This window comes from Xenopus tropicalis, chromosome 3, assembly GCF_000004195.4.
Source record: "Xenopus tropicalis strain Nigerian chromosome 3, UCB_Xtro_10.0, whole genome shotgun sequence".
Taxonomy (NCBI): Eukaryota; Metazoa; Chordata; class Amphibia; order Anura; family Pipidae; genus Xenopus; species Xenopus tropicalis.
The window spans coordinates 80580076-80724254 of NC_030679.2; the positions used below are offsets into that span (position 1 = coordinate 80580076).

Below are 144179 nucleotides of genomic sequence, written 5' to 3' on the forward strand. Positions count from 1 at the left end.
TCGGCGCGAAGGCTACGAAAAAGTCGCGACAATTCGCGCAAGTCTTGGCGCTACGAAAAAGTCACGACATTTTGCGAAACAGTCGTAATGGCTACGAAAAAGTCGCGTCAATTTCCGAAAAAATCGCAAAATACCGATCATTACGAAAAAAACGCATTCGGACGCCTTCGGAGCGTTCGTGGATTAGTAAATGTGCCCCCATATCTTACCTTCTTATTTGTATGGTTTTGATAAAGGAGTTTAAGTCACTTATCATGAAGAACATAATGGAAATAAAATTTTCCACGTGCTACAGTGCAAACAAAAGATGCCTTATACAAAATGTGGATTTAATGTATACATGTTGTGTTGGGCACTAGATGCTTTTAGTAAGTTTGCTCTGGATCTATAGCACAGGAGGTATTTTTAACTGTTCTACTTTGCCTCCTAAGAGAAGCAGGAACAAGATGCTACATAAGGCTTAGGCTATAGGTTACTGTGCTAACATTAATCACGCTGATAGTATGACACCAATAAATTACTAGACATATACATAAAAAACAACACAACACCAAAAAGTAAAAAGAAAGATTTTATTACTTATTATAAAAGAAACTTGAGGGATGAGAAGTATCCTTTAGTCCAGGTATCTGTCAAGCTAACTTTGCTCCAAATGTACTATATTGGTATCACAATATGTTTTCATGAACAGCATCAGCACCTGACATCCCCATTGCATTCATGATGGCACAGATACTGTACATTACTTTCAAATGAATAATATGTTGGATGCTTCTATAAATATTGCCTAACTACTCTTAAAAAATGCTGAAACGGTTGCTAAACTAACATTATTGACTAAATTGTTTTGTATATATAATCCCAATACAGCTAGTAATCAATAGTTGGTATGTTTAATTACATGCTTGCAATGGGTTCTACAATCACAATTATATAATCCAAGTGGTATTCATTCCAGTTATGTGGAACGTGCCACTGGAACAGAGGGATCATTTACAAACATTGGTGCTACACTGCACAAGTACACATGTCCATAGCAACCAACCAGTAATTCGTTTTAATCTACCACTTTAAAAAGAAAAGCAAAAATCTGATTGACTGCTATTGGAAACTGCACTCTAGCATTGGTGCAATTTAGCCCTAAGGTTTTTAGTCTATATTGCATCTAAAATACATACTAAAGGTTCATGAGTAGACAACCCTGGCTTTGTTTACACCAAATCTAAATCTGTGCTGAAGCTGCTTAACATGAGTTCTTATGGATTTATTTGTAAGGGCAACATGTATTTGCTGTTAAAGCATGATATACTATTACCACAAAAATAACATTATTAAGCGGGTTTAAAAATTGCTACTCCATACAAAAAAAGGAAGAGTTACTTTTAAACTTCTAAACATTAATTTATAATTTACAAAAAGAGCAACAGAAAACAACACCTAAATAACATAGTTCAATAAATAAAATCCAGAATACCCCATTTTAACTTAACCCACGTTTTGAGAAAAAAAATAAAAATATAAAAAATAATACATTAATACCACACAGAAATCCTTATCTAAAAGGGAACATTGTTCTTGCAAACATTTCCACCTGCTTAATATGACTGATATATAATGCTAGGCATCCTGACACTCTATAGTGCCTACTTCCCTTAAATAGGCAGTTCAGGCCAGAATTGTAGTTCTTATTCCCATGTTCCCTTGTTTATATCAAGATATGAGAAATTAATAAGGGTTGGTGGGGTGACAGGATCTTCCTACATCAATTACATCTTCTAAGCTTTTAAAAGTTCATAGGAATATAGTTATAAGGTATTTAATTCCATTCTGTTTTATTCAGTGCTATGATGCAACGCAGGATGTTAATTATCTTCCCTTCCTGTGGTAACCAAAATACCAGGTCATCTTGCACAAGTCCCATCATCCCAATGTAAAGGAACATCATTGTAACATATATACACAAAGAAGGAATAAATGCAGATGTCATTGTCAATAAAAAGATCAGTCTATGCTGATAAAATTCGAGCCCACTGATTCCTCTGCTCATGGTGTCTCCTGTTTCTGTTTTTTTTAATCTCCTGGACGTGTTTCCATTTGGCGCCACCTTTATTGCGTTGCCTCTTCTTCTCTTTGTGCCACATCTGCTCACAGTACTCATCCAGACTGAAGCTGGGACTACTGAGGAGCTGTAAATAATCTTTGTACCTCAGTCTTGACTCTGTTATTAAATCACGGCTCCGTCCCTCATCATCCTCCAACTTCTGTGTGTTTTCCATCTGTTCATTCTCTATTATTTTTACGTTGAGCTTTGTGATGGTGTGTATAAACGTGTGCTCTTGAGCCTTGCAGTAGTACATTCCTGAGTCTTTTTTCTGCAAACTGCGAATCAAAAGGCCGTAGTCTGTTTTAATGATTCTTTCATCAGATGTTATCTGTAGGCAATAAAAACAATTGAACATGAATTTAAATAAATAATGAAAACAGTTTATTGTTATATAAAGTTCAATTTATTTCAGCTTCTGAATGTACCTTGCATTTTTTCATTTTCATATGTACTTTAGCGATTTATTTGAAGGTCTTCCAAGAAAACCTACATTTGTATTTCATTAAACATAATACAGTAGTACCGCTTGTTCCAATAACTATATCATATATTAAATTTGAATCTGTCAATCACAGATGGGCTCCTAGGTTTTATACAGAATACTTGTTAGAGATTTTTATACATAGACTTTACATTATGTTTTCAGAGTTCAAATCTATGTTTGCTTTAGTTATTATTACAAAGAAAAGATTAGCAGCTACTGGAAGAAAATGTAGAAGACAAATTTAATTCATTTAGCTAACAATGAATGCTTACAAAGAGGTACGGCTGTAAACAATAAAGGGTGAAAACTGACAAAATGATAAAAGCCCAAAATTTTAGAAGCTGCTAAGCCATAAACCCCATTTATCAGTTAAAAAAACTACTAGTATATCTTTAAAACAGAAAAATAGTGTGAACTGCAAGACTTCTCAGAAGAGCAGCCCCTTTAAGATGCAAAAATGCTTATGGACTTATGAACTCTCTACATTTGCCAATAGCACACCAAAATGAAGTTGCTCTTTTTTTTTAATATGATACTGATAAAAAAGGCTCATTCTATATAACACAGTAAGAAGAAAATCAATAACAAAAACAGAGAACAAAGGAGTTGAACTTCATCACTCCAATAGCTGGAAGTCATTATATAAATTATAAAAAATTGTATAACCTTTCATTTTAGAGACCATCCTGGATAATATTTGCAAACCTGATGCCAAACATATTAGAAAAAAGATGAAATATGAATCCTGTACTGCCAAGTGAGGTTTAACCTGATGATAAATGAAGTGGAAAATTAATCCCTGATTACACAGAAAGTTGCCCTGCATCTTAACAATGTCCTGAAGACATGGAACTGCTTTATAGATTGCCTTTTTGCGTTGCATTGTCTCTGACACCTATGAGATGTCAGGGCCTCTTGCAGGAGAGCAGGAATCAATATGATGCATTCATCTTTGACTGAACTTCTGTTCACAGGCAAGATTTTCATCACTGTCAGAATGCAGTTGGCACATGCATCTGTCTCTGTACTGTTAGGAATATTGCTTATCTGATGGCATCCCAAGATTCACTTTTGATCCTTTTAGCATCAGATGATACATGGGCTACTAAAATGTAGAAAACATGTGCTTGTAATTTGTAGGTTAAGATCCCAACAGATGAAAAGCTAAGAGTTATTTTCTATATTTGGTTGCAGTATGAACCCTAAAGCTATTTGCTGTAGTCATTCATCATACTGCAGCTTCATAAATAATGTATGGCCAAATAATGAGATCAACGTTCTGTTTTCAATATCACTTGCTTTTAAGTAAACGTTAAAACAATAATCTATACAAACAAGTTAAAGATAGTGTTTATAGAGTTGGAGGAATAATTGGCATATTGTTTATTACAATGTTGATATGTCTATGATATATGTAAATAAACTTGGCAAATAACAGAACAACAACAGAGATCTGAAATAAGAAATAGTAAATATTAATACAAAGCACCAATAAAATTATTACGGTATTCACAATTTTTTTTTTATGATACTATTTATTTAGGATGCATTCGCCAAATTATTGTGTTGTTATTGTATCTTTAATTCTTGTGATCAGGTATATTAGTATTTACTTTATCATTCTGCCTCTATTTGCCTAAAGATCAAGATTCTTTTCTGATACATGATTTTTTTGCATGATCACGTGATTATGTTCTTGCACATATTCAAAATCTTGCCAACTAAAACCTCATGAGATTTTTATTTTTAAGGAAAATAGATTGTGTGACGCATTTACTGCAAAAAAGAAAGGACAATTGTTTTGTATGTTTTTTACTCCATTTGCAAACTGTGAACCCCATCAAAATACCAATAAATACCAATAAAAAAAAATTCAAATATTGAATAATGAAAGAAACAACTATTTTAAGTTTATTTGCTAACTTAATTTCTATTAAAAGCAGTCTATTATAATTCCAGTCTATTATCTGGAATGTGTGGGACCTAGGGTTTTTTAGATAAGGGATTAAATTGTTTTCGATGTATGCATTTTAGTAAGTATCAAGTACCAAACTACTGTTTATATTTCAAAGAAAAAGGAAATAATGAAATCTTCTCATAATAACATATTTCTGGATAAGGGATCCCATACCTGTATCTGTCTGTTTCTATTCTCTACCCTGCTGGAGTTTTGACTGACCCCTGCTACATACATGCTGTGTTATATATAGGCTCTACATGAGCAGATGGAGAGAGTAGCAAGGAACAGATACTTTTACAAATATCTTTTAAAAATCACTGAATATTTTGAATTAATGTATTTTAGAATGACATATTCATTCATTTTGAGGTTTTTTTTATTATTCTACTACAGTGTAATACAGTGTAAAAATAGTATACCCCTTTGTTCAGCATGAGTTCAATATTTGGGATTTACGCTGAAAGAAATTGTCGTTGTTATAAAATTAAAAATGTGGATTTTGTTTAAATTACAGAAATAATCAAAATTTATTTTAGCAAAAATTCTAATAAGTTATAATTATAAAACTAATAAGTTATTATTATAAAACTCTATAACAATCCTTGTCTCCCACATCCCCTTTTCAATGAACTTAACATATTTTATCTCTAGCTAGTGCTGGTTATTCAGTGATTTCTATTATACTACTGTGTTCAATGAGAGGAACCATTCTATTAGGAATTACTTGTCATTGCCTACCTTTTGTAGAAGTTTACCACATTATTTCTACTTTTCCTTTATAAACTTTTAAGCATTCTTTCTCGAAAGTGTCCCCCATGCTTAACATATGTTAAAGGACAATGAAAGGTTATTATAAATTAAAAGTTAGTCTAAAGGCATTCTTTTTAAGTACAGCAGTGTGAAGACTCCAGTGACATCACTGAAATCTCTCTGTCCTTCCTGTAGGTGCCAGTGGCAGCCTTCCTATTCTCTGAGCATGTGTGTAACTTGATCCTGTCTCCTGTTCTGAGCTACACATGCCCACCAGCCAATCAGAAGCAGATCTGCCAGGGGGGAGGGGGGGAGGGAATGAAACACATGTGCAGTATGAAGCAAGGAGGGAAAGGAAGGGAGAATACCTTTTTAGAGATGGCTGCCTGTTCTAGAAAATATGAAGTAAGTGTGACTGAGTAAATATTTGATTAGGTGAGCCAAAAGTGTGGCGTTTTTACTAAACAATAGGAGGACTATTGGGCAGTATGCTTTTTAAATTTTGACTTGCATTCTCCTTTAAGCCATCATTTTATTTCTCCCTCCCATGAATGGATCTCTCCCATATCTCTTGCCATATCCATCAAGTTTTAGGTTTATGCCACTAAGCTCCATATCTCATACTTTAAAAGGCATGGCCTACTAAAGGTTTTTTAACTAATATTTTTTCCAGTTAAACTCTAACATAAAGAAGGTTGTTGATGGGATATTGGATGTACTTAAAGCACTGGAAATTGTAACCAAAAATCACCTTTTATGATAGCTGTTATGAAGTTAAGTGCTAAATTAACATATATATTTATTTAATTTAAGATAATTGGTTACTCTCCTATCACAGGAACTTTGGTTCCTGCTAAGTTATTCTAAATTCATGCTCAGTAATATAAGTTGCTATCACTTGCACACATCTGTTTGCGTTTAATCTCATGGGATAGTTATGTGCAATTACTGTATGAATATAAGATAAACTTAGACTACATGTTATGTGTCATATGCCAGAAAATATATAAACACTTCATGTGAGATTAAACATTCGGATCATAAATCATGCTCTGTGTACCTTTGAATGACATCCCTTCTATAAATTAATAAATAACTTATTGATAAAAACATAGAGTCTTAATGTATATATATACATTAACAATCGTAGACATAAAAGTAACAGTTAATATATACATTATAAACGTATGTGATGCAAGCTATCATTTTAGACAAGACCTCACTAGTTCTGGATATTTATTTTTTTGTTCAAATATTGATAACATCTTGGCAAGGACCTTAGAGCAAAGGCAATCACACAGTTTAAGGCTCCATATTTTATTTAACATTTTTTAATTTAATATATGGGTCAAGATGACGAACTGCAACTTACAACGTATCTTGCAATCAAGATCCTCATACCCCCCATGTGGGTCTCACTCAGGCCGGCAGTATGCTAAGGGCAGATACACCCCTACCATAATCCATTATACCCCCCTTCCAGAGACAGGCAGATGGCAATGCTCTCCCTTCCCCCAGCTGCAGACAGTTAGACTTTGAGATAGAAACAGCTTATTACAGAAGTATAGGATCTATTAACCGAGATGCTTGGTTTCCCGGAAAGGGATCTTTCCATAATTTGGATCACCAAACCTTAAGTCTGCTAAATATGATTTAAACATTATATAAACCCAGCAGGATTGTTTTGCCACCAATATGGATTCATGCAGCTTAGTTTCCACACTTAGGCACTATTTTATTATTTTAGGGAAAGGGAAAAATCACTAGAATAGAGTTATTTGCTTAAAATTGACTCTATGGGATATGGCTTTCCTGTAATTCTATGATTTCTGTATAACAGGTTTCCTAATAAGGGATCCTACAGAGGTTTTTCAGCAAACTGCTAATTAGTTTTGACTCTTATCAGAGGAACAGGAAGTAGATTGTCACTTTACTTTCAATTTCTAAGGGTAATCATGTTCTCGTGGCTTCTTTCCTAGGGTGGCCAAAGAGAAAGAAAGACTTCCAGTAGTAATCATTATGAAAACAAAAAACTAAATTTACTGTTCTACCTGCAGCTAAAATATAATCACTAACTGGTTGCTTGTGTTACATCCCAGGTGCAAATGTGCCCAGTGTTGATAAATGACACCCATTAGGAGAAAGCTAACATTGTTATGCAGCACAGGCTGTCCATGTGTTATGCATTATAGTTTGCCTAATGATACAGACTAAGTAGTGCCACACATATAGGGACATATTGTCAGCAGAATGTGCATGTTGTAGATTTATTGTTTCTTTATCTGATTGCTTTACAGTGTAAAGCACAGAAACCTGTATGAGTGGAGTAAATGTTATCACACAAGAACATATCAGCTCAAAGCAAAAAATAAGGTAAGGGCAAGCTCACTGGAATTCTCCATTAAAATGTGCATAACTACGGACAATGTTCCCCCATCATTTATTAATAACTTGAGCCTGCAGGGGTATAGTAATAAAATATTTTTTTGTGACAGGTCTCAGACTGGTGACCAATTCGAGACCTGTCAAACCCTTGTTGATTTTGCTGTGGGTTATGAAAACATTTTTTCCCCTGTTATTGCTTAACTCCTTGTTTTGGCCTTGTTTGGAGAATTTGGTCTGTATAGAAGAAAACAAAAATAACAACACAATTGTCTCTCTTTTCATACACCTAGTTTGCAGAATATTTTCATAAGAAGAGTTTTTTTTTTTTTTTTAAATATATGCAATAAAATGCTATCGGAACCACAATTTGATGGGATGGGTTTTGATAACTCATTAAAATGAGTAAATCTTCATCTCTAAAATATCACCGCTCTCTTTGGGAGGGCAATATGCAATCTTCAAAGCATACCTTTCATTGTAATTCAGCATTCAGAGGAACAAATTCCAGAATGACTGATTATCTTTCCAGGAACTGAAGGCCTTGTGGAATGACAATAAGAAACTTTTCTATACTAAAACCTTTTAGCTTTCTCCAAGAATTATGCTGCACATTACATGTTTCTTTTGCAACTGGCATTGTTCATATCGGCTGGTTTTTTATTTAGTCATTATTCCCTACAGTGCTTCCAAGTATTCTGGTAATCATATTATAAATAAGTAATAAAAATGATCTCATTTTTCATTTTCACTGTAACTATTGCTATGAAAATTAGAAATAAAAGTTTAAGAACTGGATGATTTGCTTGCCAATAAATAAGCAAAGCATTGTAAATGCATTGACAAAATTTATTGCCAGAATTTAAGAATAATTTTGATTTCTGGCACCTAGAGGAAGGCTACTGGTTTGTGTGTTAGCATGCATTAGTTTGTGCCATAGAAGAAGCACAGTCATAAAATCTTAATAATATATTTTTAGGATGAAAACATTTAGTCATACAGTACAGTCATACATGATAACACTCTTTCTTTTATTAACTAACCATCAGGGTTACATATAAAGATCACGCTTAACTGATGCAGCTGTCACACAAAAGCATACCCTTTTCCAGCTGAAATGTTAAACTAAATTGTGTCCACTATCTATAGCAATATAGTCTGCTTCATCTGTCTTTTACCAATGGCTGTAAATATAGGCTATAACTCAAAGTATAGATAGGTAGCTTTATGGAAAAAACTGCAGACACTGGAATGTAGCATGTTACTGTAGTGTTTATGCTGATGTATCTACACAGACATTTCTAAAAATATGGATTCCTATGCTATTCCTGCAAAGCAAGCATTTTCTTTAATCCAGCAATGTCAAATATTAGTTATGCCTTGTGTTTCTGTATGTAATCTGTTCAATATGTACACTCATTTATTGTTAAGCACTGTGGAATATGTGGACACTTTATGAATACATAATTACAATTATCACTAGTATCAAACAAGTCCTCCACTAGGTGGTGTTGGATAGCAGGATAAATGAGCACATAAACACATTGAATGGGAGCATTTGAACAGTAATTTTTTAAGGTGACAGAACTGGCAAAAGTCCTATGATATGACACACACAATCTTTATATATGGTAGATTGAGATCGGACTCTCTTATGGGAAAATGCTTACACCCAGTCTGACAAATGACCCTGTGACAAATCCAATAAAAAAATTATCCTGGCAGCCCATCTAACTGTCATGTGGAAACCACCGTATAAACTTTTGCCATCAAGGTGAGGAAAGGGGACATCCTGCAAATGGAAAAATTATCTATCTTTCCTATTAAAGCCACGTATCATTTCTGCAGGAAGTCCTTTTGAGTTTTATGCACATTTTGCCAATTTGTTTCTTTTTTTGTTATTATTATAGGTAAAATATTTCTGGGGAACATCATTGGCCATTAAGTTACAAATTCTCAGTTTTAATAGATGACAAAACAAAGTTTCTTCCTAATTTACAGTTCATATTCATAACTGAATTCTTAACACATGAACTGGAATTATTGCAAAGTTGATTGTAAATACAATACACGAACCATCATAAGTAAAAAAAAAGGCTCCTATCTTGCCCATGTGCAGTAATCCATAGCAACCAATAAGATGTTTGCTTTTTAACATGACTAGTGATGAGCGAAACTTTTTGGTAAGTATGAACTCATTGCATTTTGCCATCAACAAATATTAAAAGCAGCAACAAAATCCCTATAAACCAAAATGTATTTTTCAAAAGAATAATTGGTGTAACCCCACCATAGATTCCAGTGATTAAGCTCCTGACACTTTGCAGTAACTCCCCAACTGCGAGAATAATAATATAATATAACAATAATATCTCTTAAATTTATACAAAAAATTTAAATATCTGTCAGCTATACCAGGATGTATTTAACGTGGCTATATTCATAGTAGTATTACAATAATTGCCCAAATTTCTTTGCACATGCTCAATGTTATCAAAGTTAAAGAATTTATTCAATGAAAAGATGTAAAGCACAACAATATATTTCCAAAACAATAAAACAGGGGTTGAGTGTTCTTTCCTGCTGAAATGATAAGAGAATTACATGTTTTATTACAAACAGTGCTTACCTCTTCCTGGTGCTCCTCCCCAGTGTGTTGAATGAACCACCTGATTGATGCTTGTTGGGACTTAGGCATACATTCTAGGAAAGTCGAGTTGTTTTCAATGCCAAATATTACTTTTTCCTCTGCAGGTTCTTGATTTGTGTCTAAAAGACACAACAAAACACAATGAGGAAAGTGACTATCATTGCTTGATCTTAAAATACTGGAATCTAATTAATTATTATTCCCAAGAACAGCAATGTCTATATCTTTTATGCAGAGGGCCAATCGACCTATATATTACATATCAGTGGTCAGATTATATAAAAATGATGATGTAATACTCTGCAGTGCAAATTTTCTCTTAAGGTTTTTATTTATCCATGAGGTACATGAGATGAGAGATGAAATATTTTATATGATATTGTCATGATTTTCATGCTATACTTTCAATTTCACTGTTAACATAGCAAATAATTCACTCTACTATTTAAAATGTTATTCTTGAACCAACAAATGTATTTTTTAGCTGTAATATTGGTGTGTAGGCGCCATCTCAGTGCATTGTATCTGAGCCTGAGCTTTCAGAAGGAGCCAGTGCTACACATTAGAACTGCTTTCAGATAACCTATTGTTTCTCCTACTCCCATGTAACTGGAGGAGTCCAAAGCCAGACTTGGATTTCTTACTATTGAATGCTGTTCTGATATCTACTGGGAGCTGCTATCTTGCTACCTTCCCATTGTTCTGCTGATCGGCTGCTGGGGGGGGGGGTGATATCACTCCAACTTGCAGCTCAGCAGTAAAATGTGACTGAAGTTTATCAGAGTGCAGGTCACATGGTTGTGACACCCTGGGAAATGAAGTATATGGGTAGCCCCATGTGAAGTTTCAAAATTAAATATAAAAAAAATCTATTTGTGTTTTTAAAAAACGGATTTCAATGCAGGATTCTGCTGGTGAAGCTCTATTACTGATACATTTTGAAAAAAAAAAAAAACATTTTTCCCATTACAGTATTCCATTAAGGGAAGATATAAGCAGCTATCATTTGCTGTACACTTACTATCTTCAACATCCCAGCACTGAGTTAGGGGATCTCCATTTTTCACATCTTGTCTTCTTGCACGTCTGTGGAAAACAAAACAAACCATTAAGCATAATGTACTTACATATACAGTAACAAAATTTCCAAGTTTCTAGTATTCTTCGAGAGGCTAAAACCCTTTTTTAAAGCATTTGTTTAGCTTGAAATTAACTTTTTGTATAATGTAGAGAGTGATATTCTGAGACAATTTGCAATTGGTCTTTTGTGGTTTTTAAATTATTTATCTTTTTGTTCAGCAGCTCTCCAGTTTGAAATTTTAGCATCTATCTGGTTGCTAGTGTAAAATTTAACCTAGTAACCAGGCACTAGTTTGAAAAAGAAAACATGAATAGGAGGGTCCCTAAATATAATGTAAGTATTAAAAAGTAACAATAACAACAAAATTGCAGCCTCACAGATCATTAGTTTTTTTTTTTTATAAATAAATAAGACCAATTAATAAGTTGCTAAGGATTAACCATTCTGTAACATACCAAATGTTAATTTAAAATTGAACCAACCCTTTCACTGTAAAATGGCAAGGGATAATTTCCCATTAAATTAACCTTTTCTTCTCTCCATAACATTGACCAAAACCTGAATGAATATTCCTGATGAAACTTCTAAGTATTATTTTGTACAGCTACAGATGATTTAGTAGAACATTCTTGACTGTTACAGTTTCTTAGGATCCTAGGGTAAATTAAGTTCAGATGTCAATAGGTAATATTAACCCATTTAGGATACTTATACCAAAAGATTTCAACACATTTTACCCATTTTATTAGAAGTTAAGTATTTGGTATCCCCAGAGAAATAAATAAGGCTAGCTCCACTATATTGCTCTGTTATGTACAAATACTCAAAGCCGGTTATGTAATATAAGGAACAACCTTTGCTACAGTTCTTATTACTTGGGAACCAATCAACATGTAATATTTACTGGTCACCTGATCAAAATCAAGCATCCCATTGGTTGCTAGTGGTTACTGCACCTGGGCAAACTTTTTCCTTTTCTACATATGGGGCTAGAGTGATAAAAGTTGCCTCTTTATCATTTAAATCGGGGTTAAGTCCTAGCCAATGGCAACTGTGCAAAGTAAGGATTGTTGCTGGAGAAGTGGGGTACAGAAAGGAAGGAAATATGGTAGACGGGACACAGAGGGAAAAAAAGAGGGAATAATGGAGAGAAGAATTGCTATGTCAGACCACTAAGAATAGATTTTTCAAACATCTCATTTCAATTTGGCACATAAATCTAACAAAAACAGGGATATCCTGATTCTGGCAGCCCCACCAAATAAAAACATGATTTTAGTGGTTTGATAATATTTCCATATGTCTTAACCCATACCTTGCCAAACAATCTGTGCTGAAAGATAAAGAAAGATTTGACACCCACAAGGGACACTGGGTTACCTTTTCGATGTTGGCACATATCGAGAACAAGAGTTTCCATCCCAGGCACAGTAGGGGTCCCTTGCTAGGCAGCAGTCCGTACAAGCCTTGCCATAAGTATCACACCTGTGCAGTGACAGTTGAACTAACCCAACTTCTGATGTAATGTATAATTGTTGCTGAAACAAAAAAAAAGAGCATTTGTAAATTAGGGCTAGCAGGCAGATACAAGATATATTTATTACCATCAAACTTATAAAATGCTACATTGTTATTCTTATTTGTTCATATAACAATATAGTAAAGTATTTCAAATCCAATATTAGAAGCAAATTTGGTTTTCAAATATAATTATAGTATGTTATAGATGGGCCTATTCATAGCAACTTTTCTTATTCATTCCCATCCTGCCAATGCATTTCCTGCATCTTATAATGCAGTTGGTTATTGGGACACTGAGTAACCAAAAACAAAAAACTTCATATTTTTGTTATCCTAATTTTTACTGTTTTTCTTATTCTTACTTTGAAACTGCCAGCTGCTTTGGGTAGAGCAAGAGGCAACATTAATATTCGGTTTAAAAGTTTCTAAAAGTTATAAATATGTTCTGAGGATGACTCAGGTAAAAGCTGATTTATATTAAAGATGTGCTAATAAGATTGTATATATTTTCACAGGTATAAATAGTTGCTTTTTTAATTAACACATTTTCTGCTTTTACATCACCTCTTACCTGTTTGAGTGATAGTTCTATGTTTGTGATAGCGGCAGGTTGCTGAAAAGAAAAGACAAATTCTGTTGCGTTACAAACTTCTTTAAATGTTACCCTAAATAAATAAGTGATTCAGGTAGAGTAGCAAGTTAATTTGCCCTTTGCTTCAGCATAAGAGGGCCCCTTAGGGCAACTGTGGGACTGACTCCTCTAAGGGGACAAGAACAGCAACTTGGAGAGTAGTCTAAACGTTATTTGAATTAGAGTTGAGGTAATTGCTTAATTATGTCAAAGATTTGTATTAACTGTTTTTTGTGATTAAAAAAGGATTAAGTATTAAGTTACTAACTTTTTATATATACAAATAAAGCATGGTTTGTTTAGAAACATTTACACAACATGGTATAAAAACAGGACTTAATTAGGGGGAATGCAGGAGAGGAAGAAAGTCACACTCATCTGGAATGTATCAGGTTATAATATGTAGATTGAGAGGGTAAACTATGTTCAGTCCAGGTATCTAACTTGGGTTACTTTATCATTGTTACACCTTGGTATGTAAGCTATTTACTGGAGTCAAGTATATTTATTGAAGGCTTCTTCAGTCTGCTTTAATCTAAAGTTAGAATAAATATACATGGGGGATTAGAGGGAACACTGGTAGAGGGTAATAAAATAAAAACATATAGACCACCTGTGACATGTCTCCCTGCAGAGAGGATCAGGGGACGAAACCTGGAGAGGATTATACTATTAAACCTGGTCACTGGGCCAACCACATGGGCTAAAATATATTATTTCCTTTGGACCCACCTCTTCAGACTGCCAATAACTGGGGATGGGTCAAAAGGCCAAGGTATCATATTCTTATTTTTGTATAATGTTATTATATATATATATATATAATATATATGTGGTGATCGAAACGCATAGATGGTATGCTGAAATAAATCACTGACTTGATTGATGCTATAGCTGTGAGTGCTTTCTACTGTTGAGTTTGATGCATTATTTTTGTCAGCACCCAGCCGTTGCCCCGATATTGGTGAGTGACGATTCTTTACAAGACTATATTATATATATATATATACACACACACACACACACATATATATACACATACATATATTAATTTATATATTTTGTCATTTATTATTGTGCAGATATGGGATTCTTGGGAACTATCTTTTTTGGAATGAGGGTTCATTCCCAACTTTGGTGCACCGTGTATTAAGGCCTCTAGAAAATATTTATAAATAAATAAACTGAAAATTTTGTTTTGCATCAACTTAGATTAATGCTAGCTTGGTTACCATCAAGTAAAAATTGATATTAATGAGTTAATGAAAAGTTAATGAGAACTGTTTGTTAATAAGACTCTATGATAAATGGCATGCCTGCATTTCCAAGCTGGATAATGGACTTGTGGATAATAGATCCCAAACCTCAACCATCATGGGGATAGGGTAAGGAAAAGCTTCCAGATGTTAGCTCTATGAAGGCTACAAATCTCTGCATTAAAACTAAAATTAAATAGGATTGGTGTTACTCACTATAAATATCAATTTGTTGTTAATTAGTTTTTTTGTACAGTACCTTAAATATCTGCATCTCCTCCAGCAGAACTTCCTCCATGTTCCATATATCCTTTGTCACAGTGATAACCTTGAGAACTGTTCCAATATCTGAAATCGGAAAAAAAACCACATTGTTGACAATTTCAGAGCACATTTAGCTGATCTACAGCACCAAACTGCTGCATTTTTATTGCCTTCAACATTAATGCTCAGTTTGGGCACTTTATATAGAATGTATAGGAAACATGCTAATACCATAGCAAAAAGGCAATTTTAATAAATGGTGTTTCAATGAGGTGTGAATAATACAACGCTTTAAGCATTACAATTCATCTAAAGCATTACAATTGAACATGTAACTAAATATCTTGTAGCATTTTACTTAACGTTATTTAAAACCTGCTTTAATTGCATATTTTAGTGGAATACCAACCAACAGATGCTCATACAAATATGAGGTACAAAATGAAATATTTATAACACCAGTTTGATTTAAATGTGGTTTAAATGTATTTGCAATAAATGTAATTGTAAGAAATGTTTCTGCAATGGTTGAAACCTATAATAAAGCATATGTCTCCCTCTGCTGTTTGAAGTACATATTGATAATACTGAATAAAAAAACTGGGCAAACACACAACTTTTTTTAACTAGACAAAATTAGCCTTGAAGTCAAGCACATATAATAAGACTATGCATACAAATGTATGTTACTTTCTTTGGTAATAAATACTTTGAAAATTTACAGACCCACATTATATTTTCTTTATCTCTATACAGGAGTTAATAAAAGAGCATAATAGCAGTTAAAAGAAAACAACCGTACCTGTGCCAAGAAACATGACATCATATTGGCCGTCCTCTGCTACAACGTGATCCACAGCAATCTGTGTCAGTTTATAGTCCACATTTAGTCTGGTGAACACGGGCTTGCCATGAAGTGGATATACAGCCTTGTACATGAGTGGGTGATTTTTTACAAAATTTATAACATCGTCAGGGAAATCTTTTGTAGATCTGATGGTAGGGTCATAAGTTTTGCTTGGACACTAAAAAGTTAAATAAAAAAGAAATTAATTTCTATTCCCAAGTCATTTGCCAAAAATGAAAAATAAAAGGAAGCTGTTGGGGGACTTTGGGAGTTGCAGGTAAACAACATTTTGATTGTCATAATTTGGCCATCACTGATTTATTTTGCCCTCAAATTGCCCCCCCCCCCTCCCTTGTATCACTATTTCTCTTTATCTGGAAAGATACTAAGATAGAATACATTTAGGTAGATAACAATAGAAACAAAAGAACAAAATGCTTTATGGCCGAGATGTACAAGATGTCTGAGTCTAGCCTGATGCACAGTTTAAATATAATGCATGTAATAAAATTCCCAATTTTCCTGGATATTTCTTTTTTTAGTTGTATTTTCTATTAACTTAGACATGCACCACACCATAGAACCACCACTAAATAGCATCATTTAAAAATAAAATATTTATTATAGCCAGTCCTTTCCTTGCACATTTTCTATTTCATTTTTATTTAATGCAGATAATAATAAAATGCTATTATTTCACATGTGCAATGTATTATTTTACTTGAGTTAAATCCTAACAATGTCATAGGCTAAGCTAAGAGTGTATAGTAATAGTGCATAATTTCAATCAATGGGACTGTGCTGCCATCTAGTGGCCAAAATCCATGTTACAATCAAATTATAATTGTATCTTAGAAAATGTAAGTAAAAGCCACTTTACCACTTTACATTTGTTTGCATCAGTTATAGACAGGTAACATATAGAACATAAGGAGTCATGTATAATCACAACCACAAAAATGGTGGTTGTGCAAATACCCTTGCATCAAATCACTCTTATATCTTATCATATCCAGAGAGTTGAGCTCAGCCCCAGTGCGTTCATCTGGCCTCCTGTTGTGAATCTCCTGCAAGTACACCTACTGATACAGAGGAACCCTAGAGTTATTACTGGTCAGGTGGTGGTAGCTTCAGCTTACTTGCTCCTAAAAAATAATTTTGACACCAAGTACCCAAAATAACAACCAACTTCCTTCTCACACCCACATTTTTACCAGAATTATTGGAAAAAAAATGCATTTTGGATAAAAATGGTAAATAGCATCAGAAATGATGCTGCGCTTGCCACTAAAAATGACCCCTACAATAAACAACTTTGTTTGACAAACCTACTACTACTTTATGTCTATTGTCTCAATAAACTTAAATGTTTTCTTGTGTTTCTTGTGGGAATAAATATGTACTGGTGTATAATAAATACAGGAAGAAGTAAAAGTACAACAATAAAACGTCAATGATCCTGAAACAACAGACTCCATACCATTTGTAAATGCCTTACTCATGGAACTGGAGTAAAGCTTTTGTTAATATGATGTTCTTTTTAAGTCAGTTTTACTTAATTAATCTTAGTTACTCCAGTTTTACTTTACTTCCCCTTTGTGAATAACGATCTGGTATACTAAGTACAATGTTGTAAGTCTAGGTGCAGCATTTATACTAACAAGTACAAGTGCTCTTTAAGCCTGCCAAGGCAAATCTTGATCCTAGCACACCAAGGCACAACACAGGATTAGAACCACAATCCTTAGCTTTATGAAGCCTGATAGCTGATGAAGCCTGATTGGTGAAACACGTCAGGCGTGACATTATCATTAAGCACCAGGAAAGGGACTGGTAGAGGAGGGGAAAATCTGTTTCCATCAATACCCTCAGGGAGTCTGAACCATGGAACTTGAGTGATTTTACTGAGTAGTGAGTGCCTATATGATATGGAAATCTTGTAAGTGCAATTTATTTTACTTGCTCACAAATAAAAAAGTTTTTATACTGGGTGCTCCCCCCTACTTCTATTTAATAGAGTGAATCATCTTGGAGAAGAAAGCATCAACACTATATGCTGATAATTATATGATGGGTTTGTAAGTACCCAACTTAATCATTTTGGTAGAGCCTGCTTGCTTGTATCTCCCAGGGATACGGACTCTAACTCCTTGTGAGGTTGAGGGAAGGGGGAAATGTTTCCTAGACTGTTTCTTTTAACTTCAGACATGAGCATAAAGCTATTAATACTGCACAATACATGTGCATTCTGGAAAAGAGACAAAAGGCATTTTTCTACTTTTTACCCTTTGTGGTGTCAATCAGACTTCTAAATGATAAACTATTTAAATAGTATAAAACAGATTTGTTCTTTATAATTGTGCCTTATAAAACAATATTTGTAAATACAAAGAGACAGTCTGCAGTGAATATGTTTGTTTGATTAATTACAACACAGCAAACATTTATAAAACAACTTAACTTTTGGCAAACTTTTTCATCAATAGCAAATACAAATCCAGAAAAGTATTCGGCATTCCAAAGTGTTTATCATGGAAGAACTTTATTGGCTATCTTCTCTGTAACAAACACATCACTGTCCTTAGTTTACTCCTCCTAAATCATTTGTTGTTGTTAAGTTTTATTATTAATGCATTATCCTTTCCACAAGGACAAAGTAATTGCTCCTTGTCCCTATAACATTTAAATAGAGAGAGATAACATTGATATCAAAGAAGTTTGTCTCTCAGATATTTAATTGACTTTTTGTTTGTTGTTTTATGGAACATCTGTTTATATTTAAGTGAATAGTATGTGTAGCTTATCATTTCTTTTAGTAACTGAATGCCTAATATATCTCCCTCTAGCCAATGTCTAGATTCATCTTATGTGCAAAGCATAGCCAATCAGGAAAATGATGATTGCTTCTCTGAATGAAGGTTTCCAGGTGCCCACATGATGTATAATTACAAAGATAATCAAATCTCAGCCAATGGGGCATATTTATGACAAGGAAAGTTCACCCTGCACACCCTTACCTCCTCCAACAATTCTTACTCGGTGCACAGCCCAGAGAGTCGGCACTCCCAGCACAGTTCAGCTAATGAAGTGTGAGAATATTTTGCTGCTATTTTTGAATAAACACGCAGGGGCTAAGCCCCGCTTGCATCACACTCGCTGCGCTGGTCAATTGTTTTTTGCATATTTATGACAACCTATCATCACACCACAGTCCACCATAGTAAAAATTCTGCAGCTCTCTATTCACTTGCATGTTTAAACTTTTCATAAGCATGTCCCTAAAACATTTATACATGTGAACAGAGATCAGTAGAACTCTAGCCTGTAGTATGAGAATGTGAAGGGGTGCACAGAAAGACACAATATTGGAATAAATGCAGTCTTATTTGAAAGACAATAGGCAGTCGCGCTTTTCTGGCACTTTTTTTTCTTAATTTTACCAGGTTGTGCCAAGAAGAGAAGCTTTCCTCTCACATATTAAGATCATTATGATCATTCTTTCATCACTATAATTCTCATATATTATTGTTCATTAATGTTTCAGGAATATTTATATGAACTTTTAATTTGATGTGTAACTTGGAACTGTATTCTTGTTATAATATTTATGAAACTTGGAAAGAAATAAACATAATAGTTTCTTCCTTTACTATTTATTTAAATAATGGGGAAAAACAGCATTTCTTACTATTTTGTATGCAAACATTGATTTGTATATTCCCTGTATAGTTTTTGCTCCTTTCCAAAAACACAAATGATTATAATGTCAGGAAAGTGCTTCTTTATTTAAGATTTTAGTGTCTTTAGGAATATTCCTCCATTTTATTAAAATTAACTTGCAATTACTCTTTCCTTTGTGAACTCTAACATTTATACTGACATGAACTGAATACACTGATTGTACTCACAAAATGTAAAATATAATCAATTAAAATTTGACATTATCTAAAATAATTTTGTATAATTCCCTCTAAACAATTTGTCTCTCTATATGCAGCTCTGAGTCAGAGTTCGTTATTGTGAAAGACAGTTAACTCCTCATACACTGTCTAAGCAAGGAGAATACACACCAATGTATGTGACATAACTGCCATAATCTGCATGAAGAGAGACAGTTTGTTGAGAGAGGGATAGCGAAGAGTAACAGTGGCCATGCAGCTTACGTGTAGGGACCCCCCAATGGGCCTACACGACAAATATCCATATTGGTTATGAGGAGAGAGGATCTGTAGTGGTTATGAGGAGGTGACATGCTTCCTAATGATACTAAACAGGGCCAGCTTAAAACAACCAATAGAAGGGATAGTTTCTGGGGGGATGGAACATTAGACACCCCTCATGTTTGGTATCATTCTGATCAACCATGTATGGATCACAACAAGCCCATATTTTCATTTTAATATTGGGTAGTGCCAAGTCCCAATATTACAGAAAATGGGCCTAAAACCAACAACCGCCTAAGTGGGGCAAAAATGAAACTTCACTGGACACTCCCTCATCATGCATAAGGTGATATGGGTAAAGGAAGAATGTCCCAACAGGCCATAAAAAGGGGGTAACACCATAGCTTATGCCTGAGGACCCAATTCTGTTGGGGGTGCGTGCCCAGGTTTCCAAACTCTTGCCTCAGGAGGACACAAAGGAAATTTCTAACTTGGTAATGTACATAGGGTTTCTCTGAGTTTTAATCCTTCTTATTTTATTTACTGTTTTGCATGTGTATGTCTTTTCTTTGTTATATCTTTTTTTTGTATATGCACTGTTTATTGTATTGAAACAGTGTAATATTAAATATAAAATTAATAACATAAAAAATGTAAAATATAAAATGTAAGTGTTGTCCTTTTGCTCATCCTTATTAAAGTTTGTGCCTAAGTGTATAAACTCCTTGTGTCTGTGGAAAGGAAGAGTTATCTGTTTATCTGCTAACTACTAGTTGACTGCTAGCAAGAAAAAGTGTTTGACTGTAAATTAACCCTTTGGCTGCTGGAGTACCTGTTAAATTAGTAGAAACTAACCATGACTACAGAGAGAGTGTGTGATTCATTTGTGTACTGTGGAATATTACTTGCCATAGTCATATTAGGTTTCTGTCGACTGTTAATGATAGATGGTGGCAGCAAGTCAATTTCCTGGGTGCTGGTATGTTATGGGGTGTCTGACGTTAGTCCAAATGATGTGGTCCTTGCTCTGACTTTTCATATCCCCTACAAATGTGATAATTAGCATGATCTTATTGTACAGCGCTGCGGAATATGTTGGCGCTTTATAAATAAATGTTAATGTAATGTAATGTAATATTGCCCACCAACGGTAAAAAAGATTTGTTCATCTGGTGACCTTGCCAAATGAATGAATCTTACTGTGTATGGCCACCTTAACTTATTTTTATTCAATAATATCAAGTATGATGTAATACCATGTAAATAAGTAAACTTCTAAATTTACTTGTCCTCTAGAACAAGAGTTTATATTTTGTGGATTTAAGCAGTTAAGGCATTAGTTCTTAAGACGTAAGGAGCAAAAATCCATCATTTCCTGGTTTGGAAAAAAGTAACTGATAACAAAAAAAAGGTAGAACATGTTTTGAGAAATAGTTTCCTGTTTTTGATATTAATGATCCTTTTTAGTTGTCCTGTTTCATGATGACGTATCACTCCTTTTATCTTTAACATGAACCAGCACATCCTCTCATGAGTGAAGTTGTCATACTGTATCTCTAAAAATATCTCTTAGGAACAGCTGTGTTCATTGTTAGCATGTGTTCATAGAAGGTTACTTTGGAAATTCTATTATGTAATCACATTTATATATTTCTATTTAATGATTAAGTCTTTTGCATAATTGTATAAGCAAATCTATTTATGTCAGAAGCAAAATAATATGGGTGCAATGTAAGCACTTTTCCCCTTTAGCTTCTATGTGACCCTTAACTAGAATCATTTTGTATGACAGCCTCTTCTCAGAATTTTCCTGAAGAGCATTGTAATTCACGTGCTTTATCTGTTAGTGGTATTTAACAGAAATCCACTGGACTATAAAATCACTTCACATTTTTCATCTTCATGGCATGTCACTTTCCCCATTGACGTACATACAAATAGATTATGTGTGGAGCAAATCCATTAATACCTTGCTGACTTTACCTTACTATTTAAATTATGTTTTTCTTTTTTTGAAAAAACTCAAGTATTAAGGTACATGTGTCAATACATGCACATTTACAGTATACATGCACTGTTTGCCATAACACAGGATAATTGTGTATGTCTGAATAAGGGCAAAGTGCAATGTGCAGGGCACATGTATAAAGGGAGCTCCGGCATTGGTATGTGTATTGTGGAAGTGTTACTTCAGGTCACACATAGTTTGTGTTGGTCATCACCATTCTAGAAATGATGCAATTTGCACATAAAACTGATGCCAAAAAAACACAAATATTGTAACATGGATGCTTATTGGATGTTGCATTAGTGAATTGTGCACAAACGATTTTGAAATTCACACTACATTGTGGGTAAACAACATGTCATTTTGTATATTTTTTTTTCCTCTGGACCAATAATTAGCCCTCAAGCCTAAATCTAAATTCCTGAGTTATTGTGTGAATCAACAATAAAGACAATGTATTATCACCATGATTTTTTTTTTCCAAACAGGTTCACGTGAAAGGGCTAAATATACAGCAGAGATCCCCAACCTTTTATACCCGTGAGACATTAGATTTAGCATGTCAACCGATATGTTTCTTCCGTAGCCACTAAATCTGGAACAATAAAAATGTAATAGCAGTGTAACCCCCCCCATCTGGCCAGTTAACCACCAGCCCACCCAGTTATGCCTCTATCCAGTCCAATCCTTGCCTCACTGCAGAACCATTCTGTCCCCTTGCATCACCACTAGTATCTTCCTTTGGAAAAAGAGACTGCCCTAAAACAACATCTGCCATATAGTTCATCCCTAAGGTGTTTTTTTTTTCAGAATTGCTACTTCAGATCAATCTGTGATGCTTTTAAGTTACCATTACTGCAATTCTATACTGTAATTAGGTGACAACTGCCAAACATGACATATTTTGAATGTAATAATTTTCCTGATTTTTTTTCATTTCAATTGTAAGTTTGCAGACAGATGTGTAAAACCAGACTTGGCATAGCTGTAGAAAAAGTCTATTACCATTATGCATAACAGAAGTCTGTGCAGCACACTTTAGTTCTTTACTGTGCCAGTGCTTACACTGTATAAAATCCTCTTATATTTGGTCTGCTTTACATAATTTCCGCAGACAGGTTTAAGTGCATTTGCAAATAATCATACAATTCATATTTCTTTCATGGTTTCTGTGTTCTCCATCGGTGATGTATATTTTTATGGTTAGGTTAAACTTCACTTGCTACATTATCCTAGAACCACAATATAAACCATTAAACTACTATTACTTTAGGAGCTAAATAAGGGAAATTTGATATCTGGAAAATGTCCCGTGTAAAGTAACTGTGAAAAACTGAAATACGCTTGAGCATTTCACAAGACGTTTGCAGTATTTAAGGAAAAACAGACTTTTTTTTTGTCACTCCACAAACTCAGCTCTCTTTAAGCTAAGCATCCGACACTGTCATCTCCTCAAAAGACTGCAATTTTAACCTAACTCCACACATGCCCACTTCATTTTAACAAAAAAAAAGCTTCAAAAGTTATCTTATTTTGTCACTTTGCTTCTCATATCTTGTATGTTACTGTAATCATTACTAAATCATTGCTAAAATGTACAGTACCCTGATGCTGAAAAAAGATATTGCATCTGTCAGTTTATGACCCCTCTTCTTAAACCAACATCCCAATGCTGAAAAACTCAATTTAGCAATTAGAATGTAAAGGCTAAACATAGTAGTAAAGGCACACAATTATCTTCTTTCTTCACAGGATCCATTTTTCTATGAATGCCTGCAGTTCCATGTCACTACTTCTGTCTATCTTGTGGGAAGGCACAGGCATACCTTTTAAAACTCCAGTTATGCTATGAGCAGTAGATGGCAACCTCATCCTCAAGGATTATATTGACACCAGACAAACATTTCTCTTTCAGCTTCTTTTGTAGCTTTATATTCTGGGCCAACCTTACATTTATAAGCAAAACCTTTCCACAAACCTTATTTGGAATTTAGCATCTCTACCACATTGGCACGCTCTTAATTGAAATCACTTCAGTGAAAAGGAAAATGAAGCTGCCAGTGTTTGTGGATAACAATAACCTCAGTTTTAATTAATTTGGATATATTTACATTTTCATACACCTTAGAATTTAATGGAATCTTTGAGAGGAAGGTCACATTTAATATAACTGAATTTAATATGTAGATACATGGACATTGCATGCACATATACATTTTGATGGTCAAGTAGCACCTTATGTACTGGTATTTTCCAGACATTATTCCTTACATAATCATACAGACACATTTAATGATCTGCATAAATGGTTGGGGAAGCGCTCACCTTCATCTTGGGTAATGGAATGGGTTACTGGTGTTAAAGTGGACCTACATCTTGGGTATTGGAATGGGATACTGGTGTTAAAGTGGACTCTGAGAAGCCATGATAAACTACCCTCAGAATAAAGCTACCCAGCAATGCCTTGATTATGCAGACTTTTACAAGGCAATTAAAGCTTAGCAAAACAATCAATTATCCCAGGGGACCAATTCCACCATCAAGGCTGGTTAACATATAAAATATAATATAATAACATATCATTTTAATGGTTTGAAGGTAAATAAAGAATTTAAAACAACAACAATATAGTGTGCAAGCCTTCTACAAGGAAAAGTGACTAACTAATTATCACAAAATATATTTTTTGCATTTGCAAGCTGGCCAGAGATAGGTTTAATGGAACCTGATTCTCTCACATTTTAACAGCTGTGTGACCTTTAGAAAGAGCAGAAGTACTTTCTACCACTTTTTTCACTGCTTTCACTTTCTACCACTTTCTACCACTTTTTTTACTAGCATCATGGACTAGTATTTGTTAACATCAAATCTTTTAAAACAGGAGCTACCAAACATCAGTTGCTTCCTGTTAAAATGTTATCTCTGAGACAAATTATATACATAATCACTCCTAAAAGGCATCTGTCCACTAGACAATAGAAACTATTTCCTGATTTGTACCCCAGCTTCATAAATAACACAGTCATGTCTGTATACTATAAACTACAAAACAGATACATACTGTTCCAGGTCGAGGATAGGGGATTCTTCCATCGTACTGTACCCATCTGTGGTCTGGACTTTCCTTGTGTGCATATGGGCCATTAAATACAGCTCTTATATCAGCCATACTATATACACACACAGCAGATGCTTTGAATATAGAACTGCAATAAGAAACAAAATATTACATGTGTTGAGACGTTTAACTATAACGTATGAAAATAAATGAGATTTTTGGTCACTAAACAATTATAGAAGTTCAACTTATATCTAATGCTTATTAAGAAAATTATTGTTAAATGAAACCTTATAAATAAGTTAACACCTATAGCTACTGAATTGGATTGCAGGTAGTCTTCTATTCATTTAGAACTATTTTTAACAGTTAAACCTAAACATTATATTAACAAATACTGCTCTAATATCTTCCCTGTTAAATTATATTATATGTTGTCTAAAGATTATTTGATCTGTTGCCTAAAGAAAGCCCCACTTGGTTATTCAGTAGGGCCTTTGGTGATATATAGCTGTCCTGAAAACTAAAACTTTTTATGTATCTAAATAAAAATATTATCTTATCTAGATATACAGGCATGGGACCTATTATGGGACCTATTATCCAGAATGCCCAGGGCCTGGGGTTTTCTGGTTATGTTACCATAACTTGGATCTTCATAATTAAAGTCTACTAAAAATTCACTTAAACGTTAAATAAACCCAATAGGATTGTTTTGCCTCCAATAAGAATTAATGATATTGGGAGGAGGTACAAGGTACTGTTTTATTATTACAGAAAAGAAGCAAATATGCTTTAAAATTTTAAATTATTTTATTGAAATGGAGACTACAGGAAATTACCTTTCCACAATTTTGAACTTTCCAGAATGGGTTTCCAGATAACTGTTGCCATACCTGTGTGTTTATACATTTAAAGGCCCCGTAAAATGATATAGTAAATGCTGTTTGTCCAGCACCTGCATATAAAATATTTCTTGGCAGAAACATTCCTATTTAATAAAGAAGAATTTTATTTTATTGTCTAGAGAGCCATGGCAAATAGTCCCTGCTTTTTTTCATTTTAAATACTAAGCCACTGTATCCTACACAGCTCATCTGCTATTCAAATTTAGTCTGCACAGCCATTCTGAAGCTTTGATAGCAGTCCACGTACTACATAGCAGATTTTTTTTTTTTTTTTAAATATTCTTTATTTTTCATTTTTCAAACTGGGGGGGGTACAGAAGGAGACATAGCAGCTTTTTAACATAAAATATATCATCAGGCTGTCTGCACACACACACAGTGGATTCCCACACAAAAATGAAAAGGTATGCACTGTTACATAACAACATATACATTCTATTGCAGTAATGCATTTAGTAGCAACAGCTGTATATTTCCATACTAACCTACAAATTGATTTTATTTAAGGTATATTTCATGTCATATTTTTTAACTGCAAAACAAGAAAGTGTAAAAATTGCAGCCAATTTAATGCACATTAAAACCCATCTTGTGCTTGGATTAATTTGCCCACTTTGTCTTGCTAAATCTAGCTTTCATTCTTTTGAATGGCATCAGACCAAGATTGTTCTAACATTAGGGAATGCACAACAGGTTATTTTCAAGGTAAGCAGAAAGATTAGAAAAAAAACAACTTTAGACATCGTGTTAGACATACAGATATGTTGTCATGATCAAGTGCCTAGCAGACGTAGTTTACCCTAAATAACTTTTTCTTTGTTATGTTTGTATTTTGTATTTCATTTAACAGGAAATGTACCTTGTAGTAGTGAATATTCCATACACAACTGGGTTCCTTTCATCTTTTGTTGGAAGCAAGAAAATATCTTCTAAAAAGAGGAGAAGAGGGTGATATAAAAGAATTGAAGCAATAGATATCAGTTGTACATTAAATCAGTTACTTATGTTGATAAGTGGTTTTCAGTCTGTAGTAAAAATCACACTGAAATAGATGAATATAGCTCCTATGTGTTTCTATAATAAAATCCCATTGGAATGAATAGACAGTGGAGGAATTTTAGTGTGGTATACTGTGTGTATAAACTGTTCAATGCGTTTATAGTAAAGACAAGTAAAAAACTAAATCTGCAGCATAACTGTTATACATTCTTGCATACAATACCTTTATTTTGCAAGTGCTTCTTAATTCTTGTCATTTATGCCAATCCAATACATATTTCCTTTACCCTCACTTTCTGAACTCCATCAGTTCCATGCATTTTATCACGTCTAACTTTTACTGATGAGCTCACAGCAAAATAAATGTATTTCTAATGCAATTAATACATGTTTGCGTGACAGGGAATCACTGAGGTCAGCTGAAAGGATTTTTCCTCCAGCGTTAAGCAATGTTTTATCACCTACAGCTGAAACAGCAGTCTGATGGAATCCAGTATGTTTTACATATCTTTCAAAAACATGATTGCTACAGAAAAAAAAAAGATTTAAATCAGCTTACGCAATTCATCAAAATATGTATCCCCACCATCTTGAGCAGGAATTGAGCAAACCAATCGAGCTTTCAGAAATGTCGTCCATTTATTTATCAGACTGCGCTGACCTCCGATGTCATTCTAAAAAGTACAAATATTGAGGTTGGCTAAAGTTCATTTCATATTTCATATAGTAGAATTATTTAACACATATTTATTATTCAAAATGAATATACAGGTCCTTTTCAAAAAATTAGCATATTGTGATAAAGTTCATTATTTTCTGTAATGTACTGATAAACATTAGACTTTCATATATTTTAGATTCATTACACACAACTGAAGTAGTTCAAGCCTTTTCTTGTTTTAATATTGATGATTGTGGCATACAGCTCATGAAAACCCAAAATTCCTATCTCAAAAAATTAGCATATCATGAAAAGGTTCTCTAAACGAGCTATTAACCTAATCATCTGAATCAACAAATTAACTCTAAAAACCTGCAAAAGATTCCTGAGGCTTTTAAAAACTCCCAGCCTGGTTCATTACTCAAAACCGCAATCATGGGTAAGACTGCCGACCTGACTGCTGCCCAGAAGGCCATCATTGACACCCTCAAGCAAGAGGGTAAGACACAGAAAGAAATTTCTGAACGAATAGGCTGTTCCCAGAGTGCTGTATCAAGGCACCTCAGTGGGAAGTCTGTGGGAAGGAAAAAGTGTGGCAGAAAACGCTGCACAACGAGAAGAGGTGACTGGGCCCTGAGGAAGATTGTGGAGAAGGACCGATTCCTGACCTTGGGGAACCTGCGGAAGCAGTGGACTGAGTCTGGAGTAGAAACATCCAGAGCCACCGTGTACAGGCGCGTGCAGGAAATGGGCTACAGGTGCTGCATTCCCCAGGTCAAGCCACTTTTGAACCAGAAACAGCGGCAGAAGCGCCTGACCTGGGCTACAGAGAAGCAGCACTGGACTGTTGCTCAGTGGTCCAAAGTATGTCATTCGGAAATCAAGGTGCCAGAGTCTGGAGGAAGACTGGGGAGAGGGAAATGCCAAAATGCCTGAAGTCCAGTGTCAAGTACCCACAGTCAGTGATGGTCTGGGGTGCCATGTCAGCTGCTGGTGTTGGGCCACTGTGTTTTATCAAGGGCAGGGTCAATGCAGCTAGCTATCAGGAGATTTTGGAGCACTTCATGCTTCCATCTGCTGAAAAGCTTTATGGAGATGAAGATTTCATTTTTCAGCACGACCTGGCACCTGCTCACAGTGCCAAAACCACTGGTAAATGGTTTACTGACCATGGTATTACTGTGCTCAATTGGCCTGCCAACTCTCCTGACCTGAACCCCATAGAGAATCTGTGGGATATTGTGAAGAGAAAGTTGAGAGACACAAGACCCAACACTCTGGATGAGCTTAAGGCCGCTATTGAAGCATCCTGGGCCTCCATAACACCTGAGCAGTGCCACAGGCTGATTGCCTCCATGCCACGCCACATTGAAGCAGTCATTTCTGCAAAAGGATTCCCGACCAAGTATTGAGTGCATAACTGAACATAATTATTTGAAGGTTGACTTTTTTTGTATTAAAAACACTTTTCTTTTATTGGTCGGATGAAATATGCTAATTTTTTGAGATAGGAATTTTGGGTTTTCATGAGCTGTATGCCACAATCATCAATATTAAAACAAGAAAAGGCTTGAACTACTTCAGTTGTGTGTAATGAATCTAAAATATATGAAAGTCTAATGTTTATCAGTACATTACAGAAAATAATGAACTTTATCACAATATGCTAATTTTTTGAAAAGGACCTGTACATGTTTACATTTTATAGTGTCCAATACTGTGCATTATGGCAAATTATGGCAAATGCATTTAGAAATACAATAATAATGTATATTGTAACAACCAGCAAGTCTTAACTCAAGCTTTAAAATACAAGAGAGTTTTCAGGTTAATACAAATATTTAAAGCTGATGCTAAAACAAGATTATACGATTATACACATAGTTGTTCTTAAATAATGTGTTGGAATATAAACACTTTAATATAAAGATGGTAGCAATAGCTGCCATTTCAGAATAGTAGGGAATGGATTAAGGCAAGTAAAATCAGACCAATATATCCTCTGCAAAAAGCGAGTTGCAGCTTTATATTACGCTGTCTCAATATATAACAAGTTATCTGCCTTCAATGTGTTGTTTAGTGTAAGTCACTTCATTCTGAGCTATGCCTATGGGCTATTTCCTTTGCCCTTTTTCCTATGCACTGTCAAATGCCTAATATTCCGTCTTCACTGAACAGCAAATAAAAGCATTCATTTTTATTGAAATATGCCCTATAAACTCAGTCATTGGCACTTTTAGCCAGGATAAAATGTTGGACAGGCTCCTGTTTATACAGACATGGTGACTGCTGAAAGAGCATACAGTTGTTTTTATAACCCATAAGAATTAACTGCACTCAAATAATTAGAAATTAGAAAAATAATATTAAGTCATTTTTGCTAAAATTTGACATATCATTAGCTAAAAACACAGTTATTCAGGAGCAGAAAATCAAAACCTTTGCTAACAATTTCCAGAAGACTGTATTTAAGGTTTGAGAAACTACTGCAATTTATTTCTTAGACACACAAGTGCCATTGTTGATCTGTGGAAAATGTAGCTCCCTGGGTGTATGCATTTCTCCCCAAAGCAACATGGGCACAGTGAAATAGAAAACTTGGCAATCTCCTAAGCTTAGCTGAGCTATGCATGCATTTAAGCTTCACGTTACACAGACATTAATTCAGATTCTAACTAACAAAATAAGCTACTATACTAAAGACAACACATTCCATTTTAAGACTTGGACCATAAAGTGCAACCAAGGGCAATATGTTTCTCTGTGGTATATACCTGGCAAGAAGTAAAAGGTTCTATTACATATATTTTAAATAATTAAAACTTGGCCATTGGAATATTTTGACTATTTAGCCGGTGGCAGTAACCTCTGGAGATAACCAAACTTTAAAACAATGAACTGTATAACTGAGTACAACCAGACAACTTTTTTTCTAACCATCAGACCATTCTAGGGAAACCACTAAATGTGCAAGTGATAAAGGAATAAGTGTTAATGTTCTACAGTTATGAGGATATGGAGTTTATCTGCCATTTTAAGTTTCAAATTTTGTATTGCAGATATATATTTATTGTTTTCATTATAGTAAACTACCAGCTTTAGGAATAAAACAAGATCATCATATATTACATTCAGTACATTAATACTGTATTTATTCTTAGAAGGCTAAATATTACGGGCCAATTTTTGAAAATATGAGCTTAATACATAAAAACTCATCCATGTTCTATCCATTTCTAAGGGATTTTTAGAATCGTATTTATCAAATGGTGAGCTCTAACTTTCACCCATTGATAAATACACTTCTAAAAATCCTATAGGAATGAATACAATGTGGGTATTAAGTGCTAAGCTCAGTTTTTATTAAATCTGCCCCTTAATATCAGGGTAATGTCACTGGTTTATCCTAATTTAAAAAAAAGGGAGGGAGGGATTTACTAAAACCATGAATAAACTCATTTCTATAAATGGCAGTCTTTTATCAAAAGATCCAAACTGCAAAACAACGAACAGGAAAAAGTCACTGAAAGAAATGCGAAAACGCAACTTTTTCAACTTGTATCATGACGCAACTTGTCGCACAAAAGTCAGCATCGAAACACCAAAAAACATAGAACAAAGATCATCCAGTTGTAAAAGGGGCATCTGCCTTTGACTTCTACATGATTTCCACAGGTTTTACATTCTTTTTTATTTTTCGCATAATAAATCTCTTTTTCTGTGACTTTTGGGTTCTTGGCGACATAAAGACCGACCAAAAAAAGTCACATTTTAGTAAATGCCCCCTCATGTCTCCTTCTTATATTACTTCTGCCATAAACAGAACATACCTCAGTTCTTTGCCCAATGTGACCACACAAGTTGTGGGCCAAAATGATCATTCAGCTCATGAGAATAACAAAACGAGCATTTTGCTAATGAGAATCAAGTTCAACCTTTTTCTATATGAAACCTACCTAACTGCTAGTTGATCCAGAAGAAGGCAAAAAAAACATCTAAAACCTTTCTAATTTGCCTCAGAGGAGGGAATAATTTCTTCCTGGCTCCATGGCAATCGGACTAGTCCCTGGAATGACTTGTACTAACAGTTATTTTCAATAACCCTGTATTTTCTCACTTGTTGAAAAGCCATCCAACCCCTTTTTTTAAGCTATCTAGTGTATCAGCCAGTATGACTGATTCCAGGAGAGAATTCAACAGTTTCACATCTCTCACTTTAAAAAACCCCTTTACGAATATTTAGATGGAACCTCCTTTCTTCCATTTGGAGTGGATGGCATTGCATCTGTTGGAAAGACTTACTGATAAATAAGGCATTAGAAAGAATATTATATGATCCCCTTATATATTTCTACATAGTTTTCATATCGCCTCTTAAGCAGCTCTTCTCCAGCGCAAGCAACCCCCAACTTGGCCAGTCTTTCTTTATAATGGAGACTTTTCATGCCCTTTACCAGCTTATTTACCCTTCTTTGGACCCTCTAATTAAACAATAACCATTTGAGCACTGAAGACCAAAACTACACAGCATATTCTAGATGGGGCCTCACTAGCGCTGTGTAAAGTGGAATAATTAACCTTTCCTCCTGTGAATCTATGCCCCTTTTAATACAGTTTAAAAACTTGTTTGCCTCTGCAGCTGCTGCCTGGCATTGCTTGCTACTATACAGCTAATTTTTATAATCTACAAGGACTCAAAGGTCCTTCTCCATAATGGATTTGCCAAGTGCAGTCCCACTAAGGGTATAAGTGTCTTCTGTATTTTTACATCCCAAGTGCATAACCTTATATTTATCCACACTGAATCTCATCTGCAACTTATCCGTCCAGATTGTCAGTATGTCAAGATCCTGCTGCAAGGATGTCACATTCTGGATGGAATTAATTGGGCTGCAAAGTTTTGTGTCATTCTCTAACACCAATGCCTTACTTCCATTACCCTCCCCTAAGTAATTAGTGAACAAGTTAAATAAAAGAGAACATCATACAGAATCCTGAGAACCTTACTCCAAGAAGAAAATGTACCATTAACAACCACCTCTGTACCCAATCCTGTAGCCAGTTTCCTATCCATGTGCAAATGACTTCACTAAGACCAACAGACCTTAGTTTAGAGAGCAGTTTGTGGGGCAGGGTATCAAATATTTTGACAAAATCCAAATAGATCAATAGATCTACCGCAACTCCACTGTCAAGCTTCTTGCTAACCTTATCATAGCTAGCAAATTTGACTGAAATGACCTGTCCTTCATAAAGCCATGCTGATTCCGGCTCATAATGGCATTTTCCAGAACATCATTTTAAATGTGATCCCATAACAATCTTGTGACCACAGATTTCAAACTGGTCCAGATAAAAGCAAGTCTGAGAAAATCAGAAACAGCGGCTTGGCTAAAAAAGAACCAAGGGTGTATTCCATCTGGCCCCTGTACCTTTTTCACATTAATTTTTATAAACTTTTATGCATTATATCCTGCATCAACCACTGACAAGTATGAGCTGATCCATCAGTGCCCCTATCAGGTGGGTCTGGAAACTCTGGCTCCTCTGTCATGTCAGGAACTCCCTGATTTAGAACCAGGGACCTGCTATGTACTTCCCGCTGCTCCTCATGCTTGAGCCACAGGAGGGAGTGTGGTTTGATCCTGTTGGATATTATAAATGATGTTTGCCCTTGTCTGTATTTCCTGCCCCGATGTCTATAGCCAGCTGTAGGCAGCCTGATTAAGGGGCTTTTAAAGTCTGCCTCCTTCCTGCGCTGGATCCCTGGCCCATCTGCCTTGAGTGACCTGTCCTAAGTTCCTACTCCATCCTTTTTTCTCTGGTTTGGGCTGCCTGGTCTTGACCCTTGGCCTATTATATGAATTTTGATTCTTTTCTGCCTGCCCTGACTTTTGACCTGTCTCAAGGATTTGCTTTTTGTTTGCCACCCGCCCAGATCTTTGCCTGACCTTGAACTTGTCTATTATTCTACTCCATATGCTTGCTGCACTGTTTGTTTTTCCAGTTTATTTAATCTTGTCCCTAAAATACACTTTGTTGTTAGTGGTTATTCAGCAAGTAGCTCTTATAAATCAGCACTTCCTGAAACATTATAAGAGTTAGGTATTGCTCCTCGATGTTTTCTAAGGTTGAACATGAATGAACCTAATAGCAATTATAGGCTGCTACATATACTAAAGGAAAAAAAAACAAGTATGGGACAAAACCTTTTCTAAGAACCGCTGTAGCCATTTGTTCAATTTACAGATTATACTGAAGCATAAACACCATATATTCTAGAACTAAACCCTCAGTGTTACAGTGTAACAATAAACATAAATCTGAGAGTCTCAGTTTAAATAAGAGTGTTTAGATTTTTGTGACATGCTGCTATAATTCCCAGAGCTCATGACTGCACAATTTTAAACAAAAAATAAAAGAGCAAGAGTGATAGGTTTCTAGCAGAGACTTAGACGGCTATTGAATAATACAATCAACTAGAAAACAGTGACTTGCTTATCTGACTTTATCTGACTTTAAAACACACTGAAAAATATTGTTAACTGATCTGAAAAAAATGTTGTTAACACTGCCATTTGGCAACACACTGCGTTTCTCTTATCAGTAATCACAAGTGTACAAAAGTATTAGCTTTCCCTGCTTTGCACAGTAAAACATTTTAGGTTTACAGAACGCTTTGACATATGCAGAATCATACACTTCTGATAACATCTATGCTTTTAGTTTGCCACATACATAAATGTGAGGTTTGTTTCTCCCAACTTCTGTCTAAAATCTGACAGATACTATAAAAAATACTGACTGTCAGATATATAACTGAAACTGACAGGCAGCTATAGCTACTGACCAGGCTTCACGTTCAGAAAATTGATGATCTTTTTGAAATTATGAAAAAAAAAAATAGAAGCATTTGAAAATGTTTCTTTTCTCTGTGCAATTCTTGGAAGTGATGAACCTTTTCTAAAAGCTAGCTCTGCCATGAGCGCAGACAGGGCTTCTAATCATGGGAGCTTGTAAAGGATTGCACAAGAGAAAGATTATCAGTATTTCCCAGCAGATGTGGAAGACGTATTTTTCTGACAGATTACAAAGTAGGGAGCCCCTGCACGGGTGGGAAAACCAACACCAGCATGGAAACAGGGCAGTATTAAAATATGAAAAATGATCATTGGTAACTCAAAACTACATTCCATGCAAGTCTACAAATTATTTGTTTTAATTATAAACTCAGCATTCATTTAAATGCTTTAAACGTTAACATTCCTAGACAGAAAGCCATTTCTATTTGATGGAATACTAAACATTTCCAAAAAAATAGTGTGCTTGTTTTCAAACAGGGACTTAAGCTCAGTTTTTCACAAGGGCTATTGTCCATCTTTCTTATTTAGCAACCCAATGACACTTTATATAAAGCTTACCTTCTGTCTTCCACTACTGCATTTCTAATTGTTTTGGAGGAATGCGCATGAACTTTAAGATGCCCCAGAACAAAAAGTACAGTATATACTCGAGTAGAAGCCAAGTTTTCGAGCACTCAAAATGTGCTAAAAAAGGAACCCTCGGCTTATACTTGAGTCGATTAGTAAGGGCAGTGCCGGATTACTTGTCCGACCGGCTCATCCATCGCACACCCCCTCCTCGCCCCCCCCCATGCATGCGCGAGACAGATGGGCTGGTCGGAAAAGTAACTGGCACTGCCCTTACTACTCTGCCCTTTTTACTCGGGCACAAGCTAGTGTGTTAAAAGAAATGGATGCCATTATTTTTATTGTTCTCCCTTCGCTTGAAAGGGGGCTGTAAATTCTGAATTCATTTAGTGTTCATGCACCATTGATGTGTATATAAAGACATAGAGAAATAATCATATTGGATTTTTTTGCGCTTTGCTCAATTGTGAAGCATTAACATCCTCCAACATGGATGAAAGTTTAAAAATATATACAATTACAACAAGGAAAACTTTAGGCAAACTTTTCTCACCCCCATCCACTGGACAATCTTTACCTAGAGCTTCTGACAAGCAGCAGTTGAGAACACTGCTCTGCTTGGTGGGGGATTCAGTGCTTATAAAGGTTAGAGCTCACTGCCTTCTCATTTTCATGTAACATTGATAGAAATATATTTGTTAATACATAAGTGTTCTGGAGATATATTAATTGACTATAATACATATTATTGCTCTTAATTTGCAGCTGCCAACATTATATATTTATGTAGAATTCACAGGGGGTCACGCTGAGTGTCCTTTTATTAAATATTTGATCATTGAAACTTAGCAGTAGCTGCTACATTTCCTACCCTAGGCTTATACCCGAGTCAATAAGTTTTTCCAGTCTTCTTAGGTAAAATTAGGTACCTTGGCTTATACTCGAGTATACACGGTAATAGTAATTTTTTTCCACTTTATATATAAGTGGAGGGCAGTCAACAACTGTACAATTTTTCTATTTTGACTGGTAAAAACATGATATGGCAGCAAAATCCAAACATACAATTTGCTTGAAATAAGCCATAATGTATTTTAACACCTAATTTGTCAGTTACTTTAACTAAAGAATAAGCATCAGGAGATACAGTTTTTCAACACAGGAAGCAACAGATGTTTGACTCTGGGCAAATTATTTCAGTTTACATTTCCCTAGGCCTAAAACCTAAAAGAAAACAAACTACTCTTTGCAGCAACTGTCCCCCAAGGGGAAATATCACAGAGACCTATAATCTGCCTAGTAAACACTGGTAGAGGATCATTCATAAATACGCCTAAGATCATTTCTTTACAGCAGTCAAAAGTGCAAGTTGGTCTCTGGCATATTTTATTGTCATACAGCCAAACCTTGATGAGAGATGAGTTAAAAAATAATAATAGGGGATTAATGGAGACAGGCTGAATTTAAACATTGAAAACTGGGAAAAATGTGAAGTTAATGCTCGAGGGGAAGTGAAAAATGTGTGTGAGAGCATCCTTATAGAGAATATGGTAAGGTGAAAAATCTGTCTATGTTTTTCTTAAAAAAAAAAATTAGGACAGATTTACTGAAACTCTAACTCTTCTTATTTTTTTTTTATTTTAAAATTCGAATAAATGTGCAGGAAAAAGTTGCACAGAAGTCACAAAACTGAAAGTTTTTCAAATTTTCACACCAAAAATCAAGAATGCTCTAAAGTTTAGAAGCACAGAAAGATCCTTCAGGGAAGGAAGGGACATCTGCCATTGACTTCTACATAATCTCAACAGGTTTTAGCTATTTTGACGCATAGTAATTTTTTTTCTTGACCTTTTTGAGTTTTGGAGCTAAAACATCTGAATCATAAATGCTCCCCTTTATGTCATGATTTTATTTAACAGTGGGCATGGATCACTTCCAACACAAGAATCCCTTTGGGAGCAGATAGGAATAACCTAGTTTCCATATCTTTCATATATATATTTTTATAATCCCCATCTGATTTACAGTGTGGTTTATCAGTTTTTGTATGGTCGAAACAAGTGTTCTGCAATTTCTGGGGATGTTTTATTTAACAAATGGTAACTTTCAAATCTCATTGTCATATCAGCAGAACAAAAAAGTTAATTCTTTTTTTTTTTTTTTGCAACATAAAGGGCAATACATGCTATGTTCAATGGCAAAGATCTTCTGCTGTACAAATGTTAAAGCACTAGGTTTAACAATCCAGAAAAAAAAACATTCTGCATTACTACGAATTGGCAGTAATGAAGATAATGATCAGTAATTCAGAACCACTCATTAACAGATCATTTTTATGAGAGCTAACTGTACATAAAGAATGTGCCAATGTCTTAAAAATCATTTTGTTGTTAATATCATTTGTAATCATACATGCCATGCACTCTTTTTGTGTTTTTCTTGCATGCATGTCAAAGAAAGCAAACTATACAAACAACTGATGTTAAGACAAACATTGAAGTGATAGAATGTATTCTTCATACTAAGGGTGATCCAGCCTGTCTATTGTACAAATGTATTGTAGAGAAAGAAGTTTATTTTTTTTTTCATTTTTGAAAATAATATAGCTCATCAGTTTATAAGTCATTTTTATCTAGTTTTTACCTTGCAAACTCTTCCTACACGAGAAAATACAGATTTTTCTGAAAAGCTGCCTTCTGGAGATGATTCTCGAAAGAAAAAGTATATCTTGTCATCATCTGGGTTATATGTATCTGGTATTGCGTATGCACCAAAAAACTTTGCTCCTGAAAAGGAAAATATATATACAACGTCACCTTCAGTAAATTATGTTTTAACTGTAGCTCATCCCATCTTTTTAAATGGGATAATACTGCAAGAGTGGAAAATAATTTGTTGTGGATCTATTTCATACTTCTTTTATGAGGGCTAATTTATTGCATTTGGCAAGGGTTGGTCAAGTCTAAGTGCAAGAGACAGCAATTTTTCACCCACAAATCACCTTGCCCTCTGGACAGGCACAATAACTTGCACAAAGAGTTCCATCTATCTCTGTGTGCAGCTCTGACTTTGCCTGCAAGAATTAAAGAAGTCCCATGGTCCAATGGATATCTAGTTAACTACAATTATCTGTTCGTTGTAAAACCGCCAACCAGCATATACTTTAAAGGTGGCCATACCACCACACCCTGAAGTTTCATACCATTAAGCCAATAATGATCATCAGTATCAGTTTTGATAAAATGGTGGTCAGGAGGAGGTCCCATGGAACGTGTAAATGTTGTTTCTTTTCCTAAAAAATCTGATGCTGTACCAGCAAAGAGGTATTCATCTGGAAAAAAGAAAAAAAATTAAAAACTGTTCTTCTATTATTCTCTACAGTACTCTTAAAGCTAAATATCCCTGACAAAACTATCAATATTAGTTGGGATGTTTTATTACTTGTGTGTATTCGCTTTCTGTTTGGGTGAAAAAATACCTGGAAATACCTTTGCATGGCAGGTTATTGAGTCAGTCAAATTGTGTTTTTGCACAAAAATGTAGGAGGCAATTCCATGCAATAACAAGAGAACCAGTCAAAAGCATTATCATTTTATTAACACAAAAATGTCAGCTTAAACAAATCACACAATACCCACTTTACATTAGTTATTCCTTATCTTCCTTAATCATCATATATTATTTGAAACATCCCTCCTTTAGACAGTATGACTCCATCCAAGCAGTATCAATTACTCTACTACAAAAGTAAATGTCACCATGAAGAATTGGCAATGTTTGTGGCAACTGAGAACTAAGCCCTTATGGCCAGAGATCTATCATTGTATAACAGTTGTTGACATGGGTTTTCAGTGCAACAATGTACAAATGTGACACAATGATGCATCTGTGTCTGTTCTCAGAAGATTGTTTTAAAGGCACTATTATCTGCAATTTCTTTTATCTGCATGATTTCTAAGCCTCCAGTTATATCATATCCTACAAGCCACATCCATTAACATCTATAAAAGTACACTAAGAAGAAATCCATGGAAAAAATTGTTCTCCACCCAGTCACCTTTCCACTGAAATGTGAAATAAAATGTATGCCTATGGATATTTTTTTTTAGCTTCTGTATAGTAGCATTTAAAAACCATGCACAGTTATAGAGCAATTGAGTTGCAACTGTAATTTAAAGAGGATAATTGAGGACACTTACAGAAACATGCCTCAGGAAGAGAGGCAGGACAATTAAAGTATGTAAGCAGTTTCCATTACTAATCAGTGGTGTGTGTAACAGACACTCTAAAGATAAAATATTTTGTAGTGAGTCTGAAAGAACAATTTTCTCCATCAACCAAGGTAAATAACTAAAAGCAGTTTTAAAAACTGAGCAAGAAAAGTTAATGCAAAATCATACTAATGTAAATAAGTAAAATTCATTCTTTTGGCATAGTTTCTTTTCATAGTTAATTGCATCTCTGAAAAAAAAAGTTCTGCCATAGCACTGCACGCATATATTTAAATGTTAGTCTTTGACTTTCAGTCTATCTGTCTATCTATGAAAACTATCTAAATCATAATATCTAACACAGGGCTATGGATTCCTGCTGTGACCTACACCTCCCAGTAAGAGTTAGCAAAGGGATACCAGGAGTTGAATTTTTACAAGATTAGGATGGAGGCGGGTAGGGTTTCCCTGGTGTACTGTGTGTTGCGAAATAAGGATTAGTAGAAAACATGTTCATTCAAAGTACAATGATACTGTTACTGTATTGCCTGACCTTGAAAACATATTGTGCTTGGACTATGTTTGATTATTATTTGATGGGAATTCAGAGACCACTCGTTTTTAACCAACATGAAAGACAAGCTACACATCCTGCTTCTTTTTCCTAGTTAAAGTCATGCACTGTAACATCCTCTACGGGACAAGATGCAAGCAATTACATTTTGATGTCGAAAAAAAAAATACAATTATAATACAGGAACGGTATCCCATATCTGAAACCTGTTCTCCATAAGTTCTAAATTACAGGAAGGCCATCTCCTATAGATAATAGTTAATAAACTGGATATTTATTTCTCTTCTAGTTCTCTAGTTGTTAATTTATTACAAATATTTTTATACAGGCCTAGTCATCTTTAAATCTATCTTTCAACTACTAAGGCCGGAATTGATAATAATCATACTGTATATGCAGATACAGCTGTTTCAATATACTTACTCTTTAAGGCATGTATTAGAAACCATAAGATTTCTTATAAGAAGCCAGGAAAAAGTCAGATGTAGTAAGGCACACCCATAAGATAAACACAAAGTGGTGGATCTCAGATGTGTGCCCTGAGGCTTGATTCTAAATCAACCTTAGGTGGAGACTTGGGCTGAATATTCCTAAAAGGCAATTACCAGTGGATTTATAATCTAACACTATGATCTAATGGTCTAATGTCACTAATCGCATCCTGCTTTCCTAAGGCCTGTTAGGATTGATTTTGTCTGATCATGGATGTAAATGTGAATGCCACAAATCTACTTTTAACTTTTAATGCTTAGGTTTGTATATGTATATATTCCTATTTATACCTGTCACTGGGTACCCAGTGCTGTACATTATTTATATGAATGCTGGACTGCCATACATACTATATTTATTATTGATTTCTATTACCACTTACACTGATGGAATCCACCCTACTTAGTGTGCATGAATATTAACGCAAGACCCTCATCAGAATTTAAAATGTGTTTTTGTCATTTTGCATTTTGAGGGAGCTGTGTTAAAGAGTGGCATTAGTATGCATTACACATTGCTAATTTAACACAATGCAACACCATGTTCAATCATGTGTATTTTTAAAGCTGTGTAATCGACATGTAGCTGAAATATTCTGATGTAAAAAGGTGTTAGCAATTGCACAGTAACTGTGAAAATTAGTAAAATTGTGCCACTTTTTCAGCAACTGTTTATGCAGTTCCTACACTTCCTACACTTCCTACTTGTCAAACTTATTCAATGGGTTACACAAACTGGAGGTAGTGTAAAATAATAGTGTTAATTTCTGGAGTAAATCAAAATATACAACTTTACAAATTACACCACTTAAAACTTTGTAATGGATTCATTCTGCCGATTTCGGAAATAGTGACGTACAGAGTAAAATCAGGAGTTGGCCATACATTTAAAGATCCATTCATTTGGCTTGGGCTTGAAGTTTAAAGAGGTAATTTGTAAAGATGTGTATTTTGATTTACTCGAGAAAATTTACGCCATTATTTTATACTACCTCCAGTTTGTGTAACCCATTGAAAATTAGGATGTGAAAAAATCCTTGCCTAAACAGTTGCTGTAAAACTGGTACAACTTTACTAATTACACCAATAAATGCAACAAGCTAATATGGTCTTCGTCCTACCAGATTTTTAAACCTGCTTAATCAATAACTGGCTGATTTTCGGTTGTATAAGCCTGTCGGAGGGCCTTCTACACGGAACATTAAGTTGCTAATTGGGTCCTTCATGATTGAATCAGGCACCTTTTATGGGCCTATGTATAGCCACCTTAAAGGAGAAAAAAAAGGTCTAATCACTGGGGGTGTCAAATGTTTGCACCAGGCCCAGGCCTAGGGTGGCAGGGCTTAAGGGGTGGCATTCTGCCCAGCTTCTGCTTTTAATTTGGGTCCGAAGCACTGGGTAAGCGTGGGAGACCTAATAGTTTTTAAAGCCCCACACACTGATCCCCAGTGCTTCGGACCAGACTACAGACATTTGCGCATGTGCACACCTGCGCATGGGTGAACAGAAGGGGGCGAGGGTGATGAGGAGACAGGGGCCTAGGGGCGGCGGCATTGATTTGCACAGTAGAGTGAAAAGCCAAACTTTCCTTTATAACTTTCCTTTTACTTTAAGAAGATTTGCACAATTTTAGAAATATCACTTAATTGTACACAATTAGAAAACATTTCATACACACCTTTGTAAATATGGCCCTATATGTGCCAGCATTCATTTGTGGTCATATGAGAAGGGATTTATTTATAAGGTTGCTTGAAAGGGACTGTGTTAATCATTCCAGTAATTAATGTTATCTTGATTGTATGTAGGCAAGACATAGGCATTTACTAGCTAGTTAATTGTTAAAGCATACATAATTGATTTTTACAGTATTATGGATTTCTTTTTATATATTACAGCTGAAACAAAAATATACAAAATGTAGACATTGATTAAGCATATGCTTCTAGTTAAAACATAGCTATGTTTAGTCTATTTATCTGTCTAGTTCTTTTGTGTTTGGTCTTTTTTCCTGAACGTAATAAGCTGAGCATTTCTACAGGAGCCACACATAAATTGCTATATAAACAAATGGAAAATCATATTTAACTGAAATAACTCCACTATAAGACACCACAAATCCTTATTTTACAATGAGGTTTTTCTTGGAGTTTAGTAGCATATACAGGTTTATTTGAAATGTACTTTTGCCATATTATAAAACACTTTGTGACATATATGTAGAATAAAATGTTGGTTTATTAAAAACTTCCATGTATGAGACCTAAAAAAACATTGATGGGAGCCTACTTGGAAGATATGACTGCTGCAAAGGTAATATTTTTGGCAAATTATTTTTGATAGGGCAGTTTCTTAAGTTATTACATGAAATTGAAAATAAAGTAAGCTAAATAAATGTCTTAGCATGCCAATAAAGATGAGTGAATCTGCCAAATTCTTTAGCCTGATTTTGGTTGGCTTTAATATTATAACAAAATTATACAAAAATCCAACAGAGAAACAGGTTTTTGAAAAGGTTGATGTTTTTTTAATGTACCTTGTCCAAGTGTCAATTTCCATTTTTTAAATATTGTGACAAGAAGCCTACCACTAATGAAACACTGTTCCCTGTCCGACATAACTAGCAGGCTGCTATTTTTAGGGGAAAATTTGAATGCCAAAGGTGTATCACAGTGCCATGCATAGCTTTAACCGGGAAGAAAATCACAGTGATCCTTGATATTTAGACTTACAATGCACAGAAACATTTATTAGCATGCATAGAAATAGTCATATCTAATTGTTTCCGCAAGTAAGTCGCCCATATCATATTAAATTCACTTTAGTATCTAAGATTTTGTGATTGAAAGACTTCCTTTGGCTTCAAAAAGTTATTCAGCTGTCGGGATATCTGATCATATATTTTCCACATCCTACCCGATTTTGTATCCATTATGCTAGAATTTAAATTTTTATTCAACAGCCTTGCTAGCGTGCTACTATATTATCAGGGTCAGAGTGGGCTGCCGGGGCACTGGGAAAAAACACTGTGGGCCCCAGCGGCCCAGACCCGATCCCTATTGGCGTTCCCCCGGCCGCCGGTGTCCCTCCCCTGCCGTGTTTCATTTACGCACGCTCAGGGGAAGATGTCAGGTGGGTGGCGGGGCCCCTGTGGAAGGTTAGGCGGGCGCGGCGGGGGCCCCTGTAGGGGGTTAGGGGGACATGGCTGGCGGGGGCACCTTGGGGAGGGTGCAGGGCCCCTGGGGCGGCAACCCGGGTGGGACCTGCACCCCCCAGTCCGACCCTGCATACTGCATTCTGTAATACATTATGACCTCTGTTCACTATCCCATTTTTTTTGTACAATTTTTATTTGTAATATGACATTATTTAAAATGACATTAAACAATTATGTTGTACAGTGACGTACATACCTGCAAGTTACATTTAATTACTAATTGAAAAGACATGCAAAATTGTATTAACACAATTCATCAGAATTTAAAATAAGTCTTTGTATTTGTAAATAATAATATTTAAAGAATTGCCCCTAAGTTGTTTTGATTAACAGTTTGGAATGATGTACGATGTTGATATTGCAATACAGAATTACTGTATATCAGTATGCTGAGTATTATATTAAGGTTAGCAACACAGAGTTGTTATTTAAGAGAAGTTAAATGAGAATGTACAAGTGATAAAAAATATTTTGCAAAAAGGGTTTTCCTATAGTGATGAGCAAATTTTTTCGCCAGACATGGATTTGCTGCAAATTTCCGCATTTTGCCAGTGGCGAATTGCTTCAAGAAAATTTGTAACAAAAAAATTTGTTGTATGCCAAAAAAAGTTTCAGTCTTGTCAAAATATGCGCGTCAAATTGGGCGTGGTCGCGCCAAATGGGCACGGTTGTGTAAACAAGAGTCGTCCACATCAAAAAACTCACTCAACAAATGTGTTTTGCAAATTTTTTGCAGTCTCACAAATTATTCTGTTGTTTCGCAAAATGGGATAGATTCACTCATTACTATTTTTCTATAGTAAGAAGAAAGATATACATAATATTTAACCCTCTCATTAAGTAATATTATAGCATGTCAATTTATGAATTCTAAAGAAAAAGAGCAAGAGATTTTCCAGTTTCTTAAGGAATGGTTATTCAATAGTCTGTAACTCAAAAGTATAATCCCCATTTATAGCAAAGGTTATAGGTTTTCTGTCATGCGCAACAACATAATAAGCTAAGGGAAAATGTAATTACAAAGAGAAATTATACCCCGGAAGGTTGTAAAATGTAATACACTTAAATCTCATTAATCATTTTTCTGCTTTCCCCACCTCCCACATAGATCTCTATTGTATTTAATCCAACCACTTTTCTAAATCCTTAAAGCACATTCTATATGGTTAATGTGTGCTTACTCTAGCAAATGCAATACAATGCAATACAAAACTATACAAATGTCGCAGATGCAGATGTAAATTGGCACTTTTAAACATTTCATAGTTTGATTGATAAAACTATTGATAGTTGCTTATTTTCTGTGAGTATATGATGTGCTGCATAGCTGAGGTGTAGCTGTATGGATGTATTACAGAGTGCATTTATATGTGAGTTCATGAAATAGGCATTGTGCTGAACGTACTTTTTTTGTTATTGTTTTAATCACAAATCTATGATTTTTGTTATTTCTTTAGCTAGATAGGGCAAACAGGAAATTTGGAGCTACTCCATGTTTTGCCCTTTCAGTGTGGATAATTAGATGACCAGTATACAACCTCCTCCCTAGATAGGGCAAACAGGAAATTTGGAGCTACTCCATGTTTTGCCCTTTCAGTGTGGATAATTAGATGACCAGTATACAACCTCCTACCTTTTACTCTTTGTTGTGACTCTTACTAGCAGGAGTTTTGGAGGGTTGAACTTAAATATGAAGGAAATGTAAAAACTAAGTAAGCTTTATCAGAAAGGTATGTGTCAATACAGCCATAAGCATTCACAGAAATGCTGCACTGAGTCCTCTATTAAAAGAAACCCAGGATTTCTTGTCTCCTTTTTTTGTAAACATGTTGTTTTGTGTCTGACTTCCTCTCTCAGAAAAATCCTTAATTCCCTGGGCCAGAGTCTGAGCAGTTCTCTCCTCTCTCCCCTCTCCTGCTCCCCCCTCCCTTAAGAATGCAAAGAACTCCCTCCCCCTCCCTTAGGAATGTGTGATCTGAGCTATAAAGGTTAGAGCTGCAAGCAGGAAGCTACTTAAAATGGCAGCTGCTGTCGGAGAAAGTTTCTACAGCTGTTTACTTAGGTATGGTAATGCTTTCGGCAAGGAAATATAATGTTCTAGGTGGCACTAATGTGGTGAATCTATTGGCAGTAAAATGCCAAAATTACTTTCCTTCTCCTTTAAAGGGGTTTTAACCTTTGTGTTAACTTTTAGTATAATATAGTGAGTGCTATTCTAAGACAATTTGCAATTGGTCTTCATTTTTTATTACTTGTCTTTTTCTTTTTCAATTATTTCATTTTTAGTTTGTCAGACATCCAGTTTGGAATTTCTGGTTGCTAGTTTTTAAATTATTTTGCAACCAGGGAGTGGTTTGAATGAGAGACTGGATTATAATTAGGCATGAATACAAAGATAAGTTATAAAACAAATAATAGCAATAACATTTTAGCCTCACAGATTTAAACTTTATTGACTGCGGGGATCAGTGACTCCCATTTCAAAGCTGGAAAAAACCAGAAGAAGGCAAATAATTTTACAACTATAAAAATAGAAAATGAAGGCCAATTCAGGCCAGTTGCTTAGGACTGTCCATTCTATAACAAAAAGTTATCTTAAAGGGGTTTTTCACCTTTAACTTAACTTTGCGTATGATGTAAAAAGTGCTATTTTGAGACAGTTTGCAATTTGTTTTCATTTCTTTATTTTTTTTTTTGGTTTTTGAATTATTTAGCTTTTTGTTCAGCAGATCTTCAGTTTGGAATTTTCGAGAGCTATCTGGTTGTTAGGGTCCAATTTAGTCTGAAGGTGAACCTTTAAAGTTGAACTACCCCTTTAAGAGACCCCTTTAACATAGTTCTCAACTATGCAGTGCTTTGTTTACCTGTTATGTGAATACAAATATCAATAAGAAAAGTTAAGGAACATTAAACAATAAGTACACAGGAAGCATAAAATACTACCTTAGCTACTAACACACTTAAAACACCCTCCTTAGCTACTTACACACTTATAACATCTTCACTGAAAAATACACATTTATAAAAAAATGTTTTGACATTTCTGAACAAATATTTTAAAAAAATTAAATTTGTCTGGTTTCAAGATTTCTTACCTGTCATTATAGATGCGAATGGCGGTTGAGGATCAAAGGGACATTTCAGCCTCCCGGACTCCAAGTTTTGTGTATCTAACTGAAATACCACTTCCTGCATGGAAATATACAGATATTCATTTATGATATATTATTGTTTCCACCTGAAAGATTAAACTAACCCCTATTAGCACAGTTTTTACTTGGCAGAGGGGAACTTTGATGTAGTATCTTAGCCTACAGATTATTAAAACGGTGACGTTCCAAAAAGTAGCTGTTTCTAAAAATGACTAATTTGATCAATGTGTGAGTCTATCACAATGCTGCTCAGAGTCAAACTCTATCCTATGTAAGGGGTGTTAGAGCCACCACATTTACAACACATTTTCTGCTTTGGCACATGTGTCAATTCATCAGAACTGATATGACTGCTTTATAAGGCAGCACTGGACTCTAGTAAAGTGTTAGCTGAAGGATCATTACAAAATCAGTGATCTTAATGCTCACTTAGTATTACACAATGTTTTCCAGCAGATATAAGTACCTCTTTGGGAGTTCCAAGTTCAACATATCCACACAGAGGATGAAATGCTCCAGTGCCACAAGTATATGCATGGGTTTTATTATAATGATGAAGGACTTTGATGAAATTTGCACATTCCAACTGAAATTGAGAAATATGGGAAATGTAAATGGTTACATTACAGGTTTGACTTGTACCTACTGTTCATTTCATGATGTCCACATTGAAAGTGTTGGCATGTTTATTACTCTGTTTTCTTTAACTCTGTGTTGAGAAATCCCACTGATAAATCTCTTCCAACAAAACAGTTACATGTGGAAAATAACATTGTTAGTTGAGATTTTGTTAAAGGTCAGAAAATGTTCATGCATTTGCAGCCATGAGGAACCATCCCAGTCTTTAGAGACCAACATATAAGAATATTAGTTACTGTATTTGCTTACTGTCACTGTAAAGAGTCATGTTTAAAGTCTTTTGTTAATTGATAATTAAGTTGCTTTGTTAATTCAATGAAAACATTTTGTGATTTAGAGTCTAACCCATGTATGTCTGCAGTAAGCGCTGGCATCACAGGAAAAAGCATTTTTCTGGCAGGATGACTTTTCCAGAAAAAAAAAATCCAAGCCAAAGACATAGAGCTAAAACAAAAAGGCACCTGTCCAGGGCTTGGAGAATGGTTGGATGGATACATACTAACTGTTTGGGAAATGTATGTATGTAGAAAGCAGAAACGAATACCTCAGAAATACATACATTGTTGTCTTTACCAGCTCTTTTGCAGAATTCAATTTTTTCTTTTGCTGCGGGCCAATGAATCTGAAAATATGAAAATAATTTGATCTGTAAATATATTTCTTATTTATTATAAAATGTATATTCTATCTAAACAATATACAAATAAGTCCCTGTCACATAACAATGACCTACTGCACCACAAACAGCCTAAAAGTAACAAACTACAGACACATGAATATTGGGATTGAATTTATTTTGGCCACAGCATTATTAAATTACATGCTTCCAGAACACTTTCATTAACAATTCAAATATAACAATAACCATATGTTACATTAAATAATGCGTAAGAAAACATTATAAGCATAAACATTTAAATGGCTAACCCTAAATCTTTGGCAATGTTTTCACATAGTTGCATTTATATCTGTGTCCAACTCTCAGAAACCTTTTGGTCTTAGAAAGAAACTTTAAACAAATGGGAACCCAACAGAATGCTGAACCCACCTACTTCCTGCATTTCCAAGGACTAAAGGGTTAATACACTCACCAGGGACCACGAGCTACACTGTGATACTAAACCCTAACATAACCCTCAAACATACTACTTGAAAAGCCTTTGCCCCATAAAACGGACTTACAATTGTGACAACAAACACAATCCAGCATAGCAATGGTAGGGCTTGTTTTTCTCTCTCCTCAAAATGGATCCCCTTCCTGTCTGCACCCAATTTAAATTTCCTATGGCTTTGCCACCCCCACTAGCCCATCTAAGCCCACTTAAATTAACTTTATGTGGTCAGAATTGTCCAACACTGTTATGCCCTCTTTTACTGCAATCCACTGCCAATTCATAGATTAAGTAACAAATATAACCTTGTGCTAAGAATGACAAAATTGCATTTTGCAAGCTAAAACGTTCATTAAACAATGTATTTAACTGCAAACATAATTGCACAGTACACATTTTTAAAACTTGTGGTCAGTTAATGACTCATAAACCAAAGGCATTGTTATTTGAAATTAGTCTAAATCTTTAACATAAAGAGTTGAGCACCAAAGTAAATGTAAAATAAATTGATATGATTGAGTTTTCAGCAAATGCCCAAGGATGCTTAAAAAGGGTTTCCTGTGCTGGACACAGGGAAACGGGATGGGGGGGATGACTGACAATTTTGTTGTAAAGGGCCCCAGGATTTCTGATATCACCTTTGCTGTTATGAATCACAGTTTAGAAACTGATCCATGAGGTCAGGCTGTAATTTCAAACCAACAGGTTAATCTGGCCATAAACTGAAAGATTTTCAGACAGATATTAGTTTGGCAGGCCAGTCAAAGGGTCCTTACATGAGCATATAAGCTGCTGACTCGGTCTAAAGGGGCCAAATGACCTTTCATTTCACAGAGGTTTTATTTCAGCTTGTTTTAAAAACTAGTGTCTAAGTGATAGTTATGCGCCATACTGCAGTTTCTCTTCTCTATACATTCAAATGTAATGTATTGTGGCCCTTCAGTGTTACAAACTGTGTGCTTATTTCAGAATTTTTAATATTGTTCATATGAATAAGTTTCAGTGCAGCCATGGGGGCAGCCATTTAAACTGATTTAAAGCAATAGGGTACATATCTACATAGAAAATAGCAGATATTTAGAATACAGTGATTTTAAACAAGGACATAAACAGGGTTCAAAGTAATTCAGAGCCCTCTGGATAGCACAGTGCCAAAGTGCTTGATCGTACACTAGAAGGTAACCTATGGACTGAGAAAAATCATACAACGTTCCCTTAATCTAGCAATTTATGAATAATTTTACAATTTTTTTTACAGCACATGAAAAAGATGTGATTAAATATATTCTTGATTGTTAAAAATTAATATGTTTTTTTTCCTGTTATTATAAACACTAAATATTTATTAAATTTGCTGGTGTCATTCTATACAGTTAATTGAAAGATATGTTGTTTGCTTTTCTAGCAATTTGTTATGAACATCTGGTTTTCTGAACCTTTTACACCAGTTCAAGATTACCAATCCAAAGACACCATTATTAAAATATAATCCATCTTTATGATACATTTTAGACTATTTCAGGTTTAGTTTTCTAAAGTCTGTATGGAAAAAGCTTTTAATAGAAGCAAAACAAAGGATGTTTAAGTGGATCACAGAAGTTCAGGCTACTTCATAGCCTGCCAGAACCAGAAAGACCCAGCATAGCATTTTATAAAATACCAGACAATTTCCAGGAAGGACAAAATGTTCACTTTTGCATTCAACTATGCATGCTTAGTTTTGGCGATTACTTTCAGCAGGGTAAATAGCGTCCATCCAGCAATATGGGAGGACGAGCTGGTTCTGACAAGGGGGAGAGTGGCCCCTCCAGATACACTGGTTTTCATGCAATACATTCACCCTCTTTCTTTAACAACACAAGTGCTGAGTTCACATTCAAGAAAATGTTAGTCACCAGAAAAGTAAGGTGTGTTTTTTCTCTAAACACAGTCACCAAAATGTCCTAATTACTTTTTTTGAGTTGTGGACTCAACTAAGCCTTTACTACTTTTTAAAGTATACTTGTAATTTATATATTACATTAATGTTTCTTTTCTAGTAATAGACATCCTAGATTCTTTTACTGTATCTAAATATACTGGTGTATTATGAACTTTGACTTTTACTTGCATTGCCTTTCTCCTCTGTGAGTCCTTTACCAGTTACTCTTATTCTAGATCAAATTACTAGATCTTGTTTTAGTGACTGTGATTATCTAAGATTTTGTTTCAATGACTTGGCATTTTTGATAGCTCTTAGTCTATATAATGCAAGCAGATGTCTTATGTAATTCTAAGGAAATTATAATGCAGGCACAAAAATCTTCATTGTGCATTTCTGTTCGTTTATTATTCAGTCAGTTTTATCCAAAATGAGTTTGCTATGCATTGGAGGGCAGTAAAACCCTATTACCAAAATAGGCAGACAATTTTTAACAGAACAGACAATTTTACTGTCACGTTAGGGAATTTCTTGGGGCATGCAAGGTACTTTCACAAACATTGATTCAAACTCTTTCAGACCGTAAAATTAAGTTTTAGCATGGAAATATGTAATTGCAAGGAAAATGGCACTGTGCCAACATAAATCACTTTGGTCTAAATGATTGAATAAAAAGGTGCTAGAGTTACTATAGAAAGTATATAGGCAGTGACTTCTTTAAAGGTTGACTTATGTTTACCTAAATAGACATGTTATGCTGTGTTATGGTATAATCTGACAAACTATGCTAAGATTTAAGACCGAGAAACAATCCAGACACAATGTTAGATCTTTCTGAAACTTTAAACATACTTGTAAGTGCCTATTTGTGTAAACACATTTTTAAAGAATTAAAAAAATATATATATATACATATATATACATACAATAGACAAAAAGTATGTTCAGCACAAGCCCTATTTGTTATATTATGTACATCCATTTTAAAATTTGGTATTCAAAAGCACACCTTCATGGTCTGTATGCTCTGCTTCTAGTCATCATCTTATCCATTTTTCTCAAAATCAGACTGTATTACGTCTCTTTAAGTCTGAGGCACATGAGTAGAATTCGGGCATGTTGCCCACCCTGCAATATGACATGCTAATAGCCCCTGACAATTTGTCTCAAAATGAGGCATCATGGTGTATTTTCAGTCATTTTGCTGTGCCCCACAAATGTGGTTTTACTGTTATTTACCCATCACTTTTCACTTATATTTAATTTTCCCTCATGAATGATCACTCTGGCAAACGCCCTCAAATCCACTAAACCTGGCTAAACATATTGAATCCAGGATTATCACAGCTGGTCCTGTCATTAACGCTGATCTCCCCTAAAGCGTTCTAGGCTTCGCAAAACACCTCAAAAAATAAATGTGGTTCCTATTTCCTATTATATTACCAATTTGCTCCTTCTATTACTTTCCCAACACAGTCATTACATTCCCTACTTCTAAATATAAATGACTTTTTCAGCTATCGGTCAACTTTTCTACCTCTGTAACAAACATAATCTCCAAGGCTCGAATACCGCACATTAACTCCTCATTTATACTTAATACACCATATCATTTAGTATCACCTATATTATTCAGTTAAGACTATAATGTTTGGCAGTACCTCTTCATTCCTCATCTATAAATCCTTGTTCACTTTTTTCCCACTTGAAAAAGATCTGATAATAAGATGGCCAGAGGTGTAGGATAAGTCCTCTGAGACAGCAAGAACTTTACCTAAATCGCCTTTAGCTTTTTCACACACACTGACAGCCTTTCCAAACTGAGTTAGTAATGGTGTCAGAGTATAATCTTGTGACAACATTATAGTGCTACATGGGCACTTGGTGGCTGTAGTGCAGCTATAAAGAACTATCTGCTAGGGGACTGACCAAAATAGGAAACGTTGTAGATTAGACCATCATCCAACCTTCTCCTTTAATTGCTGAGCCACTAGTAGTAGTTGAATCAAAACAATTCCAACAAGAGCAGAAACAAAATAGCTGTAAGCAAATACCCTGATAAAAAGAAGCCATAACTCTGTTATAATTTTTTGAAAAATATGACATGTTTGTTAAACATACAGTTAGGAAATACTTATAATCCTTAAGAATTTTACAAGTCTTGTCATGCACATGGCAAGAGCCTTCTTTCAGTGGCAAGAGCTCTGCTGTTATTAAATGAAACTTGGTTTCTAATATGGTGTTAGGTGTCAGTATACTTTTTATAACAAATAAGGTGGCATTTAAAATAAACAAACCTTTCTTAGATTTTTGTTTAAATCTACCAAATCAAGCAGATAGATGTGATCTTTAGCTCCAAGAAGGAGCTTGCCCCTCTCTTCATCCAACAGCAGAGTCTGAAATTCTAGGCCTTCTGTCAATGGATGCAGGAATGGAACACAGCTGTTAGAGAGAAGTAGGTCTGTGGGAAAACAGAGACAGGTTTTAGAATGGAAAAGTTTACGTTTGCATAGGCCACTTGTTTCTTTTAGTGATATGTTAAGCCTACATCAAGGCTGTAACAAAGATACATACATTTATAGTTTCACTGTATCTTGTAGTGCTGCACACTACAAATTCTTATTGAAATTGTGTAAAGTGTATTTGAAAAGAAAAAAAAACTTCAGTGTCATATCATGGCAATCAAATACTTGGATGACGCATAAAACCCCTAATTTTTTCAGCTTTAGTGTTCAACACTAGCTGTACAGTTTGTACAATTTGTATCCAACAAACAGAAAAATGTAATCTGAGTAAGGTTCATGTCATGAAATAAAACAACAGAACATGCAGAGAATAAATAATCTGTTAACCCGTCTCAATTTTAGGATACTATGTACTTCTGCAAATCACACAGAACAAAACTGGCCAGTGCAAAAGGCCAGGCAATTACGCATTTCCTTTCCACAAATATTATTCCCTGTTTGCTGCACTCTACTTGAAAACAAAGTTTCACTAGCAAAAAATGTGGCAGATAAACAAATGAATATTGTTACAGAATCAGAAATGTATGAAGGAGTTAGATGCAGAATCTCCCTTGTACAGCTATTACAAACTGTAGAGCCATAGTTGCATTCAGCTTTGCAGCTGCTAAAGGACTACAAACTGTTAATCCACAGTGTTTAACAGCAGACATTCCTTTAACTATACCTCCTCTTATTAAGAAAAGCCATAATATTTTCCATTAAACATATTAAAATGTACATAAATATTCCTGGAGCATTAAAAAGAAAAGAGTATTAAGAAAGAAAAGACAGCTACATTCATAAAAACAGTTATGAACTACTGAGTTCTGTCCCCACCAAGAATGGAAAATGATCCAGGTGGTCCTGATACCACCAATTCTGTGTTTTTGTGACAAAGCAATGAGACAACTGCAGATAAAAAACCTCTCCATTAACCAGTAATAAAACAAACCCAAAATATAAAAAGATATTTGATTGCATCAGCTTTTGAGGCCAAATAGTCTTCCTCATTGCTCAAGTCCCCTTGAAATGAAGAAGTCTTTTTGGCTGATTTGAGTAATATTTGCTCTTTGCTTTGACTCAAATTAACCTTATTTGAGAAATTTTATTTTGCATCGCCAACAGCACTGTATGCTGTATTTTAGTTTATAGTACCAAAAGGTAATATAGCTCTTACAAATACCAAGAATGAAAGGTTTCTGTTTTTAGCTGGAGGCTGGGTTTGGTTCCTAATTTGGATAGTAGCAGAAAATATGTAAAGTGGGGACTAGATAAGTGCAAGCTATTTAAAGCTAGTATTTTAGCTTGAAGCAACTGGAATAAATGATCCCGCTTCCATAGTATTTGTATAGGTGGCTGAAGGCTCAAGACTGCCTGACAATGTTCAGCACACAACTACCCATTTTCTTTGTACCACTTATCTAAATCTCTATCTTAATGTATCTCAACAACCACCACTCATTTGTCACAGAAACCTGCTCTAACTGTTACATATAACCCCGGGCAGGATGAGTTACTAACTGCTTAGGAACTACACCTGAGTAAGTACCTAGTATTTGTTTATTTTGTATAAGAATTACAATTACATTTATTATTATTACAGAAGAGTACCAGTTCACTCATTGTCTTTTTCATATTTGTGTCTTTTATTACATCACACCTTAAAAGGCCCATTTATTTTCGTTGTTTTAGAGGTTTTCGAAACCATGACTAAACTCATTTCCATGCAAACCACAAATGACTAATCATTTATTAAAATATCTGAATTACATAAAAAATGATTGTATTGTCACACAAATGACCAAAAAAAACAAAAACATCTAAAAAAAAAGCACACCTGCCACTGACTTCTACATGATCTCAACATCTTTTAGATGCTGTATTTTTGCTTTAGGATTTGTTGCAGTTTTGTTGCATAATAATAATTTTTTCCCGTGACAAAAGCGTGTTTTTGCACAAAAATACCAATTGTGAAAAAAAATTTGAACATTAGTAAATGCCCCCTCTATGTGTGAAACCAAAATAATGTTCCTGTACTGTAAAAAGAAAAGCTTAGAAATAAGCATTTTTTTAATTAAAAGATTAGGCAGACTCAGCACTGCCTCAGTGGTCCTAGCTGGCTGAAGCGGCCCTTGAGGGAGGGGCGCATCACTAGTTTGATGAGCGCAATAACGCTCTCTGCGCTAGAGAAGCCGAAATTTCTATTTCAAAATTGGAATTTCGCCTCTCTAAGTTACCAGCCGCTGCCATCTGAGGCGAGTTTCTCAGCTCGCCTAATGGCAGCAGTGCCCCTGAGCAGAATGCAGTTTTAGCAAGTTATATTATTTTCCCCAGTCAAAGGTGTATACAGGTGTATATTGCCTCTTAAAATGTAAAAAAAACTAAAATATACAACACTGTGATGATTTTTTTTAAAAATGTAGGCCACATAATTTATATCATTCTTGAACTTTATTCAATATTTTTAAATTTTGTGTCTACATTTAAAAAAAATAAAACACATTCCTCCCTGTTATCATTACAAAAATACAAAGACCTTTTGTATTCAGAACAAGAATCCCAGATGAGAACCTCCAGGAGGCTTACAGTTCTCTGTGCTGATTACTGAATCATCTGCAAATTATTTACTTGCAAATGGGATATACAAAATTCTACTAAGTATATACACTTTGGCAGCAACAATCAGCTCTTTATGAAATTATATTTTATTTTAATGAGTGTAATATAATCTTTCATGTAGCAACAGTTCTTGCTTGTTTAGAAGTCCTAGACTTTGTATAGTTATAGAAATAATACGAGGTAAGATCTATAGAAATGAATATAGGCCTGTGGAAAATAATTCATACGTAAGTTAATATCGTGGATGATTAGCAAACCCTATAAAGAAAGTTGTATATGAATACACAGTCTATACACAGTATAGACTTCTTAAACTCCAAGTATGTTTCAAGTTGATTTTGTTTTGTCTAAAGTATTTGCTGGTGCCCTGTATATGAAAGTTCAGGCCTGGTACAAGCATATATATACAGAACTATGAAAGAGCTTTTATGAAAAAAACCAGTGGAGAATACCCCTTGTGTGCCATGCGGCCTAAATACATTTACCAAAATATTCACTTAAGCACATTCAAATATTCTTTATCATTTTTTACAAATCATGGTACAGGTATAGGACCCGTTTTCTAGAATTCTCGGGACCAAGGGTATTCCAGATTATGGGTCTTTACATAATTTAGATCTCCATCATACCTTAAGTCTACTAAAAAAACAATAAAACATTAATTAAACACAATAGGACTGGTTTGCATCCAATAAGGCTTTATTATGTCTTACTTGGGATCAGGTACAAGGTACTGTTTTATTATTACAGAGAAAAAGGAAATACATTTTAAAAATCTGAATTATTTAATTAAAATGGAGTCTATGGAAAATAGGCTTTCTATAATTTGGAACTTTGGGCTCGGGAATAAGGCATGAGTATCACTTACCTAAGGTTCCAACATTGAAAGCTCAATCAGACAACAGATAAACAAGAACTAAACAAACTAAAACCAAAACCAAAGACAAGCAAATAATTCTCCTTAATAGAACCAGTACTTTTGTTTCACATGTCCTCAACTTAAAGGAAACATTCAATTTTCAAGAGAACTTCTGAAGTTTTAAGGTAACAACATAATTATTGCTCTGTCGGGTCTGAGCTAATTCGTTTTTCATTATTGTCATTGTTAAGAAAGTGTAACACAGTTCATGGGTGCTCAAGGCATGTCATATCACAATTTACTTCAATGCCTGGCAACGCTCCACAGCTTTGTACATTTACTTAACTGATAAAGAATTCTTTAATGAAAAAATTCCAGCGTGTACATGTATAATTACACATATTTTAAAGCGAGACTGTGTCAATAAAATATTTACAAGGCAAAATGAAAGCTCGGCCAGCTTAAAACCTCAGAAAAAGTGAATGCAGCACAGATTAATGCCAAATCAATAAAGAATATGTAATATGGCAAGTTCTACAAAACCAATAAAGATGTTTTTTTTTTCTTTCCATTTGCGTTTCATCTGCTAAAAATATTACAGATTAAATGATGATCAAAGGTCTGCATGAATATGAGACGGGTTTTTCCTTGGTTGTATAAAGATGAATATTTTATAACAGATGGGGTTTTTTTGGCCTTTGAAGTATTTAATTCAATTAGTTGTCCATATAATTGCTTTTGCATTCTTCATTAACTGCTGTAACAGCTCTTGCCAAGTCACAGTTGTGTTTGTTTAACAAAGGCAAAACATAGTAAGAAATCTGAGATTTGCAAGGACAAGTTTGAAAACATTTCCATGGATTAAAAAAATGTCTTTTGGTAATTATATAGATAGATAGATCTGTGTACAATACACACCTCTGCATTTATCACAATGCCATTCACTGTAGGTGGCATAATTACACATATGTAAGCCACAGGCATACAATAATTTCTTATATTTCAAATAATTATCTTTTAATTTGGAAATTGCTTGTTGATGTTCAAAAACAACTTCTGCTGTTCGTTGCTATAGTTCCCATATTAGGGTGTGACAGTTAAGCAAGATCCCTCGTTATCATGCCACCCTCCAGGTATGCTATCTCCTCTTTCATGCGCACACACACACACACACACACACACACATACACATACATACACACATACATACAGACACCACAATCATTAGAACACTAGTAGGTACATAATGTTCACCAAACTACACAGTTGAACACACAATTGTATTTTTATAATTATCATTTATTACTAAACATTTTATGTTGTGCCATATAAAAATTAGCTTTCAATATTTTTTAAAACAACTGCCATGTAAGTAATGCAAATAGATGCTTGGCAAACTAAAATGCAGATGCAAAGTTTTTCCGTCTACTTTATAGTGAAGTGTTAACGCTAAGGTAAATGCCCTTTTAAAATAAAAGACCAAGGGGCACATTTACTAAGACACGAATTCGAATCCGAATTGGAAAAATCCGATTGGAAAATGAACATTTTGCGACTTTTTCGTATTTGTTACGATTTTTTCGGCGCCTTTACGACTTTTTCGGAAATTGTCGCGACTTTTTCGTTACCAATACGAATTGCGCGACAAAACGCGAGTTTTTCGTAGCCATTACGATGCGCTCGTATCTTGTCGCGACTTTTTCGTATTGAGCGCTCGTAAGCGGCGGCCGAAACTTTCAGACTTAGCATGATTTTGGAAGCCTCCCATAGGACTCAATGGCACTCTGCAGCTCCAACCTGGCCCAAGGAAAGTCACCATACTGAAGCTTGAATGAATCCGAATCTTTCATACTCGGCACGAAGGCTACGAAAAAGTCGAGACAAAATACGAGCGCATCGTAACGGCTACGAAAAAGTCGCGTTTTTTCTCGCAAATCGTGTTGGTAGCGAAAAAGTCGCGACAATTTCCGAAAAAGTCGTAAATGCGCCGAAAAAATCGCAAAATATCGATCATTACGAAAAAAAACGCAATCGGACGCATTCGGCCAGATCGTGAGTAAGTAAATGGGCCCCCGCAGGGTGACCACTGTTTAATTCCTGTAATCTAAAAAAAAACCCTGTCTCGGGTGACATTCCACTTCAGAGATAGCATAGGCTGGTGGTAGCCATACACTGCCCAGTATTTTTCAGCATCCAATCAGCCAGTGAAATGAATGGAAAGAAAAAGGTGTATTTATTAACACTGGAGACAAACATTACAGGTGATGTTGCCCATAGTAGATCTGATCTTTGCTTTGTTCTCTAACTTCCTAACCAATTGCTGATTGGTTGCCATGGGCAATATCACCTGTGAGGTTTGCTGCCAATGTTAATAAATATGCTACGTAGTGTACTGGTGGCCATACACATTAAGGACATCTTTCTGTTGTTCCATTCATTTGGGTTGCAGGACATCCACCTCATTTTCACTTTCTCATCTGCATGATTCCTTCAACAGATGAAATATTCAAACGTGCAGGATCGTAGACCAACCAATATCCACCACAATACAAAGATTGGTTGGGACCTATCCCACCAACATACAAAATCTGTATGCAACAATTTTAACAGGGGGTATTTATTCAGCTTTAAGCTTGTTATTTTAGCCACATATATAGATGATAAAAATATATGCGCCTTTACTTTATACATATCAATTGATACTTGTTTTAGGATCATTATCTAAATATGAGCAATCCAAACCCCACAAATTATTTTAATTTTGTCTATATCAGAGTAAATACATAATGGAAGACTCGCCCTTCATTTCTGTTGCAACATGTTTATTAATCCGCCTTCATTAACTAGAACATTATGGCTCACTAACTTCTATAAACATTTTGTTTTTATAAATATTTATTAAAGCCAGCCAGATTTTTTGCTATGCTTTTTTAAATAAACACTTGAAAAAATAAAATTGTATTATTTCTCTAGTTCTAGATAAAACAGAAGAAACAAAGCAACAAATAGAAGCTTACCTGTTACCAGATTACGTTATCTTGGCAGATATTATGTGGGCATTTAACTGTGTTGTTAACCCTCTCTTATAACAGATTAATTGCTGTTGATAATTATGAATTTAGTTATCCCCTTTCTTAGTCAAGGGTATATGAAGAGCTCACCTCATATTTAACAGATATTCCGGATAAGGGATCTTTCCGTAATTTGGATCTCCATACCTTAAATCTACTAAAAAATCAATAAAACATGAATTAAACCCCATAGGATTGTTTTGCGTCCAATATGGATTATTTATATCTTAGTTGGGATCAATTACAAGGTACTGTTTTATTACAACAGCAAAAAAATTATTTGATTAATATGGAGTCTATGGGATACTGGCTTTCTGGATAATGGGTTTCTGGATAAGGGATCCCTTACCTGTATAGGAAATGTAAAATGCTGACAAAACTGGATGGGCTGGAGTAGACATGTAGGCACTAGGCAGCCCTTACCCACAGACTTACTTGAAGGTAAGTTAGATGGCAGTTTGGTTTACACCCCTTAGTGCTCTAGCAAATATATAATTACAGAGGCACAAGACAACTTTACTGTCAAGTTATCATTAGGGTACTGGAAAATGAAATAGATATTTAAATCCCATGCTGCAGCAGCTCTTCTTTAAAAAAAAAACATAGTGATATGGGTGAAGTTCTTTAGATATGCATAAGCATTATTCTTTTCCAGTGTACTCTGGGCCACTATCATCTTGACACATAAGCATTACTTAATTCTACTGCCACAGAGTGCAATGCACATGTGCATGCACTGATCCAGTAGCAGTATGTAACATAAATGTGCCTAGTTGTGAGTGCTGCACTGAATACTGGGAGACAAGTCAAGATGGTACTGCATCTCCTTCAAAGAACAGTACCAGGACAGATACAAGAAGAAGAATACCAGCCCAGGATTCCAGGTTAATTACATTATCAATCAGGAATGTCTCACAATGTGTAATACCCTTCCAAGTTTGTTCCTTATAATAAAACACTGAACTTTATTAGTAATAACACTTAAAATGAAGCTTAAAGAACATGTTTGTGCAAGAGTCCATGCTGTTGCTAGTACTGTATTGAGGTGGTTACTAATACCTCCAACAGTGCTCAAAATAAAGAATAAACCTAACAAGTAACATATCTCTTAATCCTCAGTCCAGATGAATTTCAGCTTGATAATGGATTGTGTTTAACAGCTGCACAAACAACATTTTACATTTAAATATATATTGGGTTTTTTTTATAATCAGTATTTATTAAAACATAACAAGTTTATGCTGATTGACTAAGCAAGGATTTTATAACCTGCATAAATACAATATATAATTAGCTATTGACATTTAAAAAGCAATTATTTGTTACATTATTTTATTTTACTTGACTAGTTCTCTTCCATATTCAATTGCACAGCATTTCACTCCAATATGTATGTATAGAATAAACCCACAATCCTGATATGCCAACTACTTTATAAAACCCAGTTGCCAGTGAATGGGTATTATATATTAACTTGAACTTTGTATGCATTCTTGCAAATTATTCCTGAGAAGAAGTATTCCCAGCCTCAGTTAAAATATCAAGCAAATAATGTAGGCACAGTAGCATAGCTACTCTGCAGCGGCCGGGGGCAGAGTAGCAAACTCACCTGCCCCCCCCCCCGTCCTGATGTGTTCTCCATCTCCTCTGACTCATCCCCCTGCCCACTCACCTATAAATCCCTGCTCCCCCCACCCCACACTCTCCTACCTTGGAGCCAGTGTAGACAAGAGATTGACATGCAACATAGAGGAAGCAGACCTTCCTGCTTCCTCTATTGTTATATCACTGTGTATGTAAATCTTTAAGTTCAAAATTCTGTATATATGCAGATACACACACAAGTGGTAACATGAAGAGATCTCAGTAAACCTGAAGAAACTAGCACAATTGCTGTCATCTTTGCATGACCGCAACTAAAGTTGGGGTCATAAATGTCCCCAATGAGACATTTTATACATTTTCTATTAAAATAAGTCCAGCTCTTATTTTTATCATGTTTTACTTAGCTGTAGTTTTAAGCATCACTCGTTGGAGATTTCATTTTTTTTAATTCTGCGCCCCACCCCACCCATAAGGTCAGAAAAAATGTGCTTTTTGTCTATAAATTAAGACTTATCAGGAGAATGAAATGAATGATATCCAGCTTAGCATTTGCCATCTTGAGTTTTATGATGCTATGATAGAGGTTATTATTAAATAGTCAGGAAGCTAAAGAAGTCAAGCTACTCATCAATAACATTTTTCCCGAATCCATGACATGCATTATGGTTTTCAGGCTGTGTATATATACACAACATGTATTGGGAAAGGTAAATAAGCTATGAATCATGTACATAGCCTTGGGAAATACTGCAATTAGCAAATAGCTGAAATCAGCAGAAAAGCAATGATTTGTGCCTGTGGATACATAGAACCCCTTGTGTTATTAAACTATCTTCTTATCTGCTTTCTTTGATGATGAAACACAGAATTTATAACGCTACTTAAAGTACTAGTTAGAATTTCCAGGCTTATAGTTTCCTTTTTCTGACATTTTTTGTATATGACTCAGAGGCTACAGTACTAAACAATCAATTCACAGTTGTATGGGTGTAACATTCTTATGTTTATTCACCTACACATTTCGTTTCTATTTTTTACAGTAGGCTATAAAATGTTGGCTTGAGTCCCAAGAATGTTTAAACCACCTCATCATGCATTTAAAAAAAACCATTTCTTAATAAACACAATACTTATTTGGGACTGCTAAAATGCCCAAGTTTGAAATGTGAACATTTTTTAATTTAGCCTAAAATACCACCCAGTACTAACTGATTAGAAAAAATATATACATAGTTTTTTTTTTAATTACAATTCTCTTTTTAAATATGACTTTTTACCTCTTCTTATTTTGACAATCAGTATAAAAATATGCATTAAAGAATGTTTGCTTCTTTACAAACCATAGAAATGTCATGATTTTTCTGGTGCATGATGTAGTCTACAAGGGTAAAAAGATAAATACAATTTTTTTTTTTTTTTTTGCATTCATGCATTCTGGCAAATACTGAATCCGAACCCAGAACCACATACGAAAGTTGCAGAAAATTATGGACGAAGTACTGGTGCACATTTTTTTCAATACACCGGGTTCAGATCTGGTTTGGCCAGGCTCTTGGTTTTGGCCGACCTCAAATCCTGCTAAAAATGGCTCGGATTCGGCTGAATCCCAAACCAAATCCGGGATTTGGTGTATCCCTATTAAAAATAGTATAGAAGGTTTTAGAATGTGGCTCATGAAAACAAATGAAGAATAGTTGGCTATTAGTGACTAGAGTGAGCAAATTTAACTTTTGTAAAAGTTTTGTGAGAAATTTAAATCGTACTTAATTTTATTTTATATTGATCTGTAACAGTCACTGTAACTGAGGGGTAATTCACCTTTAGATTAACTATTAGCATATTGTAGAATGTGATATTCTGAGACAATGTACCATTGGTCTTTATTTTCTTCCCGTGCTTTTTGAATTACTTAGCTGCTTGTTCAGCAGATCTCTAGTTTCAGCAGGGTCCCATTTACCCATGAACCCAGTCAGTGGTTCGAACAAGAAAATGAAAAATGAATAGGAGAAGGCCTAAATAGGGCTCTGATGAAAGTTCCAGTTAGGAACTGAAAAGTTGAAACTTCATTGCTGCAGTTGAATCACAACTGATCAACAGGCAATATCCTTTATTTTAACTAAAGCTTGTTTTCTGTCTTTAATGACTGCAATGCTCTGACTTTTTTGACTATGCTACTATCTCTGAACTTCTTCCTGACCCTGTTCGTTTTGCTGGCTATTTCTAGATGTAATATACAAGGTCTGGCTGCAGCCAAGTATCAGATGGTTTCATCTGCAAGATAAGCTGGCTGTCAGATATTAGGAACACACACATAGTGCAATGGAATGGAACCAACAGTGTTTAGGCAGACAAGGGAAAATATTCCAGAATTCTAAGTAGTGCTTACATTCATCTTATCATTTATATTCAAAGTTTATTTGCCACACAACATGTTTCGAGCCTATGGGTCTCTTTGTCTGAAACATGTGTGTGACAAATAAACCTTGAATCAGTTAAGGTCTGCTTTACAGCCTTTTCTTGTACCCAGTCTTTCCAGTTTGATTACACACCCATGGCAGAGATGAATGCAAGTATCAAAGCTTGTTAATTGGTTGACTTAAGGATAGGGTTGCCACCTTTTGATGGCCGTAAATCCAGATGGAGGGCAGGGATGTGATGTCACTGAGTAGGGATGTGATGTCACTGGGTAGGGATGTGACATCACAGGAGCAGGACTATGACGCGGCAATCAGCAATTAGTCAATCGCCTCGTCAGTTTTGAAGAGGCATGTCCGGTTTTCCAAATTGGCAAAACTGGACAGGTAGTTTTAACTGTCAGTTTTGGCTGTCTGAGTGAAAACAGGAAAGGCGGCAACCCTACTTAAGGATAACAGTTACCCCATGGTTTTTAAAATTCATGTACATGCTTGTGTTTATTGTTACAGTAGTTAAGGTTAGCTAAAACAGTCAAGAATGGAGTTCCCACAAGAAATTATACATGAAAATAGAAATCCCACTGGCAGTACAGACCCAGGAGTTTAAAAATTATACTGCATTATAATTATTTAAAAATGTATCAACATGCACCTGTCAAGGGATGGCTGTTACAGAAAAAGACCTCTTTAGTTGGGTATTAAACAAGCAAAAAAGAATCACTGATGTTTCCAATGTTCGTCGTTTATTGATCAACATGCATCTTCAAACGAAAACTAACACATGCTTAGATTTACCCAACAACTAGTTTACAATCAGCACACAAAGTAGTATCTTTACTTAAGTCAGAATCAATATTTTAAAAATAATTATATGCAACACAAACATTCAGTTCACTTACCTATTAAAAGCAAAAAAGCAAATATTCACTATAGCAAAGAATGCAAATAAGGAAGTTAGAGAAATAGCTCCAGGCACAAAACTGCAAAATGCTACTTATGCTGAGGGTGTGGTAAAGACTTAGAGGTTCTTTTCATATAAATGTTGCTTCTAATATTACTGTCAATACAGCTGTGAATACTGCCTTACTCAAGTGTAACAAAGCTAATACATACTTATATATATTGCTTTATAAGCAAAGTATGTGGCAAATTTTGGCACGCAGGTCTCTTTTTCTCAGGTTAATACACCTGCTTTTTTCAACAGCAACACAGCACTCATTCATGTGTAATTTTACAATAACAGATATATAATCATTTGTTATACTGAATCTGCTATGAGTTTTTGTCTACTAATTGATAAGTTATTCCAAAACAAGGACTTCTGTTGCTAACATTGAATGACACTGAATGAACGGAGTGGGAAAGAATACTTCAAAACTAAAAGCATCATCACTAGTGGGACACAACCTGTAATATTGGTTCTAAATGGATGTTTCCCAAATGTTTGAACCAGAATGTCCTTTACTCTTATCACTGAAAAAAATTAAGAAATAATACTGGCACCAATTAGGTGTTACCTTTAAAACAGGTGACCAGTAAATACTGCCTGCTGGCTGGTTGCTGTACCAGTAGCAAACATTTTATTATATTATCCTTAAAATGTTCTCTAATGCATCCACGTACTCGGTCCAGGTTACTATAAACCTCTACACTTAAGCACTAATGTGCCCTTTGTTTGTCTGACCTGCTACTTGCTCCTGTGATGTAGAGCCAGGTAGAGGGCTGTCAAAGGAATGCCTCTGATATATTATCAGGCAAATAGCACCAGCTAAAACTTTAAACTTGTCTCTAATCCCATCATGCTTTCTTTACATGGTTACTATAGTGTATTTTGTATAGGTTTGGTTAATGTATTAGTCGCAAGCTTTAGCAAATATAGGAACAAACCAGCTAGTAATATAAATATCGCCAAGATGTTAAATATATTATACCTTTGTAAGAAAGCTTAAGCCGAGGAATATTCTGTTTCAGGCTGTCAGTTGCTGGCAGAAACATCAGTAAAACCATTGATAACATTGTAGAGGAATGCTGCGGTTTTAGCCATCTGCCGAGATATTTTTGATGCTTCTCTTTCATGATATTCTGTGTGGCACCTCCTTTTGGAAGACGCCAGGCTGCAAAATTTAAAATAAAAAAAAAATTACAAAGACTCTGAGGAAAGATGATATGATGTGGTTAATAAGTATAGAAATGCTCTTTCTCTACAGTGCCCTCAGTATTTTCAGCTTTTAGAAAAGTGCATGTGTAACTGCTTTGCAATAAAAATATTGTGAAAATAAAATTACATACATAATAATGGCAGTTTTATATAATATTAAATTGGTTTTGTGGCCTTAGGTCCTAAAGTGAATTTGCCAACAGCTGGAAAATGTAATTAAGTAATCCATGGTATCTGATCTATTTAAGCAAAATTGTAAATTATGTGATTTTAAATGTTTTCTTAATATTACATACTAATTAAATAATTTTAAAAAATCAGCTTTATTTATGCAGACAGTAAACAGCAACAACTTAGTTGATTATTATTAATTATACAACAAGAACCATAAATATCCTGTAAATGATATCCTTAAAAATAGTGCTTAGTGATGTCATCAGTTATAATTAGTGCTTAGTGATGTAATTTATGTCACATGACTCACTGATATGTGTGTATTATAATAAATAATGTACCCCCTGTTGTAAAATATAAGGATCTCAGAGTTTCATTACCTGTATAAAAGAATTCGGCCTTTGGCCTCATGACTTTATATAATCATGGGACTCCTCAGTGACTTATCTTTATATTTTACAATAGGGGGTAAATTATTCACTATATAATGAGTTGTAGAAGACCAGGAGGTACAAGAACAGTTCCAGAGCTAGATAAGTTTATCCTGGCATGTGTTCTGGGGCTAATATGCATTGATTTTGGCATTGCATTTACCTTGTCATGTGCTCTGGGGTATTATACATAGCATTAACACTACATTTGTCCTGCAATGTATTATATAAGAAACTGACACAGCATTTATCCAGCCATGTGTTCTAAACTATTATAAGTGAATATAACCCTGGGATCCTATACTGTAATTTGAGTAGAAAATCACTCTCTAACTATGCTCCTCTTTAAGAAGCTCAAATGGTCAGTTGTTCTGGTGCAGGCTAGCTACAGCACCACAACACTACAACACATACAGCTTGCATAGTTTTGAGAATGTTCAGGAGTTTTCAAAAACTTGTATAATTTTCATAAAATACCTGTTATAGTGAATGTACTATCCTCAATATATGTAATGGTATAAATATGAATGTGGTGAAAAATATTTACATGAAATGTACACATAACAGATCCCTTTTAATATGAATACAAAATCTTAAGTGCTCATTTATGAACAAAGTGCAGTGTGAAAAATGCAAGTTCAGATGCAATTTGCCACACAGGATGCAGAATTTCCCAATAATTCACATCACGATGACATTTTGATGCAGTGTGCCAGAAATAACTATGTTATTGTTGCCATGTGTCAAAATGCACGCGTGCAAATTGGATTCAATGATGCTAAACAATTTTATGATTACATCATATTCAGTACTCCTGGGCGATTCTTTAGATTAAATTGGCATCCATAGACAGACTTGTGTACAATTCAGAACTGTTTCCAAGTGCAACACAAGGAGCATTTTTAGACACAAGTACCTTTAATGAATGGTGTCAATGCATGCAATGTCTGTGCTAATTTTTGCAAAACTACAATTTAGGATGTCCCTACATAAAATTGGGAAATATGAGCAGTATTTCATATTCATTTGGTTTATTTTTGTAGTACATTAAGGTACTGTAGGTCTTAGTGAAACCCGGTGTTTCAACAACAGTATTTCAGTTCTGATACCTACTACTGAACTGTCAGAGCTGTGTTTGTGTATCTTCATGGCCATAATAGATGGATTCCTGCATTTAACAGATGGAGATAGTTTGTTTTTTAATTGTAATAAGAAACACGGTATATATTAGTTTATCACCACCCTGAGTGGAAAGGTTTAAAAAGTTCCTGAATGAAGTTTTGCCTTTATAGGGTAGATGTATTTTGCTTGCACAGATGCTCTTTGGGACAGGAAGCAGCTTGTGCCTAAACCATCCTTCCTTTCACCACTATTCTGCTGGCAACAGATCTGTATGTTAATCTGTATATTCACACAGCTTCATAATTAATTTGAAAAATTATGAAAAGACAAACTATTTGTTTCTTCAGGTGGTGGCCTAAAGTGGTGACATTGTGTTCTTTTTTAATTTCTATTTGTAAAAAAATAAAAAATCCCACACTATCTGTGTATAATATCTTCTAAATTATTTGAATAATCATGTCCCCTCCCTCATGCCTCTTCTCCAGAGAAAATGTACAAATGCATTTGGCTTTAACATTCAACCCAAATGTCCTCTCTGCTCATCATATCATTAACTCTGAAAAGCTTTTCAAATATATAAAGGATTTTTATGGTGCCAGGCTGACATATTTTCTTTGCTTCTGATCACAATGGATGTATCACACAACAGAATGAACATATTGAAATAGATTTACATAGTAAGTGGATTTAACTCAATCTTAGTAATAAGATAATGCCTACCATATTGTGCTTGCTACTCATGTTCAATACTAACCAGTGTCATGTTGCCGGTTGAGGCAGCAATAAAACTTGATGCTTTTAGAGCACAAGGAGACATATAAATGTGTTTTGAGTTTTTTTTGGTAACAAGGTTTACTAAATAATTGCCAACAAACACAGCTATAATAGAATTACAGGTTTTTGAGTGGCATTGAGTTTCATTTAAGGTGGGTCATATGGACTGAAAAGCAGGTCCTCACGCACAGAATTCCATGCAAATCCTTGCCAGCTGTTATCTACAGCTGTATTTGAGAATCATGTGTCATCAGTATAATTTACATTCCCACAAGAATTAAAATTGTTCCTAAGACATGTTCAAAGCACACCTTTCATTACAGTTTTGTGTGAAAACATGAATTAGTTACACAAGAGAATACTGATAACTGATGATGCAGCTTTCAACATGTGTCTGAACTGCCACAGTTCCCAGCCAATCAGTTTTTTTTGTCCACCTCTTGTATCCCATTAATAACAGCATCTGTCCCCAGGAATGTAAAGCCCCGACCAAATGCCAGCAGCTCATCAGTGTAGATGTATTAACACCAATGTTCTTACTTAGTCAGGGAATGGTTCTAATTATGCCTAATTATCTAATAATAAGTAACATTGGTATAAAACTATAACCATGGCAATAAATGACAGTTACATTTTGTATAACCTTTACGCACATTTGAAAACAAGACAAGTTTCTATGATAAATAGTCATATAAATGCCTATGTCATTATAATGTGGGATATGTTCTAATTAGTTCCAGTCTATTATAATATGTAGATGACAGATAATATACCAGATAATCCCACAAGACCAAATTTTCCTTCCTACAGTGAAAATGTGTTTTCATGTCTTGTCTGACTGAGTGCACTGCAAATTCATTATATGTGCTAAAGCTGCGTAAGTATGAAAGACAGAATGCGTATGTGTTTGAGAATAAATTGGGAAGCCCAGACATCATGCAATTTCTCTGATCATGCTGTCTATAAAACATGATATCTCCGTTTCAACACAGATGTGCATCAAACTAACACGACATAGAAATTATTCTATGCTATTTGTGAGAGCGTTATGACTTTTAAAATGCATACCCTACGGGGCTGATTCATCAAAGTAGGATTTTGAATCCTTAAATGGGTAAAATTAGGATTAGATACGATAATTTCTGATGATCCCAAATATCACGAAAATGCTTACAAAAAAATCATATTAGTCATGATAATATAGTATTGGCGATCCCAAAGTCACAAAATTTTCAGGAAAACCTTTCTGACTTTGATCCTTCTATGCATATTTTGGAAGCCTCCCATAGGACTCAATGGCACTCTGCAGCTCCAACCTGGCCCAAGGAAAGTCACAATACCGAAGCTTGAATGAATCCGAAACTTTCATACTCACAGTACGAAAACTTGATAAAAATACGATTTTTTTGATATTCGGAAGTGATCGTACTTTGATCAAGCCCCTACGTGTATATGTATATCTTATTGCTTGAAAGCCATCATAATGTAATAAAACTTAGTAAATTATAGCAACCAAACAGATGCTGATTTCAAACAGTTGACTAGTAAATTCTCCCTGATGACTGGTTGTTATGGATTACAAGAACTAGGGCAACCATTATGACTTGCATAGCCTCTATTATTGCTTATATGATGTGGTTAATACTATTGTTTTGCACACAACCTGAGCACTGAGAATCTCCAAGGAGTGTTTGTATCTGTGTGGGTTTTCAAATTTCCTCCCACACATAGAGACATGTAAACAACCTAATGATAAAATACCCCTAGGGGCTGATTTACTAACCCACGAATCCGACCCGAATTGGAAAAGTTCCGACTTGAAAACGAATATTTTGCGACTTTTTCGTATGTTTTGCGTTAAAACTTAACGCTACGAAAAATGCGCAACTTTTCGCGTAAGTTTTAACGCTACGCAAAATGCGCAACTTTTTACGCAACTTTCGTAATGGATAGGAAAACTCGCGTTTTTACGCAAAAATCGTATTGGATCCGAAAAATTCGTAAAGAATCCGAAAAAATCGCAAAGTACCGATCATTACGAAAAAAACGCAATCGGACTCCATTCGACCCGTTCGTGGGTAAGTAAATCAGCCCCCTAGTGTGCATAAGTTTTGTAAAAATCCTACACATCGATTCAATGCTCAACCATGGCTAGGGCGGATGTGAATTTTACTACAGCATGAAAATTGTCACTATATAAATATATAGGATGAAAAGAATTATAAGACACATTAGTCTGTTAAAAGTATCTCGAACTGCTGTTACATTTCTGATAAAGCACCATTTGTTTGCAGTAGCTTCAGACTAGCTTTATGCCTTAAGAACATAGGGCAGGTATTTTTAACCACAGATGGTTTAGCCTCATTCCTGGCCCACCCTTGCACCTACCAAGCCATAAAAAGCAGTGTGGTTTACCACAGTGATTGCATGTGGCACAGGGCTGGCTACTTCCAGGCTTTATGGGTAACCCACAGAGCTTGCCTGAAAATAAGTTCTGAATTGCAAGATTTTTTTAGAGGACAAACACTACACTCCAGTCTTAAAAAATAACTGTGACATATCAGAAATCGTCAAACAACAGCTGGGAGTTACAGTACAATTACAAGTACAGTCTCATCACAAGTTGAAAATTCCTGCTTAAAACTAGATTGATTTCTCCTAATGCTGAGCTTTATTCACTATAATCTCAGTTAAACCCTATAGTAAGTAACAGGTCCACTTCTAATGGCAGCTTTCTATAAATGTACAACTATGTTGTAATGTTAAATAGAAATAAAAAAACTTCTAGAGCAACCAGGATTTGTAACTTTCATTCAAAGAATCTGACTGGAATACACTGCAATATTGCAGCTAATTGAAGGTGTTGGTATCTTCAACTAACTACAGAATTCTATTTTTATTATTTTTCATTGCTTTTTCATTTTAACACAAGTTCCATGAGGCATGCACAGACAGGATAAAGTAAATGTGTGACTGTAACATAATATTGCTGGTTGAACAAATACACAACTGTGACCCACCCTGACATAAAACATCTAATATAAGGTTTCAGCCATAAAGTTGTTGTGTTGAAAGCTTTGCTGAATATTACACAGTGACTGGAATAGTTGAAGCTTTATGAAGATACTTTATGGCATGTGGAATTTATTGTTAGTCTTGGGACAAACATTTGGCAACAACCATAACAGTAAGGACATTTTGATTGGATTAGTAATCTTCTTAATATCCTATTTCACTATAAAAGCAAAACTGTTCAGTTGCCACCATTTGTATAACTATTAGGCAGTGTAACAAAAAAAGCTTATGAACATTTGCTTGATCTGGAATGTCTTTTTTTCCTCAACTGACAGACAAAAGTCTGACGTACAGCATTTGCATGCTCAGATGTGCTTACTGTTATCTGTATATATAAGCTGCAGGAATATTTAGTTTCCCGAATGTCAGTGAGATGAGTAGAAAATGTTTAGCCATATTAATTCTGCACAACAGAGCATCATTTAAACTAAAGCCCCCACCCATCCTATACTATAAAGCTTTGCCACAAAAGGGCTCATTTATGATTATATGGCAAATTGCTTAGTGCAAAAATGAACACTGGATCCCACCATTTACTCTCCATGCATGCTGGTTGTACCTGCTTTGTAGAAGACCTTTACACTTTTTTTGCTTAGACCATTTCCAGTTTTCCAATTTTGCCTTTGCATTTTGCACCTACAGGTGCTCTACTTGTTCTTGCTGTACTCAACAACATTTAAATCAACACCAATGAAATATGCATCCATATTCATGGATTGGGCACAAAAATGTGCATTCAGGTTTCTAATTTTATCCAGCAAGGCTGGATAAAAAGATTGCCTTGTAGTTGAAAAACAAGGTAACTTTAACAGATATTTTGGAGTATGCACGTGGCACCAGTTAGAGGTAATGAGGAATATGTCATTATTGTCTTAAATGTCAACACAAAACAGTAAAGCAATTAACATGTTGTTTAAAAGAATGGGCAGTTTCTTTGCTGGAATTATATGTAATACAGCATTGATCATTTCTTCCAGACTTAGAAAGACATTTTTTTTACTTTCTACATCTGGATAAACTAAAAGTAGGAAGTATTTCAGCAGAAAGCTAAATTTAGTGAATGTGTGTCATTTCTTAGCCTGAACTTCTACAAAACTCTGTGTCCTTTTCAACTTCACCCACCACGTAGAGATGTAAATACAGCATACTAACCTATTATCTCAGGATACAGTTTTCAACAGTTGAGCCACAAAAGAATAACAGATTTTAGTGGAGCTTACCAATAACATGAGGGGTAATTTATAAGCACATTCTGTAGAGTTGCAATCACTTGTGCAAAGAACCTTGTTCATTAAAGGCACTTGCATAAACATGTGCTGCTTGCACTTCCGCTGTATAGATGTGCTAGGTAACGCTGTCTTCCTCCTGCCTCCTATTCCAAATTGAACACTCCTATGACTATTGATGCAGGGGAACCCTGGAGCTGCAGTCACCTCTGAACAAGAAGGTAGTTCCAGGATTCCCACAATGGCCTGGGCCATTAACTGCAGCACAGATGCAGCAAAAGAATTGGGTGCATGTCATTTTTACACCAAATGCTTGAAATGACAGAGACTAGACGCAGTGCATGTCAAAGTGCGAATGCAATTGCATCAATTTTCATGGATGGGTCTCAGCTTTCCATTGTGACCACAACATGCTGGAATTGTGGGAAAATGCTGCATTGCAGATAAAAGGCAGAGAAATTAAGAACTTTAAAGGTTATGAGAATAAATAATTTACTTTATAGGAAGCCATGATAAACACTTCACCAGTGAATGGGTTTTTTTCTCTTGGATGAGAGGAGAGAATTCTAGCAGCAGAATTTAATTTATACTGTAGGAGTTTGGCCAGTTAGTAACAAGTTGTCGGGATAGGATGAGAGCATGCATTAGTGTCAAGGACAGAGTTTGGCAATATTGAGTAAGAAGGTGTCACCTCTCTGAAGAGTTACAATGTCATATTGTGATTGGATTAGTGGAAGAGTTCATATGTTGAGGACTTCCCATACCAGTCAGTTGAACTGAAGAAGCTGCTGGGATGAGTAGTGAAACGTCATCAGTGATTACTTAGCAAGTCCTGTTGCTTTAGATTTATTTATACTAGATATACCATGACCTGGATGAATGAAAATCTTCATGGTCATGAGTAAGAAGAAGGTTTCTTGTTATACTTTTAAATGTTTTTAAATTAGAACGGTATATATGAGTTATTAGTAAGCAACGTTCTGGCAACATTAAAGGAAATGAGACATGAAAAGATCTGATGAGAAAAAATGTTAGATTCCTAACTAGTTCCTAAATCAAGGGGTTTGAGTGTATATGTTTGCATACAATTGATAATTTCAGATGTGATAATACAAAAGCCATTTAAAAGCTCATTCAACAGACTTCTACCAGTTACACCACAGAGAGATTGCCAATAGTGGGAAATTATTTCCATACTTCCATACTTTTAAGTTGTTTTAATTATGATTACTAATACATATTTAAAAAAGCACCAACATTCTGCAGCACCAATATATGGGTTACATAACAGGTAAAAAGGGCACAAGGTAAGGGGATTTATAAAGAGGATGATTTACTACATATAATTACCACTTATTAAAACTCTACAAAGACTTTTCGATTAATACATTCAGGGGCATATTAATTATAATGTGTAAGCCAATATTACCGGTGATGTTACCCATAGCTAGCCATCAACAATTAGAATTTAACGGTCACTTACAGGTTAGAAAAGCAAAGATCTGATTAGTTGCTGTGGGCAACATCACTGGTGATGTTGGTTTACACACTATAATAAACATGCCCCCTATTGTCCGTTCTCGAAAGATAGCAAACAGTATGAATTTTGTATTAAGTTTCAGAGGATCTTTAGGCTGATCCTTTTCAATTTCCTGCTCATCTCAGATGCCAATTCACATGGACAGTTAGGCAGGAAATATTGAGATAGAAAAATATAGCTCAAAGAATAAATCTTTTAGTAAATCACGTGCAGGGATGCAAAATGCTGTGATGCATTGTTTCAGACATGACATAAATTATGCACAGTCACGCAAGCTGTTTGGCATTAAATATAGACAGGAACCAGGGCAGGTACTCCCCATTACCCATGGAAAATGTATCTATTTGGATATGTGGGAATGTAGAAGAGATCTAATGCTACCTGACATGGAAATGCAAATATGTTCTTATAAGGTGAATAGAGCACATTTAATTGCCCAGATATTTTTGTTGCACCCTCCAAATTAGGTCTATTAAATGTACAGATGTATCATTTAGATGGGCTGGCTTTGTGTTACAATTAATGAAAAAGGTAAGAAACAGCTTTGTTCAACATAAGGCCATTACATCAACCTTAGACCTAGACATGCATTTTTTTTTAATTAAAAAATGCTGCTTTATTTGCACCAAATAATTCAAAACGGTGTAAATAAAACAACTTTGATTTTACATATGATCCCAAATCCTTGGATCTTCAGAGAAATTGTGGAAGAAGGAGTAGACATTGTAAAAATAATGAACTTTGCCTATATGGGGTAATCAAAGCAGGGAAGAGGCTCAATTATATAAGGCTCCTCTAAGGAGTGGTGGATATATTAAGGGTAAAACCAATCAACCATCATTAATACTTTATACATATGGGCAAAACAAGCTGTGCATGGGTAGACCTTGCCCCTTTTAGCCATAAATATATAGGAATTCCAAGTCCTGGATTTGTCGAGAAGAAACTCAGGCACATGCAGCCTTATCTAGAGAGATGAACAGAATCCTTCCTGTGAAATATAAATGCTGCTACAAGACTTTATTAAAATGTTGAGTTACAATATATTTGACTATAACATTTTAAAATACTGTTATGCCCCTGGAAACTCTTCTTAACATGTGCTGTATACTTGCAAAAAAAAAAGGTTTGATGGTTTTCTAGCACAGAAAAACTCAAAGAAGGTTGAAACTTGTTCAGCTGAGGTGGTAGAAACACCAAAAAAAGATGTTATACATTTATTTATTATATAATCTTATACTGTAACCATCCTGTATGTTTGATTAGGAAGTTATCATACTCTTTATAAATATTAACTACTTTGTAGCAGAACAGGCTGCCATTCAGAGTCCTGTAGCCCCGCTGGGCTCATACTGCATAGCTAGGGTTGTCACCTGTTCAGTTTTGGCCCAGACAGCCCAGTTTTTGGAAAGGCTGTCTGGGTCAAAATCGCTGGCCACAGGGTCATAACCATAATGCAAACCATATGCAACACTTCAATATATCCAGTGTGCTGCTGGTAACTGTTTTTTTTCCAATATTATGACGGTCATACACATAAATTCCACTGAACAGAAAAATAACAAGCCAGCACTTGTGAGTAAGCTTGCACAATATATCAGTTCTGTTTCCAGGTTTAAGAATCTGCTTGATTTGCAAGTACCACCAATAAGCTGCTGTTGGAATGCATGTTATTTATTCTTTAAATTTATTTTGCCTCTCTATACTGTAAGTTTAGGGGTTCAGCATCTGAACCCACAGGCAAGTTTAAATATAATTATATATGTTTGTAAAGATTAGCATGTTCACTAGGTCATATTAGCTAATGTCATTTTCTTTCAACCCTCACTGAGTGTCAGCCAGATAGCCTTTATGAACCCATTAATGAACAGTTTCCTCCGTAATGATGCCTCTGGTCATTCTCATCCACTAGGGTCCAACAGGTTGCAGATTTTATTAATAGAGATGCAATTGACAGCCAGTGTCATTTCATTATTATGTATTCAAATATTAATAAAAATACAATGACCTCGCATCTCTGGTGTTTCTAGTGTTTCTTACATGTGGAAAAAATCATTCTAGAGAAGAGAGAGAATGTCATGACTGGGTGTAGGCTGGACATAATTGCCACTATAATAGCTTGTTATTAGATGTGCCTTTCTGCTTACCATCTGCCCTATCTTCTTGGCATTGTTATCACATTTGCTTCTCTTCCTTGCACTTGCCCTGACCTCTGACCTGCTTTTTTACTTGCTGACTGCCCTGTCCTCTGTTCTAGAACTTTAAATCACATTAATTATTTTTATTATCAGGGTGAGTGTGTGAGGATGAGTTTAACTTAGGGCTGTGGCACACGGGGAGATTAGTCCCCCCGCAACAAATCTCCCTTGTTGCGGGCGACTAATCTCCCCGATATGACATCCCACCGGCGAGAATGTAAATCGCCAGTGGGATTGCATACACAGCGCCGCGTTCGCGATTTACATTTATTAAATCATGTGTAAAAAGATACATATTCTGTTTTAACAAATACACACTTTTTAAAATATTTGTGAAGATTCTCATTCATCCAGGTCATGGTATATCTATAGTAAAAAGTCAGATCAACTGGACTTGCTGTTTTGTTCTTGCCAGTCATCCAACTGGCTAAACATCTTCAAGAAAAACACAGCAAATCCAGTTGATTTGGCTTATTAAAATGTTTTATAATTTTATTTTCAAACACAAATTCTCAAATAATTAAGCAGCATATGAAATGCAAAGAGCTCTTTTGCTGATCTCAAGTAACATAATCTTCCCAATTAAATAAACAACTGCATATTTTTGAAGTGGCATATTCATTTCCCCAAATCTAAAAGCAATCTCAACTCAATTTATCTGCCTTAAGCTGTCCATACATGCCAAGATTTGGTAAGCAGTTTAACTGATTACAACCATACTGCCAAACAAATAATCTTATAATCCTGCTATCATTGTCATATGATTAGTTATCCTATGATTTCCACTCCATGTAGCTCCACACAGCCTGACACCTCACCTGTGAATGGGGCTACAGGAAGGAGTGCAGAAAAGCAGGCAATTTGCTTCATGTGTTCCTGTCCAAAACACCGGGCTGTATCTCAGACCAGCAGAAACTCTTAACTCCAATGTCTGCATTAACAAGCACTGTGTTGGTCTATGTGCAGACACAAAGCAGATTTTGGTGCATAACAAGGGCTGCTTCTGCTGTTTCTTGGTTTGCAGCCCAGTGTGACCGTAGCCTTAAGCGAATGCCAGATGAGGCTGATCCTCAGCCTTCAGATAAACACCATTGCAGATAAACTTTCCAATAAGTTATGTGGCATTTGGGTAAAATACTGTACAAAATACTGTATTAAATTACTATAATTCAGGACAAACCCATATATCCAAACAAATGTTTAGTCAGTCACCCCCACTAATAGACAAAATGAGTCAGAGTAAATGATTGTAATTTAAAAGACAAACCATATTTAAATACGTGGAAAGGAGTATATGACTATAAATAATGTAATACAAAACTGCTGCAGGAATGACTATATAAATCTGTATATAAATTTAAAAAGGAAATTATGACAGGCCAGGCCAACATTGTTGTCATGATAAAGACCCCTTTGAGGGTGAATACACTGATACAAACTAAAGGTATATTTTTAAATGCAGGAGTCACCAGAAACAGAATATAGCCACGAGAAGACACCAACTGATTATATTGTTGTAATGACAAAAGAGCTACAGTATGAGGGTAAAGGTGGCCAAAGATGTTAAGATCCTTACACTGAGGTGGGCAATATTGATTAAATATTCAACTGATTGTCTAGCCTTTGTGGTATTAATGAAAAATGAACTATTATTATATGTTAAGATATATGGTTGCTAACAAGCTCTTGTGCCACACCTTCAATAAGACAAGGCATCCTTCTATTTAAATCAGACTGATCAGATTTGCATTTGCTTCTATGGACCTTTGACGCCTTCTCACTAACTTTAGCATAATGCACCCTTTACACTCATGTTTGCCACAATTTAATGAAGGTTTGGCGAGGCTAAGTTCCCCAAACCTGCAAGATAAAAATGTATTAAAAGAAGAGGAGGAGAATGGCATAGTACTGAAATTAAAAAAGCTTTAGTTAGACAGGGGAAGGAGGAGTTTAAAGGGATTCTGTCATGAGTCTGTTTTTTAACAGAGCAAATTTATTTTTTTTATATTTAATTTTGAAATTTAACATGGGGCGAGACATATTGTTAGTTTCCCAGCTGCCCTCAGCCATGTGACTTGTGCTTGGAAAGATAATAAGATAGCAGCTGACACCTGAATTGCTAAAAATGTTCCCACGCACATGGAACTACTTTGTAGCAGCTACGTCATGGATACTAAACGCCAGAAAATTCCCTGCCATAGACAATACTGATAATTGCCTCTGCTAAAACACGCATAAAGACAATTATTAGTAAATGATCAGCATTGTCTATTTTTGTAGCCGTGACAAATATCAACTACTAGTAGCTCTGTGTGTCTTCACCCTAATGGTAGGTATGATAACAGCACTCAATAGTAAAAATCCAAGTCCGATTCACCCCATTCATGACTTCTCCAGTTACATTGAGTAAATGAAACAATAGCTTTTCTGAAAGCAGTTCTATTGTGTAGTGCTAGCTCTTTCTGACAGCTCAGGTTCAGGCACAATGCATCGAGATGGCTGCCTACGGACTTATATTACAGATTAAAAAAATACATTTGTTGGTTCAAGAATAAAATTTTTAATGACAGAGTGTGTTTTTAATGTAAAGAGTGTAATTTAGAAATAAAAATTGTACCATAAAATCATGACAGAATCCCTTTAAGTTTAACAAGGGGGGGCTGGTAAGATATGACTGACAGATTCCCATTCCTGTCAATTACTTACAATCAGCAATTCTACTCCCATTTACTGCTGCCTGGAGCCTGCACAGCCTGTGGAAAACATAGAGCTGGAAAGAATGAGCTGGAGCAAGAAAAAACAACCTGTCAGGGAGAAGCAGTCTAGGGGCATGAGCCCTGTAAGTCAGTGCATAAGTACTGTTTTAAGTTATTGTAGTATCTAGCCGAACCACTGAACTGCATTCAAGAACCTAGTCAATCTGCACTAGCAATTAATTCTGTAATCACCGTACCTATTTAAGATGACTCTAGCATAATATGGCAAATCTAAAATGATTTCCTCTCCCTGTGTCAGCAAACAGCATCCGGACAAAGTGTGTGTGTGGGGGGGGGGGTGATACTGATGCAAATCCTTTTCAGGTATGTGAAAGTGAGACTGACCCCACTCTGAGGGTCATATATTGTATATATGTATATTGTTTCTAATAATGTATATTGTTTTTAATAGTGTGTGTGTGTGTGGGTGTTAAAAGTGCATTTGTACTCCTGTGCTTGTCTGTGGCCAGTGTGTGATTGTATGGTTCTGGGTGTATCTATGAGTACCATGTTGGGTATTATACATTAAATCTGTACTGAATTTAACCTGTGATATGTTCTAGGGATAAAATATACAATATTGTCATTTCAATAACTGTGGCACCTGTTTTTATAATATTATACAATCACTTGTTACTGCATTAATCGTGCCATGTGTTTTAGAGTAATATACATTAAATTTGTATTTAATTTAACCTGTGATATATTCTAGCAGTATAATAAATATAGGGCATTGACATTTAAATTGCTCTGCCATGTGTTCTTGGTGTATTATACATTTAGTTTTACTGCATACATCCTACCATGTGTTTAGGGTATTATAAGTAAAATTGCCAATGCATTTACATAATACATGACATGTTGGTTCTGGTGGTTTTTTAAATCCAAATGGTACTAAATTTATTCTGCCATTCATTCTTGGGTAATAAATATGAAACAGATAATGCATTTTTTCTGCCTTATGTTCTGAGGGAATTGTAAATCAAGTTTGCATTATATTCTGCTTGTTGTCTGGAGGGCAATTTATATCATGCTGAAATGGTGCAAAAGAATCCTTCTAGAATATTCTAATTAGCTCCCCAAACACTAAAATCACCTTTTGCCTATGCATACTATTATATTTGTGATTCAATTGGAAAGTTATAAAAAACATGTTGTAGCATTATAGGGAACGTGAAGTCACAAAAAGCTACTTGTCAATACATGCCAAGCGCAATGAAATACACCAGAACCACCTGTTGTTGCCTTATATTGCTGTTAAAATGGGGCTGAAAATCGCAATGTATGCCACTAGCCTCAGCCTAACAGCAGATGCTTTAAACAGTGTTTCACTTGGTGTTACAAATGTTATTTTTTAACTTTTGACATTTTTAACCACTTATGGTGCTTGGGGTGATCTAAAATAAACAGCATGTCCCTTTTATCAGAGACTAAGGATGCAGATATCTGGGCCAATAGAGAAACTCACCACAATCAAAATGTGGTCCAGGTGCACCAGGCCCTGAGCTGCAGGAGCAGAAATTCATATAAGTACAAAAAGGTGATGGGCACGCAAAGATCCACACAGATTACCAAATAATGGTTAAAAAGAAAAACATCTCCATATCCTTAGACATTTCACTTTTAAGGAGCACTTAAGTGAGTAACCAGAAGTCACAATTACTATCAAAGGAATGGACCTGCCCAACCAATATTTGAAAGAAAATCATCCAGATATATCACCCACAAGGTGTCTAAATCACATTGATGCGGTCCTTGAGCCCACACGTGGCCAGTAATACAATACTATACACTATTCTAAGCAAATATACTGGCACAGGTTACTAGAGTAAAACACACTCTCAACTGTGTCAATGTGGGAAGTATCTCTTAGAAATGGAGCAAAAATCTTTTCTCACCATGAAAAGTCAAAAACATTATGTGTTTCCCAAATTCAATACTAGCTAGTATATTGGGCTTTACATTAATTGTTCACATACTTTTCCTGTTCCTTGCACTCATTCTAATTAATGTAGATTGCTTTTTGGTATACTTTATAATAAATACAAATTCCTTTTAAGAATGGAAGGACTGTAATAATTAATATAAGAGATCATGACTTATTTTGGTATTGAACACAGTCAGCCACAAATGAAAAACTAGATGAGTTATTATTCAGAATATGTCAGATAAACGTAATGAAATATGAGAAAGATATTTGTTACATTTTATTGATATTTCCTTCAAGTAAGCTTGACTTTATTTTTCCATCCCTGTGGTGACTCCCTTCACAATAGCTCTGCAAATGAAACTAATTTCCATGAAAATGTTTATTAATGTCCTGAGTTTGCATTCTTATTAGAACCATGTGTCAAAAATATTAGTTAACCAAGGGGCCAAAATCTATTCCATAATGTATTTACAGAATAATTAAAGGCAGGCCTGTATGGTCTTGTTCCCTCACAAAGGAATGTATCTCTTAGGAAAGACAGCCTTGCAGTTGATAATGTTTCTTAACTGAATTGCTAATTTTCTAAAATTAGATATAAGCTATAGTCTCCTAGTGATCATATCTGAAAAAGGAACTATCACATTTATTTTTAGCTGCCTAAGGTTAAGACACATGGAGCTACTAGTAGCAGCTACTTTTTCATAATTACTAAATGCTAGAAAATACCCTGATATGGACAATACTGAGAATTGCTAAAACACACGTAAAGACAATTATCAATAAATGATCAGTATTGTCTATTTTAGTAGCCATGACAAATAACTGCTACTAGTAGCTCCGTGTGTCTTCCCACTTAAAAAACCCAGGGAAAGTGTTTAGCACTGATATCTAAGTGTAGGTTGAATTGGTAAATTAATTAAAAGAAATTAGGTTTCATACTTTAAGGCTGATGGCACATGGGGCATTGGCTCTGCTGCTCTTAGTCTGTGTTTTTGTTGTAGGTAGTGATGTAGCGAACATCGCCGAAAATGTTCGCGAACCCGTTCGCGGACTTTTGCCAAAACTCGCGAATATTCGCGAACTTTGCGAACCCCATAGACTTCAATGGGAAGGCGAACTTTAAAACCTAGAAAAGCCATTTCTGGCCAGAAAACTGATTTTAAAGTTGTTTAAAGGGTGCCATGACCTGGACAGTGGCATGCAGGAGGGGGATCAAGGTCAAAAACTTCTCTGAAAAATACTTGTAAAAAAAACGCCAAAAAAAAAAACGCAAAAAAAAAACCGCCAAAAAATAACGCAAAAAAAAAAAAAACGCAAGCTATTCCTATGTATATGCATAGGCGATAAAACGAAGCGAAAAAACGCAGCGGGAAAAACCAAGGCGAAAAAACCCGGCGCCAAAAAAAACCGCGGCGAACCCAAAGTGGCGAACATCGGCAAAAGTCCGATGTTCGCGAGAATTAGTTCGCCGGCGAACAGTTCGCTACATCTCTAGTTGTAGGTTGTGAAACCATATCCTAACCCCAACTCCGTTGATTTGCACTAAAAAGTACAGCTTCCGCAGTGGAGGAGAGTGGAGGTGGGCCCGAAAAAGCAAAAGTAGGCATTTTCCACCTGACCTCCATTCCGCCGTGTGTGTCTGCATGCAAGCGGGAGCTGTACTTTTAAGTGCAGATCAATGGAGCTGGGGAAGGGAGTAGATCTGCTTCTCTCAGGCTGCAAAAAAAAACCAAAACACAGGCTGAGAGCTCCATGTATCCTGGTCCTATGTGGGTTCAGCTTGCAAAACCAGTGTCTTTTCGGTTTTTAACAGTGATGTAAAAACTTAACATCATGCCCCCCCCCCCCCCCGCAAAAAAATCGTTGGAAGGGCTCAGCGCCACACCCCCTTTCCACCTCCCCCTCTCCCTGCGTTCTGACGCCTCTGCCCACTCTTGAGCATCCACCGTTTGCATATAAATCATTGGAGGAAGCAGACCCCGCAGTGTGGGCCCCCTGTCTCCTGCCTCCTGTACCAAAATGGGGTAGAGTAGGCAGCAATTACAATATGTCCTCTGAAAGTTGCATCTTTGGGGGCAGATATATCAAAATGTGAGATGTGAGTTTACCACAAAAAAATCACTTGTTCATACCTATGTGATTTTCAGAAGTTTACTGAAAATCCCCTAGGAATGAATACAAAGTGGATGATTTATTTATTTTTTTTGTGGTGAGCTCTGATCTCACATTTTGATAAATCTGGCCCTTAACTCCATTGGGTAGATTTAACATAGAATGAAACTACCACAGCACACAGTTAAATTCACCCATTCTCTATTCACACCTATGGGATTTTTAGAGGTGTATTTGTCAATGGGTGACAAATATGCCTCTAAATATCCCATTAGAATGAATAGAAAGTGGGGGAATTTCACTGTGTGAGTATTTTCATAGAATTGTATATCTTCCTCTGTTTGACATCAAAAGTTAAAATTGCATGATTTTTGTAAGATAGTTAGATGTTTACCTATTTATTTAAAAAAACAAATACACAGTATTTTTTCAATAATGCAGCACTCTCAAACATAACAAATGTTTACATCGCACATTAGAGAACATTCATATTTATTTAATTGTTGGTTTTATTTAATGTATTAAATGTTATTATATTATTTGAAATTTTTCCTGATCATCGTGAGTTAATGAGGATCTGATCTTTTCCGTGAAGTGTGGTGAGTTTAGGATTGAACACTGATCAATTAACAAAGGATTGTGTCATCATGAATGTTTAAAGGCTTTTGGGGCATCAGCAGTTTTATGTGGTATGAAGTTGTGTGTTATTATGCTGGCACTGCCTAATAACATCATAGTATGGTTAGGGTATTTATAAGCTGTTAAACTTGAGAGCAAACTTTGGCCCTTGGCCATCCATCAACCCCAGTTGTTTTGTCCAATTCAACCTCCATTATGCAACCATCTCTACTGATCCATATCCCTCAATTCCTGCTCTTGGATCCCCCAAGGCCCTCACGGTGCAGTTTGTTTGTTTATTTTTCTATTTTGATAAAATGACAGTTTTACTTTTTTGTACTCATAGGTCCTCTCCGGTCCCAATGCTGGGCCTGTTAAAAACCCCTGCATCCCCTGTAGGGACAGCCCTAGGATTCATTTTTGAAGGGGTCAGCATTCTAGAATATAATACAAGACCCTAATCATTAATTATTTATGCTGGTGTACTCTGCATACAGCAAAAATAGAACAATTAGGCAACAAGCTATTCAATCAACTACCATGGGTAAATGTCTTCTAATGGCAAGGGTATCCTTTCCATATGCAATTAATAACAATATTTAGACAGTTGAAGGGCTTTCTTATTCATCTCCACATGAATGCAATTACTGATACTAATGTAGAGTGCACTTTGAGTAGTCAATGCCCAGCTCTGCTTTTTAAAATACAGTTTGACCCCATTTCCCCTCCATCACAAATGTTGTTCTAGAACTTCAAAAGATCAGGTCCTTAGCATGTGCAAAAATAATGAGCAAGCAACACACCAATGAAAAAAACTTCAAGAATTCCGGCAAAACACCAAGGCAGTAACTGACTCCTGTTTGGCAAACGCTGCACAAGTGGTGCACAGAGATAAGAGAGGCAGAATAAGGAGATGTAGTTGTAAATAAGCCATTGCATGACATGGAACTAATGAAAGCAGGTTATACATATTTATCCACATACCACAAATGGATACTAGCAAATACAGTACTCTGACCACCAAAACATTAGGTTAATAATAAAACTGATATAAGCCTTATGCAATAACTTTCTAAAACAGAAGTGATACTGTAGCACAAGAGGTAGCTACAGCACCAGCATCTTTACTGCATATGTAACCAGGTATCACCCATTTCTGCAAACAATACTGTTTCTCTGTTAAATGTTACATTATACTACTATGCAACATTTTTAGAATGCATCTATATTTTACCCTGTCTCCTTTGAACTGATTGAGGAAAAATCATCACGTATTTCTCTTGTTTACTTTACTTAGAATTCTAAGGAACCCAACAAAGATCCCTTTGAAGCAACAATGCTTATACTGGTGCACTTGTCTTTTGAAAAACGGGTATAAAAACCTCTCCAAATGGTCACACAGTAGGTGGTTCACGGTCAATTTGGAAAACAATAAAATTACTTCTATGCTACACCAAACTGCTTTGGGCTAGGTTGCTATAAACTTGATTGTAAGTGACCAACATTATGAGCTCAAATATGCAATAGTATCAGTTAAAATATGCAAACATGCATAAAAAAAAACTGTAACCTGCAGTATAAAGATATAATAATGTATATTCTTCGAATAGAAGATTCTAATCAATACAATCAGAATATGGGTACACAAAGAGCATCCTAACAGTATAGACTGCATTTCTATTAGATGAGCTCTGAAATGGAGAAAAAAAAACACATATCAAGCATTTAGCAACATAAAGAGAAATATTACAACTCATAGACATTGAAGATCCCTATAAATAGTAATGTCCTCTAAAGAATGCACAGTGCTAAAAATAATGCTGGATTAAGAAGCACAGTAGTGTAGGAAAGTATCTCTTGGGGTTTATGTTAGATTAAATATACTGCAATATCACAGGTTGATATTCTCACACATTATCAGAGCATAAGGGGTAATGGAAATATATGAAACACCAGTACTATGATTTCACATAATGATTTCTTTTTATCAAAGAAGAGTCCTTCAAGTGAAATGCCAAGAGTATAATTGCTGTCCATTATCAAATGGATAGTTGCAATGCACTGAATTCTGAGCTGCAGAAAATAAGCAGTAACTTGCATAGTTAGTCCCTTTTTGTCCTGCAGGACTATAATGGCAACGCAGCTCAGTATGACTTGTCAAATCAGAGTGTATACCAATGAAATATTCTTTTAATTAGTGACTGTACTGTTACAGACTGCCATGTGTCTTTAAAATGAGAAAGATACTCCCCCCCAAATCATACTGTATGCCAAATATCCATGACTATGGGCTCCACACCAAGTGCCTGTGCCCCCACCTGCAACAGGGAGTTTTCTTTTGAGGTCTGTGCCAGCTCAGCGAATGCAAGCCAACATCTCAGAAAAAAAAATGTTTATCCAATTGCAATGATCAATGTGTTACATACAGTTCCCAATACAATATTTGTGTGTTCTAGGATAAAATGGCTATGGAACCAACGTCTCGCTTTGCTAATTTAGAACGCTAAATGCTTACTAGATACGTGGGAGAGTCAATATAACGCGTTGTTGTTTCCGTTTGATTGGCTGGCACTAGCATTATAGCCCTAACGCTAAGCTACCCATTCCATCAAACGCTCTGACAGGCAGCTATATCGCTCGCCCAGCCCGAAGCCATGAATTGTGCCCATTACATGCTGCAGGTTTAACTGTCAACAGATCCTGAACTGAACACAGTGTCTTAAATGCACTAATAAAACTCAGGGAATGTCAAAGGATAAGTCTATTATTAAACACAACTTCTTGCCATCATCGTTATCACCTATATTACATAATTCCCCCGGTGCCTACTGCTTCTGCTGTAGCCGGATAAACAGAGAGAATGCACTTTACCTATTATCTGTGCGGAAAATGAAGAGGGTCCCGGGGAGATAAAAGTTGCCTTGAGATAAGTAAAGTGCCAGCTCAGGGCTGATAATAAGCTGGGCACTAGGCAGCGTGCCCTACAGCATGGAAGCGAGTGCAGTCACGCCTAATAAATCCACTCCAACGATTCCCACAATAGCAGCACTAAAGTCTCGCTGAGGTTCATTAAGCAAAGCCTGATCATTAGGTTCCCGCTGCACTGAGCGTCTCCTTTCCTCTCTGATGGCTGTGGATAATGTCAGAGATGGGGCTGGAGTTCATCCACTCATTCATCCACTTTGTCAACAAACCATGCAGCTCCTCTGTGCGCAAGCGACTCTAATTACAGACTTTTACTGTGCGGTGGGGCGGGAGGGGCGAGGCAGGAACCAGACACACGCAGCAGCGGCAGCAGCCTCGGCAGCCCTCCAGCTTTCCTGCCCTCCGGCATGTTCTGCAATCGCACACTTGCCGCTCATCTCCCGGCCATTCGCCTTCCAACGCCACGTGAAAATGGAGAAAAGCGCCAGAAAATCCAGAGCAGCTCACTCCCTGCCCGGTTTTTTATCTCTGCTATTAATAATAATCCGTTTGATAGGACACCCGAACTCCCTGCCAAGGTTTAATGAACTAGAAAATGGAATTTCATCTGGACCTCCAGGCAGAGAGAATCAGATCTCATTGACCATAACAGTGGGCTGCGCAATATAAAACCTGCCCATTCCTTAATGACTTATATGATTGAATTGCAGCAATTAGGTTTGGGCTTTAATCAACTATGTTGCCCAGTTTGATCCCCTCCCTTCAGCAATAGTTGCCCTTGATAGCCTAAAAGGGGTGTGAGGTTATAACTATTAATGGTTTCATAAAACTGCTTTAGGTTCTAAATAGTGATGGGCAAAATATTCCGCCAGGCATGGATTTCCGCGTTTCGTCATTGGCGAATTGTTTCACGAAACGGCTGAAAAAATTTGCCACGCTTCCAAAAATTGTTGCCCGCTCATCACTAGTTCTAAAACAATTTCACACCCAGGGCCGGAACTAGGGGTAGGCAGAAGAGGCAGCTGCCTAGGGCGCAACGATTGGGGGGCGCCAGGCAGGAGCCTCTCCTGCCTACCCCTAGTGCTACTTTGTCATTGCCTTCGCCGCTTGTCATTAGCGGCGGAGGCAATGACCGAGCTAATCACACCCCCCCGCGCGCTTTGGCGCGCATGCGCCGTTGGGGGGGGCGGGGAGGTGGGCGGAGTTGGCCGACCGGGTTGCCTAGGGCGCCCGGTCGACTTGGCCCGCCCCTGTTCACACCCCCTGATATCATTTGGAATGATGGAATGGTGACTGGGATTTTTTGATGTTTGCATTGCATCGGCAACCTCGCCAAGCGAGCAAATCTTCACATGTATGGGCACCTTTAGTCTGTTACACATGCCACCCCCAAGTATCTTTTGTGCACAGAAAGTGTAAAAGTGTTATATAACCAATTATACAACAATACTTATTTCCTAACTTCTTGTCAGTATGGTGCAGGTTACATTAACATTTATAAAGAGCCAACATATTCCGCAGCGCTGTACAATAAGTACAAACCATTCAAACAGCCCATAAGTAGAAGAATATGCAGTAAAAGCCATAGTGCAGAATAAGAAAATTGATTTAATCATTTTCATTAAGATCCATAATGAAATAAAGAAAGCTTTTGTAAAGCCTTTAATTTTTGCAAGTAAAACCAACAGCAGTAGTAGTGTTGGGCTGCTGCCCCACTTCACACTGCCAGCAGCATTATGTGTCTTAAGATGTATCCATCCACCCCATTCAAATCTATCTTGCTTGGGTTCCTAAGCAACGCTTTTGCCATTCCATGGCCTTGGTGTAGTGCATGCATAGTGCTGGGGAGTATCTGTTGCGCATCATTATTCTGCACTCAGTAGGTACCACTATGCATGTACGACTGCCTGGAAGAAAAAGAGAAGGAGCACTGAGTTGGAGGATTCAGAAAAGTTAGAGATACGGGGTTATATAAGGGATTCTAAATTAAGAGGTGTATGATTGCTGGCCTTGCTGGGCTTTCTTTGCCTATTAAAACATCTAATTTTTATATTGCATGTCCATTGAAGACATGTAAATTACAACAACTGAGAAAGCTTGCAGTTTTGCCTAACTCAGAAAGTCAATAAACAGCATCCCTTGAATGCAGTATTGCAAAAGAGATTGGCCTCATGAGACAGAAGATGGTGTAGCTCAGATGTAAGCATGGCAGGCTGTGCCGCATCTGGATTTGTATATTGAAGATAAGCAGTTCTGGGGTCTGTAAATCAGCTCAAAGCCGCCCTTTAAAAGCATTATACTTTCACTCTGACATGTGGATGAGTTCCTTCTGTAACTTGACATTTTTGCTTCAACACCAGCAGGAGTGCTGTGTGACCTTAGCTCACTACTTTTATGTCACAGCCATGATCCAATTTACAGACTGAGCTCTTGGTGAGAGAAACTGATCTTTTTTTCCCATTGGCTGCTAGATAAAATACACAGCATATACTCTGTTTTGCTGTATATGTAATTGTATATAGCTGGTGATTTGTCATTTTGTGGACCATATGGTAAGAAAAACACATTGATTTATCACTAGCTTGTGTAACAAAATAACAGAAATTCTTCCCTTTGCCAGGCAGTTCTAATTTTTTGGCTGCAGCTGACTAAAAGAATGTGAGGAGTAGCTCATTATAAAGGTGTCCGTGCCATCCACGCTCAGCCCTCTTATCTAAATAAATAAAGCTAGAGATTTGTACATGTTTTCAGCTTCTACTAAATTTACTCAGCCATCTAAACATGGTCCATATAGTAGGTGTTGTTAGTGTGTGTGTCAAAGCTGTACTGTCACACAGCAGACAAACATAAAATGAGCTACATTGGATGTTCCTTATGCTTGAGTACTTCCTGAGTAAAATCATGCTGTTTATTTAATCGCCGAGTGGGCAATTTTCAATTTTTGATCATAAGATATAAGTGAAATTATTGTAGGCTTAGAAACCCTGCATGATCTCAATGGTAGCAATATTGAATCAATATACCACAAGTCATCTAAATATTGCCGGCCATGATAGCGAAATTGCTAAGCAAATAAGATTTCCATCTTTGGCTGAAATTTAATTAATCTATGGTAGTTAAAGGAATACTGTCATAGGAAAACATATTTTTATTTACGCATCAGTTAATAGAACTTCTTCAGCAGAATCCTGCATTGAAATATGTTTCTCAAAAACACAAACAGATTTTTTAATATTTAGTTTTGATATTTCACATGGGGCTAGCCATATTCTCCATTTCCCAGGGTGCCGCAGCCATGTGATCTGCACACTGATAAACTTCAGTTGCACTTTACTGTTTTGCTGCAAGTTGGAGTGATATCATCCCCCCCAGCAGCCGATCAGCAGAACAATGGGAAGGTAGCAAGATAGCAGCTCTCAGAATAGCACTCAATAGTAAGAAATCCAACTCCGGCTTGGGACTCCTTCAGTAAAGGTGGCCATACACGTAAAGATCTGCTTGCCTGGCCAGGTCGCCATGCTACCTACGGGTGATATCTGGTGAATTCAGGCTAATTGCAACGCTGGTAATAGGCGCAATCGGTTCGGGGACCGCATCAACAAGCCGATTCGGTCCCCGATCCGACTAAACTTTTTAACCTGCCAAATCGATATCTGGCCAATTTCAGGCCAGATGTCGGTCGGCCAGGCCTGTCATTTGTGCCCCTAAACGGGCCGATAAGCTGCCGAATCGGCCTAAGGGACCAATATCGGCAGCTAGAATCAGCCCGTGTATGGCCGCCTTAACATGGGAGTAGGAGAAACAATAGGTTATCTGAAAGCAGTTCTACTGTGTAGCACGGGCTCCTTCTGAAAACAGTGTAATTTAGAAATAAAAAGTGCGCCATAAAAATCATGACAGAATCCCTTTAATATCCTATTTTTAAATGAAGTAGTACAATATTCCAGCAATTCTGAGTGCCCCATAGACTACATTCTGTATTGCCAGCCCAATTTGCGTTTGGAGTGAAATTTTTCACATAGTGTGGGAATGTATGGTGCATGTCTCTTTGCTCAGATAATTTATATAATAAAAATAGACATAATAGAATCCTAGGATATGAAATATGCATGTGTAACTTTTGCCCTTTTTCATCTTTTACTTTGAGTTACCATTTTGTGATGTTCAGTGTGCTTAGTCTCTGATCACCTGACAAGAAATAATGCAGATAATGACTATAGCAGGAAGAAGTGTGAAGTCCCTTCACTTGCTGAGGTAACCTAGCATGTACATGTGCCATTGATTTATGTGTGAGCACAATGCCTTATATCCATCAAAGGGACAGAATTCAGTACTTCAGTACAGTGTGTCATTGTTATCATTGTCCAATGGCACATATTATTAGATACATCTTTTTTTCAAGATACAAGTTTTTTTCATACCAACCAATTAGGTTTGCATTAAAGGAGAAGGAAAGGTTAAGTCACTGGGGGTGCCAAAATGTTAGGCACCCCCAGTGAACGAGTGTCTCCTCTTCCTGTTTATACCTGCTTCTGCGCATGCACAGTAGAGTGAAAAGCTGAACTTTAACAATATCTTTTTTACTCTACTGCGCATGCGTCGGGCCAGGGATTCAGAAGAAAGAAGGAAGAGGAAACACTCGCTACAGGTACCCCAGGCTGGTGTGGTTTTCTTCTAACAGGAGCACCAGCCCAGTGTAAAATGTAAGCGATTACAATCACTGGGGGGGGTGCCTAAACATTTGGCACTCCCCAGTGATTTTTACATTTTCTTCTTCTTTAAAAGAGGTGACCAATAAACTGCTGATTGGTTGTTGTGTCTTGTGTTACATTACCCTTATTCCCTTATTTCATGCACCACATCTTCCTAGAGAAAATAAAATCTTCAGGACTTTCCTGTTTTTATAAACAATGATAATCAAATATTAGTCAGTGTGAGATGTGTATACTGTATTTCTACAGGGCAAATACATTTAAAGGTTCTATGCAAACAATTAGCAGCTCACCCTAAAAGTCTCTAGCTTGCGGTTTTATGTATAAACTGGCCAATAGCAGCATGTTCTGGATTTATTGCTATGTAAAGGTGAAAGTAATTGACATGAGTGTATACACAGTAAGCTTCAGCTGTGTTTGTATAGATAATTTCTGCAGAGGTTCCCAAGCTTATTAAAGTAACAAGAATGTTTTTTCTATTGTTTAATTTCATTATATGTGAAAGCCTCTTTGAAAACAACATTTAAAAAACTATGTACGCTGCAAAACAATTATATTCTCCTACTTATGCTTTCATAATGGGATTAGGGCTCATATATATTGGCAAAAAGGTATATATGACCCCTAATCCCTTTACTTTCATTGCATCATTACCTAATTTGTATGCCTTGTATGGTAATTTGTCTTCTTTCCTTTATTCTTTTTGAAAAAAGGAAACAAAGTAATTGAAGAAAGTTAAACTTGCACTATACACATAAACATGAAAATTGACGAGGGGGGTACATTAGGTGAGTGTGTTTTATTGTGTCATTCTATTGTTTGCTTCGTACACTATATATTTTTGCTATATCCAGATGAAGTTGTCAAATGCTGACATTAAATGTCTTTAGGACAGATATTTCCAGACTGTTTAGTGACACATATCCAGAGTTGTTTACTTAAGAATAGTCCATGAACTGTGAGTAAGCTCCAGTTGGCTGTGTACAAAGGTTTAGTGCTTTCAACGCCTGTATTTATTCAGCACTCTGGTGAAAGGGTTTCTCAGTGATATGGCTTACTTGTTAGGTGTCTGTATGCACTTAAATTTAGCTAGCGAGTCTACAAAAGACAACTGGTAGAGCTTACCATTTGTAGGGTCTAGAAAGGAAACTATCCATATCTGCAAATATCTTAACCCTTGTTTAGAACTGGACACTTGCTCACTACAGAAAAAAATTCTATGCTATGCCAAAGTTTGCAGAAAAAATCATGGCAGGTAAATGCATTGGTATGAATTGAGATATTTAGATATTCACGAAATGTTATATCTATTATTGAACAAAATCAGTATTTGTTTATCCAGAATGGCATTTTAGGACAAGGAAGGATTTTTTTCTGTGAGGCTAAATTGTAAGTGGCCTGCGAGGATTGTTAGGGAACAGTTAGGGGAGGAGTGGGGATGCCTATATGCCCCTACATAGAAATATGCATTTCTTGCACTAAACTGCCTAAAATAAGAAAAGTAACAGGTTCGTCCAAAATCAGAATAAATCAAAAGCCCACTAACAAGCCGTCTGTATAAACAAAAAACTTGCTTTGTTACGCTTATTGACAATAAGCAGCTCATTATACAGAGGGTTGCTTAGAGAATTGTTTTGAAAAAGTAAATATACTGCTCCTTGAAAAATATACTGCTCCTTGAATATAAAGATAAAAAGTGGTGCAAGAATAGTATTGAAGCTCACCTCTTGCTTGCATAAAATATGACATTAACTTGAGCAATGAAAAAATAAATTTGGATTTTTATAGATTCCTGAAGGCCACAACTTGATTATACAGTCCAGTTTTAAATCCCAGACCCTAATAAGCATATTAATGAGTCAGAGAGAGTGCAGGGGGTCAAAGGAATGGAAGTCTATGAAGATAAACTAATAAGGTTGTGGTTGGTTTCTCTGGAGAAAAGGCCCTTGCAAGGAGACATGATCACTCTTTTCAGCTACATTAGAGGACATTATTGACAGACAATGGGGGCTCTTTTTTCCTGTAGAAAATAAGAAAGAACAAGAGGTCATCCTTTTAAACCTCAATTAACAATGTTAATAACTGGGTAACTAAGTAACATAACTCCATAGCTCAAAAAAGTAAAAACATCAAGCAGCTGAAGAGAGCAAAATGTTATTTTAAGGTTCCCTGCAATAAAAGGTTTAAAGCTGACAACATACAGAGTGATGCCATAAACTGATCATGTGGCAATAGGGCTTTCCTGTATGCAATGACCGTAAAACTATATATTATGGGATTTTCCCATTTTTAGAAATAGTAATGAATTATCTCCTCTACTCAACAAGTAACATAGAAACCTTCAGATAAAAAGTTGAAATCAGATTAAGAACAATTGAGTGAAACAAGTGTATAATGTGTTATTATCTAAGCTGTTTCTAGCATTTTATGTTACTTCATTAATATCCTGTTCAGAGAGATATTTAAAATATGCAACAATTATTCATAAAGTTAGTTTTATACACACATTAGTGTGTTGTTTTTACCCCCTAGGTTGTAGTAATCCATTCCAAAAGATTGAATTGCCAATAGTCTAGACATAGAGTTTATCAAGATGAATGCTACAGTGTAATGTTAAGAAGAATTGCTCTGAATCTTTCTAGCAAAGTATTCTATCTCAGTATGAAGCTCTCTGCTGCCTGAGGCAGAACTGCCTGGCTACCTCAGCCCATACTTCCAGGAGAAGCCGCAAGGAAGAACCTGATGCTGAACTCCATAACCCAGTGAGAGTTGAATCTTGCAGAAGTGATTTATTTTGATTTGTGGGATCACACCACGTTGGAGTTGGAATTGGGGTCTTACCACCCAGAAAACTTGTGTTTATTCACCAATTATTTCTTTTGAATATTAGAAATATTAAAAAGAAGAAAAATACAGATTGTCCGGTAGCAAAGCTTAATTTAAGCAAGTTTGCTTAAAGGGATACCATCTGTTAGGTTAAAAATCGAATCAGACAAGAACCGTATTAGCCATTGATGCAGTTCTCTTCAGACAAGCTTTCAAAGACTATAGTTATGATTCTATCATTGGCCTAGGGACTAAACAACTGTATCAGATACTTTGACCCACTTTGAAGGTAGCCAAATAGTGAAAAGATCTGCTTGTTTACTGAATCTTTATGTAAGTCCAGCTTTAAGCTATTGCCATACATGGCTGATTCTGATACGCCGGCCTCTGGTTGTTCCTGTATATGCACGGAGATGCACTGTATTGGCCTTAGTGCATACACATGGGGTGGCTTTTTAGTGACGCAATGCCTCTTGGTGAAAATACAGTAACAAGTGAAGGCCAGTGGCTGGTTCTAGGTTACATAATGTGGCACAAGCTTTAGTCTTCTTATGTCATTGTTAAAGCAGCACTGTAGTATATGTTAATGAGCCAGATAGATAAAGGATAACTGACACTGTTTATATTGTGGGAAAGTGGCTCTGATCCTGATTTGAACCAAGTCTAGTGTTAAGCTTAAAGGAACAGTAACACCAAAAAATGAAAGTGTATAAAAATAATTCATATATTATGTACTATTGCCCTGCACTTGGAAAAGTTGTGTGTTTGCTTTATAAACACTACTATAGTTTATATAAATACCCTGCTGTGTAGCCACGGGGGCAGCCATTTAAACTGAAAAAAGGAGAAAAGGCACAGGTTACTAAGCAGATAACAGATAAGTAGCAGATTCCCATTGTATTCTACACAGTTATCTGTTATCTTCTTATGTAACCTGTGCCTTTTCTCCTTTTTTTCAATTGAAATGGCTGCCCCCATGGCTACACAACAGCTATTTCTATTAACTACAGTAGTCTTTCTGAAGCAAACACACAACTTTTACCAGTGCAGGGCAGCAGTACATTATATTTTAATTATTTTAAAACATTTTCATTTTTTAGTGTTACTGTTCCTTTAATAATAAAAACTTGGACGCACATTGACAATATTTACATAGAGGTGATTGAATCTATATATGCAACTGGCGGTGAGCACCAATGTGCACAATCAGCCTGTCTGATGAATTACATGCATAGATGTTAGGGAGCCATGTAAATTCTGCCACCCTGGACATATTAGTAATTCCAGGCTTCCCCCTAGTCAGGGTTAGACTGGGCCGCACTGGTGGGCCCCGGCGGCCCAGACCCGATCCCCACAGGGTGCTCCACTGATCCTCTAGTCTCCCTCCCCCTATGTGCTGCAGGTAAATTTAATTTACACACATTCGGGGGAAGGGTCGGACAGGTTAGGGGGGCCCTGTGGGGAGGTGAAGGCCATCGTGAGTGCCATTAGGGGGTGCAGGGGCCCCTGAGGCAGAAGCCCCGTTGGGCCTTGCACCCTCCAGTCCGACCCTGCCCCTAGTTGATAAATGTGAGGGCCTAGCTTGTTAAGTCTTCTGAGTCTTACACCACACAGTAGTGGTGATTTATGTCTGAAAATGGTACTTTGTACTTTGCACATGCTTTGTAAACGAACCCCAATATCTTGAATCCCTGCCAAAAAGCCAGATAAGGTTTATGTTGTTTGCCTTAAAGGGAACAGATTTAGATATATACAGTAAAATGCATTCCTCCCTGCAACTGCCAGTAATTTTTTTTTTTTAACAGTAAAGTAACTTTTTTTTATTCAAACTAACACTTTTTATTTACACAATAATATATATTGGTACTAGTAGGGCACTAGTATGACAATAGTATCTCTAACTTGGTGAAGATGAATAATTTTGTAATTCAGTAGCCACTAGATTTTAATTAGACAACTGACAACGTTCTTGAAGCTGAAATAATCTGCTTTGAAGATATGTTAGTAAGTAACTGTTTGATGGATTAGGTTATCAAATACTTCAACGTCTTTTTCTAAATCCCATTATTCCACAAGACTACTTCTAGCAATGTTTAAAACAGGTATAGAAAAACAGAAAAGAAAGAAATGTTAATGCACAGTTTAAACTAAGGTGGGTATTACAAAATAATCTTTGTTTAAACTGACACCTTGATTTTCTTTCTTTTTCAGTTTGTTACCCTCTCTTTGTACTGAATAGTTGAACACGAATAGGTTTTTCTGCTTCACTGGTATTAGATGACCCAGTTCAAGTCTCCCATTCCAGCCTCCAGCCATCCAAAACCTTTTCAGGCAATTCAGGAAGTTAAAAAAAGAAAAAAGAAAATACTATTATTTATATTTTCCTGGGGATATGTGCTGCTGAGTGCAGTATTTTGTTAACAAAAGCTTCCTGGGAGGGAACAATAACACTTCCTCATTTCTTCATGTAGGTCATTTGTAATCCCTACTAAAAAAAATAATGTGAGATTCACGGGGATATTTAAAATTTCTGGGTGGCTGGCAAAAAATAATAGCAACAGTGGAAAAACCTAATTCTTAATTATTGTATTTTTCCTTGCTGGGGACACATGACACATGCCTCTCTCAGCCTGCCCCTCATCAATACAACATTGCCAAACATAGGAAGTACTATTTTTATGGGTGAGCACAGGTTCTTGTGCTCCATTTTGGTGTACAAGAACCTGGGTCTGTAGGCACTCACCCACAGGGCAGGGCACAAAGAGAAAGAAAAACATGGCTTTTTGTGCAGTTTGCACTCTGCCCCATCTTTATTCAGAAGTACATGACATATGATAATAATCATGGGGGCAACTTTTGGCAGTAAATCTGCTGATGTGATTTGTGCTAACTTACATGTTAATATTGTATTGGTAACAGAGAAAACATAATTAGCCCTGTAAAGAAATAATATAAGGTACAATAATTTAATGACCACCAAAATAATGAATGGTGTGCTCCTACAAGTAGTTTTAGCTGAATTGCTCATCTCAAGCTTTATGTGGAAGTTCTGCTTCTGGAAAGCAATCTGTAGTGGTTACTGGTACCTGGGGTAATGATTTAAAGTGATCTAATGATCTAAGTTTCCCTGGAATGGAAAAAGCCTTTAGGTTGCTGGGGTTCAGGTAGGGTTTCTATTGTTAGGTAACCTGGTGCTATGAAATGCATTGCAAACCATTAATCTGTCAGTGGTTAAGCCAGTGCTGTTCAACTACTGTTGTACTGAGGGAGTTTTTCTGGCCTATGTGGAGGAGGGCTAATAATAGAAGCCACTGTTGACCACTCTCAGTTTTGAAAATAGGGGCAGCACACCAAAAACAATAGGTTGGTGCTCACTGCAGGAATATCACCCATCAGTCATATGTTAAAAAAGTTTATTAAATCATATTAAGACATACCCTTACATCCATATGCCTCCTCCACCCTTGTGGATAGCACAGCAACCTAATTAAACTCTTTTGGGACCCCCTAACAATTATTTTGAAATGCTAACAAACCCTCACTAGGCTTATCTCCCACATGCTGCATATGGCAGGCAGAGCATGGCACACACAGGCAGCATAGGGCAGGCAGAGTATGGCACACACAGGCAGCATAGGGCAGGCAGAGTATGGCACACACAGGCAGCATAGAGCAGGGCAGACAAAGTAGGGCAAGCACAAACAGAGCAGGGCAGCACAGCACTGATTTAAGCTAATAACCACCACTTGCCTATGGATAGGATATCTCTCGCTTTCCCACCCAAAGACAAATTGTTCCCAGTTCCAGTTAAGAACTGGGAGCTCTCTTATTTATTGATCTTATAGAAATGTTTTTGCCGAGTTTGGGTGACCCCAGACATATGTTATAGGTTCCTAAAACCACTTAAATCCACATTTATTAGCATGTCTGTTCTGATATGGTAAAAAGCATAGTTGTAAGCTAAATAATGTGGCATGCTGACTTGTATTAATGAAACTGAAATGCCTCTTTGTGTCAGGACTTGCTATATCAGACCACAGAATTGCTGCCACTGGCTTCCAATAATGATACACCTCTCAATTAAACTGGAATAACTGTGTTATATTGGAAGTTTAAAACACCTACAATTATACTGAAGCTGTAAACCTGCTCCATTGCGGTAAGCCCTTAGCAACTAACTAGAAAATGAAATTTTCTCTCAATATTCCAATTACCTTAGACCGATTAGAGACAATATATATCTATGTTTAATATAACCCAAAAGTAGAGCTTTTTATAACTAAAAAATTATATTTTCTCTTTTCTCTGTTATAAACACTGGTTACTATGTTTACTCTTTCTTCCCCTGCAATAAGTAGTGTTAAACTGGCTGTGCATAATTTTGCCACCCATGTAACGGCCTAGGGGCAAATGATCAGTTCATACAGTGTGCTGGTGGAGACCTGCACAAGGACCATATCAATGCACTAATACAGTACTTGTCTGACAGAATTTTCAAAACTGCCAGATAGATATCTGTCTGCTTTCTACCAGATATTGATCTGACAGGCTCTTCTAAGAGCTGCCGACTTGGTCTGGAGGGCTTTTATCGAGCTGTGTATGGCCACTTTGAGTTTAAAGAGAGATAATAAGCTCTGTATCGTTAGCTCATTCCATTTCCCAATTGCAGTTGTCAGGCCCGGATTTTTTGGCGAGGCCACAAAGGCCCGGGCCTAGGGCGGCACAAACACAGGGGCGGCATGCCGCCCCACCGCAAGCAAATTTTAACATTTTGCTCCCATACGGCGGGGGGGAGGGGTAGTTTCAATTTTTTTTTTTTTACATTTTTAAATTATATGGGAATCACAATCATTGTATCAACTAGGTCAAATAAATAACCAAACCAAGTGGCCTTGGTTTTTTTAGACATGGTTTTAGTTTGCTGTTCTGTAATGTTTTGTGCTACTGAAAAGAAAATTTTTTTTCAATTCCAATTAAAACAACATTAAGTATATCCAAAAACAAGCCCTAGTTTTTTGTCTCATATTTATTACAGCTCTATATTGCCTATTTACATACATAATAAGCATTAAATTGCTATTGGTTGGTCGTGTTTTAAAGTTGTACATATGTTAGTAGTAAATGGCCTAGGGGGTCTAGTGTCTCAAATATGTTTTGCAATAATGTTAGTAAATGAGGTTATTTTTATTTAACCAGGTGAGTTTTTACAGTATCAATATACTTGAAAAATTTCCTTCCGAATGCCAGTTGTTATGGAAGAAACATAGCATAGTTTTATGGTACTTTTTTTTACAAGCTATGAGCTATTAGCAACCATGTTCAGCTAGCTACACTACCAATGACATTAGGTTTTACCAACTCAGTTTCTAAACCACTGAAGCTACTTTTTTTTATGAGACTATTATACAGTAACAGGGGATTAGGAGGAAATTAAATAGAAGACTAGTTACTTAAAAATAAAAAATACAATGACAGCTGTAAGTTTTGACTTACTAACAATAGCTGTTCCTGTTTATCTGCATCTTTTAAAGAGGTCTTTAGTTGTCTGAGGTGAGGCAATGTTTTTATTTTTCCTTCAGGAAAACGTCAAATAGTTTACAGGGAACTTAAAAGGACAATTTAGTTTGAAGAGCAAAGCAGTAGTGGGAGTAAAAACATTAATTGGATTACACTTGAGTAGCCAATGTCCTTTTTGTCAGATAAGTGATTTTCCATATATACTTAAAGAATGCACTGCATTTTACAGGATACTTAAATTTAGGGATTCCTCAGTTACGACTTTTTCTCAGGGAAATCCACCATAGTAATAAACTGTTTGTTAAGGGGGATAAGTGTTTTGGCAAGATCAGATATAAAAAGCCATTAAATAGATTCTGGAAAAAGTTAGAAGAGCTTGTTCACTCTTGCGATTGAATAGCTGGAGGGGAGTCCAGGATGCAGTTACATAATGGAACTTGGTTTCCATTTGCACTAATTTAAATCTGGTAATATCAGGGACACCCTGCCCCAGTCTGAGCTATACTGGGCTTGTAGCATTGATGTTTTGAGAATGTGGCCTTGCAGCTCCCTACAATAAACAGCCTGGTAGATGTAAGCCCTTGCCAGTGACTAATGAAGCTCATAGAAAACATGCAGCTGGCTTCAATTTTCCAGAACTTTTGCATTTGCAGGTAGTTATGTGAATACCCAAATGGTGTTAACAAAACCTCCTTCTAATGATTTGTCACTAATACTTGTCTGTAGGTTTCATCATTAAAAACATCAGTGTGAACTATGTCTAAGGTGTATTGGTTGTCTGTTTCCAGACAGCGTAACAAAAAATGCTATTGAGCATTGAGCTATTGCAAAGTTACTTGCACCCTCCAATGCTCCAATCCATTATTCTAAAAATTTGCAATAGCACCAGTGTGCCTCCCCAGCTTGCTCTGAAAAATTACATGGAAGGGAAATGATGAATTAAATGATACAAGGGGACCATGAAATTATCACAACCTTAGGGGGGACATTTATTAATGCACGAACACTCCGAGCGTATTTTCTGCAACAATTTCGTACCTTGCGCGACTTTTTTGTACCTTGCATGACTGTTTCGTACTTTGCGACAAAATTTGTGCAACAAAATCATATTGTCGTGCCAAGTACGAAAGTTTCGGATTCATTCAAGCTTCGTTATCGTGACTTTCCTTGGGCGAGGTTGGAGCTCAAGAGTGCCATTGATTCCTATGGGAGGCTTCCAAAATCGTGCACAGAAGGATCAAAGTCGGAAAGGTTTTCCCGCTGTTTACAATTATTCAGTACAAAAATTTGGGATATTATCGTGACTAATACAATTTTTAATAGGCATTTCCATGATATTTGCGATCTTCAGAAATTATCGTATCCAATCCAAATTTTTCCCATTCGGGATTCGAACTCTTGATTTGAGTTTTAAATTGCTTTTTAAAGTTAAACATTCAAAGCCAAAATAAATCCTGTCTGTAAAAATGGCCCCTTTATTGGAGCTACCTATAGATCCCATCAGTTCTCTGTCCGTGTTTCAAGGGTGGGCGTGTCCTAACAGTCTCTGCCAGAAGCACAGCAGGAGGGGGATAGCCAATCACAGCCCTGCACTCACACAAGCAAAGACAGGCTTCAGTTCCCTATCAGGTCAGCCTAGCTGTTCCTATCCTACAGTGCAGTATACCCAGAGCCGCCGGCTCCCCTGCACATCCATAGAATTCAGCCAGCAGGAAGTGGGACAGATGAGTGAGACTAGTGTGGTTTTGGTGGAATTTATTAATAAATAAGTCCAAAACAGAACTTTTTTTAAAGCACAATCCTTCTATATTTAGAGGAGTATAATTCACTGGTACATACTTAATTTTTATATGATATGTCTCCTTTAAAAAACATATTCTTTCAGACATGACAGTTGAACAACCCAGTTTCCTGGGTTAGTATCTAATGATCATTATATTAATATTATTATATTACTAACTTACTATATTATCTAATGCTTTTGTGGTTTATGCCTGAGATGCAGGTAGGTCACTTAACTTGAAAAATGAAAGCAACAGATATTGAAATAGTTACCAGGAATCTGCTTAGGGCTTATTGGGTCATAATTTATTGTCCTTTGGTATAGTTTTCCCTCAATTGTATAAAAGTATTAAGTGTTAAAACGCCGCCTCTCCAGACTGAGACCCTTGCATAGGGTCCATGGTAGGGACTGCCAGATCGAATCTGGCCAAAAATCAGCCAAATAAATATTGGATAAAAATACCAACAGAGAAAATAATAACAGGTGCTCTGCTGGTGTTCTTACATCTATCAAACACTAAAGTGCTATTAATTCTTCTTCTTGTAGCCTGCCTTGTCTTATCCCGAAGTCCTCTTTTCAGGTTGACAATCCTCTGTTGGAAGAAGAGCAGGGTTGTTGCCTATTAGGCAAGGAAGCATGGTCTAATGTTAACAGGCAGATCTAATCAAAAGTGACTAGATGTAAAGATAAATAGGCTTGGAAAAAGAGCTCCGGTTGTTTACTCTTTCACAAAGATACTATAAAACCAGTATAGTTTATGTATTTCCTTTTAGAATGAAAACTTTTGGAGGTTCTTTTGACTATGTACAGGAGAAGTTAATTAAATTTTACTTCATACTATGCACAAAATGTTCCACTTGCTTCCCAAAATGCTACTTTTGCAGCATATTAAAAGCTCTCTCTAATTTGCGCCAAATGTTCATAGCTTCCTCATTGCTTCATCTTAGGCCATCCTGTGCACCATCATTAATGTCAGGATTAACAAAAAGAAAATGAGAGCATATGCAAAGCTGAAGGCTTGGGTTCAGTAATAGGAAAGAAGGTAGTTATGTCATCCTAGAAAAAAGATCTGCAGTACTTTTAATCAATTTACAAAGGCAATTTTTAGTGTTTTACTGTTAGAACGGGGGAAAAATGACTTTTTTTTTTTTGTGTATATGTTTTTATTAATTTTAACATGAAATAAAGAAAAATTATTTTGTCATACAGCATAGCAGGATTTTCTTGTAACAATATCACATGTTGCGGTAATTGTAAGTCTGCTTTATATAATTTCAAAATACTAACTATGTACAATAATACAGGTATACATATCAGTAGCACAATAAGAGAGACCAGTAGTAGGGTTACATTTTACTCAGTGTTTGTGATAATTGATCACTTTTGTACTTGTTGACAGGTTATTATATGCATATTCATATTTTAGAGAATGTACTTCCATGCTTGTTTAGCCATGTTTGCCAGTTTTTATGGAATTGTGCGGGGTCGCCCATATATTTTTGGTATAAGCCTTCCATCGTTGCTTGTGATTTAACTCTCTCAATTACCTCTTGTAATTTTGGAGGTTGGTGAGCTTTCCAGTTTCTAGCTATAGAGTATCTAGCTGTTGTTAGAATGTGTGAGATGACTGCTTTACTTTCATGAGGTAGGGCATCTAAGCTTATGTTTAATAGAGCTAACTCAGGTGATAGGCTTATGTTGTATGAGGGAAAAATGACTTTTAATGATAATTGCCTGCAAGTATCCAAATTTACTTCTAAATGACAGGCTCTTCTGATAATGCAGCACTGAGCTTTTTTTGTCACCTGTCATACAGGAAACTTTCATTTGGTGAAGGTGGTGATTTCAAGCCTTTCAACCCCTTTCACAGAGCAAGTCCTCAGGTGACAAAATGTCTGAAATTGGCCTCTTAGCTTTTTCAAAAAATACCTGTAAACACTTCTACTGGATATAGTACTTTGTAGTGTAATAAGTCTTACCCAGGGTGGCTTTGGACAGTAGCAACTCCCTGCAGCTCACAGTAAAGCATGTGTTACATGTAACCACATTAATTCCACACACAGAACTTGATCTCACTGGGGTTACCAGTGGTTCTTTAAAAACAAATTTCTTATTAAAAAAACTCTTTATTAATGAATACAAGAGATAGAGGATCTCTTGCTTTAAGGTACCCTGGGTTGGTGCAGTTTTCTGCTAATAGGAGCACTGGCTCTGGGTATCAGGTAAGTAATTACAATCACTGGGGGTGCCTAACATTTTGGCAATGCCCAGTACTTTTACATCTCATTTAAAATAATATATTAATATATTAAATAAAAGGCAGAATGATTAAGTTCTATTTATTTTGCTCATATAGGTGAATACTCCTTTAAAGGCAGCTCTAGGGGCTGATTTACTAACCCACGAATCCGACCCGAATTGGAAAAGTTCCGACTTGAAAACGAACATTTTGCGACTTTTTCGTATGTTTTGCGATTTTTTCGGATGCTGTACGAATTTTTCGTTACCAATACGATTTTTGCGTAAAAACGCGAGTTTTTCGTATCCATTACGAAAGTTGCGTAAAAAGTTGCGCATTTTTCATAGCGTTAAAACTTAACGCTACGAAAAATGCGCAACTTTTCGCGTAAGTTTTAACGCTACGAAATATTCGCAACTTTTTACGCAACTTTCGTAATGGATAGGAAAACTCGCGTTTTTACGCAAAAATCGTATTGGTAACGAAAAATTCGTAAAGAATCCGAAAAAATCGCAAAACATACGAAAAAATCGCAAAATACCGATCATTACGAAAAAAACGCAATCGGACTCCATTCGACCCGTTCGTGGGTAAGTAAATCAGCCCCCTAGTGTGTCTATCAGACCTAAAATTAGAAAATTTCTGTCCTTGTAAATAATTGAAGACAATGATTTTACAATGATTTTCATAATTAAAATACATAAAGCAGATGTGGCACACCCAACAAACTGTAATTACTGACATATCAATATACTTCCCCATACAGTACTGAGTATATCCTCACTTTTATCAACAGAAAGGTGCTGGGGATGTAATGGTTTGAGAACCTCTACAGAACATTAACACATTAAGACAGGAAGTACAAATCTTCTGGACAACATAGTAAGCAAAGTGAAGTCATAACATGTCAAGGTCAGGACAGACAGAAAGTACCAGAAACAAGAGCCAGGCCAAGGTCAGCATAATGAAACATACCAAAATAAATCAAGATCTGAAGCTGAACAACAGATGACAGGACAATGTCCAAGTCCAGAGAAGAGTGTAAAGTGACCTTAAAGAGAAGAATAACCTGATTCGCTGGGGCATTTTTCCCCAAGCTGGTGCTGCCAAAATATACTGACCTTGGGAAAAAAGTGAAACAGCACAGTGTCACCATGTTTTTTTTCCACGGGATTGGGTGATCAGTTCTTACTAGATTAAAAGGCTATAGCTGTTCATTTAAAGTTAACTTTGAGTTAACTTTTAGAATGATGTAGAGAGTAATATTCTGAGACAATTTGCAATTGGTATTCATTTTTTATTGTTTGTAGTTTTGGAGTTATAACAGTTATCTGGTTGCTAGGATCCAAATTACCTTAGTAATGATGGAGAGGTTTGAATATATAGTAGTTATATATGAATAGGAGAGGGACTGAATAGAAAAAGTAGTCTTACAGAGCAATAGTTTTTTTGGCTGTGAGGTTAGTGACCCCTATTTGAAAGCAACAAAGAGTTTGAAAAATAAGGCAAATAAATTCAAAAACTATAATAAATAAATAATTGAAAAGTTTCTTAGAACTGGTAATTCTATAGTCCATTCTGTTTTTGCTCTCCTGGCCATTCTAGGGGGCAGATTTATTAAGACACAAATTCGAATCCCGAATGGGAAAAAATTCGTATTGGATACAATCATTTCTGAAGATCGCAAATTTTTCTTCGCCGTCCCGACTTTTTCGTATTGAATGATCGTAAACGGTGGGAACACCTTTCCGACTTTGATCCTTCTGTGCATGACTTTGGAAGCCTCCCATAGGACTCAATGGCACTCTGCAGCTACAACCTGGCCCAAGGAAAGCCTGCCATAGGACTCAATGGCACTCTGCAGCTACAACCTGGCCCAAGGAAAGTCACGATACTGAAGCTTGAATGAATTCGAATCGTACTCTGCGCGACAATACGAATTTGTCGCAAAATTTTATCGCAAAGTATGAAAAAGTCGCGGCGGCAACGAAAAATTCGGGCAAGATACGAAAAAGTTGCGACGCCGAATAAATTGCCACAAAAATAACCATCATTACGAAAAAAATCGCATTCGGACGCATTTGGAGCGTTCGTCAATTGAAACCCCCTTTTTATTTGATTCCCAGGGTGAGCTTATTAAAAAGCAGAGCCAGGGAATTATTCATCAACTAGAGAGAGTTCTTATAATTGCATTTATTTAATGACTACATAACAAATGTGATCAGTATCTGATCATCTTCAACCAAATCTGTGTATACTGAAATATCAGGTTTTTTTCTTTGAGTTGTTCTCACTAGAATTGCTATACAGGGTATCTTGAAGAAGACTGGGTAACTGGAGTGGTATGCAAGCTGCTAGCTCTTGGATTAATCTAGTTAATCTTGTAAATTCAAAAGACTAACAAGAGTTAATAGGTAAAAGACAAGGCCTGAATCATTAGGGCAAGGCAGGTCCATAGATGTGCAGAGGTCCTGTCCTAAGAGTAAGTAGTAGAGACAAAACAGAATATTTGTAACACATGACTCTTTGTACTGTAATTTGTGAATCATATTACCTTAAGGTACCAAAGAATAAACACTGTGCCTGCTTTGAGTTATTAAAACATTATATACTCTTGTTGTTCATCAGAATATTTATGACATGCCTTAAAAGTAACACAATGTTCTATGAAGCAAAAAATAACTGTAGTTATATCAGAAATGACCTCTGGCAAGCAAACGTAATTGTTTCCATTACCATAAACTAGTAGTTTTCTGCCTGATTGCAAATTAATACTCTATTAAAATTTGAGTAACTTCCCTTACTGAACAGTTTTATGGCATTCGACATATAAATATAATGCCCAGATATATACAGTATTCTCTGTAGGAAGTCTGTAGGCAGCATGTCTAAATGTATTTGTTTAAAAAGTACTGGGATGTTGAATCTTATAGAAATTTTTTTTTTTTATCAGATTCACTTTCCTGGAACACACCTTCCAGGTTTTTATTTAACATTTGATCAGTTCAGTTGATTTTGAATACATTTATCTTTTCTTTAATAAATTCCAGTACAGGCATGGGAACTGTTATCCACAATGCTCGGGAACCAGGGTTTTCCGGATAAGGGATCTTCCTTTAATTTGGATCTCCATAACTTAAGTCTGCTAAAATCATTTAAATATTGCATAAACCCAATAGGCTTGTTTTGCCTCCAATAAGGATTAATTATATCTTAGGATCAAGTACAAAGTACTGTTTTATAGTTAAATTATTAATTATAAAATTATATAAACATTACTTAAACCCAATAGAATTGTTTTGCCTCCCATAAGGATTAATTATATCTCAGTTGGGATAAAGTTCAAGGTTCTGTTTTATTATTACAGAGAAAAAGAAAATCATTTTTAATAATGAGAATTATTTGATTATAATGGAGTCTATGAGAGATGGCTTTCCTGCAATTCGGAACGTTCTGGTTAATGGGTTTCCGCATAATGGGTCCCATACCTGTACAGAGGAAAAGGAAATCATTTTTAAAAATTAGAATTATTTGCTTATAATGCAGTCTATGAGACATGGGCTTTCCCTAATTCTGAACTCTCTGGATAACCGGTTTCCGGATAAGGGATCCCATACCTTTAATCATAAATAAATCTGCCCCTACATTTATTTAAATATTTATATTGTGAATAAGTAATTCTGCAGTAGCTTGGAGTAATTCATCATAAATGGTGTTATCTATTCATGAAAGATTGACATTTAATGGGTATTTTAATAGATATGATAAGGGATTTGTTTACAGTGTGCAGAACTCCTGATAAAGGCTGAAGGTCACAGTTCAAATGTTGGCAAATGAGTGAAAGTTAGCTGAAGCACTCAATCAGGATCCCTGAAGGGAATTTCCCAGAGTGGCACTGAGAAAATGCCAGGAGCTGAAGTGCCCATAGTTGTCCAATAGTCAGAGCTGAAAGCAGAACAGTAGGTTGAGCAATGAGGGTGTGGCAACATAATTCATACAAACAGAAACAGAGATTCACTGTATTCCACTTATTTCAATATATAAAAAAACATTGTAATATTTTGTGCAAAAAGGCACTTGTGCAAATAGCTCCTTTACAGTACACAGGAATTGTTTTTCCTTATATTACAATATATTTAAACTCGCTAACTGTGTTAAAGTCATTCCTGGTCATGCCAGTCCTACACTCCATTTCAGCTGGTTTATAAAACGGGCCATTTGCTAAAAGTCGCAAAAAAAAGTCTTGACTTTTTTGAGGTTGAAGCTGATTTGCTGATAGCCCCAACTGCGCATGGTCAAGCAGGGTCGGCAGTGAGACCTGAAGCTTCTACGATTTAACGAAAGATGGTGCCCAGGTACGCTGCTGCGCTGCTCTGCATTTTTAGGTTGGGGTTGGCGATAGGGGCAGCTTTTGAAGTTAAGCTCCCCATACACGGGCCGATTCTAGCTGCCGATATCGGTCCCTTAGACCGATTCTGCAGCTAATAGGCCCATGTATGAGCACTAACGACGGGCCTGCCCGACCGATATCTGGCCTGAAATCAGGCAGATATCGATCGGGCAGGTTAAAAAATCTAGTCGGATTGGGGACTGCATCGGCACGTTGATGCGACCGACTTTGCCTATACCTGTCGTATTCTGGGGCCAAACGATCGAATCAGCCTACACGTTCCCCGATATTGCCCACCTGTAGGTGGGGATCTCGGGTGAAGATCCGCACGCTTGGCGATCTCGCCAAGCGTGCGAATCTTCACGTGTATGGGGACCTTTACAGAGTATGTGATAAGGGAGAGGTGAGGGGGGTCGAGGCAGGCCAGTTAAAGGGGCTTTTATAGCTTGGACGGTATAGTTCTCCTTTAAGGGCTCTGGTACACGGGGAGATTAGTCGCCCGCGGCAAAACTCCCTGCTCGCGGGCGACTAATCTCCCCGAGTTGCCTTCCCCCTGCCATCCCACCGGCGAACATGTAAGTCTTTTTCGGCGATTTGCGCGAAATCGCGCCGCCGCGTCTGCCATCCCGCCGGCGACTTACATGTTCGCCGGTGGGATGGCAGGGGGAAGGCAACTCGGGGAGATTAGTCGCCCGCGAGCAGGGAGTTTTGCCGCGGGCGACTAATCTCCCCGTGTACCAGAGCCTTAAGACAACAACAGAAAAAAGATTTGGCCACAAATAAACTTAAAATAAACATATGCATTGACTTTATTCTATCAATATTTTATGTTACTTTGTCCCTAAGGAATGTCACAGCATGTAACTTACTGATTAAGATGAAAATGTAGATTGCAGAGGTATTTTTGCTAAGTTCCTGGTGTGCATCAGCATTTTTTTTTTAATTTTTGAGTGCATGCATAAGCCTTCTGTCTCTCACTCTCACCCTTGCTTTCTTTTTCTGTGAACATAACTGATTTGGGGATTTTTAGGTTGACATAAACTCAACTTTAAAAGGTATTGCCTGCTAATCTAACAGAAGATCATTTAAATGACCATGCATCATAGGCTTAACCTCTATTAAGGTTTAATGTTATTTTCAAGGTCATGCCAGGTGACTTGATTCATTTTCCACATGCTTTCTATTCCTGGGAGGCCAATAAATTCAGGAGCTCAACTTGAAATGGCATGCTCTTCTATGCAACTATAAACAGAAACATTGTCTGATTTAAAAACGTTACTGATACTCATAGAAATTAAAAATAGTCAGGATGGAACATCCTATTTGCATTGTTTAACTACCTGCCCTAAATCGAAAACAGAGATTGCCTGGCATATCTTCTTGTTTCCAAGCTTGCTTCAATCTAAGAGAAACTATAATTCTGCAAAAAAGTTTAATTTTTCATGTAAGCATATGTATCTCTATGTCTAGGTGAATGTGTGCATAATGTTTCTCTGTGATGCAGTATTTTTCATATTTGGGTACTACTGCTGTTTCTCTGTCTTTACATCATCTGCCAGTTCCGGCTATCTCCATTCCTTTTTGTTTTTCTTTTGTCAGTGTCTCTCTAAAGAAAATTGTCCAATTCCTTCTGTAATGGAGTTATTTCATATGTTAAAAATAGAATTGCTCAATAGAATTGCTCAAAGACATTACTGTTGATTTATATAAACGGGGCTATATTTTCTAAAAGCATAATGGTAGCTATGGTAACTTCCAGTAAATTGTATTTTATTCAACATAATTCGATGTTGGAAAAATATAAATAAACAAAATGGACAATGAAATGGATTGGAAGTCATTACCACCTTTGGCCTTCTGTATTGTAGAAGTAACATGAGCTTTATAAGAACAGAGAGAACTCAAGGTCATTGGTTCGCAAAGAAGAAAAAAGGAATTTGAAAGCTTTTATAGTTTATCATCCTCCCTTTGGCAACTAAACAGAATAGCTGAAATAAATACAATGCAAAGGTAGAAATGTAAAATGTATATAATGATGGTCTCACTCACATAAAATCACACACAAAAAAATGGAGGTTTCTTTTGGACAACATTTCTAATAGCATAATGACATTTGCCTCAACACCTTTAATAAGTCCAATCATGTATTTAGTTTACTGCTGTTGGATGCCTGGGAGTGCTTAGAATTGCAGCTTAACACCAATTGAAGCATATAGGTTGGCAAAGCAAAACTATACCCCCAGAATGAATACTTAACCAAGATATAGTTTATATTATGTTAAGTGACCTACAAAAGAATCTCAAACTGGAATATATATATATATATATATATATATATATAAGGTGCTTGAAAGAGGGTCAGCACTCACAGGACTTATATAAACAAATTATTTTAATTAAAGAGGAGACTAATGTTTCGGCTAGCACTCTAGCCTTTATCAAAGTGGTGAATACAACAAACACAGTGTCTAAAAAAGCACAAAGTGGCGGGAAAAAGTGGAGATGATGTCATCATACGTCGCCAGAGACAGGATACCAGATAAACCAATAAAAAAACTGAAAACATGCAATAAAAACAAAAAACAAATATATATCTCACCGAAAGTACTGCGCACTTCATTAATGTCCACTTCAGTGTAACATCTTGATTAAGGTCCCAGACCAGGACCAAAATGTTGATGTGATATATTTTTATACTGCAATAAATTGAAGTGACATTAATGGAGTGCGCAGTACTTTCGGTGAGATATATATATATATATATATATATTCCAGTTTGGTGAGATTCTTTAGTAGGTCACTTAACATAATATAAATTATATGTTGGTTAAGTATTCATTCTGGGGGTATAGTTTTGCTTTAAAGATGAACAACCCCTTTAAGTACAAAGAGTGCATGCTTTTATCCAGCTCAATGGAGCTCTGCTTGGAAGGCAGCCAAAGAGGAAGTCACACCCTCCTGCTAGACACTATATCAGTCTGCAGGGGGCGTGTACAACCAGATTAAACCTATAAGGGATAGTTTTATAACTGTAATCTGAGTACAGAGGCTTTTGCCCAATAACAGTAATGGTGTGAAGAGGTAGGTTTGTAAAGCCATAGGGAGCTTAACCCTATGGGTCCCTACAGTTTCATTACAAACAGGGGAATGCCATACAGTATATTACGACCTGGGACTCTCCAGGAGACTGTATGATACTAGCCATATCTATTATAAAACAAAATTTACAAAATGATCGAAGTTTGGCTAGGTATTAGTGATGAGCGAATCTGTTGAACTGCTGAAAAATTTTCAAAATGCATTGAAGTCCATACATAGGCAACAAATATTTTTATGAGCAACAATTCTTTCTTACATGCAACATTCTTTTCTTACTTGTAACTTTTTTCTTATGCATTTGACCTTTTTCTCACTTCAAATCAATTAAAGTCAATGGGCATTTTTTAGGCACTTCTACCGCGTGATCATTATTTCTTGGGTGTGCGTCTTTTCCTGTGTGCTTGACTTTTTCCTAGTATAAGTTGGTCCAGGGACTAGTCCGATTGCCATCTTGGAGTCAGGAAGGATTTTTCCCCCACTAATTAGAGAGTAGTGATGAACTAAATTTTTCAGCCGGCATGGATCTGTGACAAATTCCCTCATTTAGCCACTGGCAGATTGTTTCACATAGCAGGTGCAAAAATTAGAGCATGCTAAAAAATGACTGGCGTTGTTTTTTGATGCACATCATTTTACGAGTTTCTCAAATTTTTCGGACAGATTCGCTCATCATTATTAGTGAGGCTTCAGATTAGAATTTTTGCCTTCCTCTGGATCAGCTAGCAGTTAGGCAGGTTATATATAGGCATTAAGGTTGAACTTGATGGATGTGTGTCTTTTTTCAAGCTAACTTACTATGTTACTATCTGAACTCCAATGGCATGTTTTGTTATCTGAACGTATAGTAATATAAAATGGCCCAAAATAATTTAAATTAATCATTTGGAGTAATTAATGTCGCCTGCATGAGGATATGTGCGAGGGATGGTCCAATTATCTAAAATTGCAGGACAAAAAAATGTGTGATGTATAGATTAAACCATGCCTTATATCCAATGTGTTAAATGTTTGTAAAAATAAATGAAAGTGTATTGTTCAATAAAAAGTTATCTCATGGGTTATCACTTCAAAACTCAAAGTATAAACTCTGAGATTTGGACTATTGGGTCCTTCCTATGAATGGTACTCCCACTGTAAACCAGTTAATGGACATCAACTAGTAAGACATTTTGGGCACAACTGAGGTCTACCTTTCGTATTTCTCTCATTTCCCACTTTTCAGCATTTGAGGATAAATGTAGTAAATATGCCAAGATATGTTGACTCTTTTTACATTTTTTAAACACCAGGATATACCAAAGGGTCACAGTATAGACAATGCTAGGTCTCTGTTTTTATTGGATTTTTGTTTTATTAATATTCAGAAGAATTCTAACAATAATTGTAAAAAACATAATCAAATATGGTAAATAATAATGAAACCATTGAGAAATAGTGATGTAGCGAACATCGCCGAAAATGTTCGTGAACCTGTTCGCGGACTTTCGCCAAAACTCGCGAATATTCGCGAACTTTGCGAACCCCATAGACTTCAATGGGAAGGCGAACTTTAAAACCTAGAAAAGCCATTTCTGGCCAGAAAACTGATTTTAAAGTTGTTTAAAGGGTGCCACGACCTGGACAGTGGCATGCAGGAGGGGGATCAAGGGCAAAAACTTCTCTGAAAAATACTTTGTAAAAGAAACGCCAAAAAAAAAAACGCCAAAAAATAACGCCAAAAAAAAAAAGCAAGCTATTCCTATGTAAATGCATAGGCGATAAAACGAAGCAAAAAAATGCGGCGGAAAAACCAAGGCGAAAAAACGCGGCGGCAAACCCAAAGTGGCAAACATCGGCAAAAGTCAGCGAATTTGCGCGAACGCGAACACCCGATGTTCGCGCGAATTAGTTCGCCGGCGAACAGTTCGCTACATCTCTATTGAGAAAGTCTTTAATAAGCATACCGGAGTTCACACCTAGACTTGAACTTTGTCTTATACCTTTGCTAAAGCAAAAATAAGTTAAAGAATAATGCATAGCAGTTCCTACGGAGTGTAAAAAATGAGGCATAGACTTGAAAACAATGATTGGACTCAGGGGGCATGGTCTAATAGCTCCAATGTGGACTATGTATTTAGAAACTGGGTACTTTTATTTGGGTGGAGACAATTATAGATCAAAAGATTGGTTGATATTTACCCTACACTGCACCTGTGGTAGGGTGGGGGACATGTGATGTAAAATGTATTCTAAAAGGTCTGAGCAGCCCCCCAGAATGATGGTTTGGTAAAAGTTTTTTAGCTTAACAATGGTATAATCGCTAAAAAAATCTCTTTTGACCTGTGTGCCAGTGCTATTATAACTATATCACAAAAGTTAATTTTCCAGTTAGTATTTTCTACACATAGGGGTCTATTCATCAAAGTATGAGTTTGAATCCTGAATTGGGAAAAATTTGGTTTAAATACGATTCATTCTGATGATCGCAAATATCACGAAAATGCTTACGAAAAAATCATATTAGTCACGATAATATCGTATTGGTGATCCGAAAGTCACAAAATTTTCGTATCCGAACGATCGTAAATGGCAGCAAAACCTTTCCGACTTTGATCTATCTGTGCATCAGTTTGGAACTCTCCCATAAGACTCAATGGCACTCTGCAGCTCCAACCAGGCCCAAGGAAAGTCACGATACCGAAGCCTGAATGAATCCGAAACTTTCGTACTCGGCGCGACAATATGATTTTGTCACACAAATTTTGTCGCAAGGTACGAAAAAGTCACGCAAAATACATAAAAGTCGCTGAAAATATGCACAGTATGATCAAATACAAATGTTTTGTAGTTTGTACCTGTCGTACTTTAATAAAAAGGCCCCATAGTCTCATGGTTAACAGGGTCCTCATTTTTGAAGACTTCTGTATATTTTATTAGAAGCCTATAATAAAATAATATACATTTGTCTTTGCTGACTTCAAATAACCTTAAATGGATTGTTCACCTTTAATTTAACTTTTAGTATGATGTAGAGAGTTAATGTCAGATTATACTATTGTAATTCGTACACTGGACACTATATGGTAGCATTTAAAATCTAAACCAAATACATATATGTTATCAACTTAGATAGGAAGTAATTACTTTAATCATTCTCTTTTTGGATGCATTTCTTTACCATTAACTGTTTCTTTGAAAAACTTGACTCTGGCTCTGAGTTTGAAATCTAAGTTATCTGAAAACCATCCAACATGCAGGACTGCCTTTTTAACCATAGCCACATGTCATCCCTGTCTTTTGTGTAACCTATAACCTTCCTTATTCAATTTATTGCAGATGAGTAATTCTGTGGCATGTTTAAAGAAACTTACAAAGTTCTCTCTCATTTGCCAACCGATCAGTATGTTTTTTATTTGTTAGGATTCCTTTAATTTATTACATTCCAGAAATGTTGTACTTTTCATATCTTTGTTTGAAGTGATGAGATCAGTTTGCAGGTGCAGCCTGCCATAACAGGGAATGAGCTGCTAAAAAGAGCTGAAAAAATGGAAGATTATATTTTACAGATTTCTGGTGCATATGTTCTTACTTAAATGAGTACTGAGGGTAATCTTATTGTCCAATCAAATTCACAATTGACACGCATTAATATTGAAGACCAGCATTTTGCTCAGCAAAATACATAGAAGATCAGTGGGTTTGTGCTCACAGAAATGAACTCATTTTAGCACACTCTGGATTTCTTATACTTTATACTACAGATGTTAATATTTTAGCACAACACACGTTTCTAGAATACTTTATTTAAATAGTCCAGCATGTCATAGAAGCATTTGCAATGGTTTAGTCATGTTTAATAAAAAAGAACATTTTCCAACTATGCATTTTGAACAATTACATTCCTGCAAACAGTAAGTAATGGGGAATCACTCATTGTGGCTAAATGCAAAAATTCCTCCTTCTTATAAATGATTGTCTTTTAAAAGCTGTGTTGCTAGCACGGTAATTAACATCTGTATAATATAATATTGTACAATGCTAAATACTTTGTTATTTTTATTTTGTACATTATTTTTTATTTTATTTTCAGTAATTGTGTACCTTGTTATAATAATCTATGTTTTTATTAGCCATGTGTAAAGGGGGTTATGCTAATGTGTTTCCGTCCAGCTGGGAAGGCCCAAGCTTGTGAGAAGGTATTCCAATCCAGTTTTATTATGATAGCAAGAAATGAGTTTAAGCGTTCTAATTCCAGTCCCTGTTTCGGAGATCCTTGTCCAAGTATCTTGCTAGTAAGTCCTGTTCCTGCCTAGTCCTTGTTTCCTCTGATTTGACTTCCCAGTTTGGACCTTGGCCTGTTGCCCGGGCTCTTGTTTGTGTGCTGCCCACCCCTGACTCTCTGCCTGGTTATAAGGATTCTGTTTGTTTGCTGCCAGACCTGATGGACTTTGGTTTGCCTGTTCAGTATTTTTCCATTTCTCCTTATTAAATTTTGCAGTTCTTGTAGCAGTGTGTTACTTAGCACATCAGTTTCTTATAAACCAGCAACTTTCTGAAAAATGTATTACCTAAATTACCTTGTGTGATTCTTCCTGTTGCAATTACTGCTTAACTTAAATAGTTTTGTTATTAATGCATCCTAGTTTTGACAAAACGCCATACAATTAAAGTTCCGTGAAACGAGTGGATGTTTCCCCAATAAGCCAAATTTGAGGTGGGCGATATCGGATTGATAGTTCGGCCCCTGGTACCAAATAATTGGGATAGAGCCTATTGGAGTGATGCACGCCAATGCACTCCTCCTCTCAGCATTTTTAAACCTGTCCAATCATCATCTTGCCGATTTTTGGCCAGATACCGTTCAGGGAGGCCCCTCTAAGGGGCCCTGTACACTGGCTGATAAACTGCTGACTGCTGAGCGTCAACAGCTTTTAAACCTGTCCAATCATCATCTTGCTGATTTTTGGCCAGTTACCGTTCAGGGAGGCCCCTCTGAGGGCCCTGTACACTGGCTGATAAACTGCTGACTGCTGAGCGTCAACAGCTTTTATCATCCCCTGTACAGCATAACCACTTTTAACCCTTTACCTGCCAAGAACGTAGGATTTATATTTAGGGTGATGTGTCATTGTATGTAAGAAATTATGTGAGATAATTGTGGGAAATTGCAACATTTGTAGGCAATTTTCAGAAAAAGTGTGTACCTTACACAAATATATGGTTCTCATGGGTTCTCAGTAAAGTTAGGGGGTCTTACAACACATGATATACAGTCATTGTGCTCATGCACTATTTTTATTTGAGGTTCTGCACATACCACAAACTATCTATGCATATTTGGCATCAAACTGTACATTAGACCTCTGGTATTCATATTTGGGGTAATGTGACTTTGTATGTAAGAAATTGTGCATGATAAATGTGTTAATTGCAACATTTTCAGAAAAGCCATCAAATCTTCTAACTTTAGGTGAGCTTTGGCCTTTGGTAGTTTGAGGTAGAAAGAAATATTTACCCATTTTGGATTTGTCTGAAAGTATACTTTCCAAAAATATATGATTTCCAGGGGTGACCTTACTTTTTTGCAACTTTTGCCACACATAAAACTGCCGGTGTGTGTTTATGAATTAGGTAAATGTAAGCCATGAAATGGGTATGCACAAGGTATATTTGGGGTACTTTGATAAACCTATGCACTTTGGGCATTAAACTGTGCTGTGGACCCCTGCAGTTTATATTTAGGGTGTTTTATTTCTGATGATATCTGGGAGATAAGATTCTACAAAGTGGTAGCTAACGTGATTTTCGGAAATGTCATCAAAATTGCTAATTTTAGGAAAGCTTTGCGGCTTGGTACTTTGGAGTAGAAAGTGCACTTTGAGAAAATATATGGTTTTCTGGGGTGAGCATACATTTTTGTAGCTTTATCCCACATAAAATGATGTAAATTTGTTGATTTTTCAGGAGCTGAAATGACATAAATCATAGATCATATCAGGTATCTTCACGTTGGGCCCCTAAGCAACATACTTAGGTAAACCTATGCACATTGGGCATCAAACTGTTCAGCTGACCCCTGGCATTCATATTTAGAAGGTTTTATCTGGTTACCTTCTGACATGTAGGAAGTAAGATGCTATAGAATGGAAGTTTTGAAGCTATTTTTTTTTAAAAAATCACACATTTTTATAAAAACTGATACATTTAGGAAAGCATTGCAACATGGTAATATGGAGTATTCTAGATTTGTCAGAATCTATTCTTTCCAGGGTAAACCTTTTGTTAGTGGAATTTTGGGCCTTAAAAAGGCATGCAGCTTTCTGGAGCAGTGTTTTGGAAATTTGTGTACTGCTGGGAGTTTTTGACCTATACAAATGTTAAATCTACAAAAAAACTATATATTATTATATTTATGTGCATAAAATAATTTATGTTTCTCATATATGTGTTTATATTATGTAAAATATTATTTTTTTTCATTTGTAGACATTTAGAAGCCTATATCTTGTTACAAAAGTGGAATTACACAAAAATTCTAGTTTGAAAGCTTAGGTTGTCCTGAAATTAACAATATATCTTTTGCCTAGGTAAACTCCCCCCCCCAAGTATAGGCTCCTAATGTGAAAGTGCGCAAAATGTTCAAAAACTGTTTAGCAACAAAAGTTTCAGAGGTGCCAAATCGGCTGGCAGTAAAAGAGTTAAAGGGCAGAAGTGTAGTCAGCATAAGAAAAACAATATCAAATACCATATATGTCCGCATTTATAAGAGGAGTGAGTTAATGATTAAGGCTGATATCAACTTTCCAGTAAGCAAAGGTACAAAAAAAATAATGTAATATATATTATATCTAACAAGATAGAAATAAGTAAGAGCTCACTGGTTTTATATTTTGTTATACTCTATAATGAGTGTATTTTGAATGTTAATTATTAAACCTAAGATACCCATAAGATTTTATATTTTGCTAGGATTAACCCCACATATAGGAACAATTGGTAGTTTCTGCTTAGGTAAATAAACGATTCTGTATTGATTCCAAAGTGACAGTAATCATGCCAGGTTAAACACAAGTTCATTGAAATGTTAATTATGGCAATTTCTAAGAAGCTCTGTGTTCTCCCAGCATGTCTCCAAAAATCTGTTGCTGGATATCACAATGGCAGATTTGTTCGCTCAGTGAATAAGGAGAAAAGTAAATGTGATACGTTTAGAAAGACGCCAGATGACTATATAAGCAGCATGCTGACAGCTCGATGGTACATTTAACACCATTATGGTAAAATCTCAACTTCAATATTTTTTAAACCACCCTAATAGCCATCAGAAACCCAGACAGCAAACACAGTGGGAACATTTTTATTCTTGTTTGAACATCATAAAATGTTGTATGTTATTATATTTAGAACACTGGCCTAGAAAATACTACATACCAATTAAATAAAGGGGATATTTATCTGAGGCTATTCTGTGTGGTTTAATTTATTATTAATATTAAAGATTTAAATTTTTTTTTTTTATTCAAAGTATCATTTTTTTAATATACCCACCCAAAAATAGTGTGGTCTAGTACTTAATATGACTTCTGTTAAATATTTCAGTTGTTAGTTACAAAATATAATCCTTAATTGTATTTCCTTTCTCAAACAGTGCTAATAGACAATATATTATTTACATATATTCCTTTACCTTCAGGGCACAGAGTCTCCAGTAGAAGACAAGAAGGATTTTGCTTCTACAGTACCTGTTAAATTGGATCTTTCTTTTCATATAAATATTGCTGGAAGAGTTAGACTAAATTAGAATTCTTAATGAATCGCCCAAGTATGTGTGGGGCTGGCCAGAAGGGATGACTTTGAACGGACAGGTATAGGACCCGTTATCCAGAATGCTCGGGACCAAGGGGATTCCAGATAAGGGGTCTTTCCGTAATTCGGATTTCCATACCTTAAATCTACTAAATAAATCAATAAAATGTTAATTAAACCCAATAGGATAGTTTTGCATCCAATAAGGATTATTTATATCTTAGTTGGGATCAATTACAAGGTACTGTTTTGTTACTACAGAGAAAAAGGAAATCAGTTTAAGATTTCCGAGTTATTTGATTAAAATGGAGTCTATGGGAGATGGGCATTCCGTAATTCAGAGCTTTCTGGATAACAGGTTTCTGGATAAGGGATCCCATACCTGTTGTTAGTCAGATAGTCAAAAACAACATTGGCATAAATTATGTGTTGGTACTAATAAAGGTCCAAAACCTGATAGTCCTGTAGGGGTTGGGAGCTGTCCAGGCTGAAATACAGTCTTTTAATCTCATAATTAAAGTTGGTTTGAAAGGTTTGCAATATAATTAACTGTCTAATGAGTGTTATTACATTGTAAAATTCAATTTAGTCTTATTTTTTGCAAATTTTTATTCCATTTATATTTCTTATCACCTAGAAATGAGTGCTCCTTTAAGAAGGTTTTGGATATATTTGTCACATTTAACCACATGTCTTTTGGCTGTATGGATGAAAGGAAGTCACACATGACTAATTAGCAGAGTGAAAGGTTTTCATGTTTTGCTTTGCCAGCTTTGTAAGTTAAAGTTCCCAGAGATTTACATCAATTTCATTCATAAAAAGAACTTTCACTAATGTAAATATGGGCTGTTTTTGTAAAATGTACATGTTTGGCATCGTTAAATCTATACATAACCTCCTTTTTTGATGAATTTGAGGCAACATGAATGCTGATTAGAAATTAACCTTATGGAAACACGGTTACAGTAAGTTGTTTTTGCTTTTATGCTATCTGATGTATAAACTATACAAACACTTTTCTCTAGTACAAATATTGATTTGCGGAAGTTAAAGTTTAAACAAACACAGTTTTAAGTAAAAGAGTGCTATGTCATAAAAAATGGTATTTTTCATAATACTTAATAATAGGTTATGGCAAATATTGTATCCTTAGTAAAAAAAAAAAGAGAAAAAGACAGACCTCTTTGGTGTGGTTACCAAATATATACATAAATAGTTAGTATCTGCTAAATATACCTTTGACCAATTGCATCTATTCAGTAAAATCAAGGATTGGGTTTCATCCACAAATAGGATGAAAACTACTACAGATTCCACCATTTACATTACATTACATTAACATATATTTATAAAGCGCCAACATATCCCGCAGCGCTGTACAATAAGTGGGTTTTATACATTGGACATACAGAGTAACATATAAAGCGATCAATAACCAATGCAAGAGGTAAAGAGAGCCCTGCCCAAAAGAGCTTACAATCTACAAAGAGCTTACAATCTACAAATTACTAAAGTACCTGTGTATAATTAATTTAACAGAATTAAAATGTTCTCACAGTATCAAAGTAGTAGTACTGTAAATAGTGATGAGCGAATCTGTCTCATTTCGCTTCGCTGAAAAATTCACGAAACTACAGGAAAATTAGTGAGACGCATTTGTCACACAACTTTTTTGTCGCCCGCATCTTTTTTTGTCGCCTGCATCTTTTTTGCCATGACCACATCTGTCTTGCCGTGACCACGCCTATTTTGACGAGGCCGTGCCTGTTTTGACATGACTGCAAATTTTTCCACAGCAAATTTTTTCTGAAGTTTTGCAAAACAATTTGCCAATGACGAAATGCAGAAATTCGCTACAAATCCATGCCTGGTGAAAAAATGTGCTCATCACTACTTGTAAATTAATTAACTATAACAAAGTGACGTGCTGTTAAAGAAGGATAACTACTTTTTTAAAAAAACAAAACAAAAAAACCAATGAGAGCAGTTATAACAGTAAATGATGAGTGCAACTGTATACTTTTCAATTTAAAAAAGGCTTAAATTCAAACTAAAAGCACAACAAGTGATTAAGTGCAGTTATGTGCCATTTAATTTAACAAAAAAAAAAAAGATCAGATATCAGTTAATAGGCACGTATTCAGTTTTACTACAACACCTTGATTAAAATCTGAATTGGTGAAACATAAAATGGTGGAGATATCCCAAAGAAACTGCTGATTAAATTGTTTTGCCTAGGGATCCCACCAAGTGGGAGAAGGCAGGAACCAAGGGCCTGCGGCTTCAACAGTTGCCTTCCCTAATACTAATATTTCAGGAGACTGATTAACCTACAAAACTGCAAACCCCAAGGTCGTTAGAAAAAAATAGTTACAAGACAAGACAAGATTTTGTTAAAAAAAAAAAAAAAATTGGCCAACTAATTGGTACTGAATATTATTGTTGTAAGGTTGGCCAACAATGATATTTAATACCACCTCAGATTCATGAAAATGATTTCAAAAGAAAATGGAGATAGAGACTAGGGATCCACTGAATCCAGGATTCAGTTCAGGATTCTGCCTTTTTTGGCGGGATTTGGCTGAATCCATGCTCCTGGCCGAACCAAATCTGAATCCTAAATATCACATGATTTTTTGTCACGTAAACACGGAAGTTGAAATTTTAACCCTTCTGTACCCTAATTAGCATATGCTAATGAAGATGTAACCCTTCTGTAACCTAATTAGCATATGCTAATTAGGATTCAGATTCGGTTCGGTATTTGTCAGAATCCTTTGCAAAGGATTCGGGGGTTCGGTCGAATCCAAACAAGTGTATTCGGTGCATCCCTAGTAGTGACCCCACTATTGTCCTCACACAGGTTTCAAAAAAGTGGCTTTACAAAAAAGGAAAATCAGTAATTATTTAGTAAACAAGCTTTATCCTCTATCTGGTATTGCCTGTCTCCATTAATAATGTAATCACCTTGGCATTTATCCTCCATGCCAGAGGTTTCACCCTCACCTTCTTCTAATGCAGATATAGAATGTTAGTGTATGGATTCTATTGGATCAAGCAGACTGGGACTGCCCACTCCATCAGAAACCATTGCCATGGTTATGTTTGAAAAAACTGCACCGCAAAGTCACAGAACGACTCAATTGGAATGATATGTTTACAAGTGGGAGTAGAGTTGGAAATCTGGAAGTCCCTATCCTACATGGACAGCCCTTCATATTCAAGGCACATCCAAGTGGGGCAGAAATCCTGGACCATCATTATTTAGTTCAAATGAAGGATATGAATAAAATATTATCATTAATACCATGTGGATGTACAGAATTTATTTATAAATCACCTATTTTAATGTCTAGGTTTACTTTCTTAATAGCCCAACATTTTCATCTGAATTTTAATTTGATCTGAATTACAGTGTTTTTTTAAATTGCTGTGCAACAATTGATAGGATTCTTGCCACTTCCATATTACTTTCAACATTGCTAATTGTACTATGATGTTTCTGCATTCGCTGTTCCAACATATGAGTTGTCATCCCCATATATCTTTTATGGCATGGCTATTTGATAAATCACACCCTGGATTTTGCAGTGTATCCTCCATTGCTTACCGATTCTATCATTACATTTTCCTACCTTCATCATTTTATTACACATTTTGCAATTATAGGAAAAATATCCATTTATCTTATTTTTCAATACATTTTTTTTTTTTTAAAGTACAGGTATGGGATCCCTTATCCGGAAATCCATTATCCAGAAAGCTCCGAATTACGGAAAGCCTGTCTCCCATAGACTCCATTTTAATAAAATAATTCAGATTTTTAAGATTGATTTCCTTTTTCTCTGTTATAATAAAACAGTACCTGTACTTGATCCCAACTTGGATATATTAATCCTTATTTGAGGCAAAACAGTCCTATTGGGTTTGATTAATGGTTTATTGATTTTTTAGTAGACTTAAGGTATGGAGATCCAAATTACAGAAAGACCCCTTATCCGAAATACCCTTGGTCCCGAGCATTCTGGATAAGGGGTCCTATACCTTTATCACATAGTAAGTCTTTTTAGATTGGGTTCTCTACAATAGCAGGGCACTATTCTATCAGGTAAGTTTGTATCTTTAATCTGTGATCTTTTTTGTGAAGAATTATGTCAACATAAATATTGCTAATTTGCAACAAATATAACTTAAAAAAATACAGAAATAAATAACAAATACATAGTCATTTATTAATTAAAGCAGGAATTCAAATTTTTACACGTGAGTTAGAGAGCAACACAGGCAATACATTTCATGGAGATGCCAAATTTGGGCTGTGATTGGCTATTGGTAGGTCTTATATGGACTGGCAGCCTACAGGGGGCTCTATTTGGCAGTACACATGGTTTTTATGTATATAAAACTAAAGCACCTGCTATTAGGCCTCTGGGAGCAACATCAAAGGGGTTGATGAGCAACATGTTGCTCATGAGCCATTGGTTAGGATCACTGAATTAAAGAGTAATGCACTCATAAACAGTTGTATATTAAATATTATAATGTACAGTATATATTAATTGTTTATATTAATTATGAGGTAATAACTATTTGACACCTGTCAGGTAAAAAATACATACAGTTTTTTCACATTGCTCTTCATGTAGTGATAAAAACTGTTAACAGTTTGGTGTTGTAAAATGATACTTTTAACAGAACTAAACAAACCTTGTGATATAACATATAAAACAGTACTCTATGTGGATGCAATAATAGACAAAAATATATTTTTATACAGAATATTTGTATCACTTAGTGATATCCAATATCACCTCAGACTCATAAAAACAGTTTATAAAGAAAATGGAATCAGAAAACTAATTTGAAAAACGATCACAGTTTAGTAAACTGGCTCAAGTGATTTTTTTGGTGTTTAAGGGCTCTGGCACACGGGGAGATTAGTCGCCCGCGGCGGGCGATTTCAGGAAATCGCCGAAAAAGACTTGCGAAATCGCGCCGCCGCGTCTGCCATCCCACCGGCGACTTACATGTTCGCCGGTGGGATGGCAGGGGTAGGCAACTCGGGGAGATTAGTCGCCCGCGAACAGGGAGTTTTGCCGCGGGCGACTAATCTCCCCGTGTGCCAGAGCCCTAACTTTAGCAGAAAGCTTTAGAATTTTTACACTTTCATAAAGGGATGCATAAGTGCACTGTGGTAAATAAACGTTACTGGGCCCTCAGCAAAATAATTTCAGGGCCTACTAAAAATTTGGGAATGAGGTATTTTAGTATATATTAAAATTGCTTATCAGTGGGATCTGTATGCCTCCTAAGCTCCCCAGCATTCTCAGGGTCATCTTATGGCCCTGCCTAGGTGTATTACACATGTTTTTGTCTATACAGTTAATATGTAACTCCGGATTATTGGCTTTTGTTGAAATAATGAATGGCCACTACACAACTACAAAATCTCCAGTGGTGTGAGGCCTCTTGAAGTGAGACTTCTATTCAAAACTTTTTCTGAGAAGCAGATTAAAACTTGCTAATCAGTCAAGTCTATTGTTAAATTCAAGACTACAACAGAGACTTTGGACATATCTAACAGGCAGTTTAGATGACATACACGATTTTGCTCTTTTATTTTGATAGATATTTGTTTTAACATTGTCTTGTCTTGAATAATGTTCCCAGATGAAAAGCTCACTTTCATTGTTTGCTAAAGATGAACTTTGTTCTGAGCTTGGTGTAGCACAGTTTACAACCAGAAAGAAAAGAAGCACACCATTTGGTTTACAATTATAGTAGCACATTTATCAAAATGAAATTATAAAAAACATATAGAACAGAAAATTTAAACTCAGATTTTTTCCATGTCTCACCTTTTATTTTTTATATTTTGTTGTCTACAGGAGAGACATAATTTTTTCTTCCCTTATTTGTATGTTTGTGCCTTGGTGCCGTGTTCCAACAGAGACACAGAATTAGCACTGACAGATAAAATGTGTGCCAAACCTACCGCTTTGCAAAAAGGGATTGTACTGTACTGTACTACAAAATGCCTTTCATCCATTTCCAGGCACCACTTAATTATCTGATCAACCAGGGGCATATTCCTTGTACACATGATTAAAACAGTAAATTATTATGATTGCCTCTCCTATTAACTGGGAAAGGATTCATATTAATGGCACTATTACATATTCCTTTGCATTGTTTTCAAATATTTTCTTGCCATTCTGGCAGTGCATTAAAGGGAAGCATGCCTCACCCTCTATTCATATATAGCAATAACAACTAAAAGGTATAAACACATAAACACATTGATCGTTTTCCTCCATGTCCTTGAGCTATATGATTTTCTTTTTTTTTTTTTTACTGTGGTAATGTTTTTCCTATGTTTCCTACAGGGTTTTAACTGGTTCACTGTTAGTCTTTTCAGAATATTGATCTGTCTGCAGTTACCTTAGCTATTGGAGTCAACCTTATTGGTCAATGGCTTCTTGTCCACAGAATTCCAGGAAGCTCAAGAAAAGAGAATTTTTACAGGATGTGCAGTTGGCACATGCGTTGCTTTTTTTATCTTACACTGTATAGGAGAAGGAACATAGTAATTTTAGACACCGCAAGTGCTTCCAGCTACACCCGGCCATGTTATTAATTTACTCAAACCATCAGCAAACCACAACAATTTTAGGTGCACAAATAAGAACTTCCCCACCTAAATAAGGAATCTTGAAAGTGCACCAATACAAACAGGTAATAAAAGGCTGCAGCTCTACTATAGGTGACCATACATGCACAACTTAGGGCAGCCAATTTTTACCTTATTGACTACATTTTGGGCACCACATGGTGCATGAGAGCTTACCTTGTTGTTAGCTTCTCTAAAATAGCTTTAGCCTCCTGGATTGTCCTCTATATAAATGCAATGCAATTTGACATATCTCTTTCTACTCACTAACTGCAGAATTAATGAAAGCAACTGTTTTGAAAATACATTTAACATGGTCCACATCTGTTCATCTGTTTATAGTGTCTGCATGGTACATTTGTAAGCAATGGTTGTAAGAGATTTTATATTGAATTCATTTTTCCAATATAATGTTTCTGATAGTGGGAGAACATCTTTAATCTTTTATTAAAGGAAGGACTTAATAATCCTGTGATTCCATTGTAAAGTGGTCAGTGTCTGCATAGAAAACTTGACCTGCCTATGTTTTTTCTTTGTGCAAATATAAAACATGAAAATGCCCTTTCATTTAGATGTGTTTGTTTGGGCCACAGGCTGAACCAACAAATCAGTTCTATTTGGTCAACCATGCAGATGATCAAATTAATACAATCTAATAATACTAAAGGCTGCCCATGTAACGTCAACATAATAAATCTAATACAGTTTTCTAAGTATTAATTAATATAATTGAATATCAGGCTCCCATGAAATACAATTAGTTGAAAGTTAAGGAATGCCTAATTACACTAAATCTACTAGTGCTTTAAAGGTCTTAAATATTAATATTGATAATTGACAAAGGAATCATGCTATTAATGACATTGTTTGTTGACACTTCCTAACAAATAGCATCAAAGGCATCATAATAAAAAAAACTAAGACATAAAACAGGATTGATAGACCTCTGACAAGGGAGAAATGAGAGAGGATTGGGAGGGTTGTAATTAAATCAGTTTTAATTATTTTTATAATGTAGCAGCATGATACAGGTTTTCAGTTTTTAATTATAAGTACAAAGTGTGTATCTTGTAAATATAATTAAACACAAGTTTTAGGGTGCTTGGAGATATACTTTGCGATAAACATTTTTTTAAAAAATTAATTATCTTATTTCAGTTTTTAAGGTCATGATAGTAAATTCCTAGGTTCTACTCTTGTGTGAATGGGAACATCTATTCAGATTGTTAAGTAATGTCAGAGATGTTACCAAAGTTCTCTAAAACACAGAATATAATAGCTTGTTTTCTCTCCAGAGAAATGCCATTTCTAATTCCAATCCTAAAGTTTCTTCCTGTGTTTTAAACATTTTTTTGAATATGTTGTTACTGAGGAATTTCTTTTAAATTTGTCCCCTAATTGGGTAGTTGTTGGTTTGAAATGGCATATGCCTTGCAATGCTCTAGTGAGTACACTTTTAAACCACTTAAAAGAGTGAGTATTCTTTAGAAGGCTTTAAATGTTTAAACAAACTGTGATTTAAAAGTAACAGTAATTTCAGATGAGTGTTTACCTTGTTAGCTTCCTTAAAACAGCTTTAGCCTCCTGGATTTCCCTCTCTATAAATGGAATGCAATTTGACATATCTCCTTCTACTCAATAACTGCTCAATCAATGAAAGCAACTGTTTTGAAAATAGATACATTTAACATGGTCCACATCTGTTCATCTGTTTATAGTATCTACACGGTACTTCTGCAAGCATTGGTTGTGAAAGATTTTCTATTTATTTCATTCTTACTATATGATGTTTCTTATAGTGGTAGACCATCTTTATGGGGGAATGTAATAAAAGTTGTAAAGGAAAAAAAACGCACACAAATAAGAATACAAATTTGCACAATGTAATATTGTTTATTAGTTATTTCATTGCAAATTTTTAATTACACATTGCAAATGTTTAAGGCATGCTTGAAGGTGACATAATATTTTGGAGCAGACGTAACTTTTTCATTAAGTTTTATTACATACACTGCGCACTTTCACAAATAATAACATTTTGCAAACTTTCTTCAACTGTTGGAAGTTTTCGCTTTTAGAAATGATTTTTGTCACATTTTACAAAGTAAGCTAATTGTTTATAACACTTCCCCCTTCCCTATACATTTATCCATATGGTGGCCATATTTTGGCCAGATATTGGTAAAACAGGCAGTCCTAAGGGCTCTGAGCCAGTAATCTACTGACTAAGTCTGCAGGGACCAGTTTAAATCATAATATCCTTTTACTGGGCATAATTTGTGAAACTCTGAACAGTTACATATAAATGAAAAGTTAGAGAAACCATAGTGGCAAAGTCTTTTTTTTTTTCTACAAGAAACCTAAGAAATCTAACTAGAAAATTCTGCACTTTCATGAGTGTGAAGTGGATTTGGCAAGTGACTGCTTAGTTCCTTCAAATCATTAACAAGCAATGAACTTTTTCTCGAGTTAGGATTTTTCTTTGTAGAAGGGGTAGTGTAGTACCAAGGGATAAGAAGCCAAACCAAGCCTTTAAAGTTCAGAGAGTTTGTATAATAATTTTAAGAAACAGCCATTTATCAAGTAGCTTGTGCACTACATAAATTTAAAATCTTTAAGAAAAAAAGAGAGAGAAATTGATAAGCTGACCTTGGCAATTGGAACCTGGAGTCAAGCAGTGAATAGATTCCTTAGCAAATATAACAAAACATTTGTGAGATATGCCTAGGGGTTTGCAGGTATAACTATACTATATATGTATAGCCATAAGCAATTCTAAGCACTGAAAGCTAGAAATTGCATTGTCGTAAGATACTTACTTTTGGGCTAGTGACCAATATTACTTTTGACCACAAAGCTACAGTACACTATAGAGCCTAATTATCATACTGTGTAAAACAATTAGCACCAGAAAAACAGTGTAAAAAGCTGTGAAACATAAATGGCAACTTCATCAAGGATCGGTTATTTTACACCAATTCAGACTTTGTTTAATCCGTCAAAGTCAGTGGGAAAAATTCAAGCGGAAAAAAAACATGGTGGGTGAACCCCATATTTTTCCAGAGCATTTTCAAACGCCTCCTTCAGTTTACAACTGATTTTTGCACAGAGGTACAGATCGCAAAAAATCCTTACAAAGCTTGATAAATACATTGTACATCATACATACATCAAAGGTAGTTTCATTGGCATTAAAGATGCAGCTAAGGGAACCGAAGGCCAAGGCATCACAAGAAACATCTAATGGAATAAACACTGTTTCTAGCCAAAAGAGGCAATTTCAAATTCTTAAATGAATTCAGGGTTTATCCTCCAACTCAATCACAGATATAAATATAATTTACCATACCTTATTTTAGAGTGCACTTTTAAAGTCACTGCTATTTTGTCCACCTCATGCCAGTATAAAATAAGGATATATGCTTAGTTTTCATTTGTTATAAATCCATCAATATTCTGTAGTAAATATGGTGTACTTTCATGTACTTTTTGTGATATAATTCAATATCAAATATGTAAAAGCCTTCTTAACCAAGTGACCTTATGCGCTTAATCTGAACTGAGCTGTTAAAAAAACATTTTGCAATATGGACATTCAGGAGGTTTGGTTTATAATGAACAATGGCTGCACTGTAGGTGGGAAAATAATTGTTCATCTGCTTTATGTGCATTCTTGGTGATTATACAGTTAAGCTTCATTTAACTTCATTAGACTAGTTTTTTTACTCCATACAATAATTTATCATTGATTGATATGTACAATTGTAACATGTAAATATTATTTCAAACGCATGAAGCAAATTGGAATAAAATTGTGATTGTGATTGCATGCACGTAAAAACCGATAAAAGTCAGAGAAATAATAAATGGTGATCTAAACTGTCCAATATTTGCTATATCTAAAGTAAAATAAGTTATGCCTGAACATTATTTATTTCATTGTCATATTTTCCATTTTTCAATTAGTCTTGACTAGCATTAAAAGTAAGTGCTTCTGTAATATGCTAGAAATGCTGTGCTAGTCCTGCTTAGTTCTAGAGATTTTGGTTTCATAAAGATTCAGTGTGAGGATAAAGATCTTCTCTTGTAAAAGGGAATTAATACAGCATGCCTAAGTAATAGGTTCTTGGCCAGACCCTTTTACTATGTCTTTTGCTAATATAAATCAGATTCAGGAACTCAGAGGCTCAAGCTAAAAAACACATAATTTTATAACAACTCAAAAAATACAAAATTAATGTTAAAAATTGTTATTTAAAAATGTCTGGGCTGTCTTACAGTGTAGACATGTGATGAAACAAGACAAGATTCAAGTTTACCCTAATGAGCATGGTCCTCTTTAATTTTTATTCACCTCTTTTAGTCAGTTTGTATATACTCTATTGTCTGTTTAATTGTACACCCTGCTACAGAGCCTACTGAGCCTGGTCAAGCTTGTTATCCAGCAATTCCATGATTCATGGTTCCCGTGTTCCCTGTCTGATTCCTGAGTTCCCTGCCTGTGCCCTGCCTGGTTCCTAGCTTCTGTTCTCCTGTCCCCACCTGGTACCTGTATTCTGTGAATTCCCTGGTTTGACCTACGTCCTGTTTTACTCCTTGTTTGTCTGCTGTCTGCCACTGACCTTGGCCTGCCTTATGGACCTTGCCAGTCTTCTGCAAGCCCTAACCAACTTACCTGTTAACTGATTCTGCTTTATCTTTGCCTCATCACAGGCCTGTATTTGAACTCTAGTTTTGTTCTGCATTTTTGTCTGTTTTGTTACTTCCATTATTGCTCATTAAATCTACATTTTCACCTCACTATGGACTTCGATTACTATCCAGCCATTAAATGAAGTCCCCCTGGTTACTCAGCACATAGGCTCCAACCTACTGGTCACCAGTGGCCAGTAACTTTCCAATATGAGTTGATTAAAATGTTTTAGTGCTTTAAAAGTTATTTGTAAATTTAATAGCTAAAGTATTTGCTGAACTCCTGGTTGTTACTTTTTAAACAATGTTGCAAAGGTCAGTCTCCTCCAGCAAGACATGTCTGTCAGTCTTCTGGTTTGTGTTACATTGTTTCAAGAGTCAGAGCCACCAGGGCAGAGAATAGAAAAGGGCAGACAACCAGTGCTTTTAATAGCAATTATATATGAAAAACCATTACAAATCTGTAATGAATGTAGTTTGCAAAGTTGATTAGAATGTTGCTTTCTTATTAGGCAAAAAAATTATATACTGGATTGACTGGTCCTTTAATACTCATGTTATTTTAAGAGGCAGCTGTCAAGGAACTCAGTACTATAATTGTACCTCTTTATTTGATTCATTACAATTCTTTGGCTTATTTGATGTTACTCTTACTCAGCATTTGATTCTACCTACAGAAAGGAGCATCAAGAAGTGCTTGGCCAAACCATATTCAGGCTATTATTTCATCACTAGGTGCTGCATTGGCACATCACTTATGTTTCTATGCTTATTATTATTATCAGCCTACCAGCCTTTATAAGCAGTCTCCTTCCACTTTTGATTCTAGCAAGAATTATGGAGGCCTGACATGTTTAATAACCTACCTTTACCCCAAAATCAAAATCAATCAATCAAAATAAAAATATTTTATAAACAATGATAATTAATTGAGCTAAAACAAGCATTTACTGCAGGTATGAGACCTATTATCCAGAATGCTCAGGCTGCAGCATGAAGAGAACTATTTCACTAGTTTAGTAGATAATGACAATGATGCTACACACATTATAAAAATTTTCACTGCCATAAATGCTTCAGTAAAAGAAAAACAGTTAGCTTATTAATTTCATGTTATTGTTGAGCAACTAAATCTGCATTTTGGATTTCCTTCCCCAATCTTATAAAGCCTTACATGGCCTAACCCATAACTACATATTATCTGGTCATATGCTAGCGACAGACAGTCTACGACTATGCTGTCTTCATAAAATTAGAAACTGGCAATCCTACAAATTAATTTAACAGGAAATAAACTGATGGAATGCAGATGTTAAATCTGAAAACACAGTAGTTCGTCATTGCTGAGGACACCGATATAGTGGCAGGTGATTTGCTACAGTTTTCCAAGAAAACATATAAAAGCACGGAAATAAAATAAGATGCAATAAATAAATGTTAGACACTTGGAATTAAGTAACCAACAAATACACTACTTTATTTGCTGATAAACAGGTAAACTCAGGGTTCCTCAAACTATGGCCCCCGGGCTGGATATGGCCCCCCGTGATCATTTACACGGCCCCAGCTGCGTCCTCACCCCTGGCTACTGTGTCAGACATGGTGACGTACTGGGGGTGCTGTGTTAGGCTGGAACTATATGGATAAAACATAATAACTATAATAACTTGTGGTGGAAGTCTGTGACCCATTATAGAGCAAATCTTATAATATTTATAGCGTAAAGACTGTTCCTGGAAATTGCTAGTGATGTCTGATACACTAGGGCATATTTATGAGAGCTAGGTGTAAAATTGGGCACAGACTTCCACGTTTCAAATTCCATTCCTGAAAGTTCTTAGGCCTAAAGGTTAATCAAGAATGCCAGTGCAGAGCACTCCAGTGGAGGGGGCGCTAGACTGGTACCTCTCCTGTCTACCCCTAGTCCTGGCTCTCTTGCCCCCGCCGACGATACCTGTCCCTGTACTCTCCTTCCCCTACACCCTCACTGTGAATGCACGTGCAGGGAGGGGGCAAGGTAACCGCCCGTGTTGCCTAGGGTGCCCAGCCAGTTTGGCCCACCCCGAACATAGTGCCAATGTGCCGGGTTCAGCCTGCTTTGAGGAATTGCATGAAATGCAATAAGGCACAAAGTACAGGGTTCATGGATTCAAGGTATCAAACTTCACTTTTTTCTGCCTGTGATAGAAAAATATGTTACCTACATGTTGAAATGGCTTTGGGAAAGGTTTATGTGGGCATAACCTCACAGGTCAGTAAAAATAGGGTAAAAATACAAATGAGATATAATGAACTACAAGGAAAATAGAAATATATAAATACTAGTGTCTGCAGAAATGTTTATAACCAGAAATACCATGTTTTCAGTTAAGGTGGAAACATCCAAGAGGCAGTGAGAAAAATGGCTTTAATACAGACCAAATGGATTAGCAGATTAGATTGATTGCAACCAAAAGAAATGAATGTATAAGGTTTAAATGTTTCCTGTAAATATACTTTTTACATGTTTTACCTTTTAGGTAGCATTGGTTAGAAAATTGATCTCGTCAGTAAAAGGAATGATTTCTGGAGAACCACAGAAAGACGTGTCCATCACTGTAATTGTGTTGCTGATGCCTATCAGTGTTATGTTTGTTCTTCACTTGAGAGTTATAACCCGCTGTGCAGTTTTTATCGTTTAACCCTGTATGGATGGTATGTAAGCTGCCAGTTTAAGGACTACATGAACACTAAAATGGGCTATTATCTCTTTAAGAAGAGGAAGTAGTGTGTTTTTAAAAACTTGGTGTTAATTGTATTTTGCTAGACTTGAAAAATAGTGTGGTCTTGAAACATTTTGTGTAACATATGCCACATAAAAGGAGTTGTAGTTTAACAGCACTGCTTGGTTTTGTCCATCATTTTTGTGATTGGGGCTTCAAAGTAAACCTGGGATTAACATCTGACTTGAGAACACATTATTTCCGGTGATTTAGTGAATTACTAGTCACTAGGCATATAGTGGATCAAACTACTGAAGCCACACACAGTGTAGTGCCCAAAGTGACTATATTCACACCAAGAAAAACTTGTGCTGTGTCTGCATTAGTTATTCACATACAAGTTGCCTTGCACGCAGCACGAGAAAATGCATTTTGGGTCAAAAACATGATTAACTATGTCCATTTGTGTTTTGCACATTAACATTGCTTTAATAAATGAGTCTTATATATCTTTCGCTATACTTGCACCATGCACTGATATGCTGCCTACAACAGGCATTTCAAAATGAGGCAGAGTGCATCAGCTTGCTGCAAGAAAGACCTATGTTTTGTATGTGGTTTTAGCCACAATATAGGACTGCTCTCACTGCCATCAAGCTTTAACAAATGCTTTCATGCCATAATAATCACTTAGTAATTTCTTGCATTGGTTCTCTGTTCCTCCAGTAAGCCCACAGTAAGCATGTGTGTAGAACACTGGCTTGGGCTGGAGCTCTCAAGGTATGTATGCGCCAATCTCAGTATGCTTTATTGATATTGAAAGAAGAGGACTTGGTGAGCTGGGACAAGTAAGGGTAAGCAGGGAGTTGTTCAAAGGGGTATTATTTGCATAGCCGCATCATCCATATGCATTTCTACAAACATGATACATCAAAATTCTCTTAGAACCTTAGCTCTCCTTTTTAATCCATATTCAGCATCTAGTATCTATCTATCTATCATCTTGCATCTACAAATGTAACCCAATCTTGCTTAAGTTTGGAAAAATACAAAACAAAAATAATTTTAAAAATGCATTAGAGGTGTGGGGGATGATATATTTCCATTTGCTTGGATGGTATCCCAGAAATTTCTCGAACTCATGGGAACAATTAACAATATTATTACAGCAGGAATGCGACCATGATTTATAATTTAATCTGTCCTCATTAAAATACATATAAGATGAATCATAGTTTACTTATGAAATAGCGAATAAGTCTGATTTAATGTGTAGTTGTAAATAAAATGATTTATGTTTTAATAAAATTAAAAATGTTTTGACAATCCAATGTCTATAATAATGTTTAGCGATAGAATAATTAATATGCCTGTGAGCTCTGCTTAATACGCTGGACAAGATTTAAAAGGGAAGTTTACATAGTAAAAAAAAACTTAATGGAATAACGGTGAATTTCATTTGGCACCGGCTTTATAATATCTGTATCCATGACATGATAATTTAGCTGATTTACTGGAATTTAACAAGGTAACAATGAAAGAGTCGTATGTTAATTATCAGATCTGAGGAAAGAACTGGAATGCTCAGATTTAGACGTTTAGAAATCAACTGAAGGCCAAAGTTGATTTATATTGAAGTGATTTGCACCTACCTGTTTTAACCAGCAGTTTTCTATAATTCAGTTCAAGGTGAACCTGACCCAAAATGCTTTTCATATTTTCTACACACATATTTCTTTTCCTATTCCAAGTAACAAGCTTTGCAAGAATAACAAACCAGGTACTTTTCTCCTACTACTTTTGTCCCCCCAGGTACAGTCACATTTTACTGCAAGTTGTGTAAGTAGAACTTTGAGAGATGACATAAGGAGATTTTGCATTTGACTCTGAATACATTTATACACACAACACGCACACGCTCTTAGCCTACTAAATCTTACTACCAAAGATCAGCTGCCTTTATAAGGACTGTGCAAAAACTGTTTAAGCTGGATAACTGTTGGAAATCGTCATTCAACATTCCTCGTTCTTAGGCCTCCAGGCTAAATCTGATCAATCAATGTATGCTTGGCATTCAGCTGACACAAACTAGCTAATCCCTTCCTTCCATGCTGTGTTTCTGCTCTCTTATGTGTGAAGAATGTTGTTTTACACATCTTATCAAACTATATTAACCACATGGGTGCCAGATATTCCTATCAGAGTTAAAAATATATTTACAGGCCTATGCAGTAGCTGGTATTAGTGCAGACAAAGCTAAAAACAAGTATGTATGGCCCTAACGTTCTCACTTTGACCAATGTGGTATGCATCTGTGCATGATTTAAACCACGACTGTGGAGGTGGAATCTGAATTGGTACACTAAAGCTTCCAGATGTTTTGTTTCCCTTTTTAGTAATGTACAAAATGCAAACCTTATGGAAATAATTTTTTCCTTCTTATCTTTTTACACTTAGTCAGGGGCATCATTGTAGTGTGAATTTATAGAAGTAGGTTAACTGCACCAACTCGATCATTTTACATATATTAGCAATAAAACCAGCATTGCACATTAAGTACATGTAAAGCATACGTTTGCCTACAATGTATATCAGTTGGGCACGTCTCCCCCACCCAAATGGCATCATTTGTATTGCATATATCTGCTCTGTTTGCCAGCACCATCACATTTTCCTAAAGCAAATAGCAGCTTTCACCTGGTGGCCATTTTTCCTCTGATACATAATCAGCTAAGTTTAAATCTTCAAACAGCATACACACACACACAGACCCTTATTCAGCACACATTTCATCAAGAATACAGGCTCACACAGACAGAACTACCTTTGATTAAAAGTTATGCTTTGTGTCAGCACTGTAATAATTAAGCTGAGCTCAGGAGAGGAGGTTAGGAGCAGACAGCTAGAACTGAGTTTCTGTGGGAACCAGCAATGCCATCTCTTGATTGGCTGCTAGGATGGAGGGTGTGTTTAGTAATCTGAGCTGAGAAGAACTGAGCATGCCCAGGAGCCAACAGCCAAAGCAAATTCCTGAAGGAGGGGGCCGAGTGGGTTACAGGATGAGAAGGAAATCTAAGAGATTAAGGGGATGCTGCAGCCTTACTATTAACCTCTGGACAACCAGAGTGACAGGTATTTAAAGATTCCAAAGAGGCTGTTCACTGATTAAATTTTTGTATGTGGGGTTTACATGTCCTTTAACTCTAATAAAACCATTATACTCATATTTCCCTCCACCTTTCTCTTAAGTTCTCATGGTGGTCCTGAAGGTTGTGAAATTATATGAAGCTGGAGGCTCTGTTATGTTTTCAGTTCAGGCTGGAACATTGGAGTTCCTGCAATTTGAGACAGGCTTATGAGGTACCAGACAGAAATACTACTATGAAACCGTTATACACGGCTAACAAGTGACCTGTATTGTGTACTGCCAGGCATCAATGTGATAAACCATAACTGTATTTTAATTAGACATAATACTGGCTAGGCAATTCTGCCAATAGATTATTTAAGCAATTCAACTCATGCAGCTAAGTGGAAAGGGTGGCAGATATATGAATTTATGCTACTTCATGTAACTAATTGAGTAAAACCCCCAGAGCAGAGCACTTCTAAGTACCTGCATGTCACACCACAGGGAATTCCATGGCAGAGGAGAGGCAAAGAGGGGTACATATGGAGGTGAGAATAGGCCAAGTCGATAACATATTTTTTTCTGGTAGTAACTCCATCTACTATAGCAAGGAGTTCCATTTAGTCTGTAAAATTTAGCACACCTAATCTCTAATGTAGCTTTATCCTTTTATTCAGTAAATGGTTCACAAAATGCCTTTGAACTCTTATTAATATTCAATTTAGCAGCAGATGCCCCTTTCAATTTAACTGAAATAGATTTAGCTGGAATAATTTTTGCAGACGTGACATGCACAAACTGGGTTGGCTAAGCTAGTTAACCTTAATGCATGATCCTCCATACTAGCATAGAGAAAAACATTTCTGTTCCTGAACCCACATTTCATCTTAGGGGCTACTGGGGCTACTGTGCTCATCATAGGACACATGATTCACAAAAGAGAAAGGTCTTCTTGCTATAGGAACACTGCAAAGATTTACCTGCACACATACCCTTCTATTGAGTACGGAACACTTGTTGACTATGAAATGTCAACTATCTGTAAAGTTCCCTAAAGCTAAGTGTTTTTTCTACTTGCAATGCTGCAGCTGTAAAGTCCTTTGGTGAGTTTGACATAAGAAGTGCAAATAGCACATTTTTCATTTGAAAATGGATGGTGCCTATGTGTAGAAGATGCACAGGTTGCTGAAGCTTTGTCTTTATATATGGAATTGTAATGGTAAAATGTATGCTTTGCCCCCTGGATCACAGCAACTGTCAGGAGTAAATCCCTATAGATAAAGCAGTCACATACAGGCTAAATAACTGATCAGTGTAGTCATTTTATAAAAGTTATATCTGCCCACCAATTTCTGTGGATCCTCTCCATGAGCAATTTAAAAAATCTCAATCTAAAGTGATGATATCAAAGCATAAAAATGTATATTAACCTGGACTGGAATGAGCCTGCACTTATCAACAATATATTTGCTCAAGGTATGACTGATAAAGCTGTTGGCCATTGGATTGTATACAATATCTATCTGTGCATTAAAATGTAAAATCTTTTCATCATACCTGCTTTTTAAGAATCACTTTCAGAAACTGTAACACCCACTTCAAGGGATAGTAATGTGTGCTTTCCTCTTATTTCTATCTGTGAAATGGTCTGTTGCTGTGGCACTAACTAATCGCTTGCTTAGTCTTCTTACTTAAGCACTCATCTGTGTAATACCTTGTTTGGTAACAGCTTTATGAGTCATTGTAAAATCCATACTAAAAAACAAAGCTGACTGCAGCAATAACTGAGCCTGATTTCTCTGTCACTGTGATTCTTTGCACAAAGGCTATGATACACAAGCTAGACAGTCTCGATATAATGCTCCATAGAGAGGTTATCCAAAGACAATCCTGTTTACAATAGATGTGAGGTAATGGCTGTTGTGAAGCTTTAGCAGCCCAAAATTCAGATTCATTTGTTAATAAAAGATTTGCCACTCCAATAGATCTGTGTTTTGTTTTGTTTTTTTAAACCAACTGTTTGTTTAGCAATCTTTTTAAAGTTAATATACTTTTTAAGTTGATAACACTATAAAGCCAAAATAAATTGATTGTTTTAGATTTTTAAGCACTTGTGAAAATTGTTCACAGAGACTGCATTTCCCATATTATTGGCTTTAAAAAAAAAGTTGAAGGTTACGATTTGCATTCCAAATACAAGACCAGATCTTTCTCAGAGAAGTTTACATTTTGACAGGGGTGAATGATTAATGAATGAATTGCCTTAAGATATTCAATGTTACCAGGTGGAGAACTGCTAACTAAGAGTTGCATATTTTCTATGGAAAATTTATGACAGAAGCTCCAATTTTGATCCCAATTTAAATCACACAATAAAATACTACATTGTAACTCTAAAAGAAACTTCAGTGATTCTAAAATCCAGCCCTCGGGCTCCCTTGCAAGGTCAAGCAATCAAGCGATCAAGTGATCAATCAACTTATTGACACATTAGTTCTTAATATGGGTAGTTAGAAATTGTCCGGTTAGTGACCTTTGAGCACTGGAACTGAAAACGCATTTGAAAATATTCTTTCATTATCTTTTACAAACGTGTAATTTACTTTGAAATGCCTATTTATGTTATGTATTCTTCTCTAGAAAGAAAATACCCAATTCTCAGCTTTTTTCCACCTGGTGACCTTGCATATCTAGAGGGCTGCTTATAAATCAATCATTCTTTTCTGACACTTCCCCTCATATATGGCAAGGTCTGGTTTTAATTTTTGAAAAGTAAATCCAAATGTCTTTTTTTTAATTCTGTTAAAAAATGTTTGTAAGCATCAAAAGAAATGTAGACTTTTATACTTCTAATGCTTCAAGGTAGAGAAAATAAATCACAAACATCTTAATTTAGAAACTGTGTCACTTTATTTTCTATAAGTACTCAACTATAACAATGTTCAATTTCCCATATGTGTACTTTCAGTTATTTTCAAAAAACAAAAAAGTAAGTTTAAAGATATTAGAAAAGTATGTGCATAGATAAATAGACAAAGAAAGTTGCAGTGAATGGAGCAATCAAAAGAATTTTCCAAAGATTCCCTCTCTTAACTAGGAATGCATTCAATGAATAATTTGTTTTTAATTGAACCAGGACTGATTCCTCCATAAAAGATTTGGCTGAATAATGAGCCATACCCTAAATTGCATATTCAAATTTGAGAAAAAATTATTGTGTGGTCAGTTTTTAATTATATGGTTTAAATGCAAAAATCTGATTTGGCAGAATCCGGCCAATGAAAAAAAGCCAAATAAGAGACTAAGCAGGCAATGATAAGACTAAAATATGAAAAGCTATGAGATTTACTGCATTGAATAAGGCACAACATATGTAATAGCCACACATGCAACTGGATATAAAAAAATAACCAAGTAGAAAATTATAGCACTGTTCATTTAATACAAATAAATATAAAAAAGTAGTTGACCTACAAACAAATCACATCAATTTGGTAAATATATATATATATATATATATATATATTAATAATTTGGTGCTTAATCACGTGGTCCTATCATTAAATACTCCAGGCTCATACTCCAGAATTTCAGGAGCCATAGCCAAACTCTTTTTAAGTATACATTTCAGACCTGTTCAGATAGAAGCCAACAGGTATTGCTTTGTAACTGCAACAGCGTAAGCAAATATTTTCTTTCTTCCTCTGAAAAATAGTCACTCTTCTTTGCTGCTGTGCAATGCGTTGAGATGATTTAGCACTTGATAACATTATCAAAGGAGAGGTTTAGCTCTTTTAATGGCATGCTGTTCCCACTCAGCAAGCAAAATGGATGGTGGTAACTTAGACATCAATCTGTTTTCTACATCAGTGAGACAGAAATACTGCTCTGTAGCCACAGAAAATGTGCAGACATTCTCACTATTGAAACACCAATATAAACTTGTGCAGTTATGTGTATTGGATGTCAGGAAATATGCAAGTAGATTGTTCATCCTCAGCTTTTTTTGTGATATTATTTTCATAGTAATATTGCTTTACAAACAAAATTCATGGGGCCACTCTGCTATGCTCGGCACCCACTGAGAAGTTTAAGATGCTGCTGAATAACATATTGGGTTCCTAATTATAAAGGAAATTCTGGATCATAACTTCTGCAAGAATAAAAAGATTTATGAAGCCAGACAGTCAGACTTAAGAATGAGTTTTTACTTTATCTTAAAGTATATGACTATGCATGTAAAGGTACTGACTTTAGCCTGTATATATCAATTTTTTCACAGGAATAGCAAACTTGTAGTACATATGTAGAGTCTTACCCCCAGGATAGGTGGGTCCAGGTGCTCATGCCCCAGACCTTCAGCTTAGGGAGCCACACAGGAGTATACAAAGGGAACAACAGGAGGCAGGCACTTCTGGTATGCAAAAATATGTCAAAAAGTCATGGGAGGCATCTAGTAGTGTTCATAGAAAAGTCATTTTTTATTTAATCCATAAAAAACAAACAATTAGCCTTACGCGTTTCGTACCTAGGGGTACTTAATCATAGGCTATGATTAAGTACCCCTAGGTACAAAACGCGTAAGGCTAATTGTTTGTTTTTTATGGATTAAATAAAAAATGACTTTTTTATGAACACTACTAGCTGCCTCCTATGACTTTTTGACATATTTTTGGATACCAGAAGTGCCTGCCTCCTGTTGTTCCCTTTATTTAGCCTGTATATGCCATTAGTGTATAGTGTATTACTACTGAAGACACTTAAGCTATAGCAAAATCTTTAAGCATTTTGACAGGTTTGATAATAATTAGTGATGAGCAAATTTTTTCACCTGGCATAGATTCGCAGCGAATTTACGCATTTTACAATAGGCGAATTGTTTCTTGAAACTTCCGAGAAAATTTTCTGGCGAAAAATTTGTTGCACGTCAAAAAAGTCGTGGTCCTGTCAAAATGGGCTCAATTACGTCAAAAAAAGGGAGTGGCCGCGTAAAAAGGACGCAGTCGCATCTAAATGTCCGTAGTTGACAAAAAAAGACACACCGTTTCAAGAATTTTGCTGATGTTTGCTAATTTTTCATTGAACCGAAAAGGGACAGATTTGCTCATCACTAATAATAACCTCAAATTGTACAAAAATCCTTGAGACAATAAAAAATATGACTTGTGCCATAACGTATACAACACTTTATATTGCTTTAAATATAATTTTATATCATTTCTTTGCTTTATTTAAAATTAGGCCTGAGTAGAACTCATAAAGTTAGAAATGTGGTGCAGATATTCCAGTATGCTTAAATATACAATTATTCATTTTTTGACTGATTTACTTTTACACTGTAATAATAAGAAAGTATTTGTAGTATTGTATTGATGTAGCATAAATCCATACTCATGTTAAACCAATCCTATTGCTTCAAATTATGTAAAAACACATTAAAAACTGTTATCCAAAAAAAAAGGTCCCTAGTGTTACAAATACCAGAACCTGTACCTAAATCATATGCCATTACATTTTGATATCACTAAGATTTAGAATCATGTATTTTTAGACAAAAGATGATTTGATAAATTATTTAGAAATCAGAAATATATCACTCACACTGTTATTCCTGAAATGTAATTTTGTGGAAAAAAAATGACAATATATTTTCTACCATGAAAAAGAAGAATGAATATTTGTGTTTTTTTATTACCTTATAAGACGTTTTTCATTAGTCAAGAGCTACCATTAGAGGCGTCATATTTGAAATAAAATATATTGTCAGAAACTATCAACACTTGACACACAGTAAGATTAAGCACAGTTCACATCATATTTATGTGCAATGCATAATTGGAAACACAATTGTTTTTCCAATGTGCTTTCTGGGCACTCACATCCAAGTATTCTATCTACAGTAGATGTTTATGGATAAATCAGTTTCTCATAAAACCTCTACCGCATAAGATGCTCCAGATTTTTATACTTGCCTGTTTTACATTATAATCCTGGTCACACATACATCTTCTTCAGTTTGCTGTGTTCAATTAGCTCAGTCATGCTTTGTCCATTGTCTTAATATTCTGCAGTCACGACTTGGTCAAATTTTATACCAATACTATTCAATTAGAAGGTTTAGAATTTTGGCTTTTGCTGCCTTTGACTAAATAAAATGCAATCTGTTTTTAAAGGAGTAGTGTTTGGATTATATGCAAAAGGCTTACAGGAATTACTCACTGCATAAGACAAGGCAGATTTTTATTGCAATGTTATTTGGGATTGTTTGAAACCTAAATGTACCCTTTGTTTACAATACACTGGCCAGTATAATAACTTTTTTTCCACGTACTGAACATGTCCACAACAGGACTACCCAGACTTTACTGATATTGAGACAACTTCAAGTCGTATCTCAAATGCTATATAAATACTATAAGATTTTTTACTATGGATTACACTGTTTCTGTTGAATCATTCTTGTTATGAGAAATTCTATTTATGTGGCATGTGAAAGCATATTCAGTAACATAATCTTTCCTTCTAGATATATTATTTTAATGCCTATTGATTTTTGTTTTTCTTCTTCATTATAGTAAAGTAATAAGTTTTGAAAGAGGGGTAGTTTCCAGAACTTGGCATCAAGAGTTGCAGTAAACTCAGCCCTAAAGGCAGCAGTTACATCCTGGAGCAAAAGTTTAATAAACTGTTGGACCTCGCTTAGTTGACAAAAGATTTATACACGCCATTAACCTTATTTCTAATATGTATTGATAGCTACTAATTTAGAGATAGCTGTTAAAAAGCAGCCACTTTGTCATGTGGCATCTGCATCATTCTATTCTATTATTCTATAATAATGTTGGAGCCTTGTGTACCTTGTGTATTAAGACACACAGTTCAGGAAATTGCTTGGATCTTTGTTAAATACTAGTAGAAATAATGGGCAGAGGTGTAGAAATCCATTTATCCCAGTCATTTTTATTGGCTTCAAATTAATTGAAATCAACAATCATCATATTTTCAGATTCAAAAAGTGCTTAATTTCTCTTATATACTTCTTGGTTGAGGTATATGTTGATGATGTAATTGTGGCCATCTTTAACATGCTCCCAAGAAGAATAAAAGAGCCAAAACAATGCTCAAACCCATTACTTAAATCCATAAATATAAAATATTGTGCCTTTATTGTTGTACTTTTAACATAAATACATTTGGAAATTACTAAAAAAACAGACAGACAATTTAATAATTTAAATAATAAATATAACAATAATAAATAATAAATTTAACAATTTATTAACATGCTTCTCCAGAATTTCAGTTGATGGACCAAATGAAAATTGCAAGATTTTATCACCTTAATTAATTATGAACTTTACCATCCCACCCAATTCTATATGAACATGATGCATTTTTACTTGCATTCTGTATGGAATTTAGAATTATGGGGTTATCATAAGTTGAAGTTGTGAGTTATATGCTCAAACTATGCATATATTATGAATGGAAGACTGTAAATATTGTTTTTAGAAGTTTATATAGGGGGTATGAGCAAGATTTTTGTCTTGTAAGTGCATGTGATATGGTTTGGGAACTTGATCACCTCCTAGCTACTTAAAAGTTTTCCCATTATGTATCATTGTGGTCCTTGCATATCTTGATTGTTTTTGAAGATCTTTTCTACGTAATAAAATATAATTATTGTATTATTGTTAGATATCTGTCTCTTATAGAAGCTAAAAATTAGAGTATACATCCCCTTGTATTCCAAAATAGTGCCAAGTACAGCCTACTGTATGTCCTGGTCTTTATTGTAAGTGATGTAAAGACAATAAAGAAAGATTATGGGTAAAATAGGTTTTTCTCCAACCCAAATTATATTGATGGGCACCACAAAGGCAGTCAAAGTGAAATGAACATATATTCACAAACACAAAAGTCAATGCAATATACATTTTCTATTAATAATTGCAAAACAGTTAAAAAGAGTATGTCATAAATGTGGCAAAGACAAAGATAAAAGTTCTAACTCTGCCCACCATAAGAATACCGCTAGTCAATGTTTTT

At 35.8% G+C, this 144179-nt stretch overlaps 1 protein-coding gene across 1 annotated transcript; it reads right to left on the reverse strand.

The window, feature by feature from the left end:
* Window positions 1-557: 557 nt before the first annotated feature.
* sema3d (semaphorin 3D) lies at window positions 558-87020 on the reverse strand. Its single transcript, XM_002935247.5, has 18 exons — window positions 86532-87020; window positions 65478-65660; window positions 52772-52935; window positions 48001-48063; window positions 47269-47388; window positions 46746-46839; window positions 38360-38488; window positions 37801-37943; window positions 27626-27740; window positions 26927-26996; window positions 25163-25307; window positions 15886-16108; window positions 15079-15167; window positions 13504-13545; window positions 12792-12949; window positions 11352-11416; window positions 10310-10449; window positions 558-2432 (listed from the first exon to the last, which is right to left on the reverse strand). Exons 2-18 carry the CDS (start codon window positions 65620-65622, stop codon window positions 2007-2009), a joined length of 2331 nt encoding a protein of 776 aa, XP_002935293.5. The 5' UTR covers window positions 65623-65660; window positions 86532-87020; the 3' UTR covers window positions 558-2006.
* Window positions 87021-144179: the final 57159 nt, after the last annotated feature.

Bases quoted from the DNA above. Each gene is read 5' to 3' on its own strand.
- sema3d (XM_002935247.5), bottom strand. From the start codon at position 65,622: ATGAAAGAGAAGCATCAAAAATATCTCGGCAGATGGCTAAAACCGCAG. The intron at 26,997-27,625 runs GTAAGCTGATTT...TCCTCTTTTTAG, and splicing joins TACATATTTTGATGAATTGC to AAGATATTTTCTTGCTTCCA. The intron at 2,433-10,309 runs GTAAGCACTGTT...TATTGCCTACAG, and splicing joins GGGAGGAGCACCAGGAAGAG to ATAACATCTGATGAAAGAAT.